The sequence below is a fragment of the Lingula anatina genome, chromosome 9, assembly GCF_051362555.1.
Source record: "Lingula anatina isolate TDL-2025a chromosome 9, LinAna3.0, whole genome shotgun sequence".
NCBI classification, from domain to species: domain Eukaryota; kingdom Metazoa; phylum Brachiopoda; class Lingulata; order Lingulida; family Lingulidae; genus Lingula; species Lingula anatina.
Window position 1 is genome coordinate 16215477 of NC_141775.1, and position 144179 is coordinate 16359655.

Sequence of the window (144179 nt, forward strand, 5' to 3'; positions counted from 1 at the left end):
CTGTACCAGCAACAAGTGGGATGCAGAAACATACAAACAGTGTGCATGACAAGATAGTGGAAGCCAACAGAGGTGACATGGCCAGAAGGCGGGCTCAGCTGCATGAGAACAACCAAGTAATGGGCCTCCCCAGAGATGCACCCATCAGAGTAGAGGGAGATGGACGTTATAATAACCCCCTGTATTCAGGTGCAGGGAAAACTCCCTTCCAGGCAGGCACACAGGCAGTGTATACAGTAGTTGAAAATCAAACTAAGAGCAAACAGGTGATTGCTGTGGCAACAAAAAATAAACTCGATCTGTACTACAGCACAAAGACTGAGAAACAAGGGGCAGCGTGTGACATGTCCAGATCACCATGGCCACTGCTCTGCTTCAGCACCTCCTAACTCCAGCATTGGCGATGAAGCTGACCTAGCCCAGGCATGTGTGTTGGAAATGCAGCAGGACAACGAGCCAACACGTGTGAAGTACTGCATTCTGGATGGTGATTCACGTGCACTGAAGGGTTTCCAACCTACCTCAGAGACATCAACAAGTGATACCCCTCCGCTTCTACTAAAAGACACCCGTCACCTCAGTCTTGGACAGAAACGTGCACTGGCCAAAGTATCCTGGAGTTCTGGGATGTTTCCTAGACATCTGAAAATAGAGAAAGAAAAACTGATAAACAGATTCAATGAGGATGTTAAGCGTCAGTGTGCTATGACATTGTCACTGTGTTATGATGCATGTGCTGGAGATGTGAACAAGATGATAAAAAAACTGACCTATGCCACTGATGCCATGATTGACTGTTACAATGGAAACCATGACTTATGCAAAAGAGGCAAGTCCTTCACATGTCAGGGCACAAAAAGACACCATTGGAACAAGCCCATGCTACCAGAAGGCTACAGGCTACATATGACTGATGAGGATAAAGATAAATTAAGACAATGTATTGGTTACAAATTGGACAGAAATGCAGTGCTCTCTCAGCAATTTAATAGTAACAGTCAAAAAGCAGAAGCAGTTAACCGCACCTATACATCAACAAACCCAAAATGTGTCACCATGACAAGGAATTTCAGTGGCAGGATACACAGTGCTGTCCACAAGGTGAACAATGGACCAGGTCAGTCTACAGTGCAGCTACTGGAACATGTTGGAGCCAGCCTTCCACACAATTCCCGTGTTCGATGCCAGCTGAAAAGTGAAGATGCACAAGTGAAAAAGAGAAAAGACTCTTAAAAGACTATTAAAAGCAAGCAAAACAGAATAAAAACTGTTCTAAGAAACTATCAAATGTATGACTCTAGACCAGAAAAAGTTGTGTACAAAAAAGGCATGCATGACAAGCTGCCACAGAAATCCATTAGATGCCCTCCAGATCATAATTATAATAAAAAATAATAATTTTATATAAACAACGTGGTTTGTTATTTATTTATTAAATTGTGTGGGGTTAATTTTACTTAAAAGTTGGGGTTAACTTTCGCGGTCACACTTAAAAGTTGGGGTTAACTTTCACAGCAGTCACACTTAAAAGTTGGGGTTAAAGTTAGGGTTAGGGTTAGACTTAGGGTTAGGGTTAGGGTTAAAGTTAGGGTTAGGGTTAGAGGGTTAGGGTTAGGGTTAGGGTTAGACTTAGGGTTAGACTTAGGGTTAGGGTTAAAGTTAGGGTTAGGGTTAGACTTAGGGTTAAAGTTAGGGTTAGGGTTAGACTTAGGGTTAGGGTTAGGGTTAGTGTTAGGGTTAGGGTTTGAGCTAGTTTTAAAAATGGGATAAATATTCTCCTACCGGCAGCTCTCTATCTTGTTAGTAAACAAACCACTGCACTGCTGACATTTAGGAGTTCCCCGCACCAGAGGTCCCACACTGTAACACAACTATCCTTGGTCCTGGAAAAAAATATGCAGTATTTAACATCCTAGCCTGCTAGTTGGCACCAAAATTAACTCTAACAAAACAGGAAAAATGTCAGAAACAAAGAGGAAAAAATGAAATACAATTTTTATACACTGTATTTTAGCAGAACTACATTTTGTCTGTCCTATACATGTCGTATTCTGTCATTGTAATGACCTATTTTTAGGGTTACACTTGCCACACAAGGGTAGAAACCACCAAATAATTTCCCTTTGACAACTATACAAAGAAATGCCTGCAAAACTGCATGAATAAAAACATTTCCCATCCCCATGGACGGCAGACACACTGACATAACTCCCAATGGCACAAAAATATACTGTCACCAGACATTATTTCTTACCGGCATTACTTGAACATGTGACCCTTCTGTTTGTAAGCAAACCACTGCACTGCTCACATGTAGTAGCTCCCTCCGCCAGAGGTCTCACGACTGCACCACAACTATGCAGTGGACGTTTAAAATGGCTAATATAAGACTACTCACAGCTAAAACCGCCAATTTGTTAACCGCTTTGGCTCTCAACGTGCCCTATAGCGTCACAGGTGAAATCGAACGTAAACTCAGTGTAAAACAAAATGAAAATAACAGCATCTGAAATTATCTAACAAAAAATGTTTGGCTGTTACGTAAGATTGTCACCTAAATGGCTGACTTTTGGGTGCCTTGAGGCCAGTGAAAGGGAGTCTCCCCCCGGACGAATTACCTGTAACTTGTAAGAACCCGGTAAAGTGGTTCAGTAAGCAATAGCGGCTTTAGAGGGTGTCTGGGGGGTCCTGACCCCCTTCGATTTCTGAAAAAAAAATCAAATCAATGGTCCCCACTTGAAATTATAATTTGGGCAAGCTGAATCAAAGTTTTAAACCGTACCAAGTGGCACCGTTCGCCCTGTAAAATGCCATTTTTTCCGTCCCCGGACCCCAGACTAAGAGAGGGGGGTCGAGTTTGCATTCGCGGACCCCCCCCCCCCCCCTTTCAAAAATCCCTGCATCCGCCATTTGGATAGAACAAATTCGTATGCAAAGCCAATTAATTGATATTTTGTAGAGGCTTAGAGGCTAAGCTTGGTTCTCATATTGAGGCACGACGTTTTATTCGTGTGCTTTGTCATGCACACAAACACGCACAAACACACGCGCATCTTATTCACCATCTTGACCGAGAAGTAGATTTTTTAGTCCAATTGGTCGTGACGTCATTCCCGTTTCTCCCCACTGGGTCTTTGTGAAGCGATAAGAGCATTAATTGATCTCTAAATGGACGTTATATACACAGGCGTTGTCTATATTTTTTTGATTACTTTTTAACGTCCACTTAATTTACACTTTTTTTTCAGTGTGATGTCGCTATACCTAACCAACAACCAGAAATTAAGTGCGAACATTTTCGATCGTCAAGTAAAGAAGGGGTGACTAAGAAACCAATGTTGATTGGGTAATTTTAAAATTATGAATTTGATTGATTTATTAATAATAAGATAGGAGGAGAGATTAATCCAGGAAACAGGATATGCGTATTTTTGTGCACCACATTGATGTGCCTCTTTATGCACCCAAAGCAGTAAGGGCACTATAAGAGTTTACTTAAAACTTTTTCACATTCTTTTTTCTGAGCAGCGTTGCAACTGCTGGATTCACCGATCACCGATAAATTAATGAATTTATTAATAATTAATTAAATAATTAACGAATTAAGGAGGTTGGTGAGGATTTTGAAATGATGTGTATAAAAATTATTTTATTGAGAAGAATGTCTCGAGTTCATTTGCTTTAAAAACAAAGGTTCTGGACATATCTGTGCCCAAACTTGAAACAGGAAGTCTCAAAGGGCAGCTGGACGGTGACCTGGCTTGCGGGTGACCAACTCTCAAGCGCCATGTTAAAGGTACCGAAACTACTCTTAGTTTCACGTAAGTTGTAAACTTCTGATGATTCTAATTAGTTTGATATTACATGTGAGTTACACGTATAAGAGAAGTTTTAAAAGCTTTTGTCTGCTCCCATCATACCACGATGTCTTTTCCATTTCACTGTCTATTTAATAAATTTTACTTATTTGTTCGTTCAGGCTCAAGATTTTTCAGAAAAAGAACCCCCCCCCCCCCCCCCCTTTTGAAATTTCTGGCAACGGGCCTGTCGTTTGTTTATTTTGTTAACTGTAGAGACAAAGGACAAGAACGCAATAATTCAAGCAATTTAAGACATTTAATGAAGCAAGGGTAACATATCAAAGCGGACCAAAAAAAAAAAAAAAAACATTCTAGCATCATTCATGCCTTCGAGTAGCATTCAGGCAACAATTATGATAAAGATCTGCTAACAATCATGAGGTAGTTGTGCGGCAATTAATCTACAGTCAAAGTATCGCCACTTGTCCAGTGCAGTCATTGCATTAACGGCATTTTCATAATCAGCAAATTTTCTTCTTCTTTGAATAAAATCTGTCATTTCCGTAGACTGAAAATTCTTAAAATATCTATTGCTATGGCTAAGGATTTCTTTGCCTTTGTGAAAATAGTCATGATAAAAGTTGAGAAAAATTAAAGTCAAAGTATCACCACTTGTGCATTGCAGTCATTGCATTAAAGGCATCTTCATAATTTTCTTCTTCTTTAAATAAAATCTGTCATTTCCGTAGACTGAAAATTCTTAAAATATCTTTTGCTATGGCTAAGTATTTATTTGCCTTTGTGAAAATAATCATGATAAAAGTTGAGAAAAATCAAATACTACACACTCTATACCATGTGGCAAGCTATCAAACATTCAATACCTTTAGCAAGATCCCTTTAACCATCCATCTATCTGTATCATAATGCACTGTTTTAGAGAATTTAAAACTGAAGGCTTACAACACATATATCACAACAGCTAAACATAAAAGAGCTGCGCGAAGCAAACTCATCTTCAAGTCGTCAAATCATTTCAAGGCATTTGCGCTTTTTTGAAAGATGTTGTTAACACTTTAGCATTAAGTTTTTGTGTACCGTTATATTAATTTCAAGTCTATGAGAACCAAAGGCAAATAACTACGGAAAATCTTGCCAAGAAAGTCCAAATAAAAGCGGTCGATTTGGCACTTTGTTTCAAACGGAGATTTAAATGAGGGTCCCACTGGGTATTTTTGTAACCCGTGAAAGCAACTTTTTTATTTCCCCAGATGCATTAAACTTTCATATTATTTAGAGCGGCATCTGAATGCTGATTTTTATTTCTCGTTCGTCGTTAAACGAAGTCATTGTACTCAGCGATACGTGGTTTTCAACTTGCCGGGCTTGCATTTTCAATGAGATATGAATAAAGTCTTATTTTCTGTGATTTGTGATTTGCTGGTTTTATTTCCCGTGGTCTTAACGCCCCCCCTCCTCTCCCATGGGACCCTCTCAGAAAGTCCGAAAGCAAAATTAATGTTCGAAAATGAGAACAATTTGAGTCTCAGTTGGCTGTGGTACTGCATCTCTATGTAAACATGTCAGTTGTATTACATTCGATGCTATAGCGCAAGTATTTCGCATGCCTTATAATTCAGTTTACATGAGAAAGGCAATGAAAGGGTGGTACAGCATACGCCCGGTGAACTGGATATCCAGTTGGTATCTGCCGAGAGTGGGTACGAGGTTGGTGATGTCGTAATGCAGACAGGTCGGGCCACACTGGCGGTAGATGGCGGCCATGCCGGTGTCTTCGTTGGTGACTTTCAGAACTGGGCACATTTCTGCGCTGCTGGTTGGAACGAACAAATACACACGTCTTAGGCGTCTGGTGCTTGGCTGCGGTCCGAGACGAATGACGTCAAATGTATACCGTCCGTTTCTGGCGGGATCTGAATGCAAACGGAATGAATTAATTGATTATGCACATTCGATAAATTTCAGAACTATTAGAACTGGCATAATTAACACTTTGCAATAAAAAAGTGAAAATATATCATTAGTAAACTAGTAGACTTCCGGGCAAAAACAAAATAGTGTAATCACATTCATGATTTTCATTCAGTATTTATTATTTAATTCAATGAAAAGAAAGAAAAAGGGGGAACGGAGGGTAAAGCCACTGTACATTTACTTTTTGCACTACTGTAAATTACTGAGATGGGGAGAGATGGGGGCAAAGAAAATACACACACACTCACACACACACACACACAGAGAGAGAGAGAGAGAGAGAGAGAGATGAGGAAAAAATACGAAAAGTGGGAGAGAGAGAGAGAGGGAAAGAGAGATGGGACCACAGAAAATACGTACAGACAGGTAGAGGAAGCCAAAGCAAATACGAGAGAGAGAGAGAGAGAGAGTGAGAGAGAGAGAGAGAGAGAGAGAGAGTACCTTCGTTGGCCTCAGTGGCACAGATCAGTGTGGACCGAAAGAGCCATTGCAGTTCAGAATTCCAGCATGTCAGGAGGCCTGGGGCATTCAGACATGAGGACCGAGTGTTCACTCGTCTTGAACCTAGGGTCAAGAAAAGTATAAACGTTAATTGCAAAAAATCATTGAGGCCATTTTCCCATCAAAACACCACTGGTCTGCGTGGATCGACCAAACTCTGCGGGGACTCTTGCTGACTGCAATCAGTTTAACTGAATGACAAGCCTCCCATGGCGTAAAGTAGAATACAGAAAAGCTGCCAATTATACGATTATGTTGGAAACAAGATGAGGCGTGTCACTCGCTTAAGCTGATTGCACTTAACGAAAACCACTTTTTTCCACTCTCTCCTTTGCTACAATATAAATGCGTGTTAATGGAGTTTCAACTTTTTTATGTACAGACACAAATGTGTCTGTACATATAGCCGTCACCTGCGTCTGTCGTCGCCGTTGCCGTTGCCGTTGCCGTTGGCGTGCACTTTTACCGTAAACATGATAAGTGGAAAACCGTTTTACTTTTTGACTTGAAACTTACAGAACTGATGAATATTCATAATACGCAGGTCAAGTTCGAAAATCGGCATGATCGGGCCATTTTTAGGGAAGTTATGCTTTTTTTCACTTTTTTCAGCATATATGCAACACCGTAAACACGATAAGTGAAAAACCGTTTTACCTTTTGACTTGAAACTTACAGAACTGATGAATATTCATAATATGCAGGTCAAGTTCAAAAATCAGCATGATCGGGCCATTTTTAGGGAAGTTATGTTTTTTTTCACTTTTTTCAGCATTTATGCAACACCGTAAACACGATAAGTGAAAAACCGTTTTACCTTTTGGCTTGAAACTTACAGATCTGATGAATTTTCATAATACACAGGTCAAGTTCGAAAATCAGCATGATCAGGCCATTTTTATGGAAGTTATGCTGTTTTTTTTTCACTTTTTTCAGCATTTATGCAACACCTATAACACATTTTAAGGAAAATTGATTGGCCAATTGTCTTGAAATTCACAGGAGTGATCAGTGTTACTAAAATACAGATTAAGTTTTGAAAAAAAGCTTGATCAGTTAAGTTTTGGTGAAGTTATGCCTTTTTTTGTAATTCTCAGGCATGTTAATAGTCTCATTTTTTAACTAATTTAGATATGTTAAGTTGTTCTTTTGACATTTTCTGCATCTTAACAATATTGTTAGTTGATTATATATAAAAGACGGAAAACCTGTTATTGTGTACTGTATAATAAAGTGTCAAAAATGGAAATAAACTCATATCTTTACAGTTTGTCAGATTCAAACATTCACTATGTTCAGAATCTCTGAATGGAGCAAATTGGACATTTAAAATTGTTCTATTGATATTTTTCCTATGTCAACAATTTCCCTAGTTGATCATTTAAAAATGAAAGTAAATTGATTATTTTGTTTAATGTAAAAAAAGTGTTGTAAATGGAAATAGTCCCATTTCAGTATAGCTATCTCTTGTTTACATTTTGGCATTTTGAAAGTGTGACTCTGAACTTCCATGGCCTTGAAGACCTTCCCATATCACATTTTCTGAATATCCACGATACTTTTATTTTTTTATAAAAAAAATTGATGGTCATTATGCTGTTAAGCATTATGTAATGTTACATCAAAATTGAAGACAACCCTATTTTGGGCACTGCCTCCATAGTGACCATTTAAAGAAAAGCATGTCACTTACTCTTCTCAAACTCACAGAAACCTTGCATAGGACTAAAATGTAGCTTCAGTTGGAAAACCTGTTTTATCAAATAACTTTTCTGGAAATTATATAGTTTTTTGTGAGAATTAAAATTTTCACATAACAACATTTTCGAGATGTGACATTGAACTTCTATTGGTTCGAAGACCTACTGCTAATCATATTTCTTGAATATCCATGATACTGTTACTTTATTATTTAAAAATAATGGTTATTATGCTTTTAAGCATTATGTTATATTGCATGAAAGTTGAAGAAAACCCCATTTTGGATTGCGATTAAGGGTAAACCATGTTTCTTATGATACTTAAACTTACAGAAAAGTTTTATAGGTCTGAAGTGCAGCTTGTGTCGGAAAATCAGTGTGATTGTTTTCTGTTTTGGAAGCAATGCAGTTGTTTATACCCCTTTTACACTTGACGGCGTCCTTTCTGCGACCATGAAATTTGGCATCGCTGTGGTCTTAATAAGGAGGCACGAGCATTGATTTTGTATCAGAATGAATGCTCAATGATAGACCAGTTGTCGGCACGTAAAGTATTATAAATTTTTAACTCTCAAATGGGGCCATACTGCTGGATGCAGAAAGGACGCCGTCTAGTGTAAAGGGGGCTTTAGAGTACTATATGGTGCAATAAATGTATATAGATAGTGGACAGTATGAAATTGTCCCTTGGGTGATCACTAATTAAATTAAGGTCTATAAAGTAATTTGCTTAATCAATTTTCAATTGGCCATTAAATGAGATTACATAAAACACTCGTTGAGATTTCCCTGTAAAGTACCATAGGTTTAGCTCTCTTAACTGTGTCACATAATTAGGAGTCGATGATAATTATGCAGGTAAATGTTGTTTTATATTGAAAATAAGTTTACAAAAGAAAAATTTTGTGTAAGACTTACATTAATGCTAAAGATGCCTTATTATTCGCAAACTCAATAGGGTTATTCATATTATGTTAATAGTTATACAGCTAGATTAAAAGTTTGAATAGCAGCTTTATTGGAATTTTTTTATGTTTTATTTTACATTTGTTTTTTAAATTATTTTTCAAACACTAGCATCTTCAAGATGTCACTTTTAACTCCCATCCACCAGAAGTGCTGTGCATTTTCTGTATTTCCACATTAGCATTTGTGTTGAATTTTATGTCTTTAAACATTGTGTAATATTATTTTATGCACTGTCATCATTTTTCACATATTGGGATTTTCATTATGTGAATTTGAACTCACATATGGTCCTGAAACTGTAATCTTATTGACCAAGTTATTCTGTTGTACATTTTTGTGAAATTTTTATCTTTCACATATTGGTATTTTCAGTGCGGGACTTATAACTCCCAAGGGCATGTAACAGTTCACTTTTATTGATACTTCCTGTTGTGCAATATTTGCAACTTGACTTTGCAGTTAAAGGGATAATAACTGTTTGTTTTGGCAAACAATTTTTTTTCTAAAAAGTATTTTTTTGTTATAATCTCTTAAGAGATTATTACAGAGTATATCTATGGAGGTCATATGGTCTAATGACAAGTTCAGATATCAGAATAATAGCTATGACTGCCCTTTTTGTAGTTAAACAAAATATATTATATTTCTGTGAGTTGTTTACACTGTTTAAAGTCAAGTTGGATGATTCATATCATGGTAATATAGCTAGACTGATTGGCAGCTCTAGTGGAATATTTTTGTAATTTTTCCTTTTTTAATTTTTCATTTTTCAAATTTTTCATTTTTCAAGATGTGACTTATCACTACCATTGACCAGGATGCCTGTACTGTTACTTTGTAACATTTTCTGTATTTTTTTTTAACTTACAAGAATGATTCTTAGGATTGACATACAGCCCAAATTAGAAAAACAGATATATATATATATATATATATATATATATATATATATATATATATATATATATATATATATGCGGCGTTGATTTCTTTATGATGTCCCATCTAATGTCATACTGGGTTTTATTTTCTGTTAATTTCCATATGTATTTGGATAACTCAGTATCTGCAGCATATTTCTTGTCTCTAAATGACTTGGTGTGATTATTGTATCTCAACTTAAATTGGCCACCACAAAGCCCTATATATTTCATGCATTTGTCCTTAGTAGTGACTGATGCTTGGTACACATATATATATATTAATGTTATTATTATTTTTTATTGAGTTTAAGCAATTTTTTTCTTAATTCTCACTTATTCTCATTCTGGCATTTCCAAAGTATGAACTTTAACTCTTATCAGCCTGAAGCCTTAGGGACAATTTCCAGACCCTGTCACGCTTACTGTGGGTTGATCTATCTCCAAGGGAATTCTCGCTAAATTGCAATCAATGTAAGTGGCTTAGCTGTCCTACTGAAACTGGCATGCCAGAATCCTAAGCCACTTAAGCTGAAAGCAATTTAGTGAGAAACCCCTTCGAGTTGGATTGATCCTTGTAGATTGATCTAGGTATGGGAACTCGGTCTAATGCTTGTTACACATTTTACTTTCACCCTAATCCGCAGTTGCGCAGAATTAAAATTTGATGTTGGCTATGCAGTTAAGCATAATACATAAGAACATCAGAATTAACAGTATCCCATTTTCTGCTTTTTTATTTTCTGTTTTTTGTCTGTACATTTGACAGCTTTGCTGCCTTGTTTACCATTAGTGTTAGTTGCATGCAGCTACAGGATGTACTGCCACTGTCTGCAATATATTTTCCAATGAAAACTATTAAAACTAAGACCTCACTCAGGATTGGGGACTACTGTAACTAGTCCGCAGATCAGATATGGCGTGCCCACTACAAAGCTTGCCGTCTAATCTGCTAATAGACACTAAATACATGTAGATATCCCGTTGGGAAGTACCACATTTGAATTTTGCTAAATTCAGCTTCCAATATGCCTACAAAAGGCAAGGGAAAATAGCTTAGAGAGGAGGAAATTGGAAGGGGAGAATGAAAGGCAAAACTGACGTGCGCCGCCACTTTGTCATCACAAGCGTGTCACGCAAGTATGAAAATTCGTGCACCCGGTTGTGATCGTGGCTTAAATGGGTGCTACAGTCGTAGAGATCGATTTTCAAGGTAGCCACACAGAGGATGTAAGGCAACTGTAATGAGACTGTTGGGTTTTTTCAACGCGCTAACTTTTCAACCGGCAAACCGATATTTTCCCCACTCATAACCTCAATGTCATATGGGAAAAAATGTTCCTGCACGCAATATATAGTAAGCTCGCCACAGCCTGTAACCTTGAAAATACTATTTACCTTTTCTTGTAGCGTTATCAAGGGCGTTTGAGAAAACGTTCCTGTAAGTCAAAATTAAAGGTATCGCGCTAGCTTGCACCATTGCATCTTGTCAGTTTTAGCGTTTTGTACGTGTACTTTAAGGCAGGCCATTTAAATAACAAATGCAGCATTTTCTGTTACTAGCAATTGGGAATAACGACAATGAGAATACAATACCAAGTACCTGTTAACTGTAACATATCGCCACTGTGAAACAGGTTCAAACCCAAAACCATACGATCTTAAAATTCGTGCGCCCGGTTGTGACCATGGCTTAAATGGGTGCTACAGTCGCAGAAATCCGCGGCAACAACGGCTCCATTTTCGAGGAAGCCACACGGAGGATGTAAGGCAACTGTAATGAGACTGTTGGGGTTTTTAACGCGCTAAATTTATCAACCGGCAAACCGATATTTTCCCACATAACCTCAATGTCATATGGGGAGAAATGTCCCTGCACGCAATATATAGTATGCTCGCCACAGCCTGTAACCTTGAAAATACTATTTACGATTTCACCGTACGTCATTCGTGATAAAAGTTATCTTGGCTCTTGCGTGCGCTCAGGGAAGACGGAACTGGTAAAACTACCCCCTCATGTCTACCTGTCCTTGTAGTGTTATCGCGGGAGTTTGAGAAAACGTTCCTGTAAGTCAAAACTAAAGGTATCGCGCTAGCTTGCCCTATTGCATCTTGTCAATTTAAGCGTTTTGTTCATGTACTTTAAGGCACATTATTTTAATAACAAATCTACAAACACAGTACGAGCACAAATACAAAATGGCAGCATTTTCGGTTACCAGCAATTGAGAATAACGACAATATGAGTACAATACCAAGTACCTGCTAACTGTAACATATCGCCACGATGAAACAGGTTCAAACCCAAAAAGAAGACAACAAACAGCTTGGCGAAGCTTTCTATTCTTTATTGGCAACTGTTGTCCTCCGTGAGTGCTGCAAACTGGACTTCTCGAACGCAAACATTTACAAAACCTTCCAAAACGAATGGCCCCAGCGACTCGCAAGGCAGACTTGCGCCTTTCTATTGCAACCTTTCCTCTAGTCCTACGAACCCCACGGATTCTACTGCAACCAAAATTCGCTGGGGCCATACGATCCTAAAATTCGTGCGCCCGGTTGTGACCATGGCAGAAATCCGCAGCAACAACGGCTCCATTTTCGAGGAAGCCACACGGAGGATGTAAGGCAACTGTAATGAGACTGTTGGGGTTTTTAACGCGCTAACTTTTCAACCGGCAAACCGATATTTTCCCGCATAACCTCAATGTAATATGGGGAGAAATGTCCCTGCACGCAATATAAAGTAAGCTAGCCACAGCCTGTTAACTTGAAAATACTATTTACATTTTCTTGTAGCGTTATCGAGGGCGTTTGAGAAAACCTTCCTGTAAGTCAAAATTAAAGGTATCGCGCTACCTTGCGCCATTCCATCTTGTCAGTTTAAGCGTTTTGTACGTGTACTTTAAGGCAGGCCATTTAAATAACAAATGCAGCATTTTCGGTTACCAGCAATTGGGAATAACGACAATGAGAATACAATACCAAGTACCTGTTAACTGTAACATATCGCCACTGTGAAACAGGTTCAAACCCAAAACCATACGATCCTAAAATTCGTGCGCCCGGTTGTGACCATGGCTTAAATGGGTGCTACATTCTCAGAAATCCGCGGCAACAACGGCTCTATTTTCGAGGAAGCCACACGGAGGATGTAAGGCAACTGTAATGAGACTGTTGGGGTTTTTAACGCGCTAAATTTATCAACCGTCAAACCGATATTTTCCCACATAACCTCAATGTCATATGGGGAGAAATGTCCCTGCACGCAATATATAGTATGCTCGCCACAGCCTGTAACCTTGGAAATACTATTTACGATTTCACCGTACGTCATTCGTGATAAAAGTTATCTTGGCTCTTGCGTGCGCTCAGGGAAGACGGAACTGGTAAAACTACCCCCTCATGTCTACCTGTCCTTGTAGTGTTATCGCGGGAGTTTGAGAAAACGTTCCTGTAAGTCAAAACTAAAGGTATCGCGCTAGCTTGCCCTATTGCATCTTGTCAATTTAAGCGTTTTGTTCATGTACTTTAAGGCACATTATTTTAATAACAAATCTACAAACACAGTACGAGCACAAATACAAAATGGCAGCATTTTCGGTTACCAGCAATTGAGAATAACGACAATATGAGTACAATACCAAGTACCTGCTAACTGTAACATATCGCCACGGTGAAACAGGTTCAAGCCCAGAACGAAGACAACAAACAGCTTGACGAAGTTGTTCATTTTCGTAAACTTCTTTCTTCTCCTTATTGTCGACTGATGTTCTCCGTGAGTGGAATTTGGTGTCTCAAACTTGAACGTTTGCAATAACTTTAAAACTGCGTTGCCGTCGGTTTATATAGAACTCTGTGCTCTTCCCGTGGGCGTTTCGATAGATGACAGGTTTGAACATTCCTTTCGGTTGACACGCCCCATCTGGGTAGATCTAGACAGTTGTCTCTAACATTTGATACGCTACCACGTTGCACCCGCCACTAAGGGCTAATTCCTACTGAGACTATCGTTCTATGCACGTCGATCCAGCTTTGCAGGGAGTCAAGGTGAATGCAATCAGGTCAACAAATGAACACGCCCACTCTTGTTTTCAACGTGGTCGTAGAATCCCCAGCTTTTCTGTTCTGCTCGGCGCCGGGAGGAGGCGTGATAAGCTGTTGATCTGCTTTCATTCAGGGAGACCCCCTGCGGAGTTGAATCGATCTACGTAGACCGACAGTTTCATTGGAAATGCCCCTACTTTGTGTAGAAGTAAATTAAAAATCTGGAAACTTGTCAACGGAGGTAGTCTTTGACGTTTCAGAGAAAATTACCTAAAATTTCAGGCTATAAACAATAATAGTTGTATTATTTGACCTTCAAGATTTGCAGGCCTGAAATTAAAGTTGAAATATGATCGTGTTTTTCTCGTCCCCGGCAAAATGACGCACAACTCAGCAAGAAGAGGAAGGGAGCCGATTTTACACGGCTTGAATTGAAAAAATGACATGCTCCATTAATGAAACCCAATTAAAGGAGCCTACCAAAACTGGTTTCAGTGGAAATTACTTATATGCAGTTTTAGATCAATAAGGATGTTTTGTCAAAAGAAGCAATACCTTCCATTATTTCTTTGAAATAAATCCATTCCCAAAATTTAGAGGAGTTCAAAAGTGAGACACACTGAATCCTTTACTTTTGAATATATTAATTGATGGCATACTTAGACTTATAGATAAATAAAAAAGCAAAGCACCACCAAACCTTTTACTGGTCTTTTTTATGCAGACGATCTAGTTTTGTTTTTGGAAAATTCCTCAGGCCTTCAGAATACCAGTAGTTTAAAATGCTTAGAAAAATACTGTCATAGATAGAGGTTAACTGTTCATTTAAAAAAAAAGACGAAAGTTGCTATTTTTAATGTTAAGGAAGAAATACATGGTCACACTGTTGGAAATAGAGTTTTTTTTTACTTTCATAACCAGTTGGTGCCAGTAGTAACAAGCTAGCTACATGTGTAACTAGGTCTCCTTTTCACAAGGTCTGGCACACTAGCCCTTGCACAACAAAATGTACATATAAAGCCTTCTTCAGTCAAGCTAGTAACAATCCCACCTCCTTAAAAGAAAAAAAAAGACTTTATGAAACAATGATTTTCCAAGTTGCAGCATATGGAGCTGTAACATTGGGTTACACTCCATTTTATGATAAGTCCCCAATAGAAAAAACACACCTCCAAATTCGCTAGCACCTTTTAGGGGTGCATTCTAAATCTAGTAATTATGCTGTTCGGGGGGAACTTGGGCGCCAAATTTAAATACAAGTAATCAAATACTGGGTCAATATTTTATAATAAGATGACCGTGTTCCACTTAAAAGGGCATACCTAGATGAATTAAAACACTTTGATCTTCTTTCAAACACTAGCCTTCATAACACAAGACATATAACAAAAGACAATGTAAAGGAGTGAAGAACATTCTTGTAGAAAATGGTTTTGGGCCTGTATGGTTCGAAGAAAAAACGGACAAAAAGTTCATGAAGAATTTTAGTGTTAGACTTACAGACAGTAATATACAACTTTGGCTTAGCAAGGTATCACAAGAAAATCTCAAGCTGAGAACGTATAAACGTATAAAACTATCAAACTTTATTTTGGGAAAGAAAAATACCTTGATATAATTCAAGATAAAGAATTACGCCAAACTCTAACCAAATTAAGAATCAGCAACCACAATTTGCACATTGAAACAGATCGCCATGCCAATGGTTAACCAACACCAGATGAAAAAAGAAAATGTCGCATTTTCCACACTGGAGTTATAGGATTCAGAGCACTTTTTAGATACCTGCTCTCTGTATACAGAATACAGAAAAGAACTCTTTCAAATAGTGCAAAGCGGCCACACATGTTTTACATATTTAAACAACAAAGATAATTTCTCCATCATAATGAACAACCCAAACGAGGCTGTAATAATAGCTTAAGCCAAATTCCTTGATTTAACCTCGCTTTTGTGAAAAGAAACTGCGTTGCAACTTCCACTTAGTGATGTGAATGATTACTGCAAATGTTCAGTTTCATATCACATAGTAGAAAACAGGTTCGTGAATAATCAATTTATATATCTTAGCCATGTATACAATACTTGTATTGTGATGCTAGCGTATGATCAGTGCTGTGAGCAGTTGACTCGGCATTAAGACCGCGCCTAGCTTATCATCATGAAATACTGGATATGTATGTGTAATAACGATGCATTGCTATATATGTAATTTTCTATCTTTCCTTATTTCATTTTATTTATTTATTTATTTATTTATTTATTTATTTATTTATTTATTTATTTATTACTATTACTTTTTATCTTTGTACATTTTCACCAGTTCAGCCTGTAGAAGGTTTGAATAAAGCATATTAAATGATAAATTAAACGCGAGTATTAGCATTTTGTTTTTGACATGTAAGGATGAGTGACAACGGCGCCAGTTTTGTGGGAAGGGCTGAGATGGGGTATTAATCCTTTCAACTTGCACGTTAATGATTGGATTGAAAAATAAGTGATACGAGTAGCTATCTCCCCATCAGTATTAATGCTAATTGGGAGAGAAAGGTAAGGGGGGAGGGGGCGTCTCCTTGAAGTCAAAGTATCTGAGGCTGAAGTTGGCGGTATAGGGAGTATTACCCGCTTTGGTCAAACTTATCATTTTAAAACCAACGAACTATAATATAAACGTTGAACTTCAGTGTGTCTTAACATCAAAAGATTTGGGACACATGAGGGCCATTTTGGTTAAGTTGAGGCTCGGACACATTATATTTTGTATCCGAGGTTGACGAGTTTAAAGGTGTTGTGAACTATATTAGGATACCAGGTTGCCTTCATTTTCCCTGATGTAACTTATTTTTTACTCATTTGCAGCTGATGATGCATTTGGGTATTTTTTATTATTTTTCTATATAACCATGCATCCAGTTTTCTTGCCATTCATTTCCAGTCCCCTCTTCTCGGTTCAAAAACATGGTTCAAATATATAAAAAAAATCAAACACAATCTGATATATAAGTTTAATTGCATTATAAGCGAATAAATTCGATATATTCAAATAAAAGTACATGCAGGAATATAAAGGCAATGTCCGAGTCCCTGATGATTATACGGGTACGATGGAAATAAGAGGAAACGTAATTCAGTTAAGCTGATTGCACTCAGCGAGAGTCCCTACAGATTAAGATCGATCTACGTACATTGTAGACCGCTGACATCTATGGGAATAATCCCAAATATTGGTTGTAACGGAGTCCGTCCTCCATTAGATTTATACAGCTTGAGGTTATAATACCGTGACGTAAGTTGATTGACTTCTGGGACGGGCTGGTTACTTATACAAGTTTTAAGTTTACATTGATTGGTATCTACTTTTTCCTGTTTTTCTTCTCCGGTAGAATGACGCACTACACAATAAGACGAGAAGGTAATACGACTTTACATTGACTTGAAATGAAAAAATGATATGTTTGATTTATGCAAGCCATGTAAGGAGTTTACCGAAAGGAAACTGTGGTTCCAATGGGAAGGTACTTCTTTATTGGCGGTTTTAAAGCAATAAGACCCGCTTTGTCAAAACAACCTGTTTGTTCCATCATTTATGATAAATCACACGAGGGTATAAGCTAGAATTATTGTTTAATTGACATGCAAAGATTAATGACCAAGACGCCATCTTGAGTGGTTAGCTGTAGCATTTACTCTATCCACCTGCACATAATGCAGCTTCTAAAAACTGAATTGATTAAAACATAAGTATTAATGCTAATTGGGAGCGCAAGGAAAAAAGGTGCGTCTCCTTGAAGTCAAAGTATCTGAGGCCGAGGTTGGCAGTCTAGGGAGTATTACCCACTTTGGTGAAACTTGTCATTTTAAAACTAACGAACTATAATACAAAAGTTGAACTTCAGGGTGTCTTAATATTAAAATATTTGGTACACATGAAGGACATTTAGGTTAAGTTGAGGCTCGGACACATTAGTATTTTGTATATTTTCCCTGATGAAACTTGTTTATTTTTTACTACTTTGCAGCTGATGATGCATTTGGGTATTTTTTATTTATTTATTTATCATTATTTTTTTTTTATACAACCATTCATCCAGTTTTCTTGCCAACTAACGAACTATAATATAAACGTTGAACCTGAGGGGCATTTTGGTTAAGTTGAGGCTCGGACACATTATATTTTGTATCCGAGGTTGAGGAGTTCAAAGGTGTTGTGAACTATATAAGGATACCAGGTTGCCTTCATTTTCCCTGATGAAACTTGTTTATTTTTTACTACTTTGCAGCTGATGATGCATTTGGGTATTTTTTTATTATTTTTTGATACAACCATGCATCCAGTTTTCTTGCCATTCATTTCCAGTCCCCTCTTCTCGGTTCAAAAACATTGTTCAAATATAAAAAAAATCCAAACACAATCTGATATATAAGTTTTATTGCATTATAAGCAAATAAATTCGATATATTCAAATAAAAGTACATGCAGGAATATAAAGGTTATGTCCGAATCCCTGATGATTATACGGGCACGATGGAGTTGATTGACTTCTGGGACGGGCTGGTTACTTATACAAGTTTTAAGTTTACATTGATGGGTAACTACTTTTTCCTGTTTTTTTTCCTCCGGTAGAAAGACGCACTAAACGCTAAGACGAGGAGGTAATACGACTTTACATTGACTTGAAATGAAAAAATGATATGTTTGATTTATGCAAGCCATGTAAGGAGTTTACCGAAAGGAAACTGTGGTTCCAATGGGAAGGCACTTCTTTATTGGCGGTTTTAAAGCAATAAGACCCGCTTTGTCAAAACAACCTGTATGTTCCATCATTTATGATAAATCAAACGAGGGTATAAGCTAGAAATATTGTTTGATTGACATGCAAAGATTAATGACCAAGACGCCATCTTGAGTGGCTAGCTGTAGCATTTACTCTATCCACCTGTACATAATGCAGCTTGTAAAAACTGAATTGATTAAAACATAATTATATGAGTAGCCATCTTCCCATCAGTATTAATGCTAATTGGGAGCGACAGGAAAGAGGAGGTGTCTCCTTGAAGTCAAAGTATCTGAGGCTGAGGTTTGCGATCTAGGGAGTATTACCCACTTTGGCCAAACTTGTCATTTTAAAACTAACGAACTATAATTTAAACGCTGAACTTCAGGGTGTCTTAACATCAAAATATTTGGGACACATGAGGAACATTTTGGTTAAGTTGAGACTCGGACACATTAGTATTTTGTATCCGAGGTTGAGGAGTTCAAAGGTGTTGTGGACTATTTTTTGAATACCGGGTTGCCTTTATTTTCCCTGATGGAACTTGTTTTTTAAAATTATTTTTTTTACTCCTTTGCAGTTGATGTTGATTTCTGTTTATTTTTATTTTTATATAACCATGCATTAGGTTCCATCCCCTCTTCTCAGTTCAAAGTCATGGTTCAAAAGTAAAAACTATCTGACCTATATTTTTTATTGCATAATAAGCAAATAAATTCGATATACTCAAATAAAAGTACTTGCAGGCATATAAAGGCAATGTCCGAATTCCAGAGTCATCATCGTGAGTTAAAACTATAGAACCCCCCCCCCCCCCCCAAATAAAAAAAAAACATTAAAATTAAAACAGACAATCTATTCTAAATGTAGAAGGGCTTCATACCAGATACAAAGTGCGATCTTAACAACATTTTCGGTATCTAAAAACTGCCTTTAACATACTACTCATTTGCTGTCATAAACGCATAATATGAGTCTTCTACAGAAAGTAAGGGTGCTTTCCCAGAGATTTAGATCGATCTAAATATTAAATTTTAGATCGACCTAACTCCCTGGGGGTTCACGCTAAATTGCAGTCAGCCGAGCGGGCACCATAGTTAATTACCCCCTTACAGCTTTTAGTAGTCGGGACAGACGCTTAAGCCGGCCAAGCTGACAGTAATCTAGTGAGACTCCCCACAGGGATAGATCGATCTAAAAATCTATGGAAATGGGGTGTAAGGCTACAACGAAAGTGAGCAATGACAGTAGTTTTCCTTTCACAAAAGCATTTGATAAATAAAACTTTTAGCATGATGAGTAATCAACTGCCCCTCCCCCCCCCCCCCCCCCCGGTATTCTCCTTTCCACCCTTTCAGTTCATACCCTTCTGATGAAACCAACACCCCATTTCCAGAGATTAGATCGATCTACTTTAGATCGACCTAACTCCCTGGGGGTTCACGCTAAATAGCTGTCAGCCGGGCGGACACGAAATTTAATTATCTCCTTACAGCTTGTAGTAGGCGGGACGGACATTTAAGTCAGATTATCTGACAGTAATCTAGTAAGACTCCCAGCGGGGATAGACCTATCTAAAAGCTCTTGGAATACAGCCCAAGAGCGCATTCCCACAGACACAATTGGTCTACGGAGATCGATCCAACTCCGCGGGGAATCTCGCAAAAATCAATCAGTTTTACAGATTAACACGTCTCTTATAGGCGTTCAGTTGAAAACAGAAAAGCTGGTGACTGTACGCGTACGATGGAAATAAGAGGAAGCATGTGATTCAGTTAAGCTGATGGCACTCAGCGAGAGTCCCTACAGATTAAGTTCGATCTACGTACATTGTAGACCGATGACATCTATGGGAATAATCCCTAATATTGGTTGTAACAGAGTCCGTCCCCCATTAGATTCATACAGCTTGGGGTTACCGTGACGTAAGTGGATTGACTTCTGTGAAGAGTACTTATACAGGTTTCACGTTTACTTTAACGGATATCTAATTTTTCCTGTCGAAAGGCGGTCAAAGGTGAAGGATGAATCAAAGATAAATTTAGAAGACTGACTGAAATATATCTCTGGATCTGCCCTTAGCCGTGTATTGTAAGGGGCTCTGGTGCATTGGGACGGGTTGACTTCACAACATTTTATTATAAAAACGTTTTAAATTGAACGGTCTTATTCTACCATCTTTCAGCTAGATTACGGTGTACTCAAACAGAGGGATATATTTCCCCCTTGATTCGTCATACTTGGCGCACAATTTCAACTTCCCGGGACAGTCTCCTGTATAAACTGTTCCATCCCACGTGTCCCCGTCGCTAGGCAACGGTTGCCATTTCCCGTTCACCATGGCGGAGACCTGCAGCGCTCCTGGAACCTGAAGTTTGAAACTAATCAGGCTTCCGGCGTCAAGGACCCCCGTGAAAGGGTGATGGAGAACCCCTACATCCCAGCGCCCTAACGCGATGGGCAAGGGGCATTGTTCCATAGACGACACAGAGCAGCGAACAAGCACGCGGTAAACACACTCAAATTGGTCTTCCACTGCCGACTGCGAAACTGAGATTTGGGATACATTCAAGTCTAATTCCGCAGCGAAAACAGAAAGCATGTAAAATCCGTTTTTTATCATTCTTAATCTGAATCCCACGTGATCTGGGTCTTTTTCGTAGATCATGGCGAACTGAGTGTTCTCCAGAGCGGACGACACCGATTTCCCAAAATATACGAAAGTATGCGAAATTCGGCAGTTTCTTTTTGTAAGTATTCGAAAACAATAATCACTTTCTTTGTCATGTACAACGTATGGGTCAAAACGAGCTACAGGAGAAATGCCCAAGTCCTTGGCATGTGCAGTGGCGCCCAAAATTTGTACATTTGGATAATGACGTCTGCTAGAAGATCTGTCGACGTCAGTACAGTTAATCTGAAACACGCATGCGCACTCCATGGTTGTCGAAGGATCGTCTGCTACGAATATTTTCAAAAAGTATATGCCTGGTTGTGGGACTTTGGCAGTGAAAAGAACCTCGTTGTCGATTCTTCGACAAAGAACGCTTCCTGTCACCGATTCTCGACTAGCTGCAGACGGGGGGTGGTGTGGGTCAATTTTAGCGGCAAAGTCTGCCCGACTGGCATTCGGCACTCCTATTCTCACCTCAGCCCTGCCGGAGTGCGTCCATAGAATCGATATGTACCGGGTTGCGAAGCGCAGGCCTTTGTTAAAAAATGGCGCCTTTACCACCGGGAGTCTAATAAATTCCTCCATGGAAATGGCAGGCTCCATTAGCTGCCACTTTTTGTCGTCTGGAAAATGTTCAAAAATATGATCTTCGGGGTCTGTGAGAAAATAAAACTCCTCACACCGATACTGAAGCTCTTCGTTGATGACATTCCCCTGACCTTGACCTGGTGATGTGATCTGACCTTGACCTAGTTCGTCCTCAAAGTGTTTCCCCCTGGTGAATCGTGCACCCCATTGGCAGTTGATGAAGTGCCAAGACCCGTCCACGCAGACCGCTGTCCAGGAATTTCTGAAGCGCCTGGACATTTTACGACCAGCCTTGTAGCCAGAACCCTTCGAGTACCCACGGACGATCTCACAGTGAATTCCAGCGTAACTAATGTAAAAAATAAAAACAATAACAATGAATTTTAATTGAATCCCCGAAAATAAGCAGTCATAAGGAAGAAAGACTCGACTGATACATTCAGTTCACTGTTAGAATGAGGGCACAGGGTTACCTTGAGAAAAGAAAAGAAGAAGAAAAGAAGTTCAAGAAAAATAAGAAGAAGAGGTGGATACCACCAAAGATAAGATTGAGGGGTACTTGCTATGCCAACTCCCCCCCAACCCAGAATCCAGAATACAGTTTAGCCCACCCTCGACGTTGCAGGTGGTTTCCTCGAATAAAATCTTCACTGAAAGTGGTATAGAGTTTCATGAGACAAAAGAGGCACTGAGGTTTACCTGCATAGTCGTTTAAAAAGAACATGATAACTTTCAATCCCCAGTTTGATCCCTCTAAGCAGTCCCAGGGGAGTGTCTGGGTCAAGGTCATCGCTGAACTCCATCTTGTTCAGGTTCTTTACGGTAATCCAACGGAATATGGCTCTGAAAGCGTGTAACATTTTTAGATATTAAATTAAATTATTAAAATTATATTAAAAAATTAAAACAAACGTGCGCCTTGTTGGTTTAGACAGCTCAAAAAACAGATTAAAGAAATGTTAAAATCAATGATGCATCTGCCCTAAGAATTTCACTAAGTAGTATATGAGATAAAATAGGCAAATGTTCTTCAAAAAATCAGTCATTTTTCTAATATGCAATTGCAATCATGCTCAGTGTGTGTTTGTTCGGGGAAATAATTAATAAATAAGATAAAATTAAAATTAATTAAAATCAAAATAAATAAAATCAAATAAAACAGATATCAGAATTCAATGCTGACCTTCAGTAATGTTAGATAATAAGAATGACTCGCACCTTGCTTTTTCTAATTCGTTACAGCAATCCTTGGTTAGGTTCCTTACAAGGTCTGTAAATGTTGTCAAATCGTCGGATTTTGCAACCTTTAATAACAGTTGTAAAAAAGTCTTAGTCATACCCCGCTTGAAGAAGGAGTGCAACCTATCCTCACGAAATCAAGAAGCGTGAATAAGGTAAAATTGCACCAATGATAAAAATCCATTGGAAAATTTGAATATCGTCTCTCCATAATTAAACCCACTGTATTTATTTATTTATTTATTTATTTATTTATTTATTTATTGCAAGGGAATATGCAAATGTTTTACCATTAATATTAATAAGGAATGCTAGTCACTCTCGTCGTAGAGATGGAAGCTGCAGTATTCACTCGTAACTGTGACAAAAGAACAAAAAAGTCACAAAGGTGGCTATAATTTTCAGGTGCAGACGTCTCACTCAATAACATTTGGTCTGGTGATGAATCTTGACGGGTTTTTAATTTAAATTGGATCCATCATAGTGGTTATAAATGTCATTGGAGATATATGCACAAAGCCACGTTTCTCGTTTGCGACGCCTACGTCAAGGTGTTTTTAATAAGAAGTGTGTTGCCGCATTTCACAGTTATGAAACAATGCAATGATTTTGGGCTGATTCAAATTTTCGCTTTCTTAATTCATTTTAATTCAGTTTGCCAGTACGGTTTGTCAGTGTTTAAAATTCTGTCTCAATGGAACAATTCTTTTTAATTTGTTTACTGAACTTGTGTTTCTACAGCTGACGACGTAACAACGTCGCGTCTCCCTGGAAGAGCTTTCTGCTGCTGTACAGAGAATTTGGCTTCAACTTTTTTGAAATTAGTACGTAAAAGGAGAAAAAAATGCTTGGTTTCAGAGCCCCCTGTCCTGGATAGAAACCCCCCTTACCCCCAGGCCCCCTCACCCACCCACCCTCGTCGATCTCATTGGGTATTAAGTTGGCGGACAGAGAATTCTTGGCCTTGGTAGGTTGCCCAAACAGAAAACGTTTATTTCAACTACACCCCCCCCCCTTTCCCCTTACTTACATTGGTCTGGTGGTAAATCTTGACGGGGTTTTAATAATAATTGAAGCCGCTGCGTTTCATAACGGTTATTAATGTCATTGGTGATGTCTGCACATAGCCACATTTCCCGTTTACGACACCAACGTCGAGGTGTTTTTAATAAGAAGTGTGTTGCCGCATTTCATAGTTATGAAACATTGCATTGGCTTTTCACATGTTCAGATATTTTGCTTTCTTTATTCATTTTAATTTATTTCCAAACCTGAGTTTGGTTTGTCAGTGCTAAAAATTCGGTCTCAACGAAACAATTCTTTTTAATTTGATTACTGAACTTGTGTTTCTACAGCTGACGAGGTGACAACGTGGCGTCTCTCTGGCAGAGCTTTCTGCTGCTGTACAGAGAATCTGGGTTCAACTTTCCTGCACTTTGATGCGTAAACGGAGCAAAAAATGCTTGGTGTCACACCTCCCCCCCCTGTCCTGGATAGATACCCCCTCCCCACCAACCCCGTCGTCGCTCTCATGATGAGTTATTCAGCTGGTGGACTGAGAATTCTTGGCCTTGGTAGGGAGCCCAAACAGAAAATGTTTATTTTACCCCCCCCCCCCCCCCCCTCCACTTACTTACATTGATCTGGTGGTGAAACTTGACGGGGTTTAATAATAATAGAAGCCACTGCGTTTCGTAACGGTTATTAATTACATTGGTGATGTCTGCACAAAGCCACATTTCCCGTTTGCGACGGGAGCGTCAAGGTGTTTTTATTAAGAAGTGTGGTGCCGCTTTTCATGCTTATGAAACATTGCATTGATTTTGGGCTTATTTAATATTTCGCTTTCTTTATTCATTTTAATTCATTTCCAAAATCGAGTCTGCCAGTACGATTTTCAGTGTTTAAAGTTTTGTCTCAACGGAACGATTCTTTTTAATTTGTTTACTGAACTTGTTTTTCTACTGCTGACGAGGTGACAACGCACTCTCTCCCTGCTTTCTGCTTTCTGCTGCTGTACAGATAATTTGGGTTCAACTTTTTTTCTGAACTTTGGTGCGTAAACGAAGCCAAACATGTTTGGTCTCTTGTCCTGGATAGAAAAACCCTCCTCCCCCCCCTCCTCCCTCCCCCTCTCGTCGCTCAAATGGGTTACTCAGCCGGTGTATATTACTGAGAATTCTTAGCCTGGGTATTAAGCCCAAACAGAACATATTTTATCTCAACCCTCCCCCCCCCCATCTCCCACCCTGTGTAGATTACACCTCACCCCAGCACCCCCCCCACCACCCACCCACCCCACCATATATCCTCTGATATTACAACCCCATTAAAACACTGTACAGAATCACACTCTAGGGTTTTCAACATTTTTGTACCAGCCTACTAGCGCCCCCTGTGGCTAGAGAGTACCAAACACACCGTTTGTGAAGGCTTGGTAGTATGACAGGCAAGAGCAGGGGTGGATCCAGAGATATTTTCTGGTAGTCTTCCAAATTATCTTTGTTGAACCATCCTCCATTTTTGACCGTCTTCAGATAGTCCGCGGATGCGAAACTGACCCCTCCCCCTTCCCCCCTGGCGTGGGGCCCAGGGCCCGCTAAAAGGCCCCGAAAAATGTTGGTATTTGGTACTGTTTAGAAGTATGATTCAGCTAGTCAAAATTCTAATTTCTAATTTTTTTTTTTTTTATAGAAATTGAAGGGGGTCAGGACCCCATTGACCCCAACCCACCCGCTCTAAATCCGCCACTGCGTGTGATATCTGGACTACGTGTGCCCCACTGCGCATGGACTAATGGAGCTAAATTCTCAAAACAACGATTTTTCAAATGGACTCATTGTTATTTCTTCCAAAGCAACACAATAAGACACGTCTGGCTGCTTTCCTCCAGAAGGCATGTGTTATAGAGTTAGACAAATATTCTTTGCTCTTTCATCACACAGCGATCGACTTTCATCCTTTTTAAAGGTCAAACTTTATTATCTACCCTGGCAACCCACGAAGCGTTAGATCAATAAATAGAATTCAAATAAAATTACTGATCAATAAAAATAAGAATATCAATAGATATTTAAATAATCAAGATAAAAGATAAGTTCTATTTCATCTTGGCATCTGCACAGGTTCATTCACTAATGTAGGCATTTTAAGGTAGGAAGAGTCTAAAAGAAACATTTTTGTTTTTTCTCTTAGTTAAGGATACTGTTAGCCTTTGCCAAAGCTCCTCATCAACTGCATCACATACATTCGTTTGGATAATAGATAAATCTTTAGTGTTCAGTGACTAAATTAATTAACATTTATACGTATGTTATCTTACGAGTGAGGTCATAATTGCGGCTTTGTGGTAAAATATTGAAAGATTGTTTTCTCAAATTTCTCCTTTACCTGAGAACCTACGAACACCGTTTCAACACCAATTTAATGACACCATTCTGCTAGCGATTTGTCTTGAAAGACTTCGTTCAGATTTTATTGTTGATTAAGCAAAATAATGCCTTTGTTTAACGAAAATGTGTTATTAGGGATGAAGTTACGCTCCATACCGATTGCTATCTCACCTCTAAATAGAAACATGTTTTATTGACGATTAAAGCTTTGAGTTGCCTATGCTTATACATTGCAACGATAAATATACACACCGATATTTTACATTTTGGATGTTATTTTGTTGTTTTATATCAGCACAAAGATAAATGCATTATTGAATAATAAGATGCAATAAAAGATAATAATAAAAGAATGGCGGAAATTCAAACAATCCAACCGCATTCAAATAAATAAATAAATAAATAAATAAATAAATAAAGCCATACAATACTGACCTCGATCGCTTGCATATCGAGGCGTTGGACGGCAGAATCCGACTTTTCAAAGAGGTCCATCTTTTTAACCTCTGGTGGAGCGACATCTGGAGGTAGAGATCGGTTGAAATCATTCTCTGTGTCGATCTCTCTTTCCTGAAATGTTTCAAAGTTTTATTGCGAGTTAAGAAACACAAGGTTTGCTCATTTATAAAAAATCAAAATCCCGAGACAAAATGTCGTACTGTCAGATTGGCCTCGGAAATGTGGTTTCTGCAGATACTGATTAAAATTCTTGATAAAAAGCGCTAATTGACGAGTTGGGGGAGTTCAGTCAATTAATACTTTTGTTTACTGAACCGTCCTGGTCGAAAGGTAAAAAAAATAATGATCATAATAAAAATAAATAAATGAATTGAAATAAAATAATAAACGAATGAAAATTAAAGACATTAATAGGCTACACTTTTACCAGATAAAGTCATAATGAATAAAATAAGAACTGCAAGTTAGTAATAGTTAAAATAAGTGACTAGGTCTATATCTGTTTTAGACTTCATCAATTTTAGATACATGAGCATAAACACCTTGTGAAAATAAACAAATACACAATACGATGCGCCAACGACTTAAATTTCACCACTATCACAATTTAGTCCTCTTCTTCTACTGCAACAGCTGTATTCAGTTTGATAGCACTAGCACACTCACTTCTGGGATGTTCAAACTATTGAGGCGGAATCTCTCCGAGATGACACAAAGTTTCGCGACTGAACGTAAAATCAAGCGAATTCCGCTGTATTTAGAGTAGGTTTGGGAGCTTTATTCATCTTATTATGTTCATTTTATCCATGTAAAGTCTACTGAACATTTTATATGGATTTTAGAATATAATTTATTATTATTATTATTATCATTATTATTAAAGTCTCACTTTCTCAGCTATTAGTGACAGCATCTCTTTGCTGTGTTTCTCCACCAGCTTGGCAAGCTCCTCTTGCTCTTGTTGTTCTAGAGATCGCATCAGCTCCTGCATTCTCTCGTCAAGACGGCTTTGGTATTCGTCATCAATGTGCTTACTTTTCTCCAGCAAGCTGGTCGCGCTTGTATCTCCTTCTGAAGCTTCGTCATCCAGATTCTGGTCCTCGGTGATGACGGCATCATCATCGTCATCATCAGCCCCTGCGTCGTCTGCTGCGCTTTTGGGGGCGCCTTTCCAAACTAATGGAGTCCCTTTGATAATTCGGCTAGGACTCTTCATCCCTAACCTGTCGAAGAGAGCGACGAGTTCTTTGACAGAAGTTTCTTTTTCTGCCATAATCTCTTCCACAAGCTTCCGCATACGCTCTTCCTTTTGCAAGTGGAATTTCTTAAAGAGGGAGTCTTCTTCTTCCTTTTGTTTTCTTTCCAGTTCGCGCTGGGCTTCAAATATGCCATGGTCTTCGAAGTCCTTTGAACAAAAGAATAAAATTAATAAAAAAATAACTAAAATAAAAAATGATAATAATAATAAATAAATAAATAAATAAATAAATAAATAAATAAATAAATAAATAAAATAATTAAATAAAGCGAAATGATGTATTCCAATATGATAGAAATAGGCCCTATAGCCTAAATGGCGCCTGACCCTTTATGAAGAAAAAAAAATGCCAAGTATAAAATTAATTCAATTTGTGTGAAAATTTAAGTTCAATTTTTTTGTTGCTCGGAGTAAAATAATGTTTTCTCTTCCAATCTAAATTTTACAAAGACAATATGAACTTCCATAACAAATAAATCGTGCAAATTTCTTCATGACTGAAGCAAGTGGCACAAAAAACAGTCCATGTGGTGATGATGCTCTCACATAGGCCTATATTTATTATTGACTTTTCACCTTGTAAGTTTTGAGCGTGGGGTATCTTGTCATCGTCTTGCGTCCGCTAGGGGTGAGTAAGGTGGCACTCTCTGCGTTGCTGTCGTCATTCTGATCGTCAGCAGTCGTCGCTGGCGCTGCTGGATCCGTGCTCTGTGCTTCATACATAGAGGCTCGCACCTTCGGATAGATATAAACATTTATTTATTTATTTATTTATTTATTTATTACACCTGAAGGGTAAAAGCCGTTCAAGAATACCCTACATAAATAACATCGCACACTTAATTCACAGAATAAAAGTAAACAATAAAACCGTTCTAATGTACACAATAAAATAATTTTGAAATGCATTCAGGTTAAAATATTGGACAGAGGAGTATTAAAAAGGAATAAAATTTAAAAGCGTTAGTTAAAAGTTGCACCGAAGATACCCACATTACTATAGGTTTTTACATATAGACGACTGGGATGCTTTCACTTAAATTTATCATGATCAAATGTTGATAATACATTTATTTTTTCGCTTTATACACAGAAGCTTTTATATTTCACAGGGGTATCATTCATTTAATATTAATTTCATAAGTATGTTTCAATCCATTTCGCTTGCTTCTACTTATGTATCACTTCATACCTACTCATCTGTGTAACTTTCACCCATCATCCCTCAACCACCCCCCCCCCCCCCCCGAGGTGAGCGACCCCTCCCTCCACCCGCCACCCCCTCCTTCCGTGTGAACCCTATTAAATGGCAGATTTAGGTTTTTTCAGCCCCCCCCCCTCCTTCGATCTCTGAAAAAAAAAAAAAACACACAATGTCCCCCCCCCCCCCCCCCCCACTTTGAAAATAAAATTTTGACTAGCTGAATCATAGAACTAAACCGTACAAAATGCTACTGTTAGCCCTCTAAAATACCAATTTTTTTTTCGGGACCCTTCAGTGGGCCCCCACACCAAGTGGGGGGGGGGGGGGTCGGCTTTGCTTCCGCGGACCCCACCCCCACCCCACCCACCTCTACAAATATCCTTGGATCCGCCTCTGCTATTGCTAACACAAAGGTTTCAGTCGTGAAATATTCATTTCAGAAATATGTTTTAATCTATATACTTTTTTATTTAGGCCTATCTATCCATCCCTTCATATATTAATCTGTGTTACTTTCCCCACTGTAACTCAACGCACGCGTGACGTGCGCGATCCTTATCTCCTTCTACTCTCCCGTATGGACCGTATTGCTAACAGCTTACCTGCCCTCCAAATATACTCCACCGCGCAGGGGGCGCTGAGAGCGCCGTCTGTATCCCCACAGCGTCCACGTCGATGTTAGCGACCCCCAGGCGGGGCATGTGATTTTGACAGTAGATCTCCCCACCATTTTCGCTCCGTTTATCAAGGTGGTATGTCTTGAGGTTCAGCTGGAGGGCGCAGGTGCGACATTTAAAGCAGCCCTTGTGGTAAACCAACCCTATGTCGATTCTCTCAACGGGGTAGACTGTCTGCTCGCAACGATGGCAAGTGTTGTCTAGGTCCGGCATAAGCTCCATTTCCGTGTTTTATGAATAATTTATATCCTTAGTTTGAATATGTCATAAATAATGTATATCCTTATCGAGGGAGATGCAGTTTGGTTCATTACTTATTATCATAGGGTGTAAGTTTCGGTCCCTGCGGGCTTTGTCCCATATTCCTTTTTCTAAAAAAAAAAAAAACAAAAAAAAAAAAAAAAAAAAAAAAAAAAAAAAACTCAAGTTGAAATTGTTCCCTCTCTCTGCTTTAACAATATAATTTAAATCCAGTGCCACTTTATCATACGCCTGCTGTAACGGCTATGTCAAATACCTCGTTATCTGCACTGAGTCATATAATATTGTTTACGTTCATTACATTGTTTACTTTTCTATCCCAACAACCGGCGTCGCGTACGTCAACAACTTCAACATGCTTTGGTACACTTGCATGTACATGCTCCGTCATATTCAGTCCCTTCAAATCCAAAATACACGCCGGTCAATACAACATATCCAAACCTGTCCTTGTTTGCCCACGATACAAAATCTGAAGTTTACCGCCAGTGTTTAACTGTCACCTGTTAAGCCCGATCTTAAACTGAAGAAATGCGGTCACTCGATCCACTCAGTCATGTCACCGATGTCCAGCCCAACAGGTAACGCGTTGGTCAGCTACTGATTCAATGCCATCGATAGATACAGGAAGCCAAAATGTCAGACCTTGACTTTAAAACCGCTAGCGGGAGAGGTACGTGACGGTTTTAAATACCGCCGTTAAGCCGCCGTCTCTCTTTACCTGCGTGACATAAATCTACCTGTACATGCTGAAAGTAGGTCACCTGAGGTCGTGACATTGTTGTTATGACTCAACCGGCGCGCGCGACGTAATGTAAACACCTTCAGGACGCTAATTTAAATGGGATAACATTCTTTTATAATGAAAGGTGGCGTTATGTAACCAAGATAAAATTAGATTTAGAGAAACGGGGACTTAAATAGTGAATTATAAGCACCAACCGAAAAAACAAGCAAGTTAAAAATCAATTAAAAATACCCAAATCATGATAAGTGGTAATTTTCAGGTGCTTAGGCATCTTAATTTAATAAAGTGGGGTGGGGATGGGGGTGGGGGTGCGGGTTAGCCATCCAGAAATTGAAATCTGGCAGTTACTTAAAAAGATATCATCACTTTTGATCTATTTTAACTTTTCTAAACAGGCACCTTCCGGTAAACAATAACTGAAGTGAAATTAATCTGATAGTGATGATTTTCGAAAGGAGCCTGCCACTTTACCACACAAAGCTACACAGTAAAATAAAACAGAGACATGCGATTAATGTCAGCAAAAATAAAACGTATTATATTCAACGATGTATTAATTACTGTTTGATGACTACATACGTACATCAAAAACAAGATTTGACCAAAAGGCGAGAATACACGTTATTCATTCTCGGGGAGGGAGGAGGGATGTTCCCTTTCAAAAGCTCACCCCTACTGTTTACCCCGGGGTAATAGTCGTATTAACGCAGAGGCGAATTAATTTTATAAAAGAGGTCTGTATTAAGATGTCAATCACGGAAGGCGTTTTGGTGCTTAAGTGTCCCCGTGATGTGACAAGGGACATAGTAATATCCAAGTGTATCAGGATAATTCTGCTCAATAATCTGGTAAATAAGTCGAACGCATGACATACTACTGAATATTCTTTATTGTGAAAATTTGAAGAGTGAAATAAAATGAATAAAAGCACAAATTTGATAAGCTATTGGGAACAATTATAAGAGCTGGAGACAAAGTCATCTAATACTATAACCATATAATTTCCATACGGAACTTATCAAACCTGAGATCCCATTTGAACCAAGTCCTTCACAAAAAAGTAAATAAATAAATCAACAAGAGAGAACACTTCAAGAGCACAGACAAGCCCCAATGCATAATATAAATACTGATTACAGTACTGGTTTGTTTCCTTCAGGAATAATTGTGTATCCTCAAAATATAATCTAAATTAGTGAAAAAAGTCTCCAAGATATCTGGTTCACAAATGAACGATTATAAAAACAACCTCTTTTGTTGATGAATATAACCATTTCATTAATATCCATCTTCTCTCTTAACAATGGAATACAAATATGCAATTACCCATAAAGACGTTACTAAATAGGGATATTTTTAAAAGATTTTAACAATAAAATAAGGTGTATAATTACATGAAACGTACAATGATAAGAACCCTTTTGTTAGTGATAATTATGATACAGACTATAGAAAACATCACAGATTTGTCAAGGTACAACAGCAAAAAAAAAAGTGCAACTACCTTCAAAAAGTAGTGTTTTTAGGGTGACACTTAAAACAAACAATATCAATATTTACAAATAACATTACTTTTTGCTTTACAATCTGTCACTTGTTTCTCTAATGAATGAAACATACTCCATATTTTATTTATTGAATGGATTGGTACATGGCAGACATTAGTTATTCAACAATTTAATACCTCATTTATATATTTTTTCGGTTACTATTAACATTTAATTAAATGTTCAGTTCTGACTGCATGTTGCCTGAGAAGAGATTTGAGGCTCCCCTTATAGTAATGAATATGAAAAACATTAGGAACCCCCCCCCCACCCCCCGTTTTTGTGCAAGATACATGATAAATAAATGAAATAATGCAATTGAACAAAAACACTCTTTTAGAAAAATTTACAATTATAATAATAACAATAATAAGATAGCAAAATGTGCTAGCACCTAATGAAGGCCCTTCTTGCAACAAATCATTCCATTTATGTTAATATAAATTGATATCTACAGTTAATATCACAACAATAAACTTAAACCATTTTATATATGCACAATGCTGAGCTTTAATCTAACACCTCACCACCACTTGTGCCATTTCTGCTTAGTAAAGCTTGGGAACAAGTAGTTTATTCTGTCTGCATTGGATTCTCATTAATTTAATCATTTCTGATATATCTTATTTCAAATGGCACTGTCTACATCCTTACTAGCCCAGACTCATGTATTGCCGCAACTGATATTACCATGACAACACTTGCTAGGCTACAGTTGCTACAATACATATTTAACCGTGACTATAGCTTCTTCGTAATCAAGTAGTCAATAAATAAATATATGTGAGAGCATCATCACAACGTAGACTGTTTTTGTGGCAGTCTTGAAAAAAAGGCATGCTTTGTTCTGCAAATCACCATGACAACAGTTGCTATCGAGACATTTTTGTTTTTCCCTGCCCTGAACGCGAGGTTCCTCCACCACCACTCCTGGCCCCTAAAATAACAATAAATAAATAATAATACACCTAAATTAGTACACACAGAAATAAGCAAATAATATATAAATAAATTAATTAATTAAGAAAAAAATAAACAAAATAAACTTAATCAAAAGTTAGGTATTTCCATCATGCACTTGTCAATTTTAATCTAAAACTTAAATTTTGAATAATAAATTTAACGATGTGATAAATGGTGCTATTCAATGTGATTTCTCAATTCTTAATATATTACTGTCAGTATGAAGTGTGCTTTCCAACAAAAAATAATTCACAAAGAAACCATACCACTCCTGGACTGAGTTCCTGGTCTAGACATGGGTAAACTCTCTGAGAATGTCGGTTGTGGCGGAGGTTCGTTGCGACTGTCTGCGCGGTGACTCAAGTCTGGGGTGCGTACTACCTTGGGACGGGAACTGAATGCAGCTGCATATTCATTGAGGCTGGAACAATAAAAAAAAAAAAACAAGGCAGCAAAGCTGTCAAATGTACAGACAAAAAACAGGAAATAACTATGCACAAAATAGGCTACTGTCAATTCTGATGCAAAAGTACATTATGTTAAACTGCAAATTCAACATCAAATTTTAATTATGCTCAACAGGTAATACCAATGTAAGTAAAATGTGTAACAAGTTCACACTTTGAAAATGTATAACTTCCAGAAAAAGAAGTTCCTTAGACTGCTTTTCCAACTCAGACTGCATTTTAGTCCAGTATTTCTTTTTTGAAAGTTTGGCAATCATAAGTAACATGGTTTTCCCATAATGGTCATCATGGCAGCAGCACCCAAAATTGTGTTTTCTTCTATTCTGATGCAATATTACATAATGGTTAACAGCATAATAACTCAATTTTAATAATAAAATATACGTATCATGGATTTTCAGAAAATGTGACTAGCATGGGTCTTCAAGCCCGTGGAACTTCAAAGTCACACCTTGAAAATGCCAATATGTGAAAAATTAAATTTTCACAAAATAACTGTTTAACTGGCAGCAAGAATTACCAAACAGACTGTATTTCCTATTGAAGCTGTATTTTAGTCCCATGTTTCTTTCCTGTAAGTTTGAGAACAGTAAATGACATGGTTTTTCTTAAATGGTCATCATGGGAGCAGTGCCCAAAATAGTTTTTTTTTTCAAATTTTGATGCAATATTACATAATGTTTAACAGCATAATGACCATCAACTTTAATAATAAAATATTAGTATTATGGATATTCAGAAAATGTGACTAGCAAAGGTCTTCAGGCCCATGGAACTTCAAAGTCACAACTTGAAAATGCCAAAATGTAAACGAGACAGCACTGTTCTGAAATGTTTTTTTTTTTCCATTTTTAACAATTTTTAACATAAAACAAAATTATCAGTTTTCTGCCGTTTTTATATGATAAACTAAGAAAATTGATGAGATGGGAAAAATATCAACAGAGCAGTGTTAAATGTCCAATCTCTTCCATTCTGAGATTCTGAACATAGTGAATGATTGAATCTGACAAACTGCAATGATATGAGTTTATTTCCATTTTTGAAACTTTATTACACAATACACGATAACAAGTTTACCATCATTTTTACATAATCAACTAATAATGTTGTAAAATTGCAGGAAATGCCAAACAAACACTTTTACCTATCTTATTAGTTCAATAATGAAACTGTTTACATGCCTAAGAATTAAATCTGAGGAAATGTGAAAAAACTGCATTTCTTTAAAATAATGGCCCGATTATGCTGATTTTTTAACTCAACCTGCGTTTTAGCAGGAATGACAACTCCTGTGAGTTTAATGACAATTGGCCTATCTGTTTTTCTTATATTGTGTTTACAGTGTTGCATATATGCTGAAAAGTGAAAAAAAAAGCATAACTACTAAAATAGTGGCCCGATCATGCCGATTTTCGAACTTGACCTGCATTTTATGAATATTCATCAGCTCTGTAAATATACAGCCAAAAAGTAAAACTGCCTTCCACTTATCGTGTTTACAATGAAAGTGCATGGCGCCGGCGACAGCGACAGTGACGGCAACGACGGCGACGACAGACGCAGGTGATGGCAATATGTACAGACACATCTGTACATATTAACTGTACTGTTTGAGAACAGTAAGTGACATGGTTTTTCTTATATGGTCATCATGGGAGCAGTGCCCAAAATAGGTTTTTTTCAAATTTTGATGCAATATTACATAATGTTTAACAGCATAATGATCATCAATTTTTAATAATAAAATATTAGTATCATGGACAAATAGTAAACGTGACTAACAAAGGTTTTTAGGCCGATGGAACTTCAAAGTCACACCTTCAAAATGCCAAAATGTAAACAGGACTGCACTGTTCTGAAATGGGTTTATTTCCATTTTTAACACTTTTTTAACATAAAACAAAATTAATAGGTTACTGCCATTTTTATAAGATCAACTAAGAAAATTGATGAGATGTGAAAAATATCAATAGAACAGTGTTAAATGTCCAATTTCTTCCATTCTGAGATTCTGAACATAGTGAATGATTGAATCTGACAAACTGCAATGATATGAGTTTATTTCCATTTTTGACACTTTATTATACAATACACGATAACAAGTTTACCATCATTTTTACATAATCAACTAACAATGTTGTAAAGATGCAGGAAATGTCAAACAAACACTTTTACGTATCTTATTACTTAAATAATAAGGCTATTAACATGCCTAAGAATTAAATCTGAGGAAATCTGAGGAAATGTGAAAAACAGCATAACTTCTAAAATAATGCCCCGATTATGCTGATTTTCGAACTTGACCTGCATTTTAGTAAGATTGATTATTCCTGTGAGTGTCATGACAACAGGCCTAACGGTTTTCCTTAAAATGTGTTTACAAGGTTGCATATATGCTGAAAAGTGAAAAAACAGCATAACTTCTACAATAATGGCCCGATCATGCTGATTTTCGAACTTGACCTGCGTTTTATGAATATTCATCAGCTCTGTAAATATAAAGCCAAAAAATAAAACTGCCTTCCACTTATCGTGTTTACAAGGAAAGTGCACGGCGACGGCATCGGCATCGGCATCGGCATCGCCATCGGCATCGGCGACGGCGACGACAGACGCAGGTGATGGCAATATGTACAGACACATCTGTGTCTGTACATAAAAAATTAAGTTTATTAATTCTCTTATTTCTATTTTTTTTCTGTACCTGACCTTATTTTAACATTGTCAGTGTGACTTCCATATTTTTAGCACTTGAACTGGAATGTCACCACTCACAATAACACTTACTTGGCATTCTGTCCCTGCATCTTTTCCAGAGCTTTTCCTGAAGGTTTCACCGACCTCTGGGTGACGGGGGCGGCCAACTGTTTCTGTTTCCCCAGGGTCTGAGACACCAACTCTGACCCTGCCTCGTCCATCTCTGAAACCGATGGAACCAAACTGTTATCAGTCATCCTTGACAATTTTGGAAAAATAATTTCTATTTTTTTTTTTTTTTTTTAATGTCATGAATTTTACCACTCTATATCAGTGTGAGTATCTCAAACAAATACAAGAACCAAATTTCAGATCTTGTTACAATGCATTTCTGATAAAGATTTGGGATAATGAAATACCTTCAAGTGGGCGATTACGGGTAAATAGTTGACATTTCTGATAAAGATTTGGGATAATGGAATACCTTCAAGTGGGCGATTACGGGTAAATAGTTGAAATTTCTGGGAAAGAAAAGAAAAGCTTTGCAACATAATAGTCCGACATTCAACACACAAACTTTAATATCTCAACTTACTTGGAGCAGCTTGTCTTGGAGTATCTGTTGTATTGGGACGACTTTGGCCTCGACTTCCACTTCTGGTAGGAGGCCGCACCTGGTCCTTACTGGAAGGGCGCGAGGGAGGACCACCACGGGCTGTTGGCTGGCCTCTACTGGTCTCTTGTTCAAAGTCCTCCGAGTATATTTGACTGGATAAAAAACATTGCCATTTCAAACACCTGACATTTTCCAAAATAATTACATTTGTACTTTTTTTCAAGCTTTTTCACTTTAAGTTACCTTCAATGATGCACTACTTGATTTGAATCAAACATGTTTCTCATCCCATTTAATAAGTCTATTTATTTTTTTTTTTGCAAATATTACTAAAAATACTGGATATTACGGATAAGATTCATCATAATTCCATAGAAAAATTACTGCATGCCCATAGCCAGGGGGAGGGGTTTCAGGCGGTTTCCACTCTGGGTAATATTATATAGGTACGTGAAGGTTGAATGGTAAAAGGTCCACTTTTTCAGAAACAGAACCCCCCTTTTGAAATTCCTGGCTACTGGCCTGAGGGATACAATTTCCTAATTCTGACATTTGTGACTCAATCCAACTCAAGCAGTTGTCATTATACTTATAATGTAACAGTGACAAGCAGTCGCCTTGAAATACACAAACAACTCTACAACATAACTTCGTTCCCCTCTCCTAACTCATAAAAAGTTCACTGAAAGAAAACACTGTCCTCATTTAAACAAAACCTACACATCAATCTCCAGCCTAGCAAGTTATCACACTGATTTCATAACTCTCACCTGGCCTGTGGAGGCAGACTCAACTCATTCCCTATCTTCCTACTGGGCGTAACGGGTCTCTGTAACGGTCCCTCCTCCCGCACTACATCCAGGTGCTTATTCTTCTTGCGTGAGGCGTTCGTCATCACACCCAGGTACTCCGTGGAGAGGAGTTTCTCGCCAGAAAGTTCCCCTGGGTTTGGTTTGAGCACCTCCGCCTTGTCCAGGTCAGCCTCCATGGCGTCTTGGTCCTCCTGGAATACACAACCAAATATATAGGTCAGTTTGTGACCTAATTTTAATTAGGTCAGTTTGTGACCTTATTTTAATTAGGTCAATTTGTGACCTAATATTAATGATATAAAAGTGACCCAATTCTTTTTTTTTTTCTTAATCTGTCCTGGCTTCTCTGAAAATAGATGTTTTTTTCAGTGATAAATAAACTCTTAAAATTAATAGTTTATCATCAAGTTACAATTTATGACAGTCGTCAATTATGTGCTATAATAGCTTTTAATACAGACTTACAAGTTAGGCTTCTTGTTATAAAATTATGAAAACTTCTGCCAGAAGCTGCATTGTGCATACATGCAGTTTTCTTTTGACAATCAAAACAAAACAAAAAAAATTAAATTCTCATTCACTGCTGATTCCTTAATTATAAGTGACAAAATGACACTGTAATCGCACAGGCCCTAACCATGGTATTTTACACTTATCTCTGACTGAACAAGTCAAGCAAACATTAAATATGCCAACTAATCTGAAGATCTTCTGGTGTCAGTGAAAGTTAAAAAAAAAAATCAACAACATACCTCATCCTCGTCTTCCTCCTCATCATCTGAGTCTGCGTCGTCTGCTTCATCGTCTGGAAAAAAACAGATCCAATTTGAGTTCATCTTCTCTTTGATATGAGAACATTAAACCAACAACAACAAATAAAATACCTACCCTGAACAAATCTAATGAGCAAATTAAAATTTTCAAAATAATGTTTTGAGTATTTTTCCAAAAGATTTGACTTTTTTTTTTCAATTATTAATTTCCCACCTTTGCTCACTTTTTCATGTTTACCTATTATTATTTTTTTATCATTTTGTAATTTTGGCATTTTTTTTTAAATGACTTCTACTTATTTATTTTGCTGAGTAACTAATTTAATATCATTGACCTTAAGAACTTCAGAATAACTGAAGCGTCTAAAATCAGAAAGTAATAAATATCACACTTGCTAATGGATTATCAAGATGAATTATCAATAATATCTAATTTGCTATTTTGCTGACTTACTGGAGTTCAGTTGTTTAATAATGAACTCAAACTGTCTGTTCATTTAGCTGACTTACTTGAGTTCAGTTGTTTAATAATGAACTCAAACTGTCTGTTCATTTAGCTGACTTACTGGAGTTCAGTTGTTTAATAATGAACTCAAACTGTCTGTTCATTTAGCTGACTTACTGGAGTTCAGTTGTTTAATAATGAACTCAAACTGTCTGTTCATTTAGCTGACTTACTGGAGTTCAGTTGTTTAATAATGAACTCAAACTGTCTGTTCATCTCCTGTTGACCATCCTTCATAAAACACTTCAGAATCTCCTCCATGCCCTGAAAAGTTAGAGGATAAAAATGTCAGGTGAATATCCTTGAAACAATGTGATCAGACCCAGTTTCACAAAAAAAAAAAAAAGTCAGTTCCCTTGTAAGGGACATATGCATGTGTCCATGGTAGTGCTGTAACACTGTTCTTGATAGGGTAAGATGTGTACATGTAGCCATGAGGGTGCTATAACACTGTTATTGATAGGGTAACGTGTGTACATGTGACAACGTTGGTAACAAAGATTTCAGCCACTGGAACTGACTAAACTTTTTTGGTGATACTGGGACCAGCTTACCTTCCTCCTTACCCCACAGAACTAATTCTAAATCAATTGATAAAGATAAGAAAGTTGCCAGCCTGAGGTACTTAGTCTTTAGGAATCTATTCAAATCTGAAACATCTTAATAATATTTCCAAAATCGACTTCTTGGCAGAGGTAATTCTGTACATGGCATCGAGGGCAAGATAATAGTCCAAAGATTCAGTAGTCCTTAAGTTCAATAGTCCAAAGGTTCATCAGTCCCAGAGTTCACTAATATATAAAACCTTAGGACCAACAAACCCTTTTATTCAAAAACTGATAAAATGTTTTTTTTCTGGACCAATGAACCTTCTCACCAACAAATCTTAGGACTGTCAAGGCGCACTCCATGCATCAAACATGAAGGAGCAGGTATATACACATAAATACATATACTATAACACATAAATTATATGATGAGAGAACACAAACCATGGCCTTGGCCTCCTCTCGTATGGAAGGTATGGCCAGAATACTGTACAGGGCACCATTGACGTAGGGACGGATTTCATGGTTCTCGTGACCCAGGAGGTCACTTAGGACCTGAAGAGTTCGGTGAGGTGCCTCCGCACACTTCTTCTTGCCTGAATGAAAAAAAAATCAGTCAAATAAATTTTAATTAGTGATTTCTAAACTAAGACATGCCAATAAAAGAAAATAATCAATTTTCACCCAAAGCTCCCCTAATTGGCCTAAAGGTTTCTTATTGCCAGCTAAGTGCTTTAAAAATAAAAATGTAAACTTGAAAATTACCAGTCATTCGGACTGGATTGTCTGCAATATGAAGTTATAAGAGATGTGTGTTGAATTTGAAATATTATCATATTTAAGTTGGGTCTTTGCTGCAAAACACTTTGGAAATATATGAAAATCTTGTTGGTGTGCGTGCCATTTCATGACCAAATGGTGCCAATTAGTGTGTGTGTGTATGAGAAAGAGAGACGAGAGAGAGGGAGAGCATATAAGTGCCTGTGTGTGCCTGTGTGTGAGAGAGAGAGAGAGAGAGAGAGAGAGAGAGAGAGAGAGACTTGATTGCCCACCTGCAGTTCTGAGACACAGGTTCATCAGCAGAGCTATGGAGTACTCTAGTGTGTAGTCAGACAGGGAATCATTGTCCTCTAGTACTTGTACCAGCCACTGCAGTAACCCCTCGTCTATCATCACAGACTGTAGCTGACGTCTGAAACACAACACACAGTCAGTTAACACACAACATTTCTGTACCTGGCTCTCATCGTCAACTCTGCTCATTTTAAGCAGATAACTTACACTTCCTCTCCTTCTCTCTCTCTCTCTTTATAACACACACACACACACGCCTATTTAAATGTGGGCAACTGCCTTGTTTTAGAAAATGTTTTAAGTCAATACTTAATACTTCAAAGTTTTAGAGGACCACTGCAGATTTATCTTGGTCTGTGGCAGACTAAATGTTTACACAGTTTTAATTATGTAGAGTAAATTAAACATCAATAAACTCTCAAACATCTTACCCATATTAGACATTCTAAAACCCATGGTTATGATTTGTAATTTTTTATCAAATTGATACTGTAGTTTACTTCATCAGTTTTTGAAATTATTTATTGTCAGAGGTTGGCCTGCTAAATGCCAGTTTAAATGAATAATTTATTACATGATCTATATAGCATGTACCTGAGTGTTATGAGGAACAACTAAGTGCCATGCAAGCATTTTAAAAATGTGTCCCCAAACCACTAACATCAATATTTAAGTTAATTGATAGAAAGTGCAAGATAATTACAATATGTAAAATAACAGTAAGAAATCACCGAATTAATGTACATGTTATTGTTTATATAATACTATAATACATGTACTTGGAGGCCATATTATAAATATCTATGCCTAGTTTTAAATCACATCTGACCAATTTTATTTCAATAAAAAATACTTTACCATTAAACTGCATGCAGACGTACAATTTACAACACAGATTTATAAGAATGCCACAAGGGCAGTCTGTGACTGATGTGGTATTGTTTGGAATGTTTGGCACAACAGTAACATATCTTACCCTTGAGCTTCAACCACATAAAATGTACATGCACATTGATAAAGCTAAATAATATACTGAACACAACACAACTATGATGTTATCTTTATACTTTAGTCTTGTCTATATCCAAAAATATCCTTGACAGAATTAGAGATAATACAAATTTTGGCAATCATCAAAAAATGCTCCTTGAAAGAGTATTATTTGGTTTGTTTCTTTATTGATTACTTACTAACATTCCATTGTGGACCAATACAATGTATACAGTAAACAAAATGTTTCCTCGCTCTTTGTAATATCAATGTCAATTTACTCATTTCAACACAAAGACACAAAGAATCTAGAACTTAGCACATGGATCATTGTAACTTTAGTAAATACTTACGACAAACTGCTGGAAAAAACAAGTAATAACTTTTTATCTTTATCTAGATGGATAGTTTGTAAGGGTGATACCCCCCTCCGCCCAAAAAAGTATAAAACTAATGACAAAACGATCGCTTCATAAAAAAATAAATAATAAATAAATAAATAAAGTAAAAAGAAAAGGTTGGGATCAGCCATCACTGTAAAATCAAATCACAACATAATACCATCAACTGTACACACCTTTGCTGAATATCAGTATACATCTGCCCCAAATAACTGAAGCAACTTACCCTTGCTGAAAGAGATACAGCTGAATTCTTGGTACTAAAACATCTGTTTCAGTGAAAGCCCTAGTTTCTCAAAAACTCTCAGGTCAACCTTTACCTCACATAGTTTCTGTAAAGCTTGCAGAACATTTCAAGGTCAACATCATCCTTACCTGACTAAGTCCCCGTTCCCATACCTAGATTGATCTAGCAGGATGGGCCCATCTCCATGGGATTTTCGCTAAATTGCACTCAGCTTAAGTGGCTTAGATGACTGGCACGCCTACTGAAGCTGCTAAACGATAGTTAATTACCTCCTAACAGCTACAGTGGGCATGATAGACATCAGAGCCACTTAAGCTGAATGCAAATTAGTGAGCAACCCCTTGGAGATGGGTGGATCCTGCTTGATCAATCTAGGTATGGGAACAGGGTCAAAGTTTCTGTAAAGTTCTGAGAATAAACTAAGGTGCACACATCCTCACCTTAGGTACAGTTTCTGTTGGGCCATGAGGACGTTCTAAAGTCAGCCCATTCTTACCTGAAGCTGAGTTTTCGTAGGGTTTCTAGGATGGCCTTTATCCTTACCTTAGACTGAGTTTCTGTAACGCTCCTAGGATGGCCTTTATCCTTACCTTAGACTAAGTTTCTGTAAGGCTCCGAGAACATTCTCTCTTGTGATAGAATCTTTTTCCTCTGATCTCAGCGTCTCAATCATGTGACCCAGAAGACTGGAGCTGGTGGATAAGTATGTTCGCCCTGTAAGAAAAATTTTAAAGTGAAATAAATTTTCAATTCTGTAAAAATCACAATCCTCACTGAAAACAAAAAGGCAATTCTTCATCCCAAGAAATAAAAACTAAAAATAGTAAAATGAAAAAAAATATGATTAAGTTAATATCAAAAGAATAAAACACACAATGGAATATAAATTATCAGATTAGATCTAATGATTTAAGCAGACAGGGGTCAGGAAGGGGGACCAGAGGGAAGGGCTGTGAAGAGGGGGGTATATATCTGTCCAGGGCGATGTATAGGACAACTGAATCTATGTATACTCCTGAGAGAGAGAGAGAGAGAGAGGGGGGGGGAGAGAGAGGGGGGGGGAGAGAGAGAGAGGGGGGGGGGAGAGAGAGAGAGAGAGATGGGATCAAATAAGGACTGAACAGTTCCATAATGGCCAGACATAACCAGTTAGATCAGCAGATCTTGGATATAATGAATATCAGGCTTTAAAATCAATTCTAACCACTTATTCCTTCACCTTATAAAATGACATATCAGATAAGAGAGAGAGAGACTAACCTTGACAGAGTGATGCCAGGGCATTGAACAGCCTGGCTGTATACTGTCTGACCACCTCACTGGGGGAGTGTAACAGACTCATCACACCCTCCTGGGGACAGAAAATATAGTATTATCATTATTATTATTATTATTATTATTATCATTATTATTACAACTACCAGTACTCCTGTTACTGCTACTCTTACTGCTCCAAAAAAACTACTGCTACTACTACTACTGGAAAAAACTACTTCGACTACTACAAATAATGCTGCTGCTACAACTACTACTACAATTATCATTATTATTTTAAGAAAATTGTTACAATAATCATGATTTGCAACACGATATTCTGATATAAGCTCATGACAGTTTGATCCTCAATCTAAGAGTGCATTCCCAGAGACTTGGATCGATCCATCCAGATCGACCTAACTCCCTGGGGTTCACGCTAAATTGCAGTCAGCCGAGTGGCAAGAAAGTTAATTACCCCTTACAGCTTTTAGTAGGCGGAACAGACACTTAAGCCGGCTAAGCTGACAGTAATCTAGTGAGACTCCCCACAGGGATAGATGGATCTAAAATCTGTGGAAATGGGGTCTAAGAGCACTGTTATCTAAGAATATTTCCTCATAGACTGTGAACTGCCTCAGGTATGGTGTGTCTGAGTTTCAAAACATCAGTGATTTCAGTAACTCAGCCCAATAATCAGATTTCTAAATGACAGACTCACCTTGTGTTGTGCATTGTTATGGCAACAAAGAATATCATTTTTAATATATCCCTGTAACACTGTGTCCCTCTGTTCTCCTGGCGCCGAGCGGGTCAAACGCTGGAAAATTTTAATAATCGACACTCAACTTTTGAAACTTTAAACAACTCATGTTTGACATAAAACATGAATTCCAAATGTGTGATGCCATATTACAGTATAAATCACTCATGACAAATATTTCGGGCCGTGATCATATCAAAATTTTGCACAGATTAAAAAGCCTAGGAGTTAGTATAAGATCTTTAATTTTTTTTAAACTTGGATCAACAACTTATACGGATCTTTCTCTCACCCATCTTAAGGCCTGTAACAACAGTGCCCGTCTTCTCTCTGGTCCATTCACCAGGTCTTTCTTTATCTTGTCATAGTCCAGAGAAGACAGGAGACCCTGGTCCTTTTCTGGGGATCTAGAAAGATAACAGTTTGTCAAACTTAGATCTTTATTTACTTATAGATCTATTTATTCTTAAATCTTTTGATTTGTTTTAGTAAACATTATCAGTGATTATGTTTTTACACAGGCATTTTGTACGAGAACTATGTTTATAGTTTTTCAGCATGTTCAGTTTAAGATAAATATGTAAAGGCTCAAGCCCTGTTTTTTTTTTTTTGACAAGTTCAACTCTGCACATGTTAGTAATCTCCAATTTTCACTCTCTCTATTTTGCTCTCTTTCCATTCTTTTTCTCTCTCTCTCACATTCACACACTCATTCTCTCATCCTCCCCCTTTCTTTCCCTCCCTCACATATACAAACTCTCTCCTTCTCTCTCTGTTTCCATCTCTCTCTCTCTCTCTCTCTCTCTCTCTCTCTCTCTCTCTCTCTAACACTCTCTCTGTTTCCATCTCTCACTCTGTTTCCATCATTCTCTCTCTCACTCTCTCTTTCTCTCTCACACACACACGCATATACAAACTTTTTCTCTTCCTCTCTCTCTCACCATTTCTCTCTCTTTCTCTTTCCGTTTCCATTTCTCCCTGTGTCTCTCTCTCATATACAAATGCATATACAAACTCTCTCTCTCCATATCTCTCTCTCTCTATTTCTGTCTCTGTCTCTCTCTCTCTCTCCACACTCACATCTGTGGGACAGCTATGGACTGCCGGAGCACGTTGCCTGCCGTCCCGGGACGTGCAAAGTCTACAGACTGTCGCATGTGGTTGCTGAACAACCTGCTACAAATGCCCTGTATGTACTCTGCACTGATCTGGAACAGAACAATATGATTTGACGAAAAAAAAATATTTTGAAAATGCACACAACCTCCCACCCTGTTTTTCATATATAATCATACAGTGAAATACTTGTGCATTTAAAATTTAACAATATATAGCTACAACTCAGACAACTGACAAAAAATATAATTATATTTATACTAACAATGAACGTAAAAAAAAAAACCCAAAGAAGTGCCAAAATAGCATATTTCTCTTTTCCTTTTTTCTTTCCTTTATTTATTTATTTATTCATAAAAAGAACCCTGTACCATCTGTCCCTGTACTGTTTTCTCCAGTGAGTCCACCAAGTCTGCTGTAATCCCTATCAAACTATGGTAGTCTGACTGGACCTTGTTAAATCTTCTGATATATGTCATAGTACGTCTCTCTGCATCAACCACCTGCTGCTGAAGGTGCTGAAGCTCTGCTTGGACTTCTGGAATTACAGCAGGCAAATAAAAGTTAATAATAATGATTATAAAGAATAATTAACTTTTTTAACACGACCGCTTCATCTGGTTGTCTCTTTCTTACTGTGGGGGTGAATAAATAGCTTAAGTCAAATTTACTTCCAAAATTTTGAAGTAGGTGCAGTCTTTTTTTTTTTTTTTGCTGACTAAATATTTGATATTTAAACTTTGGACTTCATTTGTATCATATAAGAAACTGGTAAATTTTGAAGTAGGTGCAGTTTTTTTTTTTTTTTTTTGCTGACTAAATATTTGATATTTAAACTTTGGACTTCATTTGTATCATATAAGAAACTGGTAGCGGCAACCTCAATGCCATGTAGGGAATGTGCAATTGCTCCATAATATTTATGTAACCTTAAAGAATTGAATTTAGTTCTCGAGAATGAGGTTCAAACAGAATCTTAATCTCTGACAAAAGTTGTGCTATACTCAGATCTCCAGTTGAATAATTTAATTCTACTGCCCTGTCTACTCACCTTTACTAGGACCCCCGCCTCCTTGCTGTGAGGTGAAGCTCAGGAAAATGTCTTTTGTTTTAAATTGCTCAAATAACACTGATCAGAACTCAGAGAGAGAGAGAGAGAGAGAGAGAGAGAGAGAGAGAGAGAGAGAGAGAGAGAGAGAGTGAGAGAGAGAGAGAGAGAGTGTCTGTATGTCTTGCTGTGTGCATACATTTGCAAGTGCATATATATCCTAACTGTTTAATAATGAATAATGTGCATCTATATACCATGGAATGAAAATGTTTGTGTGTGCATATGTCCATATAAAACAACATCCTTCACAAAATGATAGTTCAGTAAAAATGATGGTTCAGTAGATTATATTATATAAACCATTGTAACTCAGTTGATTGCTATCAGATAAGGATACATAGAGGTCAAAGAGCCTGGGTTGTGTGGAAGACTGCAGTGCTAAGGTGAGGAACTTCTCCAGTCTCTGCTGTAAATCACTGGCCCAGTCCTCCTGAAGACAACAACAACAATAACAACAACAACAAAAATAAAAATAAATTTACAATATCAATAATAATCTGACAAATTACACACCTATCTTAGAGTAACAAAAAAAAATAGATGTAAGGAACCTTATAAGTAAGAAAAAATTGCATTTTCTGAGTAATATCTTATTATTATCCATCAAACAAAAAAAAATCTTTCACAGGAATATACACTCTACATCTTGTCTTGTGATAAAAAAAATGAAAAAAATTGGGCTTTTTTTTTTACTTTTCTCATATTAATGTTATCTGGATAAACTAACAACTTACTGCAAACAACTCCTTATAAGAAGGGTGAGCCCTGGGGTTTGGGACGAAGGGCAGAGCGTAGAAGGGAAGAAACTCAGTGGTTTGGCTGAGTGAAGCACCTCTGGTCTCCAGATAATGCTTGAAAGCGGCCATTCCTTCCTCTGCTTGGACCTTAGCCTGGATAATAAAGATGTCAGGTGTAAGGCTGTTTGAGAAGTCAACAGATGGGCTTGTCTTGTAAAAACTGACACCTATTTTTATTTTTTTCTTTTTTATATTCATATAAACATTTTTTTATTATTATTATTATTTATAGAACAGAGTTCACAAAGAAAAGCTTGACACCACATACTGTGACCACCTGAAATAAATTAGTTAAATATTTTGTATTTGGTGACCCAACAAAGAGCTCATCAACAGTAAAGACACAAATTAATTTTGTATCATAAAGCAAGACGTTGAATAAATCATAGGCAAATACTTGAACCATATTGTATATTTAAATAAAAAAACCTACGTACATTCATTTTCAATCTAATACATTTTGTGTGTGTTTGCGTGTCTGACCTTTGAAAAGAACAAAAGCAAAGTTGGATAAAGGCTACCTACAAGCTTTGATATCAAATCAAATAAAAAAAGGCAAAGGGAAAACTTAAGAATATGAATGTCAGTGAAAAAAATGAAGATTAAGATGGATAATGATAAAAACTGGATTATTTTATTTTGCTGAGAAAAAATGAACAAGTCCATAGGAAATCTGTGTAAAAACTTAGTAACACTGTTGGGTTCTTTAATATTAAAAATAGAAAAAAAAAATACTAAAATAAAACAAGAAAAAGGCGAAAGAAAATAAAATGTAAATCCTTTAAAACATCCACAACATCATCATAAAATCAGGTATAAATAAATGAATAATTGTCTGATAAAACTTGTAAGCAGCCTTTACCCAAGCAGACTTGAATCTGTCAGTACTGAGGGCCATGCAGGTATGCTCCTCCTGGTGCAGCGAACACAGAACCAGAAAGAAAACTGACTTCAAAACATACATTTAATTACTAATAGTAATACTATAACTGTACTGGTATACAACAATAAATTAGTCTTTCGTCAATTAAAAACCTCCCCTCTCCCCCAAAGAGATGTTTTGATTGTTTTGAATCTTTCCTCTTATTTATAAAGCAAGAAATTCAATAACACTATAAACAAAGTAGAAAGCAACAAAGCCATGACAGCATCAAAGGCAGAAATACATGACAACTATCCTAATATCAATTCCAATAGCATTAAAAACTACACACTTTAATTCTACTACTACTTCTCTGTCTACATAATGATTTAGACTAACAGTTAGACAATCTGTCTAGATTCTAAACAAAGACACACAGGAATCTTGAGGCATCTAAAATCAGAAAATTTACCTCTTCTTCAGAAAATTCCTACAAAGAATAAGAACAGGCATTATGTTAGTAAAGTGCCACATGGAGTCTATTTGTGCTGGTTAAATATAATAAAAATAAAAAAAAGTAAAATATTGGGCTTACTCTGAAATAGAGTCTTAAGGGTAAATGGTAAATATACTGTCAGTAGGCTAACTTTGCTTAGGATCTCATTTAGGGATTTAATTTACTCAGATTCACTCTGTGAGAACTCCCTGCAGAGTTGGATTGACCCAAGTACTAGTATAAAATTTGCTCAATTTTACAAGAAAACTTGACAAACTTTATTTTTAAAATTTAATTGTTTTAAAACCTCTACAGTTCCTATAATGGCTACAAGTATTTATTCCAGAGTGAGCCCAAACCAAAAACCAGAAGTTTGTAAAGCAATGCTTAATCAATAGTCAATTACTCACTAGTTGTTCGAGGAGGCATGTCAAGCAGTATAGCCGATTCTGCTAATTGCACTTTAGCGAAAATTCCTGGCAAAGTTGGATTGACCCAGTTGGTACAATATGTGAATCTGAATAGACACTATGTTTGTAAAAAAAAAAACTTCATCCCATTCCTCACTTCACATGGGTGAAGTCCAATAGCAAAATGCATAGGCTTTATGGTTTTCCTGGCTGCCATCCCGATTTTTTTTTTTATAACTCATGTCTCCACCACATCTGATCCTATTCCGGTGTATCCCCTACCTTTTTTTTTTACATCGTCATAACCCCCACTCCCAGTAACATTCTATCCCAGTGTGTGCCTGCCTTCTTTACCAGCTCTCACCTCATCTCCCATCCCACGGATCATGGGATAGACGGCAAAATAGATGTACAGGTAGAACTCTAACTTTAACAGCTCTCACCTCATCTCCCATCCCACGAATCATGGGATAGATGGCAAAATAGATGCACAGGTAGAACTCTAACTTTACCAGTTCTCACCTCATCTCCCATCCCACGGATCATGGGATAGATGGCAAAATAGATGTACAGGTAGAACTCTAACTTTACCAGTTCTCACCTCATCTCCCATCCAACGGATCATGGGATAGATGGCAAAATAGATGTACAGGTAGAACTCTAACTTTACCAGTTCTCACCTCATCTCCCATCCCACGAATCATGAGATAGATGGCAAAATAGATGTACAGGTAGAACTAACTTTACCAGCTCTCACCTCATCTCCCATCCCACGGATCATGGGATAGATGGCAAAATAGATGTACAGGTAGAACTCTAACTTTACCAGCTCTCACCTCATCTCCCATCCCACGAATCATGGGATAGATGGCAAAATAGATGTACAGGTAGAACTCTAACTTTACCAGCTCTCACCTCATCTCCCATCCCACGAATCATGGGATAGATGGCAAAATAGATGTACAGGTAGAACTCTAACTTTACCAGCTCTCACCTCATCTCCCATCCCACGAATCATGAGATAGATGGCAAAATAGATGTACAGGTAGAACTCTAACTTTACCAGCTCTCACCTCATCTCCCATCCCACGAATCATGAGATAGATGGCAAAATAGATGTACAGGTAGAACTCTAACTTTACCAGCTCTCACCTCATCTCCCATCCCATGGATCATGGGATAGATGGCAAAATAGATGTACAGGTAGAACTCTAACTTTACCAGCTCTCACCTCATCTCCCATCCCACGGATCATGAGATAGATGGCAAAATAGATGTACAGGTAGAACTAACTTTACCATCTCTCACCTCATCTCCCATCCCACGGATCATGGGATAGATGGCAAAATAGATGTACAGGTAGAACTCTAACTTTACCAGCTCTCACCTCATCTCCCATCCCACGGATCATGGGATAGATGGCAAAATAGATGTACAGGTAGAACTAACTTTACCAGCTCTCACCTCATCTCCCATCCCACGGATCATGGGATAGATGGCAAAATAGATGTACAGGTAGAACTAACTTTACCAGCTCTCACCTCATCTCCCATCCCACGGATCATGGGATAGATGGCAAAATAGATGTACAGGTAGAACTAACTTTACCAGCTCTCACCTCATCTCCCATCCCACGGATCATGGGATAGATGGCAAAATAGATGTACAGGTAGAACTCTAACTTTACCAGCTCTCACCTCATCTCCCATCCCATGGATCATGGGATAGATGGCAAATAGATGTACAGGTAGAACTCTAACTTTACCAGCTCTCACCTCATCTCCCATCCCACGAATCATGAGATAGATGGCAAAATAGATGTACAGGTAGAACTCTAACTTTACCAGCTCTCACCTCATCTCCCATCCCACGAATCATGAGATAGATGGCAAAATAGATGTACAGGTAGAACTCTAACTTTACCAGCTCTCACCTCATCTCCCATCCCACGAATCATGAGATAGATGGCAAAATAGATGTACAGGTAGAACTCTAACTTTACCAGCTCTCACCTCATCTCCCATCCCATGGATCATGGGATAGATGGCAAAATAGATGTACAGGTAGAACTCTAACTTAACCAGCTCTCACCTCATCTCCCATCCCACGGATCATGGGATAGATGGCAAAATAGATATACAGGTAGAACTCTAACTTCATGGCCACGCTGTCCTCATTTTTCACAGAGTCACCAAGGTTCTCCTCCCAAACTTTGAAAAACTCTACTCGTTTTCCATACTGGAACAGCTGCACCATCTCGTTCTGTAGAAAGAGAGAAAAAAGAAGATAATACAAAATGAAATATTTCTTTAAAATATTCTGCTAGACTGGCTACGCCTTGATGAATAGCACTTTAGATACATATTCCACAAGAAGAAAATACATTTAATAATCTTTTAAAGAACAAGTTTGAATACAAACAAAGGGGCCTTCTTCCCTCACCTTTACTTTTTTATTACTCTTGTATTTAATTTTTTACTCTGCAAAAATTTAATGTTACAATTCAAGGTCTGTTCCTTTTCTTCCATCCCCGTATTTTTTTTTATTTTAGCCATCTTCCCCTTTTCTCCTCGTTTTTATAGATCTATCTAGTACTTACCTTGTGTATCTAGAGACAACAGTTTTCCCAGCAAACCATCCAACCGTCATTTGGACGGCCGCCAGCATCCCTGGACGGCCTAAGGTTTCAAAGATGGCTGTACGGCTTATAGATTTTTTTTTGGAAATATGACGAATTTAAGCATACTTGGACTCTAAAATTTTGTAGGAAATTACATGTTATAATTATGGATGGCGTGTACCCCCAATCCTGGGAAAAACCCTGTCTGGAGGAGAGAGAGTTGAGGAAGAATCCATTCTTTACCTGTACTGCTAGGAGCCTGGAGTTGGTCCTGGGGGGTTTGGCACCTTTCTTGGAGGGTGAAATTGTCTTCCCTTTCTCTGAACATTCCGTTTCAAATGAACTGACTGCACGCTCGTAACCAGCAAACTCTAGGTACTGAAACAAACACAACGCACATAATGAAACAAAACTGAAGTAGGATTTATTGCAGTCTTTTTCTCAATCTAGCATTATGTTATTGTATCTTTAGTTGATAATATGTAAAAACTAAGCCAAATTAATAGTTTGTGTCACAACAGTAATAAATTTGAAAACTTTTTTTTAGGAAATGTTTTCTTTTACTAATTTAGCAAAACTAAAATAACCTTTAATATTCCCAGAAATTTTTAAACACAAAACCTGCTACGATGTCTGTGTAAAGTTATTTCCACTACTTCAATTCTTCTTTTGAAATAGGAATCACTCTTAACACAATGCCTAATGCCAGTAAAACAGAAGATAAACATGTTAAATATTATAATATAAATCTATTCAGTTGCTGATCAGTGCCTGCTTTGGGGCAGTAGACTCTTAGCTTCAGTTGATAAGGTGTCAATAGGCTAAAAGTTTTTGATAACAGGCAGAACCACAAAATAATTACCTCTTTCACAATGGCGTTCAGCTCACTTTCAAAGGCCACCAGTGACCCTGACATGTTGAGGGAGATCAAATGGCTTCACCACAGATATAAGTAGTACACAGAAGGACAGCACCCTCCTGTAATCCAAGCTGCCGAGTTGGACTGCCTAGTTTGAGTTAATTAACCTGAAATATTGAAAATATAATAATTATTAGGTAACATTATTCTAATGCAATTGTAATTATTTATTATTTTCATTGGTATTTTGTGAAATATTATTGGTGGCGTGCACGGTGGTAAAATAATTAAGTTGCTTAAAGGGATAATAACTCTTTGTATGAGATCTATATTTCACAATAAAAACATTGTGAATAACTCATAGAAATATCATGTATTCTGTTTTACGACAAAAACAGCAGTTATAGCTATTATTCTGATATCTAAGCTTGTCTTTAGACCACGTGACCTCCATTGATGGCTATACTCTGTTAAAATCTCTTAAGAGATTTTAACAAAAAACCAAACTTTTTAGAAAAAAACCAGGGACTAACTTTGAATGTAAAAATGGATTCATTAACCATTGGTTAGTATGGGAAAATTGTCGTTTACTCCAGGAAAATTCATTTTTTGGCCGAAACGAAGAGTTATTATCCCTTTAATGTGCTTCAGTCTATCTATATAGTCTCAATTAACATAGTCATTTTAACCGCCTAATTGATAGAGGTTTGGGCCTGTGGTCGGGAAAGGCTTACTCTACCACAATAAATGTTTTACTAAAAACAGAAAATACTTGAGAGCAAGACTTTCATTAGCACGAAAATTCATGCGTTAGCACTCCTATTGACGATTCTGATATGTACTGTCTGTGCTAATGCATGAAAGCAAAGGCCTCAAAAAGTTGGAAATGAAAACCGGTTGCCGAACCAGCCGAACCTCATGCGCAGTAGGTTACTGGCCCTCGCGTCATGATATGAGTAGATTTGACCTGGTTTTCGTCTGTTTGTAACGGGTGCATGATTTTACGACGGTCAAACTGGTAGATAGACAGATGAATTTAAGAAAAGTGATACTCTGTTGATGGGAAAGCTGGTTGGCTTCACAGAAATGTGCGTGTTGAGGAGATGAGATGTAAAAAATAAAAATTTGAGAGCTGCCGCACCGCGGCTGGTTCGGCAACCGGTTTTCATTTCCAACTTTTTGAGGCCTTTGCTTTCATACGTTAGCACAGATAGTACATATCAGAATCGTCAATAGGAGTGCTAACGCATGAATTTTCGTGCTAGATTTTCATGAGACTTTTTGACAGAAGTGGCGGACAAAAGTCGTTCGAAAAGAAATATCAAGAAGTCCGGGGCTGTTCCAGTGATATCAAATACGTTGTCCAAATAAATAAACCTTACCTTCAAAATATACAACGAGCCGAAACACTTTTTTTCCTTACCTTTCCCTCTTATCAAAAATTTCACGTAGATAAATACATCTTGCTTGCAAATAGCAACTAACATAAGTCCCGCAGAAAATGGAGTGCCGAGGCTAATATATATTGCATTAGGTGAGACAGTGAGAAGAATTAAACAGATTGTGTTTCGTGCTTGTACTCGACGGTCCCGTGATGTTATTATAAGATTGCTATTAAACTGACAAAAAACGCTGATTTATGAAAACAAAGGTTTATCTAAACATTTAATTATTTAAGTATAACATGTTAACAATTTGACTTTCCGGGGTTTGATAATAATATAGGCATGGACAGGGGAGAAATATGGAACATTTTATGTAAGAAAAAACGAAAACTGTCGAGTCAATGAATTAATTTGACACTTTTTTCTGTTCTTTATCATTATTCATTTTTTATCATTTTTTTCAGCTTAATTATATATCTTTGAAAGTAATTGTACGGAAAATGCTAGGTTACGATTTACTGAAAAATAGTCGGTTCAAATCTTACCTATCCCGACTATTTAGGCGATTATCATTGGAAATCCAAGGGAGACGCACGCAAATGCACACGCACACACATATAAAAATTTTTTCCTCTTTAAATCAGACTTGCGGGTTATTCATTTATTTACGTTTATTCCTTTTTCATTATCACAAAAATTAATTTATAGAAATCCAAGGTGTAACACAGCAAATAGAATGTTTTTCAATTGTACAGCACCGTTTCACAGACAACATTCTGTATGAAAAATGGTGTCATAAATCTAATTTTATACCTCTGCTTTAAAAAAACAATAATAAGACGACCGAATACCGGTGGCAGTTTTCTACATTGCTTTATTTTATTATAATTCATGGTGAAGATTTGTTTGACAGAAATCCAAACTTGTAGGGCCCTATACAGGAAAGAGAATGCATCCCATTGATTGCGCTGATGCCGATAGATCAAGTGATATTTCCGCCCACAGCCATTAAAACATCACCATCATGGAGGAATCAACACAATTACTGTGGAAAATTACTCCTCTTACATGCATGATTGAAATAAAAATTATACAAAACGTTCAGTTCTTCCTACCTTGAGCTTAATACCCTCTCAAACACCACCGTATTATGTTTCTGATTATTATATGGTTACATATGAGTATAACAAATGTTTCTTTCGTCATGAAATATTAATGGTTTATCTTCCTTTGTTATAATGGAATTACCTATATTGTAAAAAAAGATGAAAATTTGCTTATCAAATTTATGATTAATAGATACTCGAATCGATTGAACTTCGATTTGATTTAAAATAAAGCGGTCTTAAGACCAGCGCCCAATGTTTCATTATGTTTCAACAAAAGTAAAAAGACATTACCTCCAGTAATAAGATTAAACAATCAAAAACTTGTGATATGAGCGAGATTGGTAAAGTTTTATCGCTAGGAAGACCCATCATTATTAAGACCTTCAACAGGAATATATCTATCGACAAAACTGAGCTAGCAGTTCGGGGATTCATTGATGGCACAAATTTAAAGATAAAAAGCACGGTTAATCTTTCGGCACGAGAGCCAAACGGTAGATAGATCTTTCTTCAGTATCACAGCCTCCGAGTGCCATTTTCCACCGGGCTGTGAACTTTTGGGGACGGGAAAATTTTAAACGTTTTATCTCCATTTTTATCAGTGTTGGTGGCATTGGTATCGCTGAAAAGTTGAGAATTTGCTCTGTCGTACTACTTAAGGGACGTTAAAAGCTTCAACTGCCAAAATCTCAAAACCACAAGTTGGAGCTAGAAGCATTGATAGAACGGTTTGGTTCTCACCCAACCACGTTTATGGGTAGAGTGATCTAGCTATTCAAAGGGGACCTAGCGACACAGTGACTTAAGCCTCATTCATACTGGACGGTGTTTTTTTTTCTGCGTCGCAGAAAAGATTTTGGCAGTTGAAGCTTTTAACGACCCCGTTTGAGAGTAAAAAAAAAAAAAACTTCACGTGTACGTGCCGAAAACTGGCCGATAACTTCGAATTCATTCAGTAAGCAAAGCGATGCTTGTGCCTCCTTTCTACGACCACAGCGATGCCAATTTCATGGTCGCACAAAGCACGCAGAAAGGACGCCGTCCAGTGTAAAGGGGGTTCTAATAATTCGTAGTAAATCACTTGGATTTCTGGCAAGGATATACATGTGCATTTATCTGTGTGTTGAGTTGCTTTATCCGTATGGACACGGTTTTCCCTTACGAAAAGATCTTATAGTCTATACAAAATTGGCCCATAGGACTTTTTCTTTACGGCTGATTACTTGCAACAGAATTGGGCATTTCCATATGAGAGTCTGTTGCTCAGAAAGTGTAAACAGAGCTTGTCGGTGTCAGGGATTAAAACTTCCACAAATGTTGGTCTTTACGTTCAAATGCCTAATGCGATTCCAACCAAGCTTCCACTTCTTCTAGCCTGTATTTATCCGGGCCCAAGCCTCCTTCATAAGCTACGCGGCCATCCTTCACGATGTACAGTCGTTCTGGAAAAGCCCCGTAAGCTCTCTGCGCGGCGTTGTCCATACCATCGACAAGCAATGGGCAGGGAAGATTTTCTTCATCCAACATGGCCGCCGCCTGACAGCGATCCTCGAGAGTTTTGTGTCGGTGTAGATTATACCGTTTTGTGGCGATGTACCATCCTTCAAATGGGTGCGCTTCCTGAATGTAGATAGTGATAAAGTCAGCGATATCTGCAAATTTGGTCACCAACTCCTTGAAGGCGTCCAATTTTGCGATGAACGGGGGTCAGCTGCAGCTTCCAAAGTTGACCACCAGAGGGCGACCCGTTTTGGCAAAGTCGAGCAGACGACACTTCGACTTGTCTTGGATACGAAATAATGGGACGTTTGGCGCCAAACAACCTTCGTCTGCCTTTGAGTAAAGGACCTGCATTCCTCGAAGCCAGCGCGTTTTGGCCTGTTGCCAAGTAAAAGCTGACTCGGCGAAAGCGTCCGGATCTGTCATACTTTTCATCCATTGTTGTTTTTCTTCACTTATATAGGGAAGGCGTCTTTTGAAGAAGAAACGTTTCGCAAAGTTTGGAATCAAAAGACCCAAAATCAGCATGAACGCCACCTGAATGTTGTTAGACACGACCGCCACAACCTTAGCCGGGAGTGTCGCCATTTTGAACGGGAACTGAAAAACCGAAGACTGAAAGAACTGAAAAACAAATGAAAGAAAATGAGGATCAATGATTCAAAGCCAACTGAAATAAATAAATAAAAATAAATGCTTATGAAACATATCCTTGTTAAGATATAGGCCTATAAAACATTGATAAAAAATTACAGGTGTTGTACTGTAGGCCTAATGATGGACTTAGATTGCCTATATTTTTGGACTAAGGTATAATTACTAAAAAAAACAGGGGTCATGTCGATACTCCCCCGCACCGATACTCCCCCTTAGTAATTTTTTGTATTATGCGCATCGATACTACCCCACACCGATAGACCCCTGCACCAATACTCCCCCGCACCGATTCTTCCCTGTACCGATACTCCCCCTCAGTATCGATGCGGGGAAGCAATGATGTGGGGGAGTATTGGTGCGGGGATGTACCGGTGCGGGGACGTATAGGGATGTAACCAAACAACAAGCACACAAATAGAGTACGATACATGTAGGCCCTACGTGTACTAAGTTGTATGCAAAAAAATCCATAGTCGAGAGTACTGCATGACTGTCATTGAATTTGAGCAACATTCACTTCGTCAATCTATATCAGGTAAAGTCGCCTGCAGCAGGCTTAGACACCGGTGTCAGTGGCGGATTGGGGGGTGGGGGTCAGGGGTGTCCTCCCCCCCCCCCCCCGGATTCGTTTTATTAAAAAAAATCTCACCAGTATCCCCCTTTTGAAATTAGAACCATATTTCAAAACTGTAGCCAATGTCACCAGTTGCCGTCTAAAAGACAAAAAAAAAAAAAAAAATCACGAGGCCCTTCAGCAGGGGAGAGGGGGTGGAGGGGGGAGGGCGAGGAGAGGCTTTGCATCCGAGGCCTGCCATTCCTAAAAAAAATTAAACCTCACCTTCAAATAACCCTGGGTCAGCCCCTGGGTGTAACGAAACTGAGGGTCCGTGTAACAGAAAATCCGTCGACCATTTCGCAATTACTGTGGTTAGCCTGACCTAATCGAGTCAAAATCTAGGGCTAAGCTTACCTGTACAAATGAAGGGGAAGCGGCCTCTCCATCACGGGGGACTCTCTGTGGCGCGTTACACTGGCTCAGATGTTTGTTGCGACGTTTTACCGGTGGTGTGTGTGTGTGTGTGTGCATGTGTGTATGTGTGTGTGTGTGTGTCTGAGAGAGAGAGAGAGAGAGAGAGAGAGAGATAAGTCGAGAAAGAGCATCAGAGAGAGGGTGTGTGGATATGGATTTATGCATGTGTACACGAGTGCACTCCCGTGTGAGAGAGAGAGAGAGAGAGAGAGAGAGAGAGAGAGCACGGTAAGTGACAGAAAACGTCTGTGCATGTGTGTGTGAGAGCTCACCAGAGAGAAATGCAGGCCCGTAACCAGCAATTAAATTTTTTTCTGAAATAGTGAACCTTTCACCATGAAACCTCCGTGTACCTTGGCAAATTTTTTACCCAGTGGGGACCTCTTTCTGGCAAAAAGGAGAGTTCTTTCGACCCCCCCCCCCACCCCCAGGACGACGGGCCTGAAATATGCCTACTCGTGAGGGTATGTTTGTTTTCCTTCTTTGTGTGTGGTGTGCATATGTGTCGCGCTAGAGAAAAAGATCGAAAGAGATAATTAAAGAGCTAGAGAAAGAGAAAAAGAAACCTACCTGTTTCAAACCGTTCCTTCCATCTCTGTAATGTACGCTTTGAAGAACGCTGTCTCGCCGTCTCGCTGTCTGCGTATGTACAGATCACGTGTTCACTAATTGTTAACAGCTGTATGGAAATTATTGCATATCATCATGTAAACAGAGCGTTCATTCAGTCCAGGTCAAATTCTGGGTCACGTCGAGGCTTGTTGATTTCTGTCACATGATCGGTGGCCTCCCCAGGCCGCTGCTATTAATAGCGGCTTGGGCGATATCATTCCTTCTTTTGGACCGAGATCGTCAATTTCTTTTGCTTTTGAGTCGAATTGATGATTTTCACCACCTCTCATAATAATAATAATAATAATAATAATAATAATAATAATAATACATTACAGTTATTCATGGTGGATCTTTCTCGTCGCAGGAATGCAATTCTGGAGACAAAATTAAAGAAATTAGGGTTTTATCTTTCTAGACAGACGTCATGACATCGGCAGGAGCTCTAATCTGCCGTCCTCAGACAAGGTCACTGTAGTCTCCTTCATCTAGGTTAACGCTATGTCATTTGTATTCAGAGTCGACAATATTTTCTGCAAATTAAGGGTTATAAATAAAGCAATGGGATTCTCTACAAATTTCGTTGTTATGATGAGTTGGATTTTTGGTTTTATTTTATAAAGAACCCAACTAGAGACCGAATTGTTTTAGGACAAGAAAAAAAATTCATACCGCATGCCCCCCCCCCACCACCCCCACCCCCACCACCACCACCCGGGGATGTCTTTACATATAACCGCAACTTTTCTTGATGACAAGTCTACTGGTAAGTCTACTGGTAATACTGGAGATGGTCACTTTATGGCTTTTTTTGGTCGGCACTTCTCAGTGGTAAGATAATTTGAACTTGAAATAAGTCATTTTGCCACGGCCCTAATTTCAGTCGTTATTCGACCGTCTTTTATGTCAAAGAAACAATAATAGCGCCATCGGTTCCCTTAAAACAAAGAGGAATAAACGAACAAAAACGTTCATTAATTAGCTTGGTTGTTGGATCATATATGCTTAGCATTTACCACAAGCAGAAATATTTTATAGAACTTAAGTTAGCAACAACTCTATCAGTCTGATAAAGGCCTATGTCCAGGTTGGCCGCAAGCCACATGTAACGGTATGAATATCGTTTCCAGCTGGTGCTAAATAATTACGATAGATTAAAAGCAAAGAATGCATCTTAATCTTGATTTAAAATATTTATTTTGAGGGAAAGCAATCGGGTTATGACAGTGGCCCTAGTGCGTTCATTCACCACATAAGACAGGGGCGGATCTAAGATTATTTGAAGGGGGGGGGGGGTCCGCGGATGCGACCCCCCCCCCCCCCAACAACCCGGTTGGCATTGCTATTTTACACCCCATTTCCATAGATTAGATTGACCTACTTTAGATCGACCTAACTCCCTGGGGGTTCACGCTAAATAGCTGTCAGCCGGGCGGACACGAAAGTTAACTACCCCTTATAGCTTGTAGTAGGCGGGGACGGACACTTAGGGGGATTATCTGACAGTAATCTAGTGAGACTCCCCGCGGTGATAGATCGATCTAAAGTTGTGGGAATAGACCCTTAGAGGGCGAAGGGTGCCATTTGGTACGGTTTATAACTTTTATTCAGCTAGTCAACATTCTAATTTCAAGAGGGGACCAGTTTAATCTCTGGCACACGTGAAGCAAAGACCGCGTTCGGTTGTTACTTCATAAAATATAAATGAACGACAAAAAGATGAAATCGATTTATAAATTTAATTGTATTTTTATGTACAACACTGTATACAATATGTACAGCGTATATACGATAGATCTTCATTGCACTGTTTTAGCCAGTTTTGCGGGGATTCCTCAAGTCCTTGTTGAATAAATAGCAAATTCCACACTTGGGATTTGATAGTCGATTAGTGCTGCCATCTTGCGGCTCATATGTTCACGTCATCTATATCCATGAAGTAATGAACGACGTCTTTTCTAATACTGTTTTCTGGAGTAACATACTACTACAATACCCGTTCCAACAAATTCTACGTAAGAGGTAACGCTAAAAAAACATAAATGTGGTCGCTTCTAAGTTTTTACCGACTCTTTAAATTTTCGAAAAGAACATATCCCATATGTGCCACAAGCACAGTTCGTATAATTTCTTTCAACTATTTTTGGCAAGAAAACACTGCAAGTGAAACAATGTACAGATTTTCTGTAAACAAAACGTAGTAAAAATAACTTTCAGTAAAATTTTGCTTTAAAATAAATAATCACAATTATGCAAGAACATGAACACAGCCTTACGTATTTTAAGTAGAGAATCTGGAAGTCAAGAAGGTTTTTTTGTTGACCGCTGTCACTTCCAGCACATTTCAAAGATACAAAACTTTTTTTTTACTTTAAACATACTTGTATAAAATAAATCAAATAAATAAATAAACAACCAAATAAAATAAATGATAGAACAATATGCTGTAAAACACGTGTATGGGTTCTATATGAATCTTATTGACAATATCCATTCTATATATGAACCTTATTGACCGTATCGACTCTATATGAATCTTATTGACTGGCGTAGAGACTTCCGTCCTTGTAGACTTTCCAAGACAGTCATCAGCAGCAATGCCTCGATGAACAAACAGCACCCATTTCATGTCCTCTCCTCAGCAGAATTTCTCGACAATATCCGTGTCCAACGCCGGAAACTGAAATGGATTTCGAACATACTCTCCCCTTTTACTTCACACCCCTTCCTTCGCGCATGCGTCCTTCAATCATTATCATAATCATCGTCGTCATGGTAACCGTTGCCACAGAATTTCGTCAAGACGTACACTGTGGCCTCATACGTGGACATCATAACGGCTGTGTTTGGAATTTGGCGGACAAGTTGAGTTCCGAGGCCGCGGTACAGACCGCGCCGACCCTCCTCGCGTAGCACCGTACCTAGCGTCTGGAAGAACGATTTATACTTGTTTCCTTCTTCTCTCAGTCGCGTCCTGGCAACTTCTGAATATATGAAAATAAAAAAGAAATCAGATGGATAAGAAGGTTTTTACCGTTTACAACAGGTTTTCTGAAAATGCTGCGTAGTTTATTCAAGTTGCATCGGTGCAAGTTCCTAAAATGGGGGAAAAATTAAGAGAAATATTTAGAAACCGCATTGAACTTATACAAACATTATTCTAAAATCAATGTGAAAACTATTTTTATATTATTACAGGATTATAACAATAAGATGCCAAATACCAATAACATTTAAACTAACCGTGTGGATATGCAATGCAGGAAGCAATGGTCTTGGAAATCGCGCCGGCAGCCATGAACCTGAAGAAGTCTGAGAAAGTCCTGTCTTCCGCCAGCGTGCTCCCGCCATACTCGACTAGGTATCGTTTAACGTATTCGTAGATCACAAAGTGGATCATTGTCTCTGATATCCCGTAGTAGGAGGCAGTGATGCCCTTGTAAAAGCCCGGAATGCCCTGCGTCCTTCCAATTTTTAAGATGCACTGCCGCATGGTGAGAGAGCCATTTTTTCTGGAAAAAAGTGTACTACTACTACTACTAATAATAATAATAATAATAATAATAAAAATAATTTGATGTTAGGCTAATTCATTGAATATTAAATGGTAAACTACGCAATATTTAGCTTACTATAAATGTTAGAACATGTAGTATTAAGTTAATTTATTATTTATTAAATTGTAAAATTCATGGAAATTGAGACAGACAATTTCGTACAAATAATGAGGATGGATAAACATAATGGCTGTTGAAAGACTGACATATTTAGTTACTTCAACAGATGGGAGTTACAAACAAAATGTTGGAATAAAACTATTCAATTTCTAAGCCACAATCAGACAAGAGATTGCGGTTTATCCCCAACCTTCACTACCACAATATTGTGTCCTACACACAACAACCTAAAGCTTCGCTGAACATCACATTTACTTAAATGAGCTTTCGTTGAAATTTAAGCAACTTGATCACTGAATCAGCAGCATTTTAGACAGGGACCAAATATACAGTATAACACTCCACTGCAGCCTCTGAATCGCTCAATTTATTATTGTTTTTATTGTTTCTCTTCATCAATGTTACTCTTTTAGTCTATGCCTTAAAATACACTATGTCAACATTCACACTTGCTGCATAATCTGGACCAACTCAAGCGGCTGCCTTGAATGTCAAGGCACTATAAAGCTAGCTTGCTCACTATACCCTTCCATATGTTACTTTTTTAGTGCTGATGTGGGATATATACATATATATGGAATAAAGTCGAGCTGGCAATACCAAAAGTTAGAACCTAGGGTAGAAGAGGCACATGTCTTATTCAATGTGAGCTCTCATCAGTCACGTACCCTGGTCTATTTCCTAGTTATATCAGGGATGCTAGTGGGGTCCGGAAAGAAAACCTGAACTTTTTTTTGGCAAAGACCGGGGGGGGGGGGGGGGGGGGATACAAATTGATTATGAAACAATTACTATATTTCAAATTTTATTTAATAAATATATTGCAATATATGTCATCACAACTTCATGGTAATTTTCAACAGTTGTTTCCAAGGATAATCTTGACATTGACAAGATGGAAGTGCCATCAGTACATAAACACCTACCACCCATAGTAGACAGTAATGATCCCTCACGTAAGCTTGATAATCACCAGCATGATAATGATAGTCACTAAATGTTAATCCCTTTCATTTATCATTTTCAAAGATTGGTAATGGCTAATATCGTCTGTTCCCCTCTCCGCGAAATCCATTTAGTTTGGTTTAGTTCAAAATTCCGCGCACGCGGTGTCAAAACTTTCCACATGGGTGCCGACATTAAAGCCTACATTTCCAACCAATCAAGCGCCATAAATAAATCACGTGCTACGGTTGTGACTAGATATTGTGTTGAAACGCAGCTCTGTCGCAATGGTTGAAATGCGACGTTCCTCTGACGCATCGTTCGTCCAGTCCGCGACCACGTTAAAAACGAGAATTCCGGAACAAAATATAGTACCAGAAAATTTTATAACTGGACGCAAAAAACCGGAATTCCGGTAAAAACCGGAAGACTAGCATCCCTGTTATATAGGTCACATTTTAGGACATGAAAACTGGGTTACCTCTTGACCTCACTCAGGGTAGACACTGGCTGATTTGGCTTCATATTTGCTTTTAGGCAAGAACTTTGTACGGCTGGTTCCCAAGATAAACAGAAACACTTATTAGCAAAATATCAGGCCTGCTGCAAATTTGCAGTTAAGTTGCAGCAAATTTGCTGCAAAGTGCAATTCCTTCTTGTGAATTTGTTGCCATAGGGCTGCAAATTAGCAGTGCTAAATTTCTTTCTTGCAGACTCCTGATGCAATATGGCTGCAAAATTTTCATTTTGCTAAAGGTTAAGTTACTGCTATTACAGAAAGCTTAAGTCTGGATCAGTGGATAACGGAAAGATTTGGGTTACCAGTAAAAGTTATACAAATGGTTTAGGCCTGGTATATGAAGTAGATAGGGTGACGTTGGTTGAGAAATTCCACAAACGAGAGTCCTAAGACAAAATATTAAGGGCAAGCAACATCCATAAAAAAGCAAATAAATAAATGGGAATTTTAAAAGTGCATGTCTAAGACACTTTCTATCTGTATCAATTTCCCCTGGATGCACTATCATGTCTAAATATATTGCCCACAGACTCCATATTTTAAAGGGTATAAGAAAGGGCAAGTTTTTTTTTTTTTGTAAATACTCATTCATTATTATTATTAATACATTATTATTATTATTTGTGTCTTTGAATAAACTATAAGTCAATCACTTTATTATGCATATATAATAATAATAATAATAATAACTGATATCATCATTCTTATTTTATTTGTAAACTATTTTCTACTTACTTCTGGTCTAGCTGTAATCTGGTCTTGACTAGCCATATTGGGTTTGTTAATGTACAAGCCGTAAAACCTGGTAAAAACAAAACAAAAAGAATAAAGATATGCATGTCCACTTATAACCATCTCAATCAATTCCTAGAACCATCAGCATCAGCCTTTTTCAGTTTCAGGCTAAATTTGGTTAAAAACAAATTCAACCCAGTTTGAAATGATGGGACCATTCCCAGACCCTATCGTACTAATTGTGGATCAATCTATCTCCAATGGAATTCGCGCTAAATTGCAATCAACTTAAGCAGTTTAGATGTGTGGCATGCCTACTGAAGCTGTTACGGGGTAATTAACTATCATTTAGCAGCTTTGGTAGACAGCCACTTAAGTTGAAAGTAATTTAGCAAGAAACCCCCTTGGAGATGGATCAATCCTGTTAGATCTATCTGGGAATGGGAACACAGCCACAGCTGGTGGATCAAATTGCTTGTTTACCAGTTCTTGCAGACATTAAAAAGCTGCTACATTGGCTTGGTCAACAGCTGCATATTAAATGTGTTATGATATGACTAAACCTGACACAGTTGAATTAAACTGCTTTAAGCCTACAATACAATATTAATATGTTACCACTTCATCTCATGTTTTTACCTCGGCCTTAAGGCGCTTAGTCACAATCAACATTTCTACTTCAATTAAAAATTTTAATGCACTGCCCACTACAAAAGCACCATTACTGTAACATGCAAATTGTAAATGCAAATTAATTTTATCATCATTGTCATTATAAAATTATCACTTAAAAACAATCACAAAGCATCAGTTACTTAATAATTAAACACGTGGTTGCTTTCCAATATATATCAAAAATGACTTCCTTTCTAACCAATCAAAAATGTCTGTCTCTGCTGCGCATCCCATATTAACCTACTGACCCTGTAAAAGAAGCAGAGCCATCTCCAGCCTCCCTTTGACCCAGTGAACTCTGCAGCGTGATGTTATTGTAGATCAACCGCAAGGTTTACAAATACTTGCTATAATTTTGGAAGTCAGGAGAGATTGAAGCAACATCAGATGTTAAGATATATACACACGCTTCTGTGCATGCACACAAATTTCATACACACGTACACACATGTATTTTCATATGCACGCACACATATACACATGCACACAGATATGGAGGCAAACACATGAAAACAAATGCAACATGCATTCAGTCACACAAATGCATGTCAACCACTTGCCATCACACACTCAAACACATGCGCACGCACACAAATGCTAACAAACTTCAGTTGAAAGTGCTCCCTGACTTAAAAGCTTTGAATAATCTCTGAGGCTGCAGTCAGTCTATATAAAATTACTTGTTTACAACTTGCTTCCTGTTTTACACCACAGCTGGGTCAACTCAGTACTATATAAAATACTGTCTGATGTTGTTTTTGACTGCTCTGGCCGGCTGCTACTATATCTGCACTCCAACAATCCTGTTTGACAGCTTTTTTTCCCCCCAATAAAATGTGCACTGCTATCATCATTTTCCATCCTTTGTGTAAGGTGAAATTGCATCAATTTTCTGATAACTCTTGATTACATTTATTATTATTTTTTTTTTTTTTGCCCTGTAACATTTACATCAATATTCCACAGCTTAAATAAACTGAAAAAAACCTGTTTGATATCTAGGGTCGCTAAAAATGGATATCAAACATGGCGGAAAGGATTTTCTTATATTTTTTCCCTTTGTTTTCATATTGTTACACATTTTTTGATGCATGACTGCTGCAAGAGCACCTTAATTCTATACATGCAGACTAAGAGGGACACATCTTGCTGCCCCCCCCCCCCCCCCAAAAAAAGTTGAAAATGTTGATGTACCCTTAGGAGTTTACAGTTTAAAGATCTCCCCTTTCAAAAAATAGAAAAGAAATATACACAAACCATCTTAAAAATGTAATGAATGCTCATTGATCATGAATAGCATGGTACCAGATCCAAAAATAAGTCAATAGCGTTTATGACTTTCTTGTGCTTTCTAGTAATGTGCTCTTCTTGACCCACGCATGCGTTCCTCTTCCTCACGCCAAGCACGTGTACAGTTGTAACTGAAGAGCACGTGCTATGTATATTTTGGATGCAAACCCTGCGTGGCTGCGAAGCAGTCAGAGCAGAGAGACCAATCATACAACTGAACACACGGGGTGAAATAACTGAGAAATACATATTTTGGATAGTTGCACTGCTTTTTCTGGCATTAGAAAAATGAGGCCATCATCCTTTATGCAATGGGAGAGGTGTTATCACGGTGAAATATGTATTTTGGGAACATATGACTGGACTGAAATGCAGGCTACAATTTTAGACTGATTATTTTCTTAGCACAGGGGTAAGTGGGGGGGGGGGGGGGTTGGGAAGGGGGTATAATAAGTCCACCTAAATGTGGTGATTGCTTAGTTTCGACTGGAAGCAGGAAGACGAGACCAATTATTCTCTTAATACCTGGGATGGGGGGGGGGGGGGGTTCAATATGAAATATCCTTTTGGGAAAAACGTTGTGGCCTTAATCATAGGCAGATAAATGATTACAAAAATAATCAATTTCTAGGCACATGGAGGGAAATATCATCCTGAAATATTCTTGGCACAAATTCTTAGGTTTATTCCAGGCAGAAAAAGGGCCAATCACTTTCTGAGCACATGGTGGAAAATATCACGTCCCCAGTCGCCACGTTGAGTAATCATGTAGCAAAAGAAGCCTAAAGATAATCTTTATAAGAGACTTAAATATAGACATAGTTGTTGGCAGCATAAAAGGGTGATTACTAACGCTGTTCAAGTGTACAAAGTCATATAAAGCTCGCTTGCTTCATTTCCCATTTGATCATGCAACAAAACATCATTCAGCCAAAATGAAGGAATTCAAAATAAAAATATAAAACCCAACAAAAAAATGTTAATTCAATAAATAAGTTTAAAGTGAGAGAGATTTTTATCTTGACCACAGGGGCACAGTGGGCAACTGCATTAAATCCACGAAAGAATCAATTTTCAAGGCAAATGGATCCATTTTGTCTATCATAATTCATGAAGTACTTTTCTCCTAGGTTTAAGACAAAATGAGTCATCCAGCGATCTGTAACGAAGACCAGCGAGTTTATCACTGCATTATTTACAACCAGCATTTATGAAAAGTAAACACAACCCCGTGTTCCATGACCTTATTACAAACCAACCAGGTACGCAATATACATATAATGTATTTGAAACATGGGAGCCTCAGGGTGCAGAATTAGCAACTGTCAGAAAATTGATATTTCTGGGAGGATTTCTGTTCTCTTAACAGCTCAGAGAAACCACCACACCGAGAAAAGGTCATTCTTCCTTCTGGTGTTATCTAATGCCTATTTGATGTCGGAATGGGAGGGGAAAACGTGAGATCTCTATTGATCCTTGTGTCATTCTGGTTGCTCACTAGAAAATGGCTCATATTTTTCAGCCTTTGCCATTTTGCACTTTGATAAATAGAAAAATTGGAGTACAAATGTTATGTCAATTTCTTTTGAAATATTAAGTTCGATATCATATATATTTGAATGTTTTAGCTTTTATTGACCTTGTAGGTTGTGAAAACGCATTCAAATACTCCATTGACTTATGAAACACAATTTCTCTCTCTCTCTCTCACACACACACACACAAATCTCAAACCAGGATGCTTCCTTCTTTCCCCATGATCCAGGTAACATAAATTCTCAGAACTACAGGTAATCAGGCACAGATCACATCATAACAGCCCGAGTGCAGTGTGATTCATGCCTTGGCAGACTTGGCTGCATGCATGGCACATGCTCTGTGTTCACGTTGACCTTGTAGCAGGAGATTTCCAGCATGTGCAGGCAATGTAATATACTTATAATTAGGGTACTTAGTTATGTGTGTATGCATTGGGGAGGGGGGGGGGGGGTGCATAAACCTTGTGAACTGCTCTTTCTTACCTGCCACTGCTGCAGAGCTGAGGTGGACGACCCACGTATCTGGTGCACAGACAGCGTTGAAATACTTTTTGGATTTGGCATAGGAGAAGAAATAGATAGCCCTGGAAGAGAAGATAAATCACAATGAGAAATAATATATGCAGCATTGTAATATCAGAAGCAGGGAAGGAGAAAAAAAAATAACAATGGCATTTTAAATATTAAATAACAATCTTTGTTTATTCGAACATGTTTTTACCCTTATAAAATAGTCCAATGCTAATGCTAATGCCAGTATTTAACAAGGTGGAAAACCACCTCAATTCATGATTTATTCAGTAGAAAAAGACAGTAAACACTTTTTTTTCTTAATTAATTTGTCTTGAATTATCCCCTGGCTACCTGCCAAACTGCTTCAGAAAATATCTAAATATGTACAGTAAGCTTTATTATAAAAGCAGACATGGGGAAATTGACAGTCTGACATGCTAGGACCACTTGAAGGGCCAGAGGACCGGCAAGATTTTTTGATAATGCAGTCCTTGTGAAAATACAATAAATAAATAAAAATTAATTGCAGGCAATCATAGGCTTATGAAAATAAAACAGTTAAGACCAGCACAGAATAAGGAAAAACCTGCAGATTTCTTGCTGTGCATGTCCCCTGAAGACCTTCAGTACCTTAAAAGTCTTCCCCATGTCTGTGAAACCACTTGTTCACTACATGAAACCAGAATGATATCTAAACTCAGCAGAGTTGCCACAACCTTTTACACATGGAAAAAAAAAACAGGACTTAGAAGCATAAATACAAAACCAGGGAATAACTACAGGTTAATGCTTCAGAAACATAAACCAAACCTGACTAATCTACATGTGCAAAAGCTACATCATGTGATGTTTACGAGAATGTTCAATTTCCACAATGCTTGCTCTTTGCTTTAGGTCAACACAAAGACTGTTTATGCTAAGGACATATTGAATGGAGCCCGTCTATTTTTAGGACTAACGGCTTATAAATAACACAGGCGGCAACAGTTCAGCCACTGAAAGCTGAGAATGTATTTTTGAACTCAACAGCTAGGGGGCAATTGTGTATCAATGAATTGAAGAAAAAAAAAATGCCACTCCTTCTCTTTTCAGGTTCATATTGTATCATGTTATGTTTTAATTACACATCAGTACTTTCCATCTGATTTATAAAATCATGATTTCTTTCCATCACTTGTTACACAGTTATATTTTTGCCCAGACGGAATTGTAACCAATAGCAGATATATTCAATATCTCCACTTCTCCTGTTTGGTTGGTCTATTTATCTGCCACTATGAACTTGATCACAACAGAGCACCTGCATCCCTGGATATCGCGTGTCCCTGGATATCGCGTGTCCGTGTCAATAACCTACTTCTTCCTTCCGCAGCTGCAGTTGTCATTTCACCATCACAAAATGTGGATAAAAACTTGACGGTCACTCTGACCAGTGACCCCCACAAAACTACTGGCAAGAATTAAAACTAAATAGAACCAATGTCTGTCCAGTCTGACACTGACCACAGACTGGCCTTCTCGCTCTCTTTTTTAACAAAATTTCCATCTGTCACAAAACAGAAAAGTGCTTTTCACAAAACAGAAAAGGGGCATTCTTTGTAAGTGGACATCTAGCATATAAATAAATAAATAAATAAATAAAACTTTCTCTAGCCCTGGTAAAGTGTATAACCCACAACAACTATCAGTAAAAGTGAAGTCAGGCCAATGAACTTGTGAAGACTAGGGGGACCCCAAGATTTGCTGGATTATTAAAGCAGACACCTGCTGTAGGTACAGTAAAGACAAATCTTACAATTCAGTAGCCCTGGCTTTCTGGCCAGAAGGCTTCAGCAGCTTCACACAATTTTCAAGCTGTGTCCATACAGATAATGGAGATATAATTGAAAACAAATGTGCAACTGTCGAAGCAGGATAATGGAGATATATAATAAGACCCTCCCCCTTTTCCCCCAATACCAAATAGCTCCACCTGCTTGTTACTCACATCAATAAATTTTTTCAAGGACCAACACAAAACCCACTGGTTGCGGAGGAGTGAATATTGTAGCAATGTGTCATTATATATAATTAATGCCAGTGGACATTAAGAGGGCTGTTCCCATTCATCTTACCTGCTTTCTGATCAAAACAATATATTTGTCCATCTGAGGTCACAAGTGTGTGTCATGAACCAATAACCACAAGTACACTTACAGTCCACGTAAAAGGAAAACACTCATTAACAAAATAACAAGTACATTACTGGGGTAGCAGTAACACCTGTCAATTGAGCCAAATGCTACAATATACTAAAATTGGCTAAACAAAATACTAGTAGGGTTGACTTGACTTATTTTAGTCAAATTTAAACCATTTGGTCAAAAAGGTGGTGAAGAAGTACAATTTGACTAAAGAAAAGACATTGCTAGTGCCAGCCCAGATATAAAATTATATAGATAAATTAAATAAACATACCTTGATGGGGCCACCCCCAGGAGGTTAGGTCCCAGTCCCTTGAACAGAGCTCTCCCACCTTCTGTCCTATATATGTGCCTGGAGTAAGAAATGTATCTATGTTTATTATGCAATATTAAAAGTTGAAGTAAAAAAAAAAAAAAAAAAAAAAAAAAAAGAGTACAATGTTTTTGATCCAAAAGGGCATCAGCATACCTTAATGTTTTTTTTTTTCAAATGTTATAATTTTAAATCATGAAAATGTTTTCCCTAAATTGTCTGCAACTCATAAAATGTTAGCTGATTTTTTTTTCCCATTGGTGTACAATTCAAGACAAAGTTTAAAAGCAAAGCGTAGTCAATTTGCTTTTGATAATTGAACCAGCCAGCTGCAGCACATCCAGGGTTGCACTACATAACATGACAGCAGCAGGAAACAGACATGTATACAAAACCTGTCTGTCAAATCAGCTTGGAAAAACTTCATTGTAAACAAATGCACTCTCCTGATGAAGTATTTTAAATATCTAATAATATCTCTATGTTTGACTATGTGCTATCTTAGAAGCAGTCAAGACTTTACTTGAGATTGCTAAAACATCTGTACAGGCCCATAGCCAGGCAAAAGGGGGGGGGGGGTGGAAGAACCCCTTTATTTGATGGGAAAAGGTCCCCTCTGGATTAAATTTTATCTAGGTACTCAAAGGGTTATTGGTAAAAGGTCCACTGTTTCAGAAAAAGAACCTCCCTTTTGTAACTATTGGCTGGGCCTGTTATATATTTGATTCGGCTGAGGACCAATGCTATTTACTTTCAATGCACAGTAGCATGGCAGTAAATGCACTTCCAAAAACAAGAAGCATTTTGGCCTTTAATCAATCTCTCTGCAGTAGGTCATGCAGTCAACAATTTCCTTTCATTCAAAACAAGCAATTATAATCCAGGGTCCATATATTATATTCTGCTATAAATAATAGTTCATGTAAACAAAATAATTCACTCTCACTGCCAGCTGATATTGTTACATAACTTCAATACTTGGGGAGAAAACAGAGTAACAACAGGGGTGGGGGAGGAAGCATAGTCATATGTTTTAACACAATGTTAAAACAATGGCTCTGCCACATTTAAATATCAACATTTGACTTTTCTTCTCAATCCCATCTTAAGCTGTTTGACCTTTACTCATTTCTCTGTGCAAGAGCTTATGTAATCAATAATTTGTCAAAGCAAGCAAATCCATTTGAGGATACAGCTCTACTGATATAAACAGTAAATATGGGCATCTGAAATATGTAAATTAGCACTGTCTGTATACACTTCTTTCTTATTATTATCAAAAAACAAAATTTATTGTTCGAAATAGCTCGGTTATGCCAGGATCAGTTTATGTTAACCGTTACTGAATTGGAAGATAGGAGTCGTGAGCTGACCATGCCTAAGCGTTTGTTTTTTGGTTTTAACATATACATCTGAAGTAACTGAATAAACTGATAATTAGCATGGCATAAGGTGGGTTCTGCAAAAAACAATAATAATATCAAATAGATGTCAATTTTTAATGGGCTGACTTTTCACGTAAACTATAATTTTTTCGGGGCTTTGGTATACCTGTTAATTCTGCTAAGTACTAACAATGAGGCTTTCGTTGCAAGATACATCTGACTTCTTATCAAGTGTGTGACCTTAATCCCTTAAGTCCACAACAGCCTTAGTCCAGCAGAATTGTCTTAAGTAAACATAGTTGACTAAATTATGTCAAGTGCACTAACCAACATGCATCTTTGGCAAAATGAAGTTCTGAAACTTTTCCTACCATACACAAACAGTGGATGAAAAAAATATAAACTAAGGGATCAAAGGCATTGAAAAAACTGAACTAAGTCTTTGGATAGGTTTATGATTTAGCAGAAGTTAAACTAAGAATTTTAACGGAGTGGCAACACATCTGTAATCTTCTTAATAAGGGTATCACCACATGGTTTGTCTATCGTAAGTCCACAACTGGCTACTCTAACACCTTTACCATCTGAACAATACAATTACCATGCCAAGTAAAGGAAGCCTGTTCAAGCCATTTTAACAATGCCCAATGTGTGCACAGTTTTAAGGACATGCCCCCACTGTGCCGAATCTCTGACCAATGTAAACATTACCTCAGGACTTCAGGACAAGTCCATAAAGGACAATAAAATATTAGTTTCAGGCTGAAGTGCCCCCCCCCCCCCCTGCAGCCCCCATGATATCTACTATCATTTAGCTATAATTCTGTAAGAGAGAGAGAGACCCATTTCAGAAATAATCCAGAGTCTGAATATACAAGTACATGTTTATCTTTTCTACCAATTTCCTGGTAAAAACACTTTCATCAAACAACACCTCATCTTCATGTCAATTTTTAAAATAAATCAATATCAATATTTCATCAATTCTATCATCAATAATAATACTAGTTCTAAGAAATATTCTTAACAATACCTGAGACAAGCTAAAATTTGCAATCGGGGTCTATTGGGTACGTTACTGGAGGAATCCACCATCACGGCCATACTGGTAGAAGTGCTGTATTTGGCCCTGTGTTGTGTGGTGAACATTGGTGAAGGGACGTAGCTGACCGTTTGTGAAAAATGGCAGCATGAAGACTGCTGGCGTGTCTTTAAAACCTCTAAAGGGCATGTCAGTATTGCACCGCAGGTTCCACCAACTCTGCAAAACAAACAGATAAACAATTATAATTAGTAAACATAATAATCTGGGGTATTGTGGCAATTTTTTTCTCTTAGCCAAATCATAGCTTTCTCATCTCTTTTTTTCCCCAAATGGTTTAAATTTGAATAAAGCAAGTTAAATCAACCATCTTTTTTTTTGTTTAGCCAACTTACTAGTAAGTCAGTTTTAGCATTTGGCTAATTTGATGAGTGTTAGCGCTTCCCCAAATAATAATTTTATTGTCTAATCATTAACTAAGACCAGTTCTGGAGAAGATTTAACACAATGTGTGACATTTGGTCATACGTGCGTGTACCACAGCACGCACACACAGGCCTATTTTCAAGTGAACTATTTATCAACCCACCAATCCAAACTTTGTTACTTAATATTCATGACAATTAATGAACAATAAGGTAGCTGGCATCAAAACCAATTAATGAACAAGTCAGACACCTAAGCTGTCGGCAACATCCTGGTGCTCCGAAAATAATAGTCCATCAGGGTTAAGGGGTTGCCCTAACTGACATTAACAAGATAGAAAGAATGCCAAATGTATGTGTGGGATTCGCACTGATGATCCGTACACACATAGCGAGCACGTGGTCGCAAGGTGAGATGAGTCAATCAAACCTCCGTTACTCCTGAATTTTTATGGCCTTCTCATGTGGTATATTTTGGCCATGCAGATAAGTTAATAGCCTATACTTTCTGGTGACCATGAAATAATGAATTAATGGGCATAGATTGTTTCCGAAGCAGATAGAGAGAGAGAAAGAGAGAGAGAGAGAGAGAGAGAGAGAGGTCAAATTATCCATAGGGAAATCCCATCATTACTTTCTACAATTTATTTTCTTACTCTTTATCATTCTCTTTAGAAATGCACATCCTTTAAAAGCACACCACTGTATGATGACTCACATGAATCCATTATCATATTTACTTCCTGTATGAACTTCTTTAGTTGTTATTACCAGGACTTGTAACATTAATATACCACAAGCTTATTCATACCTAGGGCCTAAGCCAAAATAAATAAATAAATGCTTGAAGTAAATAGGTACAAGGTGACAAAATCAAGAAAGGTTTGGTAATATATTTAGATCATCAAAATTTTGTCCTGAGGGAATTCTGCTGACCTTTTGTATGACAACAGATGACACCTTTCTGTACTTATGAAAATAAAACCCCCTTTAGTGTGCATCAGTAAATTCCCCGTCTATACTTTGCAGTTATTTCACCAACAAGAAATAAAAGAAATGAATTCACAGCTTAGCCCTTGACAAATACTTATACATAAAAGGCTCAAGCTTGACTTAATAGAAAAGTCCAGATCAAATAGAAAAATAGCCTCTTGTCTTTCACCACCTTATCCTCATAAAACTGTAACAGCAACACTTGATTGTAATCTTGAGTTGCCACAAGGGACAAGTTTAGGCTATTTTTGCGAATACATCACAATATCAAACTATCTTAATAAGGACAGTGTTTGGGTGATACTTGACATATCAAGACTTCAGGTAATTTAATCATATATACATGTGCATCTATGTGCTTAAAACAATGAAAATAATAACTTAAAAGTGTCATAAACAAAATACAAGTGATATGGGTCCACAGGAAATTGTTATATAACTTGGAACCCCCCCCCCCCCCCCCACGAAATTCTAAATAAACGCACGAACAATCAAGTAATTATTGTAAGTCACCATTTCCACTAAAGTGATAGTTAATCAAACATTATGGGACAGAGTATGGTTTGAAATATTTCCTTGCTGTTACATCAGGACCAGCTGCATTGCATTACTATATTGTCATTACTTGGTCATTGCACACCACGTTTTAGACAGAAAGATCCCGTTAACCCTGCAAGAAACAGGAATTCATGTCTACTCACCCGCCTGCAATAAGATGAACCCATGTCTTCCAATCGGCAGACATGTCGCTAAGTCTAACACGCTGGCTTGTACAATTTCCCCAATTTTCCAACTTCTTCTAGACGGCTACATAAATACCATGATGTTGTTGTCATTGAGCATTGTGATGGTATAAAATGGGAGTGTCTATAAAACCGAGCCTTTGATTGGTCAATGTAACCTACACCTCTCAAAACGCGCTGTTTTATTGGCTTGTTGTAAATTTGACCCCGTGACCTCGTTTCATGTCCACGGCATGATTATAGCACGTGTACAGAAACTTGACCTAATTTCAGTCAGCCAATCATGGAGTTACTGACCGAGAAACCATCGACAGGAACAAAAAGTACTGCATAATATATCAGTAATTTTCCGTCGATTTCTTGAAGAGCAAGCCTACATTTATAAAATAAAACGGGGCTCCGTGCAAATGTTTATTAATGTTCATGAAAGAAATGATTTGTATGAAATGAAAAGTTACGGAAAAAGTTCATATGTTGTTTTCACATGTTACAAAATATATTACATGTACGTCAGAAAAAAATCACATATTACAGAAAAATTTTCCCTGCCCCGTGATGACAAAAATTTTGTTAACTAATACACATCAGAAAAATAAAGAGACTGAACTCGAAAGCATACAAGGCAATGGAGTTTAAGAAAGATATGATACAATAGTAAGATAGATAATACAGATATGGGGGAGGGGGTCACCGCGGTGAATAGGGCAACATTTCCTATCCAGGAATCGGTAAAAAAAAATAAAATAAAATAAAAACGGGAATCACTCGCCTATTCCAGTAAGCATCGGATCTATAGTGATGACATTTCTTTTAAATAGCGAAGGAGAAAACATTTAGTTTGCATAAAATTTGACAGCTATATATACATGTACATTGTAAATGTTTTCAATTTCGCTTCAGCTTGTCGAATGTAATGTGGAAATTTTGAATAAATGCATTTGTTATTGATATACACGTGTACTCAACCGAAAAAAAGTTTGTAAATATCGATATTTTGAATAATTACATGTATATACATGTAGAATAACCGTATGTACAGTATGAGCCCATGCAGTTAACTATTTATTTTAAAATTGGTTGATAATGTATTAATTGATGGATAATGCACTCACCATCCGTCTCTTTTTTTTTATTTATTTACGATGAGGATTTTCCCCAATACATTTTTTTTCTTTTGAAAAAAAAGTTTCTTTCCTATTTTAGGTTGACTTCAGTCTTATAGGGAAGCAATCAATTTCACTTCAGATTGGTTTAACTAGCTCAACTATAGCATTGGATGCTCACCTGGAAATTATGTTGTGTTTTCATCTGGTTTTCTAGAAAAATGAAAAGAACATATAATTCCAAAAATTGAATTTTTGACGGCAGCAAATATTTTCACTGAAATATTCCCTTTTTTTTTTAATCAGGCTGTTGCTGCTGAATGTACTTATTTTCAGTCCGTAAAACTAGGTCAACGCAAGCATGTCGGTCTCGGAGAAACCAAATCCTAACAACCCCGTTGTTTTCTTTGATATAACTGTCGGAAATACGGTGAGAATGTGAAATGTCAAATTAAAATCGTCCCAAACTAGATAAACAATGAGTTTAGAAAAGCTTGGCAACTTGATCGTTAAAAGTGGCACTCGAAAAAACGCGAGTTGAAAGTATTGACTGCATTGTTTATGTTCGAGAATAATAATTTGAATATTTGAATGCACCGATGTAATGATGACCCGTCAGAGTAATAGTTTTTGTTTATTACAGGAAATTGGACGCGTTAAATTTGAGCTGTTTGCTGATGTTGTCCCCAAGACGGCTGAAAATTTCAGGTATAAAATACCGGTACCCCCATACACATTTGTTTCAATGTAACCATCTTAAACTTGGACAATTTATTTGTGAAACATGTTGAGGTATTTCAGTCCCACTATCTATCTCTCTCTCTCTCTCTCTCTCTCTCTCTCTCACACACACACACACACACACGGTTATTTTTCTGTGATGTACATGTTATAGTTAATAATGAGCTGTTGCTGCAGATGACTTCTTATTGTTACAAAATAGAATTATGTATGTGCATTGTACTATTACCTGTATGTTATAACTTGGTACATGTAAATAAGAAAATCTCCAAACCACTTCAGGCAGCTCTGTACAGGAGAGTATAGAAGGGATGGAGTCCCCATAGGATATAAAGGCTGCTCATTTCACAGGTACATATCTCTTGTTACTTAACAGTTAAGTTAAATTTAAATTTAATGAAAGAAAATAAAGTGCTTGAGGTTATTATTTGTAATTATTATTTTGCCAAAGTTATCATTGTTTTTTCTCAAGATGTTTATTGGGCTAAAATTATACATCTGTTTAGTCCAAAGAAGTAGATTACTCAACTAATATTCAAGTATTTTCAGTTATCACACTGCATCAGTAAGGAGAATTTTTAAAATATAATGTAATTTTTTTAATATATTTTCAGAGTAATCAAAGATTTCATGGTGCAAGGAGGAGACTTCGTAAATGTAAGTACTAGTATGGAAATACCCACAGTACATGTGGGTTTTTAATTTTCAGGTTCTGTTCACAACCAAGTTGAGCTGGGCCTAACTGAGCCACAGCTCAAATATGGGGTGACACTTTTGAAAGCATGGGATTAATAATAATAACAACAAAAACTACTATTATTATTATTATTATTATTATTATTATTATTATTATTATAAATCTAATCATATTCAGTATTAATATTATTATTATAAAGATTGTAGTATTTAATGGAACATTATTACATCTGTTTCAGGGAGATGGTACGGGTGTATGTAGCATCTATGGCAGCTCATTTGCAGATGAAAACTTCAAATTAAAACACGTAGGGGCAGGTTATTTATCAATGGTAGGTTAAACATCACTTAAGGCTGCATACTTTCTAAGGCACTATTCAGAATGGATGATCCGAGTACGTACTGATCTGCCGACTTAATATGGCATCACAGTTCAAAAGTAATGCCATTGGTTCCACACACGGCGTCGCTGCAGGGGTCTAGCAATGAAACCTTGGAGCAGCGATTTAATCCATTTAAAGGCACATGTGGAGATGGGGTGACCATCAGGAATCAGCGGCATCACTTTTGAACTGTGGTTGGCCATATTTAGTCAGTGGATCAGTAAGTGGATCATCTATTCTGAATAGAGCCTAAGGCCCCATTCCAACAGACACCATTGGTCTACATAGATAAGCTCAACTGTGCAGGACTCACTGTGTGCAATCAGCCTAAAGGGATAATAACTCTTCGTATGAGATCTATATTTCACAATAAAAACACTATAAACAACTCATACAAATATTATATATTCTGTTTTACCACAAAAACAGCAGTTATAGCTATTATTCTGATATCTGAGCTTGTCTTCAGACCACGTGACCTCCATTGATGGCTATACTATGTTATAATCTCTTCAGAGATTTTAACAAAAAACCAAACTTTTTAGGAAAAAAAACAACAAAAAAAAAAAAAAAAAAACAGGGACTAACGTTGAATGTAGAAATGGATTCATTAACCATTGGTTAGTATGGGAAAATTGTTGTTTACTCCAGGAAAATTAATTTTTTAGCCAAAACGAAGAGTTATTATCCCTTTAACTGAATGACATGCCTCCTCCTTGCATTGAGTAGAATATAGAAGAGCTGGTGATTGTAGGAGTAAATTGGAAATAAGAGGAGGTGTGTCATTCAGTTAAGCTGATTGCACTCAGCGAGAGTCCCCGTCGAGGTTGGTTGATGACAGATGGTGTGTGTAGGTATGGGAACTAAGTTAAGCTTTTGCAGTATATAGTTTATTATTTGGTCACTACAGGACTGTGCTCTTCACATGTGTCTATTCATTGAGAATATAAAAAATAACTGATTTGAAAAATTTTGAATGTAACAGGACTTTCTATTTCTTGTTTGCTGTATAAAGAAAATATTCTCAATACATGTGTCTACTTATTGTGATCTTTACAAACTGATTAAAATAATTTTGAATTTGACAGGACATTTCTTTCATTGAACGCCTTTCATTGTGTGCTGTATAAACAAAATATTCTCAGTTTAGGTGAAATGACATTTTTAAGATGAGACTAAAACTTATGTGAGATTTAATTATCAAAAATGAACCATATTTGTGAATATAATGAATTACATTTTTTTTTTTTTTTTTTTTTTTTTTTGTCTTCAGGCAAACAGTGGCACAGACACCAATGGCTGTCAGTTTTTTATCACCTGTACCAAGTGTGACTTTTTGGATGGAAAACATGTTGTATTTGGTAGGTTTTTTTTTCTTAATCAATATGCAAATTTCAGGACATGATTATTTCTTTCAGTTTGTTTCTAAATGCTGCTTTAGAAGGGACATATTCATTGTTAAGGACACAATTAATCTTTGGCTTTTACTCAAATTGTAAGAACATTTGAAAGGAACTTTGTTTCATTCCTTAGAAGCAGTTTTTGGTTTAGATTGATAAAAAACATAACCCCTCATAATTTTACAAGGAAGGATTTCTTCGAAGAAAACACCACCTGCAGAAGTGGTTCATAAAAAATATTAATTTACTTTGTCTTATAACTCTTCAAGCCTAGTTTTGCTTAATTTTTTTTTTTTTTTTTTTTTGTTATTTTTTGTTTCCTATTTTTTTGTGCATAAAAAATATTTCTCACTTTCATTGTAGGTAGAATAATTGATGGACTTCTTGTACTAAGAAAGATAGAGAATGTCCCCACGGGACCAAACAACAAGCCTAAAATTCCAGTTCAAATTTCTCAATGTGGAGAAATGTGAGGGAGTTACAAGAGACAGTGGAGTGTTTTAATTAGATCAGTGACCCATATACAGATCTTTGTAGGTCAGTGACCCATATAGATGTATATCTAGGTCATTGTGAAGGCCGGTCATTCCCAGAAAGGGGTGACTATTCACAGCTTGGGACAGAGCTGAGTAAATTCATTTCAGCATCAGCAGGCAATTGACTCAGAGCTGTAAAATGTGAAATGGACAGTAGTTGCAGAAATACCGTAGCTTCAAGTGTCAAAACTAAAAGGTAGCTATGGACTCTGCAGGAGTTAGCTGGATTTAATGCAATGTGAATTAGATGAGACAGTGATGGAAGCATTCAATGACTGTGGAACCTTATTAGAAATTTTATAGAAAATAAAAATTTTGAAAAGAATATGATGCTTGCTTACAGTGTTGTGTATATGCTTTGCTTATAAATTGATGGTAGTTTTGAAATCTTGTTATGGGTAGCCTGTGTCACAAGATGTTTTTTTTTTTTTTTACACAAATCTCCTGAAACATATCCTGCTTGCTTGGATAATGCCGTTTCTTCCATTGCATGTTGCCATAAGCTCTTTAGTGTACGTCAGTTACAATCACGGATAAACCTCTCATTAAGAAAATTGGATCGAATATCCTTGAGCTGAATTACTTGGTCACTGTCCAATATAAAGTCGTAATGATACCCTACTTGATAGAAAGTAAGACATTCCCACCCGCAGGTTTGCAGATTGATTTTTCAAGATATTCACAAAATGATATTTGCCCGGCTAATTCATTTTTTCTACTGTGTCTAGCGCGAATTTTGGCATGAGATTAACTTTCAATTCAATTCAATTTATTTCTGTACTGGTACACAGATTGTCATGACCTTGTACAATATGATATACAAATGACGATACAATACAGTTAGTGCATTACCATCTTTATATAATGAACATAAGTACTAGTAAAATTACTCATAAAATATTCTATCTAAGCAATGAGATAAACCTTGGTGTGATTATAAATTTACTATAAACATACTATAAACATGTTACACAAAAAGAATATGTTTTAAAAAAACTTAAAACCACCCTTACATAGCTGTTTACATGGCTGTTCAAGGCCAGTTTGATGACATTGATAATTACGATTAATGACAATTACATAAGATAGATAAGTAAATAAGTTACACAGATATAAATATTATATCTGTATTATAATATAATAAATATTGTATTAATTTCGTCACACAGCTGCTCTTTAATAACAAGCATCTATCTCACATATGATACTTTGGTTAACGGCTATGCGTGCTGTTATCAAACGAGCACTGTTAATTTTAACTAAACTAGGAAAATTCTTATCTGGCTGAGGAAAATATTCTGCCCAGGTAGTTTCTCTAGGTAACGTGAATTGCATTTTATGTGAAATGGGCAACTAGCGTAAATTACCAGATATTTAGTTGAGAACACAACTATAAGACGGTGGTTTCAGAGGGAGATGAAACCTCTTATTAATAACAACTCTTGTTTGAAAAACCTAACTGTTAAATGGAAAAAAATATATTCCAATTTCTCCTCCGTAAAACTCAGAAGTTCGACCAAATCGCACCAGTTTTCCACGTTCTTCATTGACTACCCGGGTCTAGGTGGCCAATCTGTAAGATATTACCCTTGACTTTTAAAAAGGGCGACCGCCCGTTAAAAGCGAACCATATGATAGAACTTTTGACTCCCTAGAGAACTCTTTCATCCAGTGGTCAATTTCAACTTACACGAAATAATACAAAAAAATACTTAAAACATATGGTCAGTGGAGTTTGAGACTGCTGCCCCAATTTTATAGTGCGAGTATCATTAATAAATTAATTAATAAATTATAATGAGTATCATTAATAAAATAATCTTTTAATGCATTTTTAGTTTATTTTACTTTTATATTATTTTTTAATTTATCTGTGTTTTTATCTACATATCTTAACAGTGCTGAGACGCATACGAGGCGCGGTTTTAAAACATGGATTACTGATTATATTTATTAAAGAGTTATATTAACTTAATTCTCATTATTCATTAATTGATTAACCCTCACCATGAATGTATCCTATCATTTTTTTACCTAACCTGACCTATTTATTTATTTATTTATTTATTTATTTATTTATTTATTTATCTTCCTGCTCAGGACGAAAGAAATAAAATGTACGGAATAAATCTAACACACGTAAAAAAATTAAATCATTCTTAAATATGGCCAGGTTAAAATATTACACAACTTTATCGCGATAACGAGACACATCTAACTAGACCTAAATGCAGCTACTTATAATTGTGTCAACTAATGACTGTGTTTTAGCAAGTAAAAACGAAGAAGGACTAAAATATTTGTCAAAGTACGTAAGGGACCAGCCAAAGAGACCAGTGTGAGGCAAAATAACTACAATGGATAAATGCTTTGTTAATGTTTTAACAATGTGCAGTTTAGTTAATAACATATATTTTCAGACATAGATTTTAAAACTAACATGACTTTATAAGAGATAAAATTAATCCATTTATAATTCCTAAATGTCTGTGACTTGGTATTTCAATCTTTCCTAGGCGGATTTAAGAACTGCCTAGAGTTCAGTCTTGCCTAGGCGGATTTAAAATCTGCCTGGAGTTCAGTCTTGCCTATGGCACATAAATCTTTATGCAAATTACAGCTCATTTTAAGCATTAATTTCTTCTACTGTAGAAGTTATAAAAAATTTGACATCTTTCTTTTTCTTCTACTTTGGTCTATAGGTTAACGTCAGCTAGGGGACTATTTTGGCAAGTGGCAGAAGAGAAAGAAGTGGAAAGAATTGTGGAAAAACTGTATAAAAAAGTAGCGGAAGTTATGATTCCTATTAGAATATAGTAACTTCATCAGCAAGTCTTTTCTAACCTCACTGATCTTTCCTGTTGAGACGTGGGCTGGCAGTTTACAGTTTGTTGTATATTAGAATAACAGGATGTCATTGTTTTTCCATGTTTCCTTCTTAAAACTATGTTTTGGTCACATTAATCATGTTTGCTTATGAACTGATGTAGAGCATGGAAAAATATGTCATAAAGTTTCCTGACTGTTCGGGTGCGCTCACATTAAACTATCGTGCTCGGTAGTTCGAACCAACTTCGCGGGAACTGCTGGTCGAACGCAATCAGATTAGTAGATTAACACTTCCATTGTGATCTCGCCCTTTCTCTCATTAAGACGGGATTTGTTCAAATTCAGTCCTGCGTGACCCTAAGGCGTTTATCAGATGCAGGATTATTTACACTAATTGCCCTGGTATAAAATATTCCCAAGCTAGTTCAGCGCTAATTAATGGCTGCGTTAATTATAAGGGAATTAGAAAGAATTCCGCGCTGACGCAGCAGCGATGATTGCTACTTTTTTATTTATTATTTTTTTTAAACTTTACTTATTTAAAGAGGGTAAACATGTTAAGCGTAAGCTTATCTTCTACATTGCCCTCTGTTACCAGTCATTCAACACTGGCATTGTCCCCTACTTCAACCTCTAATATATGCTGAGTGCTAAGCAAGGAGACAGTAGGTACCATTTTTATGATGGTCTTTGGTGTCACCCGGCTGGGGATTGAACCCACAACCTACTGCACCGGAGGTGAACACTCTACTCAGTACCATTTGAGCCATCCGGTATCGTCGCTATATCACCAATGCACGGGACTCGACTTTATTCTGCCACCTTAAGCAGAAGCAACATAAATAAATAAATATTCCTACTTTTCGGACTTTGTCCTCTTATTAAAAAAAAATATAATATTAAAATAAAACAATGAAGACCGAACGTAAGAGAGGCGATGACATGCAGTCAAAACACACGCGCTCGGTTTATTAGTTGTTTATCATATTTGTCGAGTTCATTATTTTCATGGTTTCAGCATCTTCAACTTTGTGCCATCCTATTTAAAACGTGGAATTGCACAAAATTCGTTTAAGAGAAAGCCTATGCTGCAACAGTGTAGCGAAAAACCTCTATAGCTGCAATAAGAACAGTGGACAAACTAGTCAGATCGCATTTCGGAGTATTAGTCAGAACACCGACAGGATGAGCCCGCGGTCGTCCTACAAAATTTGTTCTGGGGTATGATACTCCGAAATGCGATCTGACACACACCTTGAAAACGGGTAGTGTGGTCTGATATACCGGTTAATTCAGGATCCTAATGTGCCAAGTCTGGTAGTTGGGTAAGCCTGGGTATCTCTGCCAGTTTTGAAGATATAAGGGCCTGAAATTTGCAAAGTCCTGTTTATGGTCAAAGGTTACATTCAAGGTCACAGTAAGATTGCCGATATATGACTTTCTATTCAAGTGTCAAAAGTATCTATTGGTGTGTCTCTGCTAGTTTTTGAGTATTTTGCATTTTATTTTGAAAATAAAAAAAAAAGTATGTAGCATCGTGATATTGTATTTTGCAAAAATTGGGCAACTCCTAAACTGCATGGAAAACAAAAAATCAAAGAAAAAAGAATTGGACACCACGGAACCCTGTATAGTGTTGCGCTTGACAAGAATATCGTCGGGGGCCATGATCACCCATTTATGTTTCAGTAAGAGAATGCTATTCCACGTACAGCCAACGCAACAGTAGGCTGGTTAGATGCGAACTGGACCCAGACCCCCCCCAGTGGCCGGCTCAATCACTAGACCAAATCCTCCTTAAGAATGTGTATGGTATCCTTGAAAATGGATAACTGAGGGATAACTCTAAAAAAAAAAAAAAAAAAAAAAAAAAAAAAAAAAAAAAAAAAACAATGATCTCATTCTTTCTTTGTACCCTGTGTGCAAGCAATCATTGCAACAAACGACACAGATCTTTTCGACTCCACGCACAGACGCGACAGGTGCGTTCTCCAATCCATAAGATACTGTACAAATTGCTCAAATGTGGCTGTGATTTTTTTTTACTACGGTTAGTTTATTCTTCGGTTGTACAATCAGTAAATTTTCTTGAAAAAGTCCCTTTACAAGTTGAATAACAATGATTCATAACATGATTTTCTGTAACACTTTACGCATTGCATAAGGGGTGACACGTGTTCGTAGAGGAGTGTATAGACACGTGCAACACTTGTGTGACGTCTTTTTTATAAAACCTGACAGATTTTCTGGTCACCAATCCCAAAAGTCAGAGTGAAGCTTAAGTCGGACGTCACACGCCTGTCATCTACATGGTATAAATGCGTTTCACCAGTAAGACAAATCCAGACTGCTCCAGCTTGTGAACGACTTTGTGGCGCTTTCCTCTGCTCTGTAATCTTGTTGAGTTGTAAAAGCCATGTCGAATACGACTGAGATGTCGGTCAATGGCAGCTCACTGTTTGAAAAAGACGAAAAGAAAGAGGATATTCCTGATTTGGCTTTCATCAATCTGTTTTATTTCGTTTTTGGTGGAATCGGGTTTTCTCTCGTTTGTGTGGTTGGCTTTAGTCTGAATTTTCTTTCAGTGGTTGTATTTTCACGTTTCGAGAAAAGGACCCCGACTGTATTCCTGCTGATATGCTTAGCAGTGGCCGATAATGTTAACCTTTTAATGACGCTCTTTGACTTCAGTTTCCCGGCCATGTACCCGTATACAGGGTGGTTCGAAAAATACTTCTTTTCCCGGATGAAACACTTAAGGCTTCTGTATGGGTTGAAATATTCCCTCTTCATGATCCCACCCTGGTTAGTAGTTCTCGTTACCTCCGACCGTTATTTGCACCTTTGTTCTAAGAACGCCCTTCGAAGTGGAGCAACGGCAAGCATTAAAGTTTGGGCGTTAAGAGTTGGTGGCGTCGTGATTTTTGCCTTTCTCACCGATGTTCCGCGGTATTTCTTTGGGTCACTGCCAGAGCGTCCTTGTCCCTTGAACACAACGTCTCCAGTTTTTTGCCTCGGCGCCCCATTACCGGTTTCAGAATACCACAAAGTGTATACTGTTTTTTCTTACATTTTTGTGCACTTTCTGGCTCCTTTCATCATCGTCTTGGTTCTGAATGCCAAGATGGCTCACTACATGAGGGTTCTCGCCAAGAACCCGACCATGATTGCCATGCACAAGTTTGGCGTTCATCGTACTTTGATAAAAATGACTGTGATCATCGCTATTACCACTTTGGCCGCCTCCTTAACTGTGGCTCTCTCTAGTCTCTTTGGACTCTTTGGAAATCAGGGCCCTGGTGAACTTCGAGGCATGGTTTTCGTATACCCAGTAATAATAATGGTCTGTACACTAAGCTCATGCGTTAATTTCTTCATTTACGGTCTTTTTGGGAAACAATTCAGACGCACTTTGAAGTCGTTATGTTGCCACCGAAAGCCGAAAAAAGAAGGACAAGCTGCTCACGCTGAGGCAGAACGCAACAGAAATGCAGAGCCAGAAGGGTCAAAGCCAGGAGTGTCAGCTATCTCCACCATAGGTTCTGCTTGAGCAGGAGAGACGAGTCCTTCATTACAAGGTAAATGACCAATATTTGTTTGCGTTTGACTATTATTATAATTATTATTATTATTATTATTGCTGTTGTTGTTGTTATTGTTATTGTTATTATTAAATAGGCTGCACAACGCAAAGTAGCAAATACTGTAACTGTATTATATATATATATATATATATATATATATATATATATATATATATATATATATATATATATGTCAAAGGCCCAGACCAAATCTAGTCCAATGCATAAGAAGCCCAGATCCCCTGTTAATTACGCCCTGGCTGGGCCCAGTCTTTATGGTGTATTTACATTATTAACAGCACAATGGGCAAGTTAATTGACCTATTAAATTGGCCAAGCTGCCAGTTTGTTTGTATGGCATGTGCAGGGGATGTCTTAGATCAAGGCATATATTATGATACTTACAGGTGTGGAAAATGAGATATAGTTGCATTTCGTTACCTGTGATTTGTATCCATTTTTGATTGATTCTTTAAAATAAGAATACAAATCTGAGATATAAGTTACTCACAGAAGGTAACACTCAAAATACTGTGAAATGGTCCATCATAAAGACTTTGTTCCAGAAATTTGAACAATTTGTAGTTTAAAATAATGATTGAGTGTTACTTAAAATAGTTACAAAAAAGAGCCTGCTATTGATAAGCAGGAACTGTAGTGCCAGCCTCAACCCTAATTAGACATTTAGTGAAGTGATCAATGATGTAAAATCACATTCCAAATTGTATTCTAATGAATCGACTTTATCAGTGTTCCAAACTGGCATAGGTTATTATGTAAATAAAAATTTATTATAACTTTAGGGATTTTTTTTATATAGCTGTGCCTGCAAATAGAGTAAAGTTTTGCTATTAATCCACACTTTTCTTTGTAATTTATCCTTAAGAAAGTGCAAATATTTTCCCAAAAGGTCAACAAAACATTAAAGGGCAGACTTTTTCCTATAATCAGTATAAAATCTTGATAATTAAAATAACACACTAACAAATGGAGCCCACCTTTAATTTAACATTTCTATAATAAATGTTACTAAATCAGTCTAAGCGCCTTTTCTTTACAAATTAAACATCTTTACAAGTATCATCCTCAGATGTATTTTACAAATCAAAGATAATGAAATACAACTATATCTCATTTGCCAGACCTGTAAGTATCATAACATGTGCCTTTATCTAAGACATCCCCTGCACATGCCATACAAACAAACTGGCAGCAATTAACTTGTCCATCATGCTGTTAACAATGCAAAGACACCATAAAGACCGAGCCAAGCCAGAGCGTAATTAACCTGGGGTCTCCAGGGTTTCTTATGCATACCCGCAAGAAAACGCAGTAGATACTTCAGCGCAGTAGACTACTGCAATCATACTGCAAACATGCTTCAAATCTGCTTCGATTGGGGAGCTAATTAGCATATTTGAAACATGCTTCTATCATGCTGCTAATCTACTGCATTAATGCTCCTCTCTGTACAAACCTATGTACTTTTTGGAGTAGAATTGCAGTAGGCTATGCTGCATTTCTACTGCAAATATGCTCCACACCACTACTACTGCGTTAATGCTTTTTTGCTACTTCGATACTACTGCATTTTCGTGCGGGTAGGACCAGATTTGGTCTGGGCCTTTGAAACACACACACACACACACACACACACACACACACACACATATTGTACACAGAATTCAATTATAAAGCCCATTGAGTTCAAGCCTGATTTACCATTTTGACTTCATAAAAAAGGCGTCAGCGGCAAGATCTAGATTGTTTCACCGTTGGTAAAATGTACCTGCTCTCTCGGCAGTTAGTGTTTTTGTTTCAAAGATGTAAAATATTTACGTATTTCTTCTTTACAAAAAGTCCCAATTTTCTTTCATTTATTTATTTATTTATTTTTCCTTTCGAAAACCAGCAAGGTCAAACTTATTATATTACAAGAAGTCTATTTGTATAATTTAGCGTCGTTCACCTCTCAAGTGCCAACTCGCCATTTGACCTCAGATTTGCAGGGGTTAATAAGAGGACAGAAAACTTTTGAAAAGCAGCATGATTGTATTGTATTTAGTTATTAAAATCACTCGTTTCTTGCATGTACATTGTCAACGATCACCCCTTTTAACATAAAATTGTAATTATTATTTTTATTTCAATATGCGGGGATGTGAGCTTCTCTCACATCTTGGGACCTTTATTTTTTATTTGTGCCAACTTTTTGTTCCAATAGCTGTTGTTGTTTCACATGTTTTTCTTAATTAATATTGGTTGCACTCATTTACCTACTTTATTAATCCTGATATTAATAATATTATGGCAGTTATATAGTATGGGGGATTTACGATTATCCCCCCGTTTTTGTAACTTTGTATCTAATTATTTTTCGTCATTAATAAATGACAATTTTCAGTCATATGCACTAACTCTTATTTTTCTTTGAGCAAAAACAGAGGTTCGTTGTGCTTGTGAACTTTTGGCCACATATATATACTTTTCCTTCTCATAGGTAACTTCCAGTAAGTTATTTCTTGCAATAATGTGGCGTGCCACTATATATTGGTGATTCTAATTATCCATGTACATCTCAATTACGAGGCCTGTTTGCCATGCTATGACTTTAACGAAAGATAAGCTTTTCCTTACTTATTATGCGCATGTTCTTATAACAATAGAAGTGCGTGTTCAGTGTAATATACTCCTGTGGTAACAGCTTTGATAGATGGAAGTCGTGCAGACACACATCTGTAATAATAGCTGGTCAGATTTAAAAATAAAAATAAAAAATAAAAAAATAGTAATAATAATTATGAAGCGTAAAACTGTCGAAGCTAAGTTGAGATATTCTGAGATATTCTAAATCGCTACCCTCTTCAAGGGCCGCAGATGAATAATGTGCACTTTTCTCTTACAGTGGAGAAATTTGCCATGAATTAGTCATAGTCTTATCTGTGGACATCTAGTCTTATCTTTGGATGTCTAGTTTTAAAAAATCAATTTGTGGCCTAGGTAGAGATACTAATTAACCGTCAAGCCCTTTTATCTGTAAGAAGGAACAGTGTACAGTGCAGATAAGTAGCTTTCTAAACGTTAAATTGATACGTTAAACGTTGGATTAGATTATAGATAAATGCATTGGGAGGATCTGTCTCAATTTTTGTCACACGTTTTATCATCCCCTAACATATCAATAAAACTAGAAAAGCACTCCGAGAGCGGAGACCTCCGCCAAGGTAGCAATTTGTGATTATTGATTGATTAACGATTGATTATTGATCCAGATCACCACCAAAAACTGATCATCTGTTTCTTGGCCCACTTCTGACAGTTCCTGAAAATTCCATCAAATTCGGTCCATAAATGTTTGAGTTATGTTGATGACAGACAAACAAATAAACAAACAGGGGTGAAAACATAAGCTCCTTGGCGGAGGTAACAATGTTATAATCGCAAATTCCCTGTTTTTGTGATTAAAATTGGTGAAATCATTTATTTTCTTTAATAATCATCATATTATTTGCCTAGATATAATTTATTCTGTTTCACTGATTTTTATTTCTTTTAAGATAAAATTAAAATAAAAATATCGGCATTTGTGTCATTTTCGATGTATAATTTTCATCTGCATTGGATAAATTTTTTTTTTTTTTTTTTTTTGTTATATAGAGGTAGAGCTGATTGTGTACCTTTGACGCGTGAAGAGTTGCCTCTTTTTTCTTTTTTAGATTACGGTTTAATGTACGGACATTTAAACCATGGAGCGTCATGCTATTTAATATTAAAGAGACTTTATTGTATATTTGACTGTGGGTGAAGTAATCCGAAGACGTACACGGAATGGAAGACTTTGGCATTTCCAGTTCAGGCAGGGTTTTTATTTTTTCCTGCATCGAATGATTCGAGAGTACCCCTAGAAAGCAGACGTCCGCATAGACAATATCCGCGTATATATTGTGGACTTGTATCCACTTATTTCTCTCAAGAAATAATGGTTCACGAACATATTAATGCCGAAAAAACAGTATGACCTCCGTTGGCTGATCTAGAGCTGACACTGGTGGCATAAGCGGAACGCACATAACTGGTATTGGTGGAGTGGACAACGGACAAAAATATCCATATACACAGTGAGCAATCTTGGAAGGTAGACTTCCTCAAATAAACTATAAATAATTATTTTAAAATATGAGGAGGAACGGATTCAGTTGAACGTGTATTCACTTATTTCCCTCCAGATGAATTGATTATTCTGAAAATATCGCCTTTATGGTGAAAGCCACAGAAATACTGGTATTTCGCCGCATATAGAAACGCCGATGAAAACACGATAACCTCCACTGGCAGAGCTGAGAGTTTACTGGCATTGGTGAAATGCACAACTGACATGGCTATTTATACTCTTGATAAATAGTAAAAATCTTACTGACCTGAAAGTATATTAGAACGTCAAGAATTAAACAATAAGAAGGTCACCTTCGTTTGATGAAAAAACAAGGTGATACCTCTCGCTAAACTTCAGAGACATTGTCAGATTTGAAACTATATACCTTTGTGTTGTTACACCAGAGATGAATGTTGTATATCATATGCCGGTTACTTTGCTTAGTTTAATTCATCAATGACTGAATACAAGGCTTACCATAATAATGGATTCCTTCGCAAACCACGTAAGAAATAATATGCTCATGCACATTATTCATTTTTACATGGTTTGGAATCTTTAAATCAAGATATGAAATCACATTTTAGGAGCATCTAATATAATGGAAAATGTGAATATGTCTTTTAAGGCATCATTTATGTAGCTGTATTGCTATTTCTATTATGTTGCTCTCACCAAATGTAGATAGGTTCTTCTCGTAACAAACACTTATGTTTATTTGTTACCGTATTGTATTTGTTCACCTGGTTATAATAAATTATATGTTATGTCTACCTGATTATAATTGTATTTTTTCACTTTTGTTTTGGCACAAATAAATGAACTGGGCTAAATTGAAACGAACTAAAAGACTTACTCTGATCAAAGCGGAGCGTTTGATGCAGTTCCCCATAAATAAGTTATCATAATGATTTATCTATCAAGTTCTACTAAAACGCTGTAACATCCTATCCAAGCTCTCGGCCCCTACAGATATGCTGAGATATTATACTCCCTCTCGACCGAAACTTTTGGATCACTTTAATTAAAGATAAATCATTGATAGACTACAATAAATAAATAAATAAATAAATAAATAAATAAATAGAATTGCTCATACAACAATATGATACAACTGATCTGACGAATATTAACTTGACTACCAAACAAATGTTAACTGAATGGACAGCTTTTAATAATCAGGCTGTCTTATTTAATGGTTGCTAATGGACATTGAAACAGTCTGACATCCGCATAGCTATACCGAATGGAAGCACTCATTCATTGTCTAAAATTACATTGGAATATAAGGATTAAAATTTTAACCCCCGCCTGTACTATTATTCCTAAAAGGAATCCTAATTTGTACATTTGCTAGCCACGGTTGAAATTCCTAGCATAGTATATGAAATGATGAGTGATTGTTGAATTTGACTGGTCGATTTTCAACCCCCCACATTATTACTAATTAATAGTATCGGCCCTTACCTGAAGAAACTTGAGATTGCGACCGGTTGTGATTGGGTTATGTCATGATGGAAGTCTCGCGTGAGTGTCAAAATGGTTGCATTGCATGCGTACGAACAGGTCTGGAAAATAGTGGATTTTTTTTAATAAGCACAGAACTGTTTGTCCAAACAAATAACCGTGCACGCACGGCGATTTGGAACTTGCGTATACCATCTGACATGGCAATTTATGTAAATTACAAGTCACAAGATATTACAATCACTTTATCTACACTTAAATTGCATACATCTTGCAAACTGTTATTAATGTTGACACAAGTATTCAATTAACGCATTTAAAGAAAATATTATAACCTGGACCTTAACGGTGTTTTTCTGTCAAAAATTCATGAAATTCACAAATTGCGAGCCGAACTGCGTGATAGACATATTACATGTAGTTTCGCAAGAATAAAGATAACTGCGTTTAGAATTAAAAACCTAAATGAGGTGGACTTAACATGCAATTAATTGGAAAATCAACACTATTTTGATGGAGTATAACCATAAACATTATATAAATATGTAAAAAAAAAAAAAAAAAAAAAAAAAAAAAAAAAAAAAAAAAAAAAAAAAAACTTTCAATCTCTGAAATAATTTCCCACGTAATTAAATAAGTGAACACAGAAGCAATGGGAAACTATTTGTGAGATCACCTAAAGCAATCACAAATAATACTATGATGGCCTGTCTGCTTTGCTTGTCGTAATTTGATCTGATTTTCAGCGAAATTAACCCAAATACATTCTAACTTCCAACACATGCATATTTCACTAGACGAGAGCCTTTCCATCGGACAGAAAACTTGAAAATAGCAACACTTCCGCAACAAAAGTGACACTTGTCGGGCGATTGGGCGGGCAGCCATTTACTACACTGGAATTTATAATCATTGTATTGAACAAAGACCATTGAGCAAATTTTGATTGTGTTGTTTCACAAGAAGTCTCAAGGGTTTTGTTTTTCCTGTCTTTACAAAAGGTTCCTTGAGCAAATCATGCTTGCCTTGCTGCATAGGTATCTCATCTCCTTGAACTGGACGACAATAATTACGGGCAGAATATACTTATGGTTCGCCTTAACTATGGCTAAGACTGAACATCAATGGTATATTAAGTACTGCAATTCTAGGTAATTTTCATATTTTGTCTGCTCCTTGGTTGATGTCGAGAGGTACGGTTACACAGTCATTAAAACCTACATTAAAAACTGCCGGAAACTGTTTAATTTTTATTTTTATTCTTAATTATATTTTCAAAATAATATCTGTCACAATTTATGCATCTCAAATTTCTCCATGTCTTTTTGCTGTTAGGATCACTTTTGAACCCTTTCTTTATTTGTTTATGATTTTATTTTACTGATTTTTTTTTTTTTTTTTTTTTTTTTTTTTTTTTTTTTTAATCTCTAATACTCTTTTGATCTTATACTGTTCTCCATCCCAAATATATCTATATAACAAAGCAATTGGAGGGTTATGAATATTGCCATTTTCCTTTCCCTACGATATCATTTCTCCTTGATTTACACCATATGTAATAAAACCTCAAATTTTCTTTTGTCATAGACTTACATATCTCGTATCATTACCAAGCTGAAAAAAAAAATACTTGATAACAACTAAAATTACATGTAATGATATTAATGACAAAAGGATACAATTAAGCTACGTACAGATTATAATCTGAATCTGGTGCTACATGCGTATAAAATGGTGGACAGCGTTTTATCGGCTAAAGCGTATGAATGGTGAATAAAAGCAAGCTTTTTTAGAGTAAAAGGCATATGGCTTTGTGGAGGCGTACCTTTAAAAATAATAATATTAATAGCAGGAAAGGGAAATATTGGCAATTACGTGTGGGACAAGAGTTTCATTTGAATCAGAAGACTGCTGATAAAATACGCTTGATAACCCTCTACTTAGGCTTCGTTCACATGGAAAGTCTATTTTCTAAAAATCTATTTTTTATTCGTGGTATATCTTGTGATCACGGTCTGTGCCCTGAATATACCGCGGCGTAATTACTGGCAGCGCGAGCCAGTTACTTCAAAAGCTGTAATTAATTCTCGGCTGTGCTCGGAGGAGATTCTGATACCTTGACGCATGCGCAGTAGGAAGTTAGAAAGTGAATGGCGGTCGTGGTTGCTTTGAAAAATGTGTTTGTCGATTTTGTGCAACAACAAGACGAAGAAGATGAAGAAGCTATACACACGACAGATACGAGTGCAACCGTCATTATCCGATGGCAAGCAATGCGGCAACGGAGGATGAGATTTTATAGAATGCGAGCACAGCCGAGAATTAATTACAGCTTTGTATAAGTAACTGGCTCGCGCTGCCAGTAATTACGCCGCGGGATATTCAGGGCACAGACCGTGATCATAAGATACCGCGAATAGAAAGTAGATTTTTAGAAAATAGACTTTCCATGTGAACGAAGCCTTACTGTCAGGGAAATATTGGCAATTTTGTCTACCCCAGGAGGATTCTTTTACATGAGAGATGTGGTGAGAAAAGCGTTTAAAGCCCTCTCTACTTACTGACTATCAAAATACTGTCTTCCTCTTATTAACAACGTTATAATTAGACAAGATTATTTTCTTCCATCAACAGCTAATATTGATAGCTTATAATACCTTCGCGTCAGTGTCATCTACCGGGTATAAAAGCATATACCATTAAGACATGCTTTCAGACATCTCCGGCTTGTGAACGACTTTGAGGTGCTTTTCTTTGCACTGTACTTTTCCTTAAGTTTTAACAGCCATGAATGCGACTGAGATGTCGGTCAACGAGAGCTTCTCATTTTCTGAGAAAGACGAAAAGGAGGAGGATATTCCTGACTTGGCTTTCATGAATCTGTTTTATTTTGCTTTTGGTGGCATTGGGATTTCTCTCGTTTGTGTGGTTGGCCTTATTCTCAATTTTCTTTCAGTGGCTGTATTTTTACGTTTCGAGAAACGGAGCCCGACTGTTTTCCTGTTGATATGCTTGGCAGTGGCCGATAACATCCATCTTTTAACAGCGTTCTTTAACTTCAGCGTCCCGGCCATGTACCCTTATACTGGGTGGTTCAAAAATTTCTTCTTTTTCCGGATGAAACACTTCCGGCTTCTGTATGGGTTGAAAATTTCCCTCTTCTTGATCCCACCCTGGTTAGTAGTGCTCGTAACGTTCGACCGTTATTTGCACCTTTGCTCCGAGAACGCCCTTCGAAGTGGTGCAACGGCAAGCATTAAAGTTTGGGCGTTAAGAGTTGGTGGCGTCGTGATTTTTGCCTTTCTCACCGATGTTCCACGGTATTTCTTTGGGTCACTGCCTGAGCATCCTTGTCCCTTGAACACATCTTTGATTTTCTGTCTTGGTGCCCCTACTCCGGTTTCGGAATTCCACAAAATGTAAATCTTTTTTTCTTACGTTTTTGTGCAATTCTTGTTTCCTTTCATAATTGTCTTGACCCTGAATGTGAAGATGGCCCACCACATGAGGGTTCTTGCCAAGAATCCGGCCATGATTGCCATGAACAAGTTGGGCGTTCATCGTACTTTGATAAAAATGACCTTGGTCATCGCCCTTACCACTTTGGCCGCCTCTTTAACTGTGGCTCTGTCTAGTAGCTTTGGACTGTTTAGAAACCAACCCTTTGGTGAACTGCAAGGCATGGTGTTTGTATACCCTGTTATGGTTTTATTCAATGTTCTAAGCTCATGCATTAATTTCTTCATTTACGGTCTCTATGGAAAACAGTTCAGGAGCACTTTGAAGTTGTTATGTTGCCACTGAAAGCCGAAAATAGGACAAGCTGCTCGCGCTGTGGCCAAACACAAAAGATATGCAGAGCCAGAAGGGCCAAAGCCTGGAGTGCCAGCTGTCTCCACCATTAGTTAGGTAAATGACAAATATTTGTTTGCGTTTGACATTTCCCTCTTATTATTATTATTATTATTATTATTATTAGAGCTGCTGTTGCTGCTGTTGTTGTTGTTATTAAAAAATAAGCTGCATAACCCAACGTAGCAAATACTGTAATTGTAAAACTTTTGCCCAGTTATTATATATATATATATATATATATATATATACAGACTTGACATTTAATATGGAATATTTTTTTCGAAATAATTTTTTATCAGTTTTTTCCTATTTTGCTGACTGATAAATGAAAATAAGGATTAAAATCGTGTTTTAATAACTTCAAATTATCTCTTTGATGTCATTGTGACATCAGTTCATTAATGGAATTCGCCAGAGAAGCAAACAAAAACACATTGCCTATTCTATGTCATACGACTCCCATTAAAAGAGATATTTTGGATCTCCACATTTTCCAAATTATCGTCTGTAAAAAGGTAATACGCTCCACAAAAGACCCTCATGTCAGTTGCTAGTCACAGTAATGGTCTTGTTACGCCTGGCCTCTTCGTGGCTGTTGCCAGCGCTCTCAAGCGGCAAGGCATTTCTTGGGGGTAGGTTTTTAGAGTTCAATCTGGAATAGCATTCCAGGCATCGGTCTAAAATTGTCCAATCTGGTCCAGTTTTGTTGTAGGACATGTAGGCAGTTGTTTGGTGAGTAATGGTCTACCGAAATATTGTCTATGTGGTTCAAATGTGGCGATTTTGATGAGCAGGGTAACTGCTCATTCCCTTGGTTCTGTAAGTTATCTGCCATTAAAAGTGCTCTGTGTGAACCTGCAACCTCATCGTGCAACCTAGAATTGTTCCTAAGGTGCCCCCTATCAAATGATAGTCAAGTGGTTCCGAGATTATTCCTTTATTTGATCTGGTTCAGGTTTTCGTCGATGACTACCATTGGTGTTTTGGCACCAATGTGGAATCTACTCCAAATACTGACGCTGTCAACCACCCTTGTCACTTTAGACCCGGCATATGCTTCGTCGTAGGCCTCTTCTGGATATCTGTAAACTCTGTTTTGACTAATTGGGCGGTACAGGTGAAATCTGACCTCAATAAAGAAAGCCACGCAGTTTCAGTGTTCTACCCAGAATCGTTCATGGCCCCCAATTCATTAGAGAAACAGACGACGATGTTTTGCTGTATACAGTGGGTACTTCGGAGGTCCTTTGGTGTTCTTACCTGCTAAAACCAGTTTGGTGTTCGCTAAGGGCTTTGAAAAACGCATTTTAGTGGTAATTTACCCCTCGTCCTGAACGGACTAAGTGTTTTTTGTTTAGTTGCAGCAGCGTATCCCGAAAGACAGTGGGTCCTGTATCCTGTAGGTAAAATTTTGATACATTGGGGGTGACCTCTGTGTAGGTACATCAGTCTGGGCATTACTCTATAAAACTGTGGGGACCGTTCCGTTTGGCGGCATGATCTGTCTGGTTATGTCTGTCTTTTTCGCGCCATTCTGCCTTAGATTAACAGATTTGTAATGCACTACTTGACTCATCTTATGCACTGCAAAACTGACCGCTTGCATGCAAAATTTCAAATTCTTCTATGCAGTAGTTGCCGAAATATGGATACTTTTTTGACAGAACCAAGCTTTGCCTAAGCCAAGCTTTGATCAGCCCAAAGGAACACTACCCAATTAAATCACTGCAAATTACATAATGTAGCAGCGCAACAGGCATTAAAGTCATGTTAATTGGTAGTGACACACCTGACTGCACACTTTTACATTCACAAATCGTATATGAGATCGGAGTTTTATGAAAAAATAACTTATTTTTACCTAGGTATACCTTCGAAACTGAAATATTCCATATTAAATGTCAAGTCTGTATATATATATATATATATATATATATATATATATATATATATATATATTGTAAATAGAATTCAAGTATAAAGCCCATTGACATACAGGTTCAAGCCTGTTTTACCATTTTGACTTCATAAATTTTAAAAGCGTCAGCGGCAAGATCTACATTTTTTTCACTGTGGGTAAAAAGTACACACACTGGACAAAAGAAGTGTCACCCCCTAACTCAGAGTAATAAAAGTAGGCAGACCTTGGGTACTTATAATGCCTGGTCTACTTATAATGTGACTAATGAGTATAAAACCGCTACACCATGGAATTGTATTGTTGGTCTTGTACAAGTAGTAAGAGACGAGGTTTTCAACCTGCATTTTCGGAGGAGGTATATACTTTTAATGTAATTTTTTTAGTGAACCTTGAACCTTTTGAGGAGGAGTGTACTTTCAATGTAATTTCTTAGTGACCCCTGAAGCAGAAAGAAGGCTTTGCAAGCGAATTTAAATGACAATCATTTTAGTGTAAACGAGGGACGAGCAAATTCTAATGATGATTCAATAAAACCTAGAAGGTTTTTTGTTAAATAATTGTATACCGAGCAAAGAAACGTAAAGGAGGGGTTTGTATGGTTATTTTAGCTATATTTAATTTCAGGAGTTATTGGAAAAAGTTTTTTATTATTTATTTTATTGAAAGGGCAATTTGAAACCCTTTTTTCTAGAAATGCGCAGAAGAATGCGTTTGGTGCGCCCGCACCCGTCTCGTGTTTGTGAATATACAGCTGAATGCGCTAAGGCTTGCATGAGCTAGAAACCTCTTGAAAATATTTTTTGAGAAGTTTTATACATCCACAGAAGAACGCGTTTGGTGCCCGTGCGTCTGACCTTGTATGTAAAGCGCATTAGGTCATTGAAAAGAAAAAATAAATACCGCTGATCCTTGTATACATATTTTATTTAAAAGACACTAGATATCTAAGGGTTCAGTAGATACTCCATCTTCTAGCACTTTTCGTTTAGAATAGAAATAACTAAAGGCGTCTCTGTGTTGAAGATACGAATACATAGTATTGTTAAATAAACGTATCCCCCTATTGACGCCACTACCGCTTTGTTTATTTAAAAGTACATCTAAATACTTACTTTTATCTATGTTATTACTATTTCTATTGACCCCTTTGCAGCTAAATTTCGGGTCGGTGTTTTCCCCGAAACAGTAGTACGTCTTACTACAGAGACCAACGATACCGTCACCGACCCACTCGGCTTTAAACAACCCGGGCGTGCGTTTGTCGTAGGCTTCGTGTTCTGGGGTATCAGTACGCGGAAACCACAGATGTTTCTCGGCTTCGTACTGCACTCTCATGTGAGGTTTAACTACTTCTTCTAAGCTTTCCGCCGAGAAGGCGATGTACGCGGAATCCGTGTCCATTTCGCAATATTGGAAATCGGACGGATCCACGAATTTCAGCATGAAGTCGTAGTAAAACTCTAACATGCGTAGCTTGGCGTACTGATACACCATCACGCCTATCTGAAGAGGAAGGTCGAATTTGATGATTTTTTTGTTAAGCTCGACCTCGTACGCGTTTTCGCAAATTTTATCTAAACGCCGAAAACGGTGACTGTTAACTTTTTGTGAGGCTTTTGCCTCGCCGCAATATTGCACATCTCGGTGCTTTTCTTTGTTGGTCACCGTTTTCCCGTAGCCCGAGTTGCCGATCAGCTTCATGGTGTCGGCAACGATAGCTTTGGTCTTGTCCCTGTCTCCCTCCCTGCGAGCGTCACTCACGGAGTTTCCGAAATGCTCGAAACAGGCTTTCGGGGTGTACTCGACTACCTGGTGGATGCGCGTCACGCGAAGACCGTGGTTTAGGTACCATTTCAAAAGCGGGGTCGCCAAAACAATTTATTCGCCGAAAAAACTCCCGATCAACGAACGTCTCGGGACACTCATGATGCGGTTTTCTTCAGCGAAACGTTTCATGAAAGGACCGATGTCGTCGCGGGAAACGGTTGTGTTTTTAAAAATGGGCGGCATTTCGGAAAATTTTGGTCTAAGTTCGGGCGGGACTTCTACGTCGCACTCGACGAATCCAAACAGATTATCATTGCGAATTGCGTCTAGGATCTCGCCGAACGTGAGCCGATACTTGTGCTCTGTGGGAAGCGTGTATTGTGTCACGAAATGCTTCACTTCCCCGCTTTCGCGTTGAAGTTTTTTCCACTCACACTCCCACATTTCGACGAGATCGTAGCCGCATTCCCGAATGTACTGGCTATTAATTTCAGTTCCGATGCGTAAAGATTCCATAGTGACCTTTTTTGTGTCATTTATTTCTTTGTAGGTGCCATCTTTGTTTCGGTTTAAATGGCACCGATGACCGTGAAAATAACACCCGTGGTACTGATACACGGTCTGCGTCTCTCGACAAAACCCATCCACCGGTAGCTGACGGTACCCGACGCGCTTTTCCGTACCGTTGAACTGATGTCGAATGCGAATATTGCTCGAATGAGCGACCCAGTCTAACCACAACGTGGCCTCACGGCCTCGCGGGTGAGAATATTCACGCGTATACTCGGACTCTTCGCGTCTGCGTATAAACGTACCCGTGGGCATGGGTTGCATCAAACACCACAGGTACAGGGCATTAGCGTCGTACCCTACGATCTTTTTGCACAGCTTGGGAGCTTCGGATGTCGCCTTTCGAAGAAAGGTCTTATTCCTCTCGTGGTAGCGATGAAAGATGATGCTGGGACCGCCTACGATAGCGTTTTTTAGAAGGTAGTAAAGATCGCTGTGCTTATCGTCGAAGAGAGTGAAAAATGCGTCTCCTACGTTTTGAAACAGGTATTTCAATGTCAAACCTGGTACACTAATACCATCTTTAAACATATCAATACCCCTCTCAAGGTAGAAGGCGAACATTTTATCCACTGCTTCTAACATTGGCTCAACGTCTTTGTTGTTATACCACTCGAGGAAGTCGCGCATTGTTTGCATCTGGTTTTCATGCCAAACGCGTTGACACAATGCGTAATCCTCCTCAGTGATATTACTTTGTTTTAACTTCGAGTAAAACGCTTCGCGTGGAGGGAGACTTGCACACTCGAGTTTGTCCAAAGAGTCCATCCACTCGTAAGGGAAGAACCCCTTGGACTCGGCACACTCGAAAGCTTTTAAAAACTGACTATAGCTGCATCCGGGAGCCAAATAGTTGCAGATGTCTAAGATTTTTAGGCGTTCCGATTTTAACACCATGAAATTGTTGTTGCGTTTTACGACAAATTTCAAGGTGTCCAACAACAACGGAAAAAAACAGCGTTTTCATGGCGTTAAGGTCGTAATGCCCACTGTTGAAACCTAATACGGGTAATTCCATTAAATATTGACTAAATCTACGGCTAAGTTTTGATAAGTAATGTTTGTTTGTTAAGGTTTCTTCATCTTCTTCCATGACTTCACTTTCCTGTATCGTTTTTTGAATGTTTTGATCTATTTTTTCGTTAAGTTTTTCGAAGATCCAGGCAAACTTGTTGGTAAGAAGTTTTTCAGCCGCGCGGCTTATATTCTGCAATATTTCTAGGAACTGCTGCACGGCTAGCGCGGGATTGTCATCGGATACGATGCATTCCGGCTTCGTGTGACCAGGCACGTTGCTGCACACGCTGACGCTGAGGAAACGATGTTCGTGTTCTAAGCTCAGCTTTTCGCTGTGCTGCGGCTCCTCCGTACGGGGTAGCAGACACTCGATGTCGAAAGTCGCCCGATATCGATAGTATCTGTCTTCCTTGGGGACGAAAATGCCCTCATCTTCGAGGAGGTCGAATACGGTGGGCTGGGGAGCGTACGCCTTGCCGGGAAAACGGTGCTCTACGAGGACGTCGCAGGTCCGTTCGTGGCGCTGAAGGGACCATTTGCTCTTGAACATTTTGCTGCACCTCGAACAGCAAAACGAGCGGCAGTATTTGTCCACGTCGCTGATGTACGAAAAATGATTTTCGTGCACGTTCAGCGACATGGTGTCCTTGTGCTTGCCCGTTGAGCGACGAACGAGTTCTGCAAACACGTCCCCGTCTTCGTTTTGCTGCAGTTCGTACACGACGATGTTTACCTCGAAGAGGTCTTCCACCTTGTGCAGTCGATGGAGCGCCACGCCTTGGAAACCTTTGTGTTTGCATTTTCTTTTGCTTTCCCTGTACTTATCAAACAGTTTCTTCGTTGTTGTTTCCAGTCCTCTGACGGATGAACCTTTGTGCAAGGCGAGGCATCGAAAGAGGCAGAGATTGTCGCGGTACGTTTTTCCTCGGTTGTTTTTTTGCAGGGCAACGAGACCCTTGTTTTTAAGCACGAAGGAAGGCAGGTCGATCCCGCACCCGATGGGGTGACCCTTTAACTTCGTCACGTAAAACGTGGCGTTGGTGACCGTGTCTACCACCCACTTCGAATTTGGCCTCTCCTGTCGAGCACATTCTAAGACATCTTTGGCGGTAATGTTGTGGAAGAAACCGTCGAGATCCTGGCGGTGGCGGATCACAGCGGGCGCTTCTAAGAAGCAGTGGTTGTTGCTGCTGGGGTGGTAGTACCTCAACTGCCCGGTCTCGTTGTTTCTTAAGAAAAAACCGTACGACACGTTGATCTTGAACGCCGTGCGTTGATCTTCCAAGATCCGCTCCAGGTCGTCTCGAAGGGCATCGGGTTGAAGGGTGGTCAATCTAATATTGTACCAGTCTTGGAGTTTGTTACCCCTCGAGGATCTGGTCCGTATGCTGTTCCAATGGCTTCCGTACGCTTCGGCAACCGACGGATCGACGTCCGGGGGTAGAAGATTGTCGGGCATGACGACGCGGTCGGCGGCTCCCGACCCCCTTTGAATCCTGGGTCTTTTAACTGCCGAAGAGGCCTCTGGTTCTTCGCTCAAACTCGTCGAGGTCCCCGGGTGGAGGCGTAGATGCCTATTCATGTTATCTCGACGAGCAAAAGTCTTCCCGCTTTCGGGGCATGCTACATGTTTTTCCTTCGTGTGGGTGAGCCGGTGTCGTTTAAGGTTATCGACGCGGTCGAAGGATGCGCCGCACACTTCGCATTTGTACTGTGCCATGGTCGCTGTCGATCTGAAATGAAAATTAAATGCAGACTATAATAACGTGTTTTATATATGGTTGGTTGAAATAAGACGATTTGATTGGTTAATTCAAAGAGCACTATTTTGATTGGCTAACGAAAAGAGTATTAAAATAAAAGTTACAATTTTATCAGCCAGTTAAAGAATGGATGACAGTAAAGTATTCACCGACTGTGTACCAGAAGACAAGCCCTTGTTTTTTCGAACACCCTATTGTAAAGAAGAAGATAGGATTCTCAGTTTTCTCAATTGGCCTGGTAAACTTCTCATCAACCCTATACCTTTAGCCATCAGCGGGTTTTACAGGGACCAAGACGCATCAAATACAGACGACGCGGTGCTTTGTTTTAACTGCCGCGTCAGTCTTAGAGACTGGGACCCGTTGAGAGATGCAGTGGACGTTGAACACGAACGCCACAGTCCGCACTGTACTATGAACACGGTCGAGAAGAGACTTGCGAATCCACTAAATGTTCCGCTGACGCCCGAAAAGCGACGCGAATTAGTGCAGCTATTTGTCGCCGACGAAAGAAAACCTAAGTACACGCCCAGTACAGTGAAAACACTGTTAAACATAGGCTTTGACGAAGTGGACAAAAACCCCATGCAAAGGACATACAGACTCTTTTAAAGTTGAAAAAGATGAAGAGACGACAAGCGGGTAAAAGTAAGGGACAGACAGACGATTACTTGAAGAAAATATATTACGATCCTTCCAATCCCGCTAGCTTTGGAAGCGCGTTGAAATTATATGAAGCGACGCGAAGAGATAAAAAGAAAATCGGACTAAAGCAGATTAAGGAGTTTTTGGCCAAGCAAGATACGTATACGCTACACGCCAACGTCAGAAAAAGATTTCGCACCAATCGCGTCCTTGTTGGTCGTACAGATCAGCAATGGCAGGCGGATTTAGCCGACCTCGGTAAAATATCTAAGTACAACAAGGGTTATAAGTACCTTTTAACCGTGATTGATATATTTTCAAAATTTGCATGGGCTGTTGCTATCAAAACAAAAACTGCTGACAGTGTTTTAGAAGCGTTTAAAAAAATTTTATCCGAAGGTCGAAAACCGGCTATCCTTCAGTCAGATGCCGGAACAGAATTTACTAATAGGAAATTTCAAGCATACCTCAAGGAACAGGGAATATCGTTTTTTACAACAAAGTCGGAACGAAAAAGCTCTGTCGTGGAACGGCTGAACAGGACTTTAAAATCTAAATTTTTTAAATATTTCACCGCCAACAGTACGCTGACGTACATACACGCACTCGACCAACTGCTGACGGGGTACAACGCGGCTAAACACCGGAGTATAGGCATGTCACCGACGGAGGCCTCAAAAGAAAAAAATTCGGACGCGGTATGGAATAAACTTTACGGGGGGAAAAAACTAGAAAAACCAAAGTTCAAATTTAACGTCGGAGACACCGTTCGATTGAGCAAACATAGGTCCCCCTTTGCGAAAGGCTACGAGCAGGGTTGGACGCAGGAGTTGTTTACGATAACGCAACGTTTAAACAGGTCACCGCCGGTCTACAAGGTGGCAGACTACGACGGAGAGGAGATTGAGGGTGTCATGTATGGACCAGAAATGATTCGCGTCGTAAAAAAAGATGACGTGTATAGGGTTGAAAAAATTTTGAAATCGAGAGGGAAGGGTAAATCGAAAGAACATTTCGTGAAATGGCAGGGTTGGCCTTCCAAATTCAACAGTTGGGTCCCCGCATCCCGCGTCAAAACAGTATAAAAAAGGATTTGCTGTGGCCTCCGAAGATTAGTCGGAACGATGGCCTCGTCCTTTCACATCACACTCCCTTCCAACAGCAGTTTCAACTTTTTTCCAGGCAACAGACCCGAAGCGTTTAGAACTAAGCTGTCCTCGTCGTTATATTTGCACGGACAATATGAAGTAGCTTTGACGGAAATACTTTATTGTAAAACGTGGAATAATGTGGAAAATAGTTCTCTGAATTATTTCGACGGTCAAAAACCTCAAACGCTTCGGTTGTCTAATGGGTATTACCCCCACGTGAATGACCTATTGACAGCCATTCATAACGGGATGTCTGCTCAAGGCCAAATCAACATTCGGTTTGCATTCAACATTATTACGAAAAAGGTAACGGTTCATTTGAAAGCGGGAGCAAGCGTTCACTTTAGCGGGAGCATTGGAAATATGTTGGGTTTCGATAACGTTAATATATCCGCGGATACTACAGCTATTAAACCGGCGAATACGACGGACGACTTCGATTCTCTCTATGTTTACACAGACATTATAAAACCACAACTAGTAGGTGACACATCGGCAAATTTGCTGCGCATAGTTCCGATCAAGGGGGAATTCGGTGAAACAATCACGCATAGTTTTGATTCGCCTATTTACGTACCTCTAATCTCTAACGAACTGTCGACAATAAAAATCCATATAACCGACGACACGGGGAAATTTGTTCAGTTCCAAGGAAGAAAGACCGTCGTAACACTTCATTTTAGACGCAAAAATTTACTGTAACGATGGATCCAGTCTATACAGCGCTCTTAAAGTACTATCAGAACCAAGCAGGCGAAGGAATAATTAATAAATTCCACGGAAGACAAAAAGGGGGCGGTGCTAGACACGCAGTAGTACTTCGCATAGGTGAAAAGCCTGCACGTCACGCGAAAGAAAAAACTCGAAAAAGAAAACTTTATGTAAGCAGTGATGTTATTACAAAAACAATGAACGGCATGAGTATAAAAAAGGACGTAAAAGCAAAAAAGGCCAGACGCGTTAAAAAACGCACAACCAAACACATCTCCGCGAAAACTAATTTTTAGTAACAATGGAAAGCGTTGTTCGAACGGAACTGGATTTGTTCAGCAACATTCGCGATGCTTTTCAAGTTCAAATAGAACATTCATCGGTGGAAGAATTGAGACCGGTGAACAGCGTTACAGACACTTCCCCCGTAATAGAATTTCTTATCGTAGGAAACGCGGATGAATATATCGACCCAAATAATATCGTTCTTTATTTGGAAACGCAAGTAGTAAAAAATGATTTTAGTGACATAGATATCGGACAGGATACAGCTCCTGTCAACAATACGTTACATTCGCTATTTTCGAATGTGGAGGTTGAATTGAATGGGACGGTCATAACGGAATCTAACAACACCTACGCTTACCGTGCGTACTTGGAAAACTTATTATTTCACGGGAGTTCTGCGAAAAAGTCATGGTTGACCAACGAAGCTTGGTATACGGATACACCCGGATTGTTCGATTTGACAGATGTCAGTGGAGATCCCGCTAATGAAGGCTTAAAACGAAGATATTCGCTGTTTCAACGTTCCCGAAAGTGTGAAATGATGGGGAAGATAAAATGTGATTTTTTTCAACAGCCGAAACTTTTATTAAACAATGTAGACATCAGGATAAAACTACGAAGAAGCGAACATAGTTTTTGTTTAATGTCCGGAACTACTTCCAAAGACGAAAAAATGCTGATAAAGAACATTTCTCTTTTTGCGAGGAGGGTTAAAGTTTCGTCCCGCCTCAAGGCTGCCCACGAAACTATGTTGATGAATAACGTGGCTTGTTACCCCATCATGAGAAGAGAAGTCAAAATAATCAATATACCCAATAATGTTCGAAGTGCTTTTCTGGATAACATATACATGTCTAAAATACCGCGTAGAATTTTTATGGGTATGGTGACGGACGCTAGCCTTTCGGGACAGTACGATTTAAATCCCTTCAACTTTAAACATCAGAATCTTCGGTCTTTGCGTTTAACCGTGGCCGGAGAACAAATTCCGCTCAAACCCTACAATTTAGATTTTGATACGAATGAGGGATTAAATTATATAAGACCTTTTAACGACCTCGTTTCGACAATTGAACCCGAAGAAGCCGATAGAGATGTATCGTTATCGAGGGAAGCCTTTAACGCGGGAAACACGATTTTCGGGTTCGATTTAAGCCCCGATCAGTCGCATCAGCCTTACTCGTCTCCTATGCGTCAGGGGTCGCTAGGGGTATCTCTGGAGTTTACAAAACCTATCAATAACAGCGTACTCGTTGTGTTTGCCGAGTTTGACTCTGTGATCAAAATTGACAATAGACGTTCCGTTTATATGGAGCCGTGAACATGAATAACCGTCAACTTGACTGTATTATGAAATCGGATCCTATTTCGTGTAAACATTTCATAGGCGTGTTCTCATCGGATACTCTACCACAATATATCAGTACATATCCCGCAGGACTGATAGTCAACACCGCTAAATATCACGAAATAGGAGAACATTGGGTCAGCATTTATGTTTCAAATGACGGATCAGCAGAATTTTTTTATTCCTATGGACGTCACCCCAGCTACTACGACAATAATTTTACTCGATTCCTGAAGAACAATTCGACAAGAGGGTGGTCTTATAATAGTAAAGTGTTACAAGATCGTTTGAGTGTTGTTTGTGGTTACTACACAATTTACTTTCTGTCGCAACGCTTTCGAGGGAAGACCATGCGAAAGATAAGTGCGAACTTTTCAAACGATACCAATTTTAACGATTATGTAGTATACGATTTTGTAAATAGAAATTTTATTGTGTCACCTAGATATTGTAAATCACAACTCAAATAAAACAGTGTAACAACACATTTATTAAATAAATTTTCAAAATACACGGCTGTCTTTGTTTCAATATATATTAAACGACGTAAATTTATTCCCCATACCCGTTTGGGGTTTCTTTTTATTTTTACTGGTGTGTGATGGTAGAGATAAAAACTCCTCTCGCCGCAAAGTATTGGATATAAGAGTCGAAGGAAGATTTATACGTTTTAGTCCCTTTAAAAAAATCGACCATCCGGCGGGAGTAAACTTTCGTTTTCTCGAAACGTACAATTCACTTATTAAATCAATTATGTTAGTGTTCTGTATAGTCTCTCCGTCGTATATCAGCGACCCTCGATCATCGTAAGATAAAAGGGTGGGGTGTTTGGCGATGAGTCTCAACATGTTATTCGCCTTGTTACGCATCCGCGCGGGAATCGATTCTAATATTTGCGTATCGATAAAACGCTTTGATGGTTCCGCGTTCTCATTCGCAGACGTAGGCGTATTTTCTATAGTTACAGAGATAGGTTGTTTTTTTCGGGCAACCTGCATATATTCATTTTGTAGTTCGTTGTATAACTTTATGCGTTTATCAAACGGTAAGTCTTCTCTTTGCATTACAGAACTCAGTTCATTCTGCTTTCGTAAAACTTCATCCTGTAATGGTGAATAATCCGCGTTTGATTTCCTTCGCAAAGCGTTTAACTCTGTTTCATCTATGATAACCATCTTTTTAAACGCTGACATGTCTCAACACTGGTTGCACAATTGCCTTGACTAATGAAGGGTTTTTCGCTAATATTTTCTTCTTGATTTTCAGCGATCTCTGTTTCTCCACTAGTTTAAGCACGAGACTTTTGAGATGACTTAACTTATTTCTCTCTTGTGCAGTCAATCTGTACTCAGTGTTGCGCAAAAGATTACTAGCTAAATTGCACAGGTTTCGAATGAGGGTATTTGGCGAATTCTCGATCACGCTTTTTGTCAATCTTCTGTCGGCTATGGATAGAAAATTAAGATGTGGCATGAACGTGTTTGTGGATTCGGACTTCATTGTAAAGTGACGCAGCGACACGAAATCACCTTCTTTTTATACGGGCAGGTAGACGTAATGCGTTTCTCCGGGAAAAATATTTGTTCTTAGTCGCACTTCTTCGGGGGTTGTTTGACGGAAATCTATAAAAAGGTAGCTGTAGGGCTTGGACGTGGCGTCTTTGTAAATATCTATGAACTTTTTTGAATTTTGTAAAGAGACCTGATGAGACAACGCCCTGATCTGCGATTGGTCGCGAGGAGATTTCATAAGGACTAAATATTGCATGTTAAGCGATATTGTCCTGGCATGCTTTTCTTTGGGAAATAACGAATGGGTAATAAGAATTATCGACACGTTGTTATGATGAGAATTTCGTATGAAAATGTGTTTAATCTTAGGGTTCTCGAAACTTTCGCTAAATAAGTCGTCTAAAATAAGAAGCGAATACTTTTTCGCGTCATATATTTCTTCTAATTGTTCGTCACTAGGTATTCCCTCTATAAAAGTTATATGTTTTGGGACCTCTTTTTCAATTTGATCGTAAGCCTCTTGCCACACAGCGTAAGCGAAAATAATATTATCAAAAGCATGGTCTGTCATTAAATCTGAGTATCTTAAGAAATTTTGAAGAAAAGTAGTCTTGCCGGCTCCGCTAGGTCCGTTGATGACCAAACTTAATGGAAGTTTCATGCTCAAATCCATGTTTCTCAACTGAATGTCTCTACAAGAGTGAAACTTAATATACCCCACATTTTTTTTTTATCATTTTTTTAAAACAACTACTTACCTGCTAGCTCGTTTGTAAGTGGTGGCTCTCGGTTTCGACCTCTTCTAAGTGTGCGACGCTATCGGAAAGACAGCTCTGCCGTAATTCTGAGTGATCCGCGTTGCCTGCCTGTGTCCTTTGAATCACGGGATATTTATACGCAGCGTAATACAATGAGTCAGCATTTTTTAATGGAATTTTCTATTGAAATTCGGAAGATAATAGGAATATTCCAGATCTCTTTTCTTAGTATTATGTTCTATTGAAATTCGGAAGATAATAGGAATATTCCAGATCTCTTTTCTTAGTATTATGTTATGGAATTTCCTATTGAAATTCGGAAGATAATAGGAATATTCCAGATCTCTTTTCTTAGTATTATGTTCTATTGAAATTAGGAAGATAATAGGAATATTCCAGATCTCTTTTCTTAGTATCATGTTATGGAATTTCCTATTGAAATTCGGAAGATAAAAGGAATATCCCAGATCTCTTTTCTTAGTATTGTGTTACGGAATTTTCTATTGAAATTCGGAAGATAAAAGGAATATTCCAGATATCTTTTTCTTAGTATTATGTTATGGACTGTTTTTAATTGTGTAATAAAACGTGTCTATCGAAATTCTGATTAAGGAGCTTTTATACAATAACCAAAAACCAGTTAAACCCGGCTAAAAAGATAATAGAGATGTCTCAGATCTGTGTCTCAACTCTTTTCTGAGTATCATGTTATGGAATGTTCTATTGAAATTCGGAAGATAATAGGAATATTCCAGATTCGTGAATCAACAATATATTTTATAATATGTGTGTTTAAATACGAATGGCCTTTTTAGACGAGCGTAGACTGCATCCAGTTGCAATGTGATGTTACTGCGTTCGACGCCGTTGAGGCATTAAGTCTCACTGTGTTTGGTTCTCACTAAGCGCATTGTGACTGCGCTGGTCATCTTGGTTGACTTCACCTGTCAGGCAACAAACTAAACTGCATTATATTCCAAAGTTACACGTCGAGCAGAACCACATCTATTCATGTCTACTGTTGCTGACAGTGTTTATAGTCGCTAAAATATAAGGAGACTTTACAACAAACGAGGTCTCGCTGATCCCAAGTCTATCTCGTTCAGTAAATATTCTGCACACTGACAGCCGTGTTAAAGGATATCATTTCCCCTAGGTAAATACAATTTTTGTTTGAATTGTGAACGTTGTCCAGGCATGCCCCGTTTTACTCGAATAATGCAAAAAGCTGGTCAGCAAACAAATACAACCAGTGCCATTCAAAGTGTCACCATTGTGGTGTATAGAAGCGTGTAATGATCTTCCACTTTAGTTGCTATGCGAAGTAGAAAGCACAGTACATTTTCGTTCTTCGTGTCAGTCTACTCTACAAAGGTCTCCGCATTCTTTATTCATATAAATATCAATTACCAACATTTTATTTATTATTATATTTTCTGTAATGAATTTTACTTCTACTTTGATTTTATTTTCTATTCTACTACAACTAAATTAAACTTATAGGTCATAGTAAAATGATTTAGATGACGAATGGCTAAGGTCACGGTAGTGATCAAAAGCTTTGTGAGGTACAGTACTTCGTTTGAAAAATAAATAAGATTCGTAAGAAATAATAAATTGTCCAATTCAAAATTCGCGTTTTGTAAAAATGCAAAATACCAAAATTCACTTTTTGTATGAATTCGTATTTCGAATTTTATATTCCTAAACATTTCAATTTTCATGTTTGAATTGTGAACGTTGTCCAGGCATGCCCCGTTTTACTCGAATAATGCAAAAAGCTGGTCAGCAAACAAATACAACCAGTGCCATTCAAAGTGTCACCATTGTGGTGTATAGAAGCGTGTAATGATCTTCCACTTTAGTTGCTACGCGAAGTAGAAAGCACAGTACATTTTCGTTCTTCGTGTCAGTCTACTCTACAAAGGTCTCCGCATTCTTTATTCATATAAATATCAATTACCAACATTTTATTTATTATTATATTTTCTGTAATGAATTTTACTTCTACTTTGATTTTATTTTCTATTCTACTACAACTAAATTAAACTTATAGGTCATAGTAAAATGATTTAGATGACGAATGGCTAAGGTCACGGTAGTGATCAAAAGCTTTGTGAGGTACAGTACTTCGTTTGAAAAATAAATAAGATTCGTAAGAAATAATAAATTGTCCAATTCAAAATTCGCGTTTTGTAAAAATGCAAAATACCAAAATTCACTTTTTGTATGAATTCGTATTTCGAATTTTATATTCCTAAACATCTCAATTTTCATAATTCATAAGATTTTACAATTCTAAAATGCGAAATATATACGATTTTTTATGAGAATTCATAAGAGTGATTGTGCAGAGAAAGACACATGCATAGCGCAGAGCAGAATTTACAGCTCAAATTTTTGAACGATATATTCTAAGTCCAGGTATATGAAATCAATTTATTGCATGGCTGGCACAGACCGCTTAGGTCTAATGGACGTGTATAGTATAACAAATACTATTCATATGTAGCCAGTACTAGCATATGAAATCAATTAATTGCATGGCTGGCATGGCGCAGACCGCTTGGATGCACTGCGCATACGTACAATAATATTCATATATTACCGGTATGTAAAGTGCAGATATCTAGGCGTCTATGATTTTTATATTAAAAAACTTTTCACAGTTCCAGTATATTCTAAAACTCCTTCTGTGTCTTAATGCAATGTTTCCCAAAATATTACAGAACTTTTCTTTGCGAACGTATCACAGGTCAGCTCAGAGACATCAGTAATAACAAAATCAATTTACTGCATGGCCGGCGCAGACCGCTTGGGTGCACTGCGCATACGTACAATGATATTCATATATTACCGGTATGTAAAGTGCAGATATCTAGGCGTCTATGATTTTTATATTAAAAAAACTTTTCACAGTTCCAGTACATTTAAAACTCTCTCTGTGTGTCTTATTGCAATGTTTCCCAACATATTCTAGAGCTTTTCTTTGTGGGTATAACACGGGTCAGCTCAGAGACATCAGTGATAGCAAAATCAATTTACCGCATGGCTGGCGCAGACCGCATGGGTTCACTGCGCATACAATAATACTTTTGATATATTGCCGGTATGTGAGGTGCAGAAACCTAGGTGTCTATGATTTTTATATTAAAAAAAACTTTTCAAAGTTCCAGTATATTCTAAAACTCCCTCTGTGTCTTAATTATTGCAATGATTCCCAAAAATATTCTAGAACTTTCCTTTGTAAGCATATCACGGGTCAGCTAGAAGACATCAGAAATGACAAAATCAATTTTCTGCATGGTTGGCCCAGACCGCTTAGATGCATTGTATTTTCAAGAGGTTTCTAGCTCATGCAAGCCTTAACGCATTCAGCTGTATATTCACAAACACGAGATGGGTGAGGGCGCACCAAACGCATTCTTCTGCGCATTTCTAGAAAAAAGGGTTTCAAATTGCCCTTTCAATAAAATAAATAATAAAAAACTTTTTCCAATAACTCCTGAAATTAAATATAGCTAAAATAACCATACAAACCCCTCCTTTACGTTTCTTTGCTCGCTATACAATTATTTAACAAAAAACCTTCTAGGTTTTATTGAATCATCATTAGAATTTGCTCGTCCCTCGTTTACACTAAAATGATTGTCATTTAAATTCGCTTGCAAAGCCTTCTTTCTGCTTCAGGGGTCACTAAGAAATTACATTGAAAGTACACTCCTCCTCAAAAGGTTCAAGGTTCACTAAAAAAATTACATTAAAAGTATATACCTCCTCCGAAAATGCAGGTTGAAAACCTCGTCTCTTACTACTTGTACATGTACAGCAAATGTTATTACTGTCTTCCTCCAATATGGCAAGATACAGGCTATTATCTAACGGTTATAGGTGCAAGTTATTAACCCGAAGAGGCGGAATATAAACAATGTCAGAATATCGATACAATCGAACTGTTCAGTCAGAACCGTGCAGAGGGTCTGGTCTCGGTATAGAAACACTGGATCAAGAGACAAATTGCCTCTGATGGGTCGTCCAAGAAAAAATACTGGCCGTGAAGACCGACGACTGATTTTGATGTCCAGGTTGTCAAAGTTCGACACTGCTTGTCAGTTGACAAAACACTGGAACAATTTCACACATAAGAATGTGTCTGTGAAAATTGCTAGGCGTCGGTTACATGCTCAGAGAGTGTACAGCAGGGTAGCAAGACTGAAACCTCTTATATTGTTACAAAACAGGCAACGTAGAGTAAACTAGGGTCAACAGGATCTGGAACTGGACAGTTCATGACAATTGGTCCTATATATTTTCTCTGATGAGTGTCGCTTTGGTCCGACCTCTGATGACAGACGGGTACTATGCTGGCAAATTGCTGGTAAAGCATTTGAACCACATGCACTAAATTTTCGAACCCGGAGCAGCATATTCATCACGGTGTGGGGCTGCATCAGCATCCATGGCTTGGGCGAATTGATAGTGGTTAATGGAAACATGAATCACTAGAAATATATCGATGTTTTGGAGTCAGGCTTGCTCCCATCTATTACTAACATGTTTGGTGACAGGAATTATCCATTTGTTCACCAGGATGACAATGCTCCTTGTCACAGGCCCAGAGCAGCTGATGATTGGTTTGACCAACAGGACATTCGCAGGGTGATGTGGCCTGCCCAGAGTCCAGATGCAAACATAATAGAAAATGTGTGGAATGATATGTCAAAACTTTTTACAAATGCCCGTCTAACCAGCAGAGAAACTCTGTTATATTCAGTGTTTCATGCTTGGGCCAGCATAAGCCCTGAACGCATTAGACAATTATATGAAACCTTCCTTCGTAGACTGGCACCTATTATTAGGTCACGTGGCTATGCCACTAAGTATAATTTTGGACTTGAAACTGCATATTTTGGTAGAATGTATATTTTGCTCTCATTTTGTGATTTTTTTGTGAAATTTGATGTTAATAAAATGATACCAGCAGCATATCATTCCACAGTCATTTATCTCCACCATAGTATTGGTTCAGTAGGGGTGACACTTCTTTTGTCCAGTGTGTGTACATGCTCCCTCGGCAGTTAGTGTTTGTTTCAATGATGTAAAGTATTTCCATATTTATTCTCTACATAAAGTCAAAAAGTACAAAATGACTTTCATTTATTTGTTTTCTTTTGAAAATCAACAAGGTCGAACATTTTACAAAAAATCTATTCAGTATAATTTAGCGACGTTCACCTCTCAGGTGCCAATTAGCTATTTGACCTCAAATTTACAGGGGTACTTTGCTTATTAAGAGGACAGGCAGCTTTTGAAAAGTAGCATGATTGTATCTTTTTGTAATAATCTCTTAAGAGATTATAACAGAGTATAGCCATCTATGGAGGTCACGTGGTCCGATGACTAGCTCAGATATCAGAATAATAGCTATAGCTACTGTTTTGTGCTAAAACAGAATATATTACATTTCTATGAGTTGTTTACAATGATTTCAGGTTCCTTATAAAATCAGCAAGATCAAATTATCGTTATTTTTCAAATTATCCCTTTCTTGCATGTATTTTGGCAACATTTGTCTCACAATCAAACCACCAAACCTTATTTTTCTTTTATTTCAATTTTGGGGTATTTAAGTCTCAAAATCAAATCAAAATTATATTTGATCTTTTTATAGGTAACTGGAATTTATTTCTTGTAATAATGTGTAATTTCATTATATTATTGTCTCAAATTATCGATATACATCTCACTAACCACACGCATTTGTCATGCTAAGTCTTATAAGGTATATATTCTCTCCTGCAGTTACTATACACATATCTTTATGACACTACAAGTGCGTGTTTTTCAAGTATAAGTAATGATGGTTCGTCAGAATTCCATATGAAATTGAAGCTTAGCTCAGATATTCTGAGATTTTCTCAATCACCAGGTTATTTCAATCAATAAGAAGGAACAGTGTTAGTGCAGATAAGTAGATTTCTAAACTTTAAACTGTAGATTACATATTAGTTAAATTTATTAGGAAGTTCGCTATAAAACAATTTTCCAACGTTTTACCACCCCATAACATATACAATGTTATGACTGCAATTTCATTGTTTTTTGAGGTGGCAATTGCTGAGATGTTTAAGTAACTTTAAAATATTGACATCTTACTTGTATATGTATCGAAGGATATCAAAGTCAGTATGACAGTGTAAAAAAGAGGATTGTGCAACGTAGAAACATGCGTGCGTGCATGTATGACGTCTCACGCACTCACATACTGTAGCTGCGTCGATGGACAACTAAAATGACAACAATACCAATAACAGTCAACGGACAATTTGGTTCCTTTAAATATATGTTAACAATAATCTTTTATACTCTCTTTTGGTTCCTCTTTTAACTCCTCTTTTTGACTCTCTTTTTGACTCTCTTTTGGACAGACATTTAACCTAAGCTGACAGTAATCTAATGAGACTCCCCACGGAGATAGATCGATCTAAAATCTGTAGAAAATCATGTTCCATACCGTTTCAATTGAACAATTCCAAATTGTGACATTCAATACAATTTACAATTCTGCTATTGATAAGCAGAGATGAATGTTGTATATCATTTTTTTTTTTTTTTTTTTTTTTTTTTTTTTTTTTTTTTTTTTTTTTTTTTGTGGCTGAGTAATTAATTTTGGTTCATTGTTTGACATGTCGACTATATTTTGGTCATTTTAGTAATTAGAATCATATTCAGGGAATCTACGGTCGCTTCATTCGCAACTTTCATTTAATGTAACAAACATAAATATCTTGTACTTTGTCATATATTTTGAAATAGTATAAATCAAAATACACTTTCATATTTTAAGCATAACTAATGAAAAGGAAAAGACATTAATTTTTATTATGACTGGTATTGCAATACATTAATAAACAGGCCGGCACTTAATGGTACTGTAAGGGTTTATGAGCCTCTAGATACCAAAAATAAGGTTTTCCTACATCAATTATTCGATAATGCTTATATCTTTGTGGATTCTAGGACAATTCCCCCCTGGACAATTCCCCCCCGACAATTCCCCCCCGGACAATTCCCCCCCCCCAGGACAATTCCCCCTGGACGATTCCCTCCCCCCCAAGAAATATATATTTATATACAAATATAAAGTAGAAAGTGTAAAGTTTGAAACATTTCATCTATTTTATTAACATTTTTAGTGTGATAATATAACTTCACCATGAAACAAATTATTTTATAACAAATTCCCTTTTCATTGAGTACAAGTACAGGAAGATTTATTAAGTATCTAATGGGAGTATAACCACCTATCCTTCAGGTAAAAGTGGGATAAACAGATGAACAGGTAAACAGATATTTTATAAATATTTTAGTGTGGTGGGTGGTGGGTGGTGGTCAAGCAATTAAAAGTGACAAATAGTCACAGGGATACCTGGATAAGCGAGAAAATCTTTTTACCCCACCCCTCCCTAGAGATGCACCTTGATTCAAGACTTACTGAATCAAAGGGGGGGGGGGGGGGGGAGAAATAAAGCAATTAAAAGTTACAGTCAATTCATCAAAGGGCTACCTGGATGAGTGAGATCATCTGTTTACCTCTCCTTTACCTGGAGATACATATTCTTTGATCAGATTTTTAATAAAATGTTCTGTACTTCTATCTCGAAAATTTCATGTACTTGAACTCCAAGAAAATAAATTGTTTAATAGAATTAATATTATCTATCCTTGATTTGCATCATCACACTAAGAAATATTCAAAAATGGATGAAAAGAACTTTGAACTTTGTATTCTTTACTTTATATTTGTATATAAATATATATATTCTTCGGGAGGGAATCTTCCGGGGGGGAATTGTCCTGGTGGGGGGGGGGGGATTGTCCGGGGGGGATTGCCCGGGAGGAATAGTCCGGGGGGAATTGTCCTGATACCATCTTTGTGCTGATCAAAAACAATAAAAATCCACTAGCAAGTATAAAATATTGGCGTTTATATTTCTCGTTGCTAAGTGTAAGCAGAGGTATCTCAAAGCTTTTTATCGTCAATATAACACCTTTTGCTTTGAGGTGAGATAGCATGGGGCGTAACTCCATCCCTAAACAAGATCTTAGCACTAAAAATTGGCATAAGTGACGACAATGAATGGGCTTCAACCCCGTGCAGTCAATTCCAGTGCCGTCATTGAGGATTCATTTTGCCTTATTAACGATAACATCTGAACAAAGTCTTTTAAGAAAAATCGCTGGTAGTTGAGAAGTACTAAATGGTGCCATGGAATTGGCGTTAAAACAGTGCTTGTATAGGCACTCAGGTAAATATAAAATTTTAGAAGCATGTTTTGCATTTTTACCCGCAAATAACAATTATGGCGTCATCAGTAAGTTGAAATGTGTAAAAATGGTATGGAATTATGTCACTGAACACCGGATAATTATCTATTAAGATAGAAGACAGAAAATATAAGGATTACTATCGAACTCTGACAGTACCATAAAACAATTGTGTACAGCCATCCACAGAGCACCTCTGGTAGAAAGTACAAATATAACACAAACCGTCCACTGTATGCGACGCAAAAAAAGTGTCATTTTTGAGGCGCAATTGACGTACAGTGTAATTACACTCTTCTTTGTTGCATATAGTGGGAGTCAATTGCTCATGGCTACACGTGCTTTCTATCAGAGGCTAGCTGAGTGATGGCGTCAATTAGCCATAGAAATATCTGTAAATATCAAATGAAAATCCATCTGTGTCCCTGATAGAGGGTAGTTTGTACCTGACACTTTGAACAATAGGATAATTACAGCCCTATTTCGCTTTTAACTAACGTGTTACAATGCAATCCAGCGCACGCCTCTGGTAATAAGTTAGCCAAATACAACCACCCTATAGTATGAAGCTGTGACATTATAACACATACATTACGGGTTTTGCTGGGTCCTACTGTGGTAGCTATTGATTAACTGATAACCCTTGTTATTTTATTTCTAAACCGAGTCTTAAGTAGTATTTTATTTCTAAACAGAGTCTTAAGTAGTACCCTGGTACGTAATCTCTCATGAAATTCCTAGCACAGTGTATAAAATGATATGCATTAGTGTTTTTTTTTTAATTTAATTTGATTTCGCCCCCCATCCCCCCCCCCCCCCCCCCCCCACACACACACACAATTGGTAATTCATAGTGTCCCATCTAAATAAAACTTGGCAAGTTGGGAGAAGTCAGAAAGAGAAGTATTGGCAATTTTGTGTGCTCCAGGAGATTATTAATCATAAGAGGCCTGCTGAGCAAATACGCTTAATAACCCTCTACTTACTGCCTATCTAAGTGCCATCGTGGCTTCCTCTAATTTTCAAAACGTTGTTATTAGACGGATTCAATTCTTTAATTTTCAAAACGTTGTATAAACGAAATCAACTACCTCTCTTGAAGTTGAACTTTGGCTGAAGTCGCCTTTCTGGATCAATCAAGACCATAAAGACTTATCCCTGAATGGGTGCCACAGTAAACGGTAGGCCTACATTACCTGATAACAGAGTGAAGTCGCCGTGAATCAAGTGTAATTTTTTCAAGTCAAAAGTGCATTGTGATAATAAGACGGGTTTGGAGGATTATAAGATTGATACTTCACATTATTTGAACCCAGTGTGTCATAATGTCAGTTCTTTAAGGATAGTAAATTGCTGCAAAGTCCATTTATAAGACTAACATTAAACGATGCTTAGTAATTATACGAAGCGTCACAGTGTCTGTAGGCGTAAGCTTGTATAGTTGGTATAATCTTGCAAAACAGTATGGCGTATTTTAAACATAATAAATTGTCAATGGAAACAGACAGACTTCTATCGCATCCCCTCTAACCGGGCACAGGTTGAAGCGTAAGACGTCACATGTCACATGTCTACCGAGAACACAAGCATGATTCACTTAGTAAGACACGCATTGAGACAGGTCCAGCTTGTAAACGACTTTGCAACCTTTTCCTCTACTCTGCAATTTTCTTCAAGTTTAAAGAGTCATGGATGCGACTGAGATGTCGGTCAACAGTAGCTCATATCTTCAAAAAGAAGAAAATGAGGAGGACTTTCCTGATTTGGATTTCATCAATCTGTTTTATTTTGCTGCTGGTGGCATTGCGGTTTCTGTGGTTTGTGTGGTCGGGCTTATTCTCAATTTCCTTTCAGTGGTTGTATTTTCACGTTTCAAGAAACGGAGCCCGACTGTTTTCCTGTTGATATGCTTGGCAGTGGCCGATAACACCCATCTTTTAATGACGCTCTTTGAATTCAGTTTCCCGGCCATGTACCCCTATACTTCTTCTTCAGGATGAAACACTACCGGCTTCTGTATGGGTTGAAAATTTCCATCTTCATGATTCCACCCTGGTTAATAGTGCTCGTAACGTTCGACCGTTATCTACACCTTTGTTCTGAGAACGCCCTTCGAAGTGGAGCAACGGCAAGCATTAAAGTTTGGGCGTTAAGAGTTGGTGGCGTCGTGATTTTTGCCTTTCTCACCGATGTTCCAAGGTATTTCTTTGGTTCTATGCCTGAGCGATATTGTCCCTTGAACACGACGTCTCCGATTTTCTGTCTTGGCGCCCCGATTCCGGTTTCAGAATTCAGTTTCAAACACATTTTTTTCTTACGTTTTTGTGCAGTTCTTGGTTCCTTTCATAATTGTCTTGATCCTGAATGTGAAGATGGCTCACCACATGAGGGTACTTGCCAAGAATCCGACCATGATTGCTATGCGCAAGTTGGGTGTCCATCGTACTTTGATCAAGATGACCTTGGTTATCGCCCTTACCACTTTGGCCGTCTCCTTAACTATGACTCTGTCTAGTCTCTGTGGAATTTTTGGGAACCACCGCTTTGGTGAACTGCGAGACATGGTGTTTGTATTCCCAGTTATAGTTTTGTTTAGTGTACTAAGCTCATGCATTAATTTCTTCATTTACGGTCTCTTTGGAAAAGAGTTCAGGACAACTTTGAAGTCGTTATGTTGCCATCAAAAGCTGGAAATAGAAGGACAAGCTGCTCACGCTGTGGCAGAACGCAACAGAAATGCAGAGCCAGAAGGGCCATACCCAGGATTGTCAGCTACCTCCACCATAGTTTCTGCTTGAGCAGGAAAGACGAGACCTTCATTACAAGGTAAATGATCAATATTTGTTTGCGTTTGACATTTTTCTATTATTATTATTATTATTATTATTATTATTATTGTTGTTGTTGTTGTTGTTAAATAGTTGAAGCTAAGCAGACATATTCTGAGGTATTCTAAACCCCTACACTCATTCAAGACCGCAGATGAATAATGTTCAACAGTGGAGAAATGTGCCATGAATTAGTCAGAGTCTTATCTTTGGGTATCGTGTTTTAATATCATTTGTGTCCCAGGTAGAGAGTCCTTATTAACCGTCAAGCCATTCAATCTGTAAGAAGGAACAGTGCAGATAAGTAGCTTTTTAAACGTTAAATTGATACGTACAGTGTTGGGTAAGATTTTAGATAAACACATTAGGAGGTTAACTGTCTCATTTTTTCTCATTTTTTATCATCCCCTAACATATCAATAACACGATCTTATAACCGCAAATTCCCTGTTTTTGTGGTTAAAATTGGTGAAATCTTTGAGGATTTTTAAAACTTTCACCTTCTTATTTTCCTAGATATGATTTATTCTGTATCACTTGTTGTTTTATTTCTAAACAGAATCCTTATTGGGACATGCGGTAAACGCAATCAAAATACATAACACAGCGAATGACAAGTGAGTCTTGAATTTGACTGGTCGATTTTCAATCCCCCACCACATTACAAATTAATAGTATCGACTCTGAAGAAACTTGAGATTGTGACCGGTTGTGATTGTGATATGTCATAAACACAGGGTGCCGCCATGATGGAAGTCTTGCGTCAGTGTCAAAATGGTAGGATTGCGTACGAACAGGTCTGGAAAATATTGGATTTGTTTAATAAGCACAGAATTGTTTGTCAAGACAAATAACCGTGCACGCACGGCGATTTGGAGCTTGCGTATACCATCTGACATGGCAATTTATGTAACTGACAGGTCACAAGATATAACAATCACTTTATGTAAATTACAAGTCACAAGATATTACAATCACTTTATGTAAATTACAAGTCACAAGATATTACAATCACTTTATGTAAATTACAAGTCACAAGATATTACAATCACTTTATGTAAATTACAAGTCACAAGATATTACAATCAATTTATCTACACTCAAATTGCATACACCTGGCAAACTGAAGTAAATGTTGGCACAACTACTTAATAAACAGAAAGGATTATTACATTGATCTTGACGGCCTTTCTCTGTCAAAGATTCATGAAATTCACAAATTGCGAGTCGAACCGCTTGATTGACATATTACAAGTAGAGGAAACCTAGCAATGAAGCAATGAAAACATAAATGAGCTCGAGTTAACATGCAGTGAAATTGAAAATTGCAAAAAACACTACTTTAATAGAGTATAACCATAAACACGATATAAATATGTAAAAAAGGAACACTTTTATACTCTGAAATAACTCCTCGCGTAATTAAATAATAGATGCACACAGCAGAAGCAATGGGAAACTAAGTGTAAGATCCCCTTAAGCAATCACAAAAGTACTAAGATGGCCTGCCTGCTTTGCTTGTCGTTACAGCTGCCCTGATTCTGATTTTCAGTGAAATTAACCCAAATACAATCTTACTTCCAACATATACATATTTCACCAGACAAGAGCCTTTTCAAGGCATTTTGAAAAAGCAACACTTCCGTGACAAAAGTTACATGTGTTGGGGGATTGGACGTGCGGCCATTTACGACACTGAATTTATAATCCCTGTATTTGAATAAAGACCCTTGAACAAATTCTGACTGTTTAGTTTCACAAGAAGTCTCAAGGGTTTTCTTTTCCTTGTCTTAACAAAAAGTGCTTTGAGCAAATCATGCTTGCCTTGCTGCATGGGTATTTCAGCTCCTTGAATTGGACGAAGATAATTACGCGCAGTATATTTGCCTTAACTACCGGTGTGGATAACACTGAGCTGCGGCGGTATATATGTAGCGTTACAGTGAGGAATTTCAATGTTTAGTTGGTTCTTTGTAATTTTGCAATTTTGTCTGCTCTTTATTTGATGTCAAAAAGTTCGGTTTCACAATTATTAATATTTTCATCAAAAACTGTCCTCAAGTGTTTAATTTCAATTTTTATTCTTAATTATATATTCCGATATTCCCTGCGATAATATGTGCATATCAATTTCGTCATCAATTTATAATTGACCTCACTTACCTTCTTTCTTCTCTCCTACATTATACATCCTCGTAAATAAACCATCCATGGATTGCCCTGCACCTATTTTATTATGATTTCCCCACAAAAAAATGTAGTATTGATTTCTCTCTCTCTCTCTCTCTCTCTCTCTCTCTCTCTCTCCAATATGTATCACTGATATTAGGGTTACTTTCGAATCCCCGTCTTCTTTACTTATTTGCTCGTTTGTTATTTTATTTGATTAATTTTATCATTATTTTTACCTCTAGTATTGTCTTAATTTCATACTTTCATATACAACATAGCAATTTAGGGGGTATATATACTGTCGATTTCTTTTACCTTCGATACCATTTCTCTTTGATTCACACCGTATGTAATAAAACCACGAATTTTCTTCCATCACATTTAGATGTTTCGGATTATTACCAAGCTGAAAAATATTTTATAACAACAAAAATGTCATGCAACGTTACAATTTAAGTGACTTTTTGTTCGGGTTTCAACCATAAATATTTTGATCTATCAATTTTGGGCTTCAAGCCAGATGCTTTGAAATGCTGATCTGGTATATTAACCGATTACCGCAAATATTAATTTGTACCAACGTACACATATATATTATTTCTAAGTCATCTCAAGCATTATCTAATCCCTGTACTTACACTAAGACTTTTGAGCAAATTCTGATTGCGTTGTTACACAAGAAGTCTCAAGGGTTTTGTTTTTCCTGTCTTTACAAAAGGTGCCTTGAGAAAATCATGTTTGTCTTGCTGCCCCCATAGTTATTACCTCACCCTGCTCCTTATACGATATATAACATTTTTGACCTTTAATAATTTAGATAGATAAAACAAATTAATAAATAGATAAATTAATTAATGAATAATGCTACCCAAAGTGAGAATTAGTTCGAGTTGTTATTAAATGAAAGTTTGAATGCTATCGGGGATTTTTTTTTTTTTATCACAGGTCTTTCTTTCCCACCACCAACCCTCTCCCAATATAAAAATGACCGGCCCCTAATATTACCCCCTGTGCTGTTTCAAGATCAATAAAAACATTAAATGTGACTTAATTATTTTTTTTTCTAATAACACCAATTTATCTAAACCCTGGCAAATTTGCCCTGGTTGTGAAAGCGGCCTATAACTGATTGTTCCCAAAGGGTGTAACGACCGTTGGGTTTCATTTGAATAAGATGCCTGGTGAGAAAATACCGATTACCGCAAAGTTTCATTTATACCATTGAACACATATATTGTTTCAAAGGAATCTCAAGCATAATCTTATCCCTGTACTTAAACAAAGACTTTTGAGCAAAATCAGATTGTGTGCTTTCTCAAGAAGTCTCAAGGGTTTTGTTTTTCTGTCTTTAATAAAGGTGCCTTGAGCAAATCATGCTTGTCTTGCTGCCCTCATAGTTATTACCTCACCCTGCTCCTTATACGATATATAACATTTTTGACCTTTAATGACTAAGTTAGATACAATAATAAATAAAAAAAATAAATAAATAATGCTACCCAAATTGAGAATTAGTTCAAATTGTTGTTAAATAAAAGTTTGAATGCTGTCGGGGAGGGGTTTGTATATTGGATCACATGCCTTTTCTTTTCCACCATCAGCCTTCTCCTTACTTTAATAATGACCGACCCCTAATATGTGCTGATTCAAGATACCATGTGCTGTTTCAAGATCAATAAACGCATTGAATGTGACTTAATTATTTTTTTCCTAATCACACCAATATATCTAAACCCTGGCACATACATTTGCCTTGGTTGCTAAAGCGGCCTATTACTAATTCTTCCCACGTCCGTTGAGTTTCATTTGAATAAAAAGCCTGGTGAGAAAATACGCTTAATAATCCTCTACTGACTACCTATCAAAGTACTGTCTTCCTCTTATTTTCAAAACCTTATTATTAGGCAATTCAACTGCCTCTCATGAGCTGGGTCAATGAAGGCCAAGAAAGACTTATGTTTGGATGAGTGTCACAGTAAACGGTAGACCTACAAAAGTCCACTCGATCACAAAACCCAAGTTATAAACAAGAGAAGACATTCTCTGGGGCAAAATCGTATATGAAGGCGTGGGCTTGTACAGTTTGTATATTCTTGCAAAATGTGTGACGTATTTTAATCAAAATTAGTTGTCAATGGAAACTGTTAGACTTCTCGCACATCCACTCCAACGGGCACGGGTTGAATCAAAAGATGTCAAACGTCAGTCATCTAACAGTATAAATACATGTCTCACTTAGTAAGACACGCATTGAGACTGCTTCAGATTGTATACAACTTTGCGGCCATTTCCTACACTCTGCAATTTTCTTTAAGTTTAAAAAGGCATGAATGCGACTGACATGTCGGTCAACGGTAGTTCAAATCTTGAAACAGAGGAAAAGGAAGAGGACTTTCCTGATTTGGATTTCATCAATCTGTTTTATTTCGCTGTTGGTGGCATTGCGGTTTCTGTCGTTTGTGTGGTCGGGCTTATTCTCAATTTTCTTTCAGTGGTTGTATTTTCACATTTCAAGAAACGGAGCCCGACTGTTTTCTTGTTGATATGCCTGGCAGTGGCCGATAACATTCATATTTCAACAGCGATCTTTAACTTCAGTATCCCGGCCATGTACCCGTATACTGGGTGGTTCAAAAACGTCTTTTTCTTCCGGATGAAACACTACCGGCTTCTGTATGGGTTGAAATATTCCATCTCTTTGATTCCACCCTGGTTAGTAGTGCTCGTAACTTTCGACCGTTATTTGCACCTTTGCTCTGAGAACGCTCTTCGAAGTGGTGCAACAGCTAGTATTAAAGTTTGGGCGTTAAGAGTAGGTGGCGTCGTGATTTTTGCCTTTCTCAATGATGTTCCACGGTATTTCTTTGGGTCTATGCCTGAGCGATATTGTCCCTTGAACACGACGTCTCCGATTTTCTGTCTTGGTGCCCCTAGTCCGGTTTCGGAATTCCACAAAATGTATACGTTTTTTTCTTTCGCTTTTGTGCAGTTCTTGGTTCCTTTCATAATTGTCTTGACCCTGAATGTGAAAATGGCCCACCACATGAGGGTTCTTGCCAAGAATCCGACCATGATTGCCATGAACAAGTTGAGCGTTCATCGTACTTTGATAAAAATGACCTTGGTCATCGCCCTTACCACTTTGGCCGCCTCTTTAACTGTGGCTCTGTCTAGTCTCTTTGGACTTTTTGGGAACCAGCGCAGTGGTCAACTGCGAGACATGGTGTTTGTATTCCCAGTTATAATTCTGTTCAGCACACTTAGCTCATGCATAAATTTCTTCATTTACGGTCTCTTTGGAAAACAGTTCAGGAGCACTTTGAAGTCGTTATGTTGCCACCGAAAGCCGAAAAAAGGACAAGCTGCTCATGCTGTGGCAGAACGCGACAGAAATGCAGAGCCAGAAGGGTCAAAGCCAGGTGTGCCAGCTATCTCCACCATAGGTTCTGCTTGAGCATGAGAGACGGGTCTCCAGTAGCAAGGTAGATTATCATTAGTTAATATGTGTGTTTGCCTTTTAAAAATGATCCTCTCATTGTTATTACAATTTTATTGCACAATTTGCAGAGCCCAGCCTAGCAAACAATGATTGTAATATTGTGTTCAGTATTGAACACATTTTGGGAATAGAACGTAGTGGTTAGGGTCACAGCATAGTGTCTGCTCTGCCGTCTTAACTACATAAAGTAAGCGTCAAGGGCATGAACTATTTTTTTTTATTTTGGTAAAATGTACATGCTCCTTTGGTAGTGTTTGTTTTGAAACTTTTAAGCTTATTCGTATTTCGACTTAACTTCATTTCGTGTATTTTGGCGACGTTGCCAAATTGTTTTAAAAAGAATTCACGGGATGGCTTTGCTTATTAATAAGGCAGATTCCTTTAAGATTCAGTATGATCGTATTATCTTTTTTTTTTTTCCAAATTATCCGTTTCTTGGCGGCATTCGTCTCACAAGCAAACCACCAAACCTTATTTTTGTTTTATTCTAATTTTGGGATTTTTATGTCTCAAAATCAAATCAAAATTATATTTGACCTTTTTATACGTTACTGGAAGTTGTTTCTTGTAATAATGTGACGTTTCATTATGTTAGTCTCTCAAATTATCGATGTACATCTCACTAACCAGACGCATTTGTCTTGCTAAGTCTTATAAGAAAGATATTTTCTCCTGCAGTTACTATACACATATCTTTAGGACACTACAAGTGCGTGCTTTTCAAGTATAAGTAATGATGGTTGGTCAGAGTTCCACATGAAATTATAGAGCGTTCAACCGATGGAACTTAACTGAGATATTCTGAGATGTTCTAAATCACTAGGTCATTTTAATCAATAAGAAGTAACCGTGTTAGTGCAGATAAGTAGGTTTCTAAACTTTAAACCAAGGATTAGGTTTTAGTTAAATCAATTAGGGAGTTGGCTGTAACACAGCTTTTCCAACGTTTTTCCACCCCATAAGATATCAAGGATGAAATGCTATAACGGCATGTCCTTGTTTTTTGAGGTGACTATTGTTGAAATGTTAAAAAAATTAAACAATATTGACATCTTACTTGTGTTGATATTGAATAATCTGTTTTATTAAATTTTTTAATTTAATATCGAAATGTGGGCCAGCTCAACGACATTGGATATGATGTGTATGTTGTTAAGTTAATGTCTTACACCTTCACTCATTGCAGGTAATAAGTAAAGAGGAATTACATGAGTAAAAGAATAGGGAGTTTTTTATTGTAAATTTCATTTCTTTAAGAGTCAACAAGTGTAGGAATTGCTTTCATGGTAGGAAAAGACATGTCTAAGTTCCATGTAGTTCGATATGATTGGTTAATTTCTCAATAGATTTGGAAGGTTCTGAAGCATGTTTGAACAAATCACATATATCAGACGACATCTCAGGACAAGTATTTGACGGTAACTCTAAAAAGACTGGCAACAGATCAGATACGTGTGGAATGCTTCTGGCAATTATAGGAAAGAGGAAGAAAACAGGTCGTTTGTCAAAATGTCAAGATTACCAGTCATTAGTTTCAAAAGAGGAAATGTTCAAACTCCAACGTGAATATAAGTACCTTGCGTTAATTATCTCGTACTTAACAACAGATGAACTTCCACTTAGTAACAAAGAAGCCCAGAGCTGGTTGTAAAAGATAGGAGATAAAGTGATAATTAATTTTTTTATATTATGTTCTCAAAGGAAGAAAATCACCCCACCTAGAAGGATATTTGCAATATGTTATTCCAGACTAGTTGAAGTTTTGCCTAGTTTGCGAGCCGATATTACAGTCATACAGGGTTAGTCAAAATACATAGTTAGCATTACGTGTACGATGTACTTTTGGAAAGGTCAATTGGAAGCTATTATTATGTGCGTTCATGTACTGAATTTTCAACAAGAAAAGTTTCTACAAAATGAGACTGAAGAAGAGGTGACTTTGTCTCAGGCCATAGGTGAATTATTTCAAGTAGGAAAGGTATAATGAGGTCGAGACAGATTAAAAGACAAGCACAATATCTTATTTAATGGAAATGGATTCCCTTATAGTTGGAATAATTGGGATCCAATTGAAAACCTGAACGAGGCGACATTGAAGCGAATTATATAAGAGTGTCAGGAAAGAAAAAATATTAAGAGGTGTGTCAGTAAAAGACTACACCTGATTAAGTATTGATGTACAGACGCAACTGAAATTGATACGTCATAAGACGGAGCAAAACTCGGCTAGTACAAGTGACGAAGTCAAATTGTCATTTGGATGGAGTTATGATTTGTATGTCGACTCCATCCTAGTAATGACGTCGATACACTGTCATTGGGATTTTAAAAGATGCTAAAAATTTCACTGTCATTCACATTTGTTTTTAAACATATGCGTAAAGGCTTTTCCAGAATGATACAATGTGGGTTCAGCAGTCATATGACTTAACCTAACCGAACATGACAGATCAGAAACCGCATATCGTTCAAATAAGTAACGGTGAGTATTGATTTTAAGAAATAATGTAAATTGGTTGTACACAGCGTTATCAAACGTACCACCTATACAAAAAACAGCATGTAAAATTTGTTTGGTGAATATATCTTGTCTGTCTTGATATTTTCTTATATCTGATACTTTAAATAAATGTAAACATTCATCTTTCGATATGTCATTAATTCATTTAGTAAATGAACTAATGTTAACATTTTATGCACCTATTGACCTTTAAAATCTTACAGGTTGCGGAATATTTGAAGAGATGCCTACAACTGAGATATCTCACTTCGCTGTAGAAGATTCGTGATAGGACGGAAGTGTGAGCAATTAGAATTATTTTGTTGATTGATTTGAACAAGTTGCTACACTCATTAATATTAATGAAATCGTTTATTCTCCTAGGTTAGCCAAGCAGTTAATGAACATTTTCTTGTTTTTCTACTCTTTTAATTTCATAAACCATTATAATGATTTTTTCTCTTTTATTTCTTTTACAGGATACGACACTTAAATAATATTCACTTTAATTTCAGGATACGCTACTTTTGCACTTTGTTTCAGTTTAGGGCTCTTCAACTTACAATCTAAATCATTTCATATGATGCATCATAATTCTGTTCATAAGAATGCCTGTTCTATTTCGCCCACTACCCCCTTGCAATGTCAAATGCCGTGGACAGTGCACATATGCATGCACCATGATGTTGACAAGCAAACATTAATAATATTATGACTCATCTACTAAATTAAAAGTACTTTCAATTATATTACATTTTTCGAGTTGCAAAGAATAGAATAATGAATTTTGTGAATTTATTCTCGATAAATTACTTAAATGAAAGTCCTAATCTCTGGTATTCAACGATCGTCTTAAAAATGATTTGTCAGTTGATAATGTGGTTATATTGGTAATTAAAGGTTGAGTAGTACTAATGGCATTATGATAAATGGTCTTAAGTGGATAGTATTTGGTAAGCTTTGAGTGATAATATGGTTTAAATTTGACGGCCATAGTTACGGATATAAATATATATGTTGTTCAGGTGGAAAATGATGCGCATGACGTCATATATATATACTATTATCTGGGACGCCAGATTGAGTTATTATTATTTTCATTATAATTTTAAATACTGTTATTGGAAATATGATCATATCATTAGCATGATTACATATATGTATTGCTGTTATTATGATATTCTGCACATTAAATATCATGGCAAATCAAAACGTTACCTGATATACATAACTGTATTGATTTATGAAGATAACTGCCAAGATAGTTTAAGTTTTTCTTCTACATGCATTTCTGCATCATTTGCATTGCATATATGCATAAACGCTGAACATTGGACATTCATGGATATACAGGAAACTGTGAACAATTATCTATGTGTGCGCCAAAGTACGTGAATAAGACATGTATCCATTCACAATGAATGGCAGATGACAACTCACTGCCTGGAAGGACTAATTTAACATTAACTGAGCTCTCGTGCTACAATTCCAAATGGAGATTGCAATGGACCGTACCAAATGGAAATTATTCATTTGTGGGAAAATGAACTTTAAATTGGATTAACTTTGCGTTAAATGTTATTGAATGTGGTTACAATGACACATTGAGTATTGTGTATTGAATATTAAATGCGTGAAGTATTTATTAATATATCTATATTCAGTTTATCGATCTTATAACTATTGGTTATCAATATTTAGCCAGATGGTTATTGGTATATACTAACAGTGTATGTTATTTTTTGTAACGATGATGACATGAAACTGATGATATAGACATCAAAGGAGATTCCGACATTTTTTAACTGAATTATTTCTCAGTATAATTTTATAGATTTGTGGATTAAACTTGTTATAAACAATTGTTTCTCTATTAGTCATCACAGAGGAGCGCTACAGTGTGGATAAATATGAAGATGGACAAGTACTTCATCATGAACGATGCGCTGGTCGCAACGTTGTGGTGAATACCATTCATTGGACAGGGCATGATCGACCCTATTGCCTCACGTAGTGCATTCCCACTACATCTAAAATGACAACCTAAAGAGAGAAACCGTATAAGAAAATGTGTCAGAGCCATAATAAGAGAGTAACAGATTCAATATCTGCGCGGTGGAAAAGAAACAAAAAGTATCTGTACTCTTGGGCCACACATGGAAAAGTATAAACGAAAATCCACGAACAATCGTATTTTTCCTAAAAAGTTATCAGTCTATCTTCCTTTGAGTTATATTTCTGGTTTCATGTCATATGTGTTTCTGTTTTATTTTCTGTTAGTTTTTATATATAATTAATTTACTTAGCTATATTCTTGCATGACTTTCTGAAAAAAAAAATGAAGTGTTTAAGAAAGATTATTTAAATATATATTTTACTTTTCTTTTAATATGCCTAGGGACAGGCATATCGTTCCAGGGAGATAATGTAATGTAATTAATTGACAACCACGACTGAAGTGTTTTGTAAGTAACTGAGTTGTTTTACATGACCTCGTCTTACTCAAGCGGAGAATGTAATGTAAACGGTGGAGAGCAATTTAAGAGGTTGAAGGGAGAGGAAGATATTTTAGAGGTAATTGGGAAGTGGCAATAAAGAATTTGAAGGAACATGATAGTTGTTGAGTTTTTACCTCGCGTAATCAGAAAGATAAAGTCAATACCATCGAGTCACATGTAATCACGCAAAATACAATGGAGAGAAAACAAGTAAATGCATGATCAGTAAGGATAAATAAAGTATAAATACTTGTGAATTTGTATGTAAAAGACTGTGAATAAACGCTCAAAAGCTCCAGACCGTCGTTATCGTCACTATAACAAGCCTATGCAATTTAGGAAAAATTTCCTACTAAATTCAGATTGCAGTTTACTTTACGAATTTCAAAGCCATGAAGCGCCGTGTAATTTGAAAGAGAAGTTTATTGTGTAGTTGACCTTGAGAGAAGTATGCAAGGGACGCTCACGGAGTGGAAGTCTTTCATGGTGCCAATTCAGGCAACGTTTTTTTTTTCTGCATTGATAACCTAGAAAGCCCTCCAAGTGGGTAGACCCCCGCTAAGACGAAATGCACATATATACAACATTGGTCAAAAAGGTTGTCCCACCTTCAGTATCAGGCCCCTTACCGGGGGGGGGGGGGGGGGGGGTTCGGGGGTTCGAAGAACCGCCCCTTTTGTCAGGAAAAGGTTCATTTTGGGTATATTTTATCTAGGTAGACATAAGTTTCATTGTAAAAGGTCCACTTTTTCTGAAAATGAACCCCCCCCCCCCTTTTGAATTTGCTTGCTACGGGCCTGAGTATCATGTGCATTTATCTATAAATGATCACATCGCAGGTGAAGATTGTTATAAATAGTGATTTTCATTCCAGATACCATAACTAACAAGATTAGTGATACAAAAAATACAAACTAGCGGTGAAGATATCAATATTTAATACCGTTTATTCACATTTATTACATGTACCCCTCAAATCCGACGTTTCACTGTGATTCTCACGGAGGTAAAGAAATGTTCATTAAATTGAAATGGCATATGAAATGAAATATTAGGAGGAAGTGATTCAGATGAACTTGTATTCATTTACTTCCTTTCTGAATGAATGCTTATCCTGAATGTGCCCCCTTAATTGTCTAGGAGCTATTGGAATACGTGTCCATAAAAATACAAACGTTGATGAAAACATGATAACCTCCATTGGCAGAGCTGAGTGTTTACTGGCATTGGTGGACTGCACAACTGACACAATGCATGTACTACTAAGAAATGCACATGTAGTAAAAAGATATTCACACACATGATAAGAAACAAGATGATACCATACGCTAAACTTCAGGAAATCAAATACATTGTCAGATTTGAAACTATATACCTTTGTGTTGTTACACAAGAGATGCATGTTGTATATTTTATGCCGGTTACTTTACTTAGCTTAATTCATCAATGACTGAATAAAAGGCTCACTATAATAATGTAATCCTTTGCGAAACATATAATAAAAATTATCTGTGTAGGGCACAACTTTCAATAAGCTTCAAGCACTGTAGTGCACTCAATACGTCACTCACGGCAAGAGGGTGCGAGGTTCTCGTCTTGGACATCGTCGAGCTACGAGATAATCATTTCTGAGAACGTAATGCTACGGGATCCTCGTCTGACAGAACAGCGAGCTAAGAGATTCTCATTTCTGAGTAGGTCAAAATGCGATATTTTCGATTCAAAGAAAACAAAGCCCAGTCTAAACGTAAAAGTTTCAAAATATCCTCCTCCTAGCCAAGGGTGGCCCTAAGGTTGTTTTCTGAATAATTTTGAAAACTTCAACTTAAATTTATCTTTTGGCATGCCAACTTTTTTAGACGTGTAAGAAACTATAGTATTAGTTACAGGAAATCTTTTCTCGCTTCACCTCTAACTTGGATATAATTAATCAAGATCATTTTTTCATACGATTTGAAATCCTTAAATCAAGATATTCAATCACATTTTAGCCCAAGTAATGTAAAGGAAAAGATAAATGTGTCTTTTCAGGCATCGTTTATTTTGTCATGACTTGAAATGTAGAGCTGAATGCACGCCGGAAGATTCAACACGAACTGTCCACTGCATGCTACACACAAGAGTGTCATTTTCGAGGCGCAGTCGAGATAATTACCCTCTCGTTTGTGGCATATGATGGCCGGGAGTCAATTGCTTATAACGACCTGTGCTTTTTGCCGAAGAGAAGGTGACTGATGGTGTCAATTAGCCAAAGAAATATCTGTGAATATAAAAATCGATCTGTGTCCCTGGTAAAGAGTAGTTTGTAACTGACTTATCCCAGATCTGGCACTCCGAACAAAAGCATAATTACAGGCCTATTTCGCGTTGCACTAACATATAAAAATACACCCCAGTGCACGCTTACTGGTAATGAGTAGGCCAAATACAACCATCGTATAGTATGAAGCTGTGATATTATAACACATACATTACGGGTCTTTGGTGGGTCCTACTTTGGTAGATATTAATTAACTGATAAATTGAGGGTACTACATGGTGCGTATATAAATATTGCCATTTCTATTATGTTAATCTCACCAAATACAGATAGCTACTTCTCATAGCAAACACTTGTGTTTACTAGTTACCGTATTATATTAGTTCACCTGGTTAAAGTAAATTATATGTTATGTCTAACTGATTTCCCCACCTTTGATTTGGCACAAACAAATTAACTGGGCTAAATTAAAATGAAATAAAAATCTTAATCTGAAGCAGAGCGTTTGATCCAGTTCCCCACAAATTAGCTATCATAATGACGCAATCTACTAAAAAGCCATATCATTCTATCCAAGCTTTCGCCCCCTCTTTCCAAACAAAATCCTAATTGGTACAAGTGGTAATCACGGTTGAGATTCAAATCACAGAGTATGCAATTATTAGTGAGTCTTGCCTTTGACTGGTCGATTTTCAATCCCCCACAACATTACTAATTAATAGTACCGGCTTAGAAGAAACTTGAGATTGCAACCGGTTGTGATTGTGATATTTCATAAACACAGGGTGCCTCCATGATGGAAGTCTCGCGTAAGTTTCAAAATGGTTCGAATGCCTACGAACAGGCCTGAAACTAGCACTACTTAAATAAAGTAAAACCATTAACAATATATCAACATGTAAAATGACTTTCATACTCTGAACTAATTTCACCCGTAATTGGATAACAGATACACACATTCAAAGCAATGTAAAACTTAGGGTGAGATCATCTAACGCAATCACACACACACACACACACCCACACACACACACACAAAAAAAAAAAAAAAATGCTTTGCTTGTTGTAACAGCTGTCTTGGTGTTCATTTTCGATGAAATTAACCCAAATACAATCTTACTTCTAACAAATTCATATTTTGCCAGACAAGAACCTGTCCATCGAACAGGCAACTTGAAAAAACAACACGTCCGCCACAAAAAGTTTTTCGTGTTGGGCAGTTGGGTTGGCGGCCTAATAGTCAACTGCAATGATATTATGTAATCCCTGTACTTGAAAAAAGGGGTTTGTTTTTCTTGTCTTTACAAATAGTGACTTGACCATCTCTCCATCTCTTAGATATGTTGCTATTAGGGTAACTTTTGAATCGCCGTCTTTATTTATTTGTTCGTTTATTATTTTATTTTATTTATTTTATCATTAGTTTTACCTCTAATATTATCTTAATCTTATGCTGTTCTTCATCCCATAGATTTCCATATAACAGAGTAATTTGGGAGAGGGGTTATATATGCTGTCAATTTCCTTAACCTTCGATACCATTTCTCTTTGATTCACTTCATATGTAATAATACTCAAGTGTTCTTTTGTGACATACATATCTCGTATTATTGCCAAGCTGAAGAAATATTATAGAACAATTCAAAGTTTATGTTATGCTTTAAATGATAAAGGGTAACACTTCAATAAAATCAATTTTTCTGGTCAAATCTACTTTGGAGACTTTTCTATGGTTTCAATCTAGATGCTTAGAAACACTGATCAGGCATACTTATGGATAGTCTACAGATTTTTTTGTACCACCTAAGACCTATGTTCCGCAGTATTTTTTCCCAGAAATCTCATGCATTATGTTATCTCAGTATTTGAACAAATACCTCTGAGCAAATTCTGATTGTGTCGTTTTACAAAAAGTGCCTTGAGCAAATCCTGCTTGCCTTGCTGCCATTCCCTCCATCGATTTTTTTCTTCACATTGCTCCTTATGTGGCAAACCTACTTCAACATTGGTCCTCAATTGTTATTTTTTGTTATTTTTATTCTTAATGATATATTCGAAATAACCTCTGTCATAATACAAGCATGTAAAGTTTCTCCGTCAGTTTTCATTTCACTAACCTTCACTCTTCTCCCAAACCAGTTATCCTCTCATACAGTAGACATCCTCGTAAATACAACATTCTTAGGCTGTTCTACAACTATTTTTATGATCCTTTTTATCCTCGAAAATATCATATTGCTGTCTTTATTTATTTATTTATTTATTTATTTGTTTGATTTTTTATACATTATATAGCATTATTTTTTTCACCACTAATATTCACATAATTTTAACTGTTCTCCATCCAAGAGAAATCTATATGATAGTGTAATTCTTTTGCCACCCAAAACCAAAAACAAGAAACTGTTCGGGATGCAAAGAGGTGACCTCTTACCTCAAAGGTCCATCACGATTTTTAACTTAGTTTTCGGTGTTACATTTACCTGTCTTAACTTCTTTACTTCGAATAAAGGTTACTAATTTTCATTAAAGTAAAAGACCGCTCACTATTACAGTATGTCAGAGGAGAAAATGAGGGACCCTCTGGAAATAATTAAGTAATATTAAGGGGTCTTGAAATATGTAAATGAGAGAATTCGGGCCGGGGGGTGGGGGGGTGGAGAAAAGTTATTTTGGATATATGAATAGGCATTTTCTTTTCTACCCCACCCTCCCGACTTAAATAATGACCAGTCCCAAATGATGTAACCTGTGCTGTTCCAAGATCAATACACACATTAAATGTGATGGATTTTTTTTCTAATAACACCAATTTAAAATATCGCATGTAATTTTGCATGGTTGTGAATGGGGCCCCTAACAGACCGTTCCCAAAGGGTGTCACGACCGCTGAGGGGCTAGTTAACGAGGGTAAATGTGAGCAAGCAGATGTGCAAAATGGCTAAAACATGCAACAGAATTGACGATTTGTCATGAATTATCTCATGGCAGAACATCTGTGTGATACCCCTCAACAGATAACAAGACTATTTAATAGAAAGAGGATCTCATACTAAATGTGTATAAAATGGCGGTCAGAGATGTTTCTGCTAGCGCGTATGTACGGTCGGAGTTGAAGGCACAAAGTGTTATGACCGTGTGATACATAATAACTTTGTTAGCAGAAAAGGAAAATATTGGTAATTATGTGTGCGTCAAGATGTTCAATTAGAACAAGACTGCTGAGAAAATAAGCTAAATAACTCTATACTTACTGCCTATGAAAGCACTGTCTTCCTCTTATTTTCAAAACGTCATTATTAGACAATACAACTGCCTCTCATGAGCTTTGGCTGTGGTTGTTTCTCTGGGTCAATAAAGGCCAGGGATGACTTATGTCTGGATGAGTGTCACAGTAAACGGTAGATCTACATATAAGTAGCCAATAACAGAGTGATGTTTCCGTTGCATTAGTGTAATTTTTCAAGTCAAAAGTTTATTGCAACATACGAAGCGGTACGCAGAATCATAAACCAAATAACTCACATTATTTGAAAACTATTTTCATTATTTATAATGCCAATTCTATGAGAATAGAAAATTGCTACAAAAACAAATCAAAACATTTGAGGTATGACGTATTTTAATCAGAATAAGTAGTCAGTGGAAACCAATAGTTTTCATCTCCCCAAACTCCAATGGTCACCTTGAAGCGTAAGACGTCACACGTCAATCATCTACTTCCTGGATTTCCTCTACTCTGCAGTTTTATTAAAGTTTTAAAAGCCATGAATGCGACTGAGATGTCGGTCAACGGGAACCCATTTCTTGAAAATGACGAAAAAGAAGAGGACATTCCTGATTTGGCTTTCATCAATCTGTATTATTTCGCTGTTGGTGGCATTACGGTTTCTGTTGTTTGTGTGGTTGGTCTTATTCTCAATTTTCTTTCAGTGGTTGTATTTTCACGTTTTGAGAAACGGTGCCCTACTGTTCTCCTGTTGATATGCTTGGCAGTGGCCGATAACATCCATCTTTTAACAGTGTTCTTTAACTTCAGCGTCCCGGCCATTGACCCTTATACTGGGTGGTTCAAGAACTTCTTCTGCTTCCGGATGAAACACTTAAGGCTTCTGTATGGGTTGAAGTATTCCCTCTTCGTGATTACTGGTGGTTACGATCTACTGGTTAGTAGTGCTCGTAACGTCCAACCGTTATCTGCACCTTTGCTCTGAGAACGATCTTCGAAGTGGAGCAACGGCAAGCATTAAAGTTTAGGCGTTAAGAGTTGGTGGCGTCGTGATTTTTGCCTTTCTCACCGATGTTCCACGATATTTTTTGGGGTCACTGCCTGAGCGTCCTTGTCCCTTTAACACAACGTCTCCGTCTCGGCGCCCCAATCCCGGTTACGCAATACCACAGAATGTTTTTTTTTTTACGTTTTTTGTGCAATTCTTGGTTCCTTTCATTATTGTTTTGATCTTAATGTGAAGATGGCCCACCACATAAGGGTTCTTGCGAAGAATCCGACCGTGATTGCCATGAACAAGCTGGGCGTTCATCGTACTTTGATCAAAATGACCTTGGTTATCGCCCTTACCACTTTGGCCGCCTCCTTAACGGTGGCTCTATCTGGCCTCTTTGCATTCGTGTTATACCAGCGCAATGGTGAAGGGCGGGGCATGTTTTTGTATATCCAGTAATGATTTTGATCTGTACACTAAGTTCATGCAATAATTTCTTCATTTATGGTCTTTTCGGTAAACAATTCAGACGCACTTTGATTTCGTTATGTTGCCACCGAAAGCCGAAAAAAGAGGGACAAGCTGCTCGCGCTGTGGCAGAACGCAACAGAAATGCAGAGCCAGAAGAGTTAAAGCCAGGAGTGCAAACCATCTCTACCATAGGCTCTGCTTGCGCAGGAGAGACGATGTCTTCATAACAAGATAAATGACCGATATTTGTTTCCGTTTGACATTTTCCTCTTATTATTATTATTATTATTATTATTATTATTATTATTATTATTATTATTATTGTTGTTGTTGTTGTTGTTGTTTTTATTGTTATTATTAAATAGGCTGCAGAACGCAACGTACAAAATACTGTAAATTTTAAAAATATTTTATTTAATATTAATATTTAATATTTTATTTATTTATTTATATTTATTTATTTATTTATTTATTTATTTATTTATTTATTTATTTGTTATTAAGCCCATTGACATACAGGTTCAAACCTACTTTACCATTTTGACTACATCAAAAAGCGTAATCGGCATGATCTACACTGATGCTCATAAGTTAAGCAACACCCCGATTTTTTCAAAATTTCTTCTATCATGATAATTATTTCATTTGTTGGTGGGATTATGCATATTTCTTTCATATTTTATAAATTATTTTTTCAAGTTGAATATTTCGGTTAAAGAAATACACCACATAGCTTATTGTAATAATCAAAATAACTTTATTAACCAAACGGTACTAAAATATGCCAAATCATGTGTCAAAAAAGTATGCTCACACAGCAAAAAGTACGTGCTGATTAAAACAGCTTATTATGAAAAAAATAAAGTTCAATCATCTAAGAATTAGTTTTAATAAAAGAAGACTGTAGATAATAGATGATTAATCGTCTATTATGCAATAAATATCGGGTGTGCCTTCCCTGGTTTTAAACAACAGCTTCACATTGTCACCTGCAACTTGCCACCAAATTCTGCCAATCTTGCTTTGGGAGCCGGTTCCATTCTTCATTTACTGCCAAATGTTTCTAACTGGAGGTTGTCTCTCATTTACTGCCCTGTCAATCATAAACTAAGCGTGATCGGTTACATTGAGAATTGGTAAATATGCAGGCCAATCCCTATGTGGGATACCGAGCTGTTGCAGCGCGTCTTGCACAGACCGTGCTTTCTGGATGGGCGCATAGTCCTGCACCAAAATGATTTTTCTTCTTGGATTTGCTTGAATGTGTGATTGTATGCACCCCAGTGGTATTTCGTCTCTGTAATGTTGACCAGGGTACCTCCCTTGAATGACGTACAGTGGCAATTTTTCATCATATGAGAAACCGCACCATACTATGATGGAAACTCCACCATCCTGAACATGCAGAAGAACACAATCATTCTTGTTTGGACGTCTCCAGACGTCTAGCCGACCATTTGCATACATCAAAGTGAATCTGGTCTCCTCAGTCCACAGGACCTTTTGCCCAGTCCTGAGATTCCATCTTTCTCGGTATCTGGCTCATGTCAATCTTATTTTCTTGTGTCTGTTAGTCAACTGTGGCTTTTGACGAGGTCTTTTAGATGGAAGTTCAGCTTCTAAAAGATGCCTGTTGACTGTTTGCCTTCTGATTCGAGCCCTTCCTAATCCAGGCCAGAGGTTCCTCAGCTGTTTGGCCGATATGAACTGGTCCTGGTGGCATAATCGAACCAGATATCTTCATCTCTTGCGTCGGTTAATATTGGTCTACCAGAAAGAGTCTTGTCCAATACATGATGGGTTGGCGCCATTTTGCTACTTTGGCACCCCAGCACGATGGCTTCCCATTATTTGCCATCTGATTACCTCGTTGAGTCCTCTTCTAACCATTGGTTGGTCCAAAATAACAAATTGTGCCCAAGAAACTAGCCAAACTGGAAGCTCCCCATGGCATGGCCAAACTGTGTTTTTCGCAAGTGGCACCCCCACTGCATATTCTACCGTGTCCAACAGTAAACGGTATTCTAATGTAACGGTCCAGTAAGTCAAAGTAAAAACAAGAGAAATATCTAGCTTCTGTACAAATTTTGCCTCAATAAAAATTTTGGTTGCTGAGAAATTTGAGAAATAAGAAAGTGTTGCTTAACTTATGAGCATCAGTGTAGATTTTTTCACCGTCGGTAAAACACACCGCTTAGAGTTAGACTGTGTTTATAATTTTATTTCACACATCTTGCGGTCTTTATTTTTATTTGTGCCAATTCTTTGCTTCAAAAGCTGCTGTTGTTTCACATATTTTTCCTAATTAATATTGGCTGCACTCATTAACATACTTTATTAATCCTGATGTTATTAACATTATGGCAGTTATATAGTATGGGGGATGTATGATTGTCCCCCCGTTTTTGTAATTTGGTATTTTTTTTTTATTTTTGGCCATTTTAATATAATATTAAAACATATGATAATTTTTAGTCATATGGACTTTAATTTTATTTACTTATGAGCAAAAAACGAGCTTCGTTGTGCTTGTAATTTGTGAACATTTGGTTTTATAAATATATTTGACCTTCTCATAGGTAACTTCTAATAAGTTATTTTCTTGCAATAACGTGGCGTGCCACTATATATATAATCATAGTTGGTCAGAATTCAAAAAGAAATTATGAAGTGTAAAACTGTTGAAGCTAAGTTGAGATATTCTTAAATATTCTAAACCACTACCCTCTTCAAGGGCCGAAGATGAATAGCGTGCACTTTTCTCTAACAGTGGAGAAATTTGCCATGAATCAGCCATAGTGGATATCTAGTTTAAAATATCAATTTGTGACCTAGGTAATCAGCATTAATAAACCACCCAGCCATTTAATCTATAAGAAGGAACAGTGTTAGTGCAGATAAGTAGATTTCTTAACGTTAAATCATAGAGTAGATTTTAGATAAATTTATTGGGAGGTTTGCTTTCATAATGTTTTCCACACGTTTTATCACCCCAAAACATTCAACTATTCAATGCTATCACTGCAATTTCCCTGTTTTTGGGCGTTAAGATTACTGAAATCTTTGAGAATTTTTAAAACTTCCACCTTCTTATTTGCCTAGGTATAATTTATTTCAATTCCCAGATTTTTATTTCTTAACATCGGCACTTGTGTCATTTTCGATATATAGTTTTCATCTGCATTGATTAGTGTATATCTTTTCAATTAAAAGAAAAGCGCTGTATTTTTATTTTTTATTTTTATTTTTTTTTGCTACATACATGTAGAGCTGATTGTGTATCATTGAAGCGTGCAGCATTGTCTTTTTTTCTGAGATGGCAATGTATTTGTCATTTCTGTAAATTACAAAATTGAGATATTACAATCACTTTATCTACGCTTTAAGCGCATACTTCTTGCAAACTGTTTTAAATGTTGGCACAAGTACTTAATACATGTTACACATTAAAAGAAACGATTATTACCTTGACCTTAACGGTGTTTCTCTTTCAAAAATTCATGAAATTCACAAATTGCAAGCTGAACCGCGTGATTGACATACAGTGGTCGGAATAATTTTGTTTTCGTTGTACACCGGTGTAACAACGTTCGAAATGTTTTAATCCCTATCTTGTGAATAGAAGGGGGCGGACAAACAATGGAGGGCCGTATAAATCCCTTCAAAATTCGAACGCACAAACACAATAGCTTAGGTGGAATAACACAATACTTAATACGAGTGAACCCCATGACGCCGGTTTCTGGGGCCCAGCGCGAGCGTGACAATCCGCTGTAACTAGGTGTAATTAACAGCAGGATACATCAGCCAGAAGGTCCCTATTGTTTGTTGCGGCGATAGGATTATAGCTTGAAGAGGCTAAACCCATGCTAAGGCGTGCCACGCGAAGCGAACTGTCCTTTCGTTCCCTAGTTTGGCACGCGCAGCTGGTTTTCAGTGTTGCTAACAAACTGCTAGTTAAATTTGTTATCAGTTATTTCATCCTATATGAAATTTCCGCAGTCAAAAATTGAACTAATTATTGTTTGTTTGGTTGAAATGCATGAGCGTCAGCATCAATCTGTCTCAAAAAATTCCTATTGCATTAATTTATAAATGTATAATGTATTTATGTACTTACGTTTTAATTTGAAATATCTGCATTCAAGCGTTCAAGTATTTATAAAACATGAATGATAATGAAAGAGGAATAAGGAAATAACATATTACTTATATTATGCTTATATTATAATATTGAAATTAAATGAGGTGCATTGACATAGGCGCAATGACAATCCAACTACAACGTGCAACAGGGGGAAGTCTGGCTCTTTGATCATACAATATACGAAAGTACGGTCAATTAAAAGTGTAAATCATCAGTTAAAGAGGAGGGGGTCTTACTATAGCTCGCTATCTATTGTTAAACCCGACTGTTTTTATCTCTCGAACAAGCTTAAAGCATGCCTATATAATTACTGTGTCTCCGGCTGCCGTTCAGAAACACCATGTCGAACATATTTTGCTACAGTGAGAAACATGGTACAGTACTAGCGACTTGTTTTAGATCACTCAAGAAAGGATGCATACGTGCGACACCAGAGGAAAACAATCAAGTATGCATCTGATCCATTAATAGTAGCCGGCATTTAATCCATCGAACATATTTATATTTGTTCTTTTAAAACCAGTCTAAGGTTAACGCCAAATCAAAGCAAGCCTTGCAGACTGGTTTTGTTTAAACTGTCGTGCATCAAGTAAAGCTAAGTAAAGCCTGTTTCTACTTCACAGTGTTCATCCCAGCCATAAAACTGCA

The 144179-nt window shown here is 37.5% G+C and overlaps 5 protein-coding genes and 1 pseudogene across 13 annotated transcripts; 1 reads left to right on the top strand and 5 right to left on the bottom strand.

The window, feature by feature from the left end:
- Positions 1-4097: 4097 nt before the first annotated feature.
- On the bottom strand, positions 4098-13890 carry LOC147759989 (uncharacterized). The gene is made up of 3 exons (XM_086994763.1): positions 13537-13890; positions 6237-6359; positions 4098-5734 (listed from the first exon to the last, which is right to left on the bottom strand). The coding sequence occupies exons 1-3, from the start codon at positions 13616-13618 to the stop codon at positions 5442-5444; spliced, it is 498 nt and encodes a 165-aa protein (XP_086850889.1). The 5' UTR covers positions 13619-13890; the 3' UTR covers positions 4098-5441.
- A 6931-nt stretch (positions 13891-20821) lies between these two features.
- Positions 20822-31213, bottom strand: LOC106163782 (hillarin-like). The gene is made up of 8 exons (XM_086994924.1): positions 30963-31213; positions 30124-30569; positions 28894-29052; positions 27949-28464; positions 27036-27170; positions 23188-23273; positions 22669-22812; positions 20822-22318 (listed from the first exon to the last, which is right to left on the bottom strand). Exons 2-8 carry the CDS (start codon positions 30418-30420, stop codon positions 20893-20895), a joined length of 2763 nt encoding a protein of 920 aa, XP_086851050.1. The 5' UTR covers positions 30421-30569; positions 30963-31213; the 3' UTR covers positions 20822-20892.
- An 865-nt stretch (positions 31214-32078) lies between these two features.
- LOC106163807 (lisH domain-containing protein ARMC9) lies at positions 32079-54661 on the bottom strand. 8 transcript variants are annotated; one of them, XM_086995483.1, is made up of 24 exons: positions 54562-54661; positions 53142-53305; positions 52523-52657; positions 51751-51921; positions 49226-49243; positions 48754-48804; positions 47829-47984; positions 47432-47524; positions 47035-47059; positions 46355-46521; positions 45948-46075; positions 45160-45274; positions 44826-44924; positions 44111-44201; positions 43441-43564; positions 41191-41330; positions 40583-40734; positions 39764-39854; positions 39065-39117; positions 38271-38503; positions 37480-37652; positions 36975-37107; positions 33984-34138; positions 32079-33691 (listed from the first exon to the last, which is right to left on the bottom strand). In XM_086995483.1, the coding sequence occupies exons 2-24, from the start codon at positions 53193-53195 to the stop codon at positions 33627-33629; spliced, it is 2622 nt and encodes an 873-aa protein (XP_086851609.1). In that variant the 5' UTR covers positions 53196-53305; positions 54562-54661; the 3' UTR covers positions 32079-33626. The 8 variants fall into 8 exon arrangements, with proteins under 8 accessions (XP_086851609.1, XP_086851610.1, XP_086851612.1 ...); XM_086995484.1 differs by lacking the exon at positions 48754-48804; XM_086995486.1 differs by lacking the exons at positions 48754-48804; positions 49226-49243.
- A 718-nt stretch (positions 54662-55379) lies between these two features.
- Positions 55380-59589, bottom strand: LOC106152372 (thyroxine 5-deiodinase-like; annotated as a pseudogene). Its single transcript, XR_015331155.1, has 2 exons — positions 59390-59589; positions 55380-57756 (listed from the first exon to the last, which is right to left on the bottom strand). The product of XR_015331155.1 is annotated as a thyroxine 5-deiodinase-like (transcript).
- Positions 59590-61156: 1567 nt separating this feature from the next.
- LOC106152375 (solute carrier family 25 member 36-A-like) lies at positions 61157-76553 on the bottom strand. The gene is made up of 7 exons (XM_013525925.2): positions 76367-76553; positions 74239-74466; positions 71782-71859; positions 69295-69395; positions 65309-65375; positions 62675-62943; positions 61157-62415 (listed from the first exon to the last, which is right to left on the bottom strand). The coding sequence occupies exons 1-7, from the start codon at positions 76408-76410 to the stop codon at positions 62177-62179; spliced, it is 1026 nt and encodes a 341-aa protein (XP_013381379.1). The 5' UTR covers positions 76411-76553; the 3' UTR covers positions 61157-62176.
- Positions 76554-77820: 1267 nt separating this feature from the next.
- Positions 77821-81592, top strand: LOC106152371 (peptidyl-prolyl cis-trans isomerase H-like). Its single transcript, XM_013525920.2, has 7 exons — positions 77821-77941; positions 78155-78219; positions 78535-78603; positions 78867-78909; positions 79188-79280; positions 80605-80692; positions 81095-81592. Exons 1-7 carry the CDS (start codon positions 77873-77875, stop codon positions 81202-81204), a joined length of 537 nt encoding a protein of 178 aa, XP_013381374.1. The 5' UTR covers positions 77821-77872; the 3' UTR covers positions 81205-81592.
- The last annotated feature ends 62587 nt before the right edge of the window (positions 81593-144179 follow it).

Excerpts from the sequence above, each read along its gene's own strand:
- LOC147759989 (XM_086994763.1), bottom strand. The coding sequence starts at position 13,618 with ATGAACAACTTCGTCAAGCTGTTTGTTGTCTTCGTTCTGGGCTTGAAC. Across the intron at positions 6,360-13,536 it reads CGATATGTTACAGTTAGCAG|GTTCAAGACGAGTGAACACT; the intron begins GTACTTGGTATT and ends TCTTGACCCTAG. Across the intron at positions 5,735-6,236 it reads TGCCACTGAGGCCAACGAAG|ATCCCGCCAGAAACGGACGG; the intron begins GTACTCTCTCTC and ends GTTTGCATTCAG.
- LOC106163782 (XM_086994924.1), bottom strand. The coding sequence starts at position 30,420 with ATGGAGCTTATGCCGGACCTAGACAACACTTGCCATCGTTGCGAGCAG. Across the intron at positions 23,274-27,035 it reads TCGATATGCAAGCGATCGAG|GTTGCAAAATCCGACGATTT; the intron begins GTCAGTATTGTA and ends CTGTTATTAAAG. Across the intron at positions 22,813-23,187 it reads AACGAATTAGAAAAAGCAAG|AGCCATATTCCGTTGGATTA; the intron begins GTGCGAGTCATT and ends ACACGCTTTCAG.
- LOC106163807 (XM_086995483.1), bottom strand. The coding sequence starts at position 53,195 with ATGTCAGGGTCACTGGTGGCCTTTGAAAGTGAGCTGAACGCCATTGTG. Across the intron at positions 41,331-43,440 it reads TTACAGAAACTTAGTCTAAG|ACGTCAGCTACAGTCTGTGA; the intron begins GTAAGGATAAAG and ends GTTGTGTTTCAG. Across the intron at positions 38,504-39,064 it reads AGGAGGAAGACGAGGATGAG|GAGGACCAAGACGCCATGGA; the intron begins GTATGTTGTTGA and ends TGTGTATTCCAG.
- LOC106152375 (XM_013525925.2), bottom strand. The coding sequence starts at position 76,410 with ATGTCTGCCGATTGGAAGACATGGGTTCATCTTATTGCAGGCGG. Across the intron at positions 65,376-69,294 it reads CAGCTCTGCAGCAGTGGCAG|GTTTTACGGCTTGTACATTA; the intron begins GTAAGAAAGAGC and ends TGTTTTTACCAG. Across the intron at positions 62,944-65,308 it reads AGATTACAGCTAGACCAGAA|AAAAAATGGCTCTCTCACCA; the intron begins GTAAGTAGAAAA and ends ACTTTTTTCCAG.
- LOC106152371 (XM_013525920.2), top strand. The coding sequence starts at position 77,873 with ATGTCGGTCTCGGAGAAACCAAATCCTAACAACCCCGTTGTTTTCTTT. Across the intron at positions 78,604-78,866 it reads AAAGGCTGCTCATTTCACAG|AGTAATCAAAGATTTCATGG; the intron begins GTACATATCTCT and ends ATATATTTTCAG. Across the intron at positions 78,910-79,187 it reads AAGGAGGAGACTTCGTAAAT|GGAGATGGTACGGGTGTATG; the intron begins GTAAGTACTAGT and ends CATCTGTTTCAG.